At 39.5% G+C, this 144,179-nt stretch overlaps 3 protein-coding genes across 3 annotated transcripts; 1 reads left to right on the top strand and 2 right to left on the bottom strand.

The window, feature by feature from the left end:
- The first annotated feature begins 43,552 nt into the window (after positions 1 to 43,552).
- Positions 43,553 to 93,607, top strand: PKN2 (protein kinase N2). The gene is made up of 22 exons (XM_088526042.1): positions 43,553 to 43,694; positions 66,661 to 66,961; positions 74,523 to 74,674; positions 79,301 to 79,418; positions 80,867 to 81,012; positions 81,110 to 81,323; positions 82,701 to 82,886; positions 83,181 to 83,290; positions 83,764 to 83,907; positions 84,050 to 84,125; positions 84,453 to 84,627; positions 84,895 to 85,024; positions 85,450 to 85,604; positions 85,690 to 85,765; positions 85,840 to 85,931; positions 86,591 to 86,767; positions 87,282 to 87,344; positions 87,498 to 87,574; positions 89,010 to 89,152; positions 90,338 to 90,445; positions 92,251 to 92,331; positions 92,411 to 93,607. The coding sequence occupies exons 1-22, from the start codon at positions 43,647 to 43,649 to the stop codon at positions 92,612 to 92,614; spliced, it is 2,976 nt and encodes a 991-aa protein (XP_088382168.1). The 5' UTR covers positions 43,553 to 43,646; the 3' UTR covers positions 92,615 to 93,607.
- Positions 93,608 to 98,024: 4,417 nt separating this feature from the next.
- Positions 98,025 to 117,317, bottom strand: GTF2B (general transcription factor IIB). The gene is made up of 7 exons (XM_088526058.1): positions 117,270 to 117,317; positions 115,201 to 115,307; positions 105,139 to 105,272; positions 100,870 to 101,016; positions 100,604 to 100,733; positions 99,732 to 100,013; positions 98,025 to 98,511 (listed from the first exon to the last, which is right to left on the bottom strand). The coding sequence occupies exons 1-7, from the start codon at positions 117,284 to 117,286 to the stop codon at positions 98,378 to 98,380; spliced, it is 951 nt and encodes a 316-aa protein (XP_088382184.1). The 5' UTR covers positions 117,287 to 117,317; the 3' UTR covers positions 98,025 to 98,377.
- A 4,452-nt stretch (positions 117,318 to 121,769) lies between these two features.
- On the bottom strand, positions 121,770 to 138,145 carry KYAT3 (kynurenine aminotransferase 3). The gene is made up of 13 exons (XM_010224375.2): positions 138,047 to 138,145; positions 135,057 to 135,115; positions 133,698 to 133,842; positions 130,280 to 130,429; positions 130,027 to 130,113; positions 128,342 to 128,464; positions 128,131 to 128,251; positions 125,488 to 125,564; positions 124,905 to 124,994; positions 124,068 to 124,254; positions 123,888 to 123,961; positions 123,358 to 123,444; positions 121,770 to 121,870 (listed from the first exon to the last, which is right to left on the bottom strand). Exons 1-13 carry the CDS (start codon positions 138,143 to 138,145, stop codon positions 121,808 to 121,810), a joined length of 1,362 nt encoding a protein of 453 aa, XP_010222677.1. The 3' UTR covers positions 121,770 to 121,807.
- Positions 138,146 to 144,179: the final 6,034 nt, after the last annotated feature.

Below are 144,179 nucleotides of genomic sequence, written 5' to 3'. Positions count from 1 at the left end.
ACCAGTTGCCAAGTGTACTCACAATAATATCATCAATGTATTACCATACTTGAATATCATGGGAACTCACCACCGGAATGGCCCACTGCCATCTACAAGTCTTCATATGCAACAGAACCATCTTTGACAAACTTTGACTTCAGCAACAAATAGTTGCAAACCTCTCTGTTGCTAAATCACACTGTTAAACTGAGGCTCACTTGTGCCACTAAAGGAGGCAGACGGTGACACAGGCGCAGCGCTCGGCAATCCCCACGGCCTCACGGCGGGAGGAACCAGCCCAACCTCTGCGCCCCAAGCAACTCCCTGCAGCTGCTAAGGGAAAAAGATGGCCGGTTCCTCTCTGCTCTTTTTTCAACACAGTTTTAAAAAAAAAAATAGTAGTCAGTAAAGGAGCACAACAAAAGAATATCATATATGGTGTAGAAAAGGCATGTTTTCCTTCACTCGGGACAGCACAAGCACCTCAGTTACACTGGATCCAGAGAGGTAAATCATTTCTTTCCTTTTATTATATCCTTCTTCATTTCTGCCTAAACCAGGTGCAGTCTAGCTCCAAAGAGATTGTATCAAAGTTTAATAATTTGATCGGTTTAAGCAATATTTGTTTTAGTTTAATAATTTGTATGGCTTGCATATGCAAGTTCCTTTTCTCTGTATACTTAAATTTCACTCAGATAAATGTTTTACATTTTTATTTATTTGCAGATTATGTCTTAATTCACCTGTCCTATACGCAACAATACCTACATGATCCTTCAAAAAAAATGAGATTTTTAAGAGAAAAATAAAATAAAAAATGCAAAGAAAAAAATGTGTATTTACTAACATGCATATGAATCATTCCTTTTCACAACTGAATGATAGTAGTCCAAACTTTCTGGCTCTTTCTTATTCCTCCTCCCCCACGTAATCTCATCTAATTACACATCCTTGCTTTTATTGTGATAGGCTTTCTCCTCCCTCAGATACCCCTGTGAAAAGTTAATCACAAAATAAAATGAAGCAGCACATTATGAAGAAACACCTGGTCTTAGAGGTTTCTCTGCCACTACTAAAATTGTTTGCCACAATGAGCCAGAAGAGCCTATTGCCATTAACAAATAGGAACCAGCACTTTATTTTCCTCAAATATTTAGAGAAAGAAGTAGAAATAAAACAGGGAGGAAAGACGGAAGGGAGGGGGCAACTGAGCTCTATTTTTCTAAAGGGGAGAATATTTTTACTGTGTGCATGAAACTTTCATTAAGAGAATCTAGAGATGATGAAATATATCTATCATATTCAGCTGTGAGGATCCAGGAATTGAGAAATAGCACTGCCGAGAAAGGGAGTGGAACTGAACAGGATCACAAAGCTACCTACCCACCTACTTACTACTACGGTAATTCTTCTTTTGTGAAAACGCCCCAAATCCTGGCTAAGTTTTTTCACAGCTTCCTGCAACTACTCCTTCAGGATCAGAAGATACATACAGAATATTTACAGAAATAATAACTATTATTAATAATAAACAACAACACAGAAACCAGCTGATTCTCGAGTTCAGAATCAGTCCCCTTAGTAGCATCTAGGAAGCAAGAAAGTCACTGAACTGTCTCTGCTGAGGGAGTGCTCATTGCTCTCTCTGAACAAAAGTGGTCTTGAAAGCCACCTGATAGTTCAGTTCATCTTGCTCTGTCTGACATGAAGACAAAAACTTGGACCTTAAGACTTTGGATTCCTAAATTCTGACATCCTTCCCTCCTGCTGACATAGGAAATATAAAACATGAGTAATACTAATACTCCTAATATCAGGCGTTTTCAATACAATACAAACTTCCTGTACTCTCACCATGATTTACCACCACTGACAAAGCAACCCCTCCTGATATACATTACTACACATGAATAACCAGTATCATTTATATCACTTATGACAAGCTGTTATCTGTTGTTTGTGTTGCAAATCAGATATGATAAGATCACTACAAATATTTTTAATGAAATCTAAAACCAGAAAAGTGATTCTAATTCTTTAAGAACTAAACCTTTAAAACTGAAGGATGTATATCATTTCCAAAGAATTCAAAGGGAATCTAAATCTTTCACCGGAATTTAGGCATCGTAGAAAAATGCGACAGTAGTAATAATACATGATATTATATACTGCTAGACAAGTTGGACAAATTGCATCTCCTACTGAATAAATGTGGCAAGAGTCTGTATTAGAAAACTTCCTGCTGGGTCACAAACATACATCAGTAATGGTTTGTTTTCAGCACAAGAAAAATTGCCATTGTCATATTCCAAAGCGAGTGTAAATTGTTTTATTATAAACTCCCCGTTGGTCTCTGTTTAACTGAGAAATCATTCAATCTAAATTTATCTTCTTTCTCCATGGCATTGCCCTGCATTGGTATCACCAAACTCTGCCTCAGTAACAAAAGATTATTCCCTTAAAAGAGAAACTGAATTCTTCACCTTAAGCATCTTGCCATATGTTAACTCTTGCTTTTGCTTCTACTTATTTTGAATTTTAATGTAACGCACTCAGTTTTACAAAGTAAAAGCTTTACTGTTACTGATTCACATGATATTTTCTCCAAAACATTTCACTAAGCTAGACAATGAGACATTTATATTCTACATGCATATTGGCACATGAATTTTAAAAATATAAAACATAATTTCCTACTTGTATGATTTCCTTAGTTTTGATAAACAATCCCACTCCAGATTAGCACTCACAGATATACCTATTCCTGCCATGCTCCATTTAAATCACTTTTCAATTTGATTTCCAAGTAGGCTGAGCAGCTTAAGTAATGCCATTTAAAGGTACACAAAACAACTCTCTACCCTTCGTGGCTCTCCATGGCACCTCCTTCCTCTTGTCACGTTTTTAGCAATGAATGAAAATGATAAGTGACAACAAAGACCCAAGAGACCTATGAAGAAACCACCAGCCACCATGGAGACTCTCTGCAGCTCTTACTGTTGTCTCCTGGGGCTCCACAAAGGACACTTGTTAAAGATACGATTTTTCATGCTTAGTAAATCCAAGAAGCGGCAACCAGTAGCAAAATCAAATCCAGCACATGTAGTCTCACAAGCAGCTCTATTATATCAATAGGAACACAGCTGAGAAAAATCTGGGCCTCCAGTAAATATTTATCTGCTAAAGATTACAAGTGTCACACTTGCATTGCTTTTTGTATTAGAAACATAATAGGATTGATTTTCATATATAAACATTTGACTGTGTTCATGAGGGGGCAGAATTGTTAAAAACAACACAAAAGCCAAAGGAATTTCTTTCCTTTTTCTTGCTCGAAACTACAAACAAGTAAGCATCTGCAAGGACTTACTACCCCCTGATTTAACCTCTGGGAAATATCAACATATTCCTAATTTTATTACCGTTTTTTTTTTTTTAAGAATCTCTGATTTATTATGTGGAAAGAAAATCATTCCTTGCAAATCTGTTTTCCTAGTGGATTTTGCTAGTTCCTCTTCTGCACTGGCAATTCTTTGCACAGCTGAAAGAGATAGAAACCCTGAGTGGCAAAAAAATATATAGTTTACTTCCAGGTGACCGTGGGGTTTCCTTCCAGCCCCCTCCAAATTAAAAAGGCAACAGAAATTTAGGGTAGTATCTGGAAAATGGGTTCAGCAAGATGGCCAACATTCAGTCCAAACTGGGCAAAAGGAAAGAGAATCCAAACCTGCCCCTACCTTCGTCCTTAGGGCGAGCACTGTTCAGTAGTTCACCCACAGGCAGAGGAGGAGCCGGGGGTGCCCCAGGGCTCTCTGCTGCTCTCCCCTGCAGCCAAGAGGGCCCAACCAGTCCACCTGGGGCTAATTTAACAATTCACAGGTGCAACAATAATCCAGCAGCAGGACCTGAGTCACCCTGGATATTCTTTTGAATTGACACACCTGCTACTACAGGCTGAGATGCATTTGGGACAGGAACTCTCATTAGGTCCTAGATGATGGTTAAACTAAATCTTCAGCAAAAACCCTGGGAGTTAGATAGAAAGAGTCTAGTTATGCTCTGGCTTTTAGACATGTGTGGTAGATTCCATTATGTTGGAGTTCACCTAGCTTAAAACGAGATAAAAAAAAATAGAGCATTTGTCATAAAAAGCATTGACAAATATTCCTGCTACTGGCTTGTCTTTCCTATTGGGAAAAGTAGTATGTGAAATATTATTAGATAGCTTGTTGTAGCTGTGTGATATCTGTTTATTACCCATTGATGTAACTAGGAAGCATGAACATTACATTTGCCAATAAAACTACTGCTACAGAAAGGTACACATCATTATACTTATTGTTTTCATAAAGGTACGTTCTTGCATTGGGACAATCAATCATTTGTGGATTTTCTGCTAGAAAAATCAATCAGTGTCTCATGATATTCAAGCATAACTTTAATCTTCCTTTGGACAAGCATCTAAGAAAATAACAAAGAAATGATGCATTCCAATATAAAATTAAATAAAAAAATCCTATTAATACAAGTCAAGAGCACTAACTATACAGAAGAGAAATACATCCAAAGTGTTCTACATTTAGTAGCAGAATCTCACTTATGCCAAAGCTATCCAAATCAAAAAACTCTTAATTAAGTAAGGTGCAAATTCAGGTGCAAAAATAAAGAAAATGGTTACCTTGTAAGAAAAGCGACAGACGCCGAAATAGGAGAGATGAGAGGTACAGGATGGAAGTTAGGAAAACAGTACAGATGAAATGGCCATAAAAAATGAACCAGTGCTTATCTTATTTCTGAAAAAAAAAATGCTTTTGAGAAAGCACTAGTTGAGAAAACAAAAGAGTAGAAATCAAAACAAAGTTTGTTTTATGACATTCCCTTGTCAAGACTGAAAAAGTGCAGATAGAAAAGAGAAAAGTAATAGCTGGGGATGAGGTGAACACACTAACTGACTGAGTAAAGAGTCAGCAATTAAAGAGACTTAAGAGGTGAAGAGCTTTCTGAGCACTCATAAAATAACTCGTACATTTATCAGTCAGTCTGGGAAATAATTAAAATATTTACCCATTCATTTCTATTTTTTACTGTGGGAATATTATTTCAGTGAAAAAGAAATGAAAAAGAGTTAAAATAAATTTTCTGTTTGGCAGTACATTTCAGTGTGTGATCTTTATTCCGCTAACACAGAAGTTAGTTGAATAACTGAGTTAGAAGTTCTAACACAAAATAGTTCCTTTATACTTTAATCTCTTGTTCTACTGCAAAATTTAAGTAATTTAGTTTTTTTCTGTGTGTGTGTGTATGTGTGTATGCAATTTAAGAAACACGATTCAAATGATATCTTGAAAGATCTGTTTAATACCTTGCTTTCTAAGGCCTCTTCTCTCCCTTTCTGAATTTTGTTGATTCTAGCAGTTTGCTATTGGGTAGCACTAGTGCACCAGAAACATTGCAGAGCACTGAGGAGGCCTGGAAAGGGCATCTGGTTCAAGGTTATACGGAGATAAAGCTGTAACTTACTTTAGACTTATCTATGTCTCATCTCAACTGTGTGATACAACCCCTTCTTGCTAGCTGCATTATCTGATTTTGATAATGTATGTCAGCTGACAGACTTCTTGAGCTTTATTCTTGCCACTGTGTTTCCAAAAGGTGGCTGCAATGAAGTGTAGATAAATACCTAACAAACATAAGGAGGTTTGGGAATAATTTTAATAGGTACTTTCATATTAAGCTACTTGACAACAATCAGCAGTTTTCAAACACAAAAGGCAATAAAATTAAAGTTTAATTTATTTCTAGTTAGTCCTTAGTAGCTTCTTGCTATCTTTATGCTATTACAGACTATTTTAAACAGACTGTGCTGTTGAAAGTGCCATATAAATCATTTTCAAAAGCAAATAAATTGCAAAAACACCAGAAGTGCAAGTTCAGGTATAAAATACCAGCAACAGAAGGCTTTACAGTCAAATGCTGGCTTAAGTAAAGAGCAGGAGGTGGATAGAAGGCCTGGATCACATTTTGTGATTTCATCTGAATTCTGGAACTAATATGTAGTGGTATTATCCAAGCCACCAAACTTTGAGAGATTTTGATTGGTTTGAGTTTTTGGCCCACTTTAGTGCAAAAGCAGTTACATTGATTCTAGAATATTTTGGGTTTTATTTTTACAGAAAACAACTAACAGAGCTCTACATGTGCAGAGGGGTTGGACTAGATGACCTCTAGAGGTCCCTTCCAACCTTAAGCATTCTATGATTCTATGATTCTACTGTTAAATACAGTTTAGAGCTTTAGCTGGAAGAGGGACAAGATCTTACATTTGGGCTCAACCAAGCCAAGCAAGATGGTAGCTGGGATTTTGATCTTGTCCTACTCTGTGCCGTAAGTCTTCAAAGAAGTCCTTGCCTTCCATCCCCCAGCAGCCATTCTAAAATGCCTTCTTCTAAGCACTTGTGTGCATTTATGAGAACAGCCTCGATGAGTTTAAATTCAGCAACCAAACTGAAGGACACTGCATTTACCAGCAGATTACACTTAGGGTGCTTTTGTTGCACCTCTACCTGATAGGCTTTGTCAAAGCTTCTGCATTAAAGTGATATATAATGCTAGAGGACAATCCTGTGCCAAGAAACACTCTAACTGTAAAATACTTGCTTCTGTCTAATTTGATCAGGGCTGATTTGCTTACTCTTGGGTTTAGGGCTTTATTACAAATATTACACAATATGTAAAATCTATAGGTTTTGTTATTCCACTACATTTTTAATGGCAAAATTACTTTCTCTTAAAATATGACTAAAACATTATTTATACACTATGCCCTGATCTGGTTTTCATTCAACATCTAACTATTGAAGGTAATCCAAAGCTTAACTCTACACATTATGAAAACAACCATTAAAATGAACCTATGTTTAAATGACCTAAAAAGCCTTTCTTCTAAACCTCAGTAGAGCTAACAGTTGCTTAAATATATTCAACACATTTAGCAGAATCCTATCACCTCTCCTATTCTTATTTAATTAAGAATTATTTTTGCTAGCCACAGGAGAACCAGAAAAGCTTTCTTTTGAGTTATTCACAGAGTAGTAAAATAACACATGCAGCTGACAACATAAGCAGGGTCAGTATTAGGACAAACTGGCCAAAAAGAGCAGCTTTTGGTAAAATTTTAATCAGTCCTTGGGTACATGAAATGTCATGGAGTTTCATATGAAATGAAATGATCCCTTTCTCTTAGCTTATTTCTGTTCCAACTAATCCTCTAACTCTTTATTAAACATTATCTTTACCATCTGCTCTGGGTGAATGTTCAACACCTTGCAGAACAACTCTGGGCTGATTGGTTTTTATGGGCAACATGATCAGAGTTTTATGCACATACTTAGGATTATGTCAAGGACAAAGAGGATGAATAATCCATTAACTATAATAAGCAAATACACCCATCAGTGTAGCTCAAACATGTATTATGTTTCAAAAGCAAAAGATGAATTATAGATATGTGAACCATAAAATACCCATAACACAGGACCCTCTCTGTCCTAGGACATGTTTTTCATACATACACACTCCACTAAACAACATTTCTGGAAATGACGTTTCTGTCTTGATGAATCAGACTTTTTCATGCTGAAATGGCATTTCCGAACCTACAACATCCAAGATACAGCCCTGCTGAATTTGACATTTCCTCCAACATGGAACAGATGGTGGCAAAGTACTTGCCCTATGTATAGGTCTTTAAACCACTTTTATTCAGTCATTAAAAGAATGTTATTCTATTTCCATAGATTTTGTAAGCCTCTAAAATAAATCATCAAGGGACTGCTATCATTTAAAGTCACAGTCTAAAAATATACATTTAAAAAAGTAATTGTCAAAGGTTAGTCAAGCAGTGCTATCAATTAGGTCCAATTATTGCTTACATTCTTTGATAACCACAAACATTAAAATAACATTATCACAATTAATCACAATATTCAGTGTAATGTATATCATCCAACCAGGACCTCATTTGCCACAAAACACAACTGTCAGCATTTGATTCCTTGATCACAACATTTCATGTAATTACTCACCTCTTTCACCTTTATGCAATTGTTGCAGTAATTTTGCCTTCCTTTGGCTAACCTTTCAGACCAAAGTATTTACCCTCTCTCCTGCTATTAAGGTTTATGATCCTATAATGAACAGCAATTATGATGGCATCTGATCACAGTGTATATATTAATGACAAAAAATATCTGGCTGAGATGATCACCCTGCAGAAGCCTTGTGCCTGATTATCCTTATAGTATGCTCTGTGAAGTAATTACAGATTGGCCTTTTCACCATTTTTAACAATTTGCAGAGAATTATTTGGTCACAGACAGCAGCATACATCACTGTCGTATGGATCTATACATGAAGGGAACAGTTACCTCTTCCCTTGGTGGAAGCCATCCAGGCTGTGTTGATTTCAGCAGAGTAGGCACTGAAGCCAGTCAAAGGGGATGAGAACAAGAGTACTTTTATAAGCATTTCTAGCTGCCCTCCCAACTTCCAACCATCCTCATGGTTTTGGCTCTCTCAGAACGACACCTCACTACCTTGATTTGTTTAAATTTGCAATCTCCCATTCTCCAATTTAAATGGCCTTTAGCTGTTTCTTTGGTTAAATCTGTTATATCCATGAATCCTCCCATCTAATTAGAATAAGTACCAGTGGCATAAGTATGACAAAACATGGCACATCATTTTTGAAAAGCAATGGGGAGTTCTGTCCACATTTATACAGACATAGCCATGATTCTTTGTTTTGTTTTTTCCACAGGGACAGCCCAAATCAGGTGCTTTCATGTAAATAAGTGGTTGCTCAACACGCAAGAGTTCTTTTCATACTAACTACTCTTTGTGAATCCCAAAGTCCAGAATGCAAACACCATAAGCAAATGGTCTAATCTGTATTAGTAGAAGAGATTCAATAACGGGATACATAGTGTTCAGAGCAAATCCCATATAGGATAGGATATTTCTGCTTGTGAGCAGACAGAAAAATGGGTTCCAGACACTCTGGTCTGGTCAGAGTTGTAGGCCACTAGCAAGAAGGCAGGAACTACTTTTTCTTCCTAATATTTCCATTAAACTTCTTTATATGAAGTTTAAAGTTACTGTTCAAGTGTGTGTGTAAATGCCAAGTCTCAACCCAGGGACACCTTAGCAAAAAAGATAAACCTGTTCTTATCTAGAAAGCGATTCTCCTCTCCCCAAATCTTGTATAAATTTATATATATATATGCATGATTTACCTGCGGCAGAAGGACAGAGGGAGATGTGGAAGAACCCTCTCCAAAATAAGAAACTTGGGAGTATAATAATAGGAAAGCAAAAGAGTTACAGAAAGTGGTGTCAGGAAAAAAAAGGTTTTATACATACCTTAACTGTTAGCAGGAGTAATACACAAAATGGATTTCGTTTGGGTTACCAGCTTTTATCCAGATTATCCAGACAATCAGTATCTGGTTTAAGTCCACTATGTACCCATCTGTAGTAATGTCACATGAAGGATTAGCCTTATCTGACATTTGCAATGAGTATATGGATGGAAGAAGAAGAGTGTGAAATGGAGTGCAATTGTTACAGCTTAAAAAAAAATTAAGTGAAATTACAGCCTTATTTGCTCATTCTGATAATATCTATTTTTTTTGTCTTTTTAAGCATTAGAGTATGCATATAAAAACACTACACATCCTCAATTTTTTAGAGTAAAGTAGGCAAACTGAGAAAAAAAAAAGGAATTTCACATTTGACCTTTTACACATAACTAGAATATTACATTAAAATAAAGCCTAATTCTGCATGTTCAGTTATGACAGATGGGTGTGATCACAGGAACATCAAAGGCAGGCTTACCCTAATCCTGTAAAGTGGTAAGCACCTCCTGAAGGGTCTTGAGTGCCTTCTAATCCTACTGAGTGCACTGGCTGTGAGTGCAGAGAGGAAATGGGAGTAAGTAAAAAGGGTAATGGTTGGCTTTCCTGTTGACAGAAGGAGTAACATGTAGGCAAAAGAACTGTTGTGATGTGTAGGAAATATCCTAATTTATCTAAACACAGAGATCAGAAATTGAGAAGATGTATATTTATGTTCCCCCTCAGTGGGATTATATTATGTGTATGGTGTGGCCTTGAGCATAGAGCATGAGTTACAATTCAGGGAATCTGATACTCTCCCAGGCTCTATCATTTGCTCAGCATCACACAGTGCTCCAGGCTGGTATCTTTACCTCTTGGCATCAGTAACTTTTTTCCACAAGTGGGTACACTGAACTGACCTTTTCTCATTAGATCTCAAAGTTGTACAAAGTCACATGATACAAGAATCTAGTATCATTACTAATATTAATGGATTAGATTTTAGAAATAGAAAAGGAAACTCAAAGTAAATTCTAATTAATGTTTTGATTTGGGTTTTCTCCTCTTGCATGCGATCAAATACTCAGAACAGAGAAGCTGAAAATAAAGAATGATACAAGCTTGAGGCAGTTAGTACTCCACTTGGAAAGACAAAGTTCAAGTAACAGTAGATCAGGTCAAGTTCACCAAGGCAACCCTTTATCATATGATGGCTAGGAAAAAGGTCCAATGAAGATTTGACTACGTGGTTTGAATCTAGGTACTATAAGAATATAGCAGCTAATACAGCAGCAGGGAGTAGCAGCTAAGCAAACAGGATAGATAGTGATAAAGACAACCATTCTTGCCATTTTAAAATCAGCCTACTAAGTCATGACAGCAATGAGTGCAAAGTCAAAGATGATGCCTGAGGCAGCTAAAGAACTGAGCCTGTGCCTGTTTTATCTTAACTAAACTCTGAGAAGATTCCCATTGCTAACATAAGAAACGGCTACCTCATTTCCTTTGGTGAAATGGCCATAACTAATAGCTGATACTAGCAAATGCTTCTTCTTATGTTATTATTAGATATTATTAGGTAAGTCACATGTTCATGAAGTAGCTCATCACATTTTTTAGGATGTCCAGATACTGCTGTTACTAGGCAGAATGTTACTAACAACTCCATTTTATAAATCTGTGCGAGACATTATTATAGCACATGCTGTATTGGCACCATTGCCCAATACTGGATGCAATTACTTTGTTGTTGCGGTTGTTGCTGAGGGCCAAGCTCTAACAAATTAAATTTAGAGAACGGAAATAGGCTTATATGCAAATGGAATTAAATGCTGACACAAGGATAAAACAGCATTGGCTTTAAGCAGGGCTCTCTCCCCCCATTTTTAACCAGTCATTAGATTTAAATTGAGCAGACAGATTCATCTTTGATGAAGCTCCTCTGTAATCAACAGAACTGCAGCAAGGATGAACCTGGACCAATATGTTTTAAATGGTTTTCATGCAACAGATATGCAGAGTGAAGTAGATGGAACAGATTTTTTGGGGCTCATAATTTATGAAATTATTTCCCCACCCCCAAATCCCTACATCAAGGAAATGAGTTAGTGCATTAAAATGGACAGAGTTGGCAGCTGCATGCCAAATTCCAACTGCTGACCACATGCTCTGTGTCCATAAACCTAAAGCCAAAACACTCATCCCCCACCAAATCAGTAATTCTACTCTGGCATTTCCCAAACTTATCTAACTTACCTGTCAGAAAGGACTCCTTAATCATGGGTGGACAGCTGGACTGGCACATGGTTTCTCCTCATTATCACTTGCAATAAGTCTAACTACACATTTAGCTTTTCTATAATATTAATGTCACAGATAAATAATTGTTGAAGTTGCCAAATAATGTTCTTTGGTCATCAGTAGAAGATACAAAAAGAATAATGATTGTTGATCTGAACATTGTATGAGAGGAGATCTGTGTTTCAGGTAGCATTTTGTGCCTTTATTACATGACTGTTCCCATACATGGCATGTTGTTTAACAAAATGCCTTGTAAATTAATGTGGGACCAAAGTACTCTGCCAATACGCAGTATATATGCAACTAATGAGGAACTAGGGACCACTGCTAGTACCAGTTTGACAGATCCTGATTTTTTTGGCACCTTGTTTTTTGCCATCTCATCTTGTTCATTTTTTCTCTCTTCCTACTTTTCCATTGCTTCTTTTCACTTCACAGCTTATTGCTTATTCATTTATTCATGGGTCTTATTCTTTTTGATTTTGAGGATTCTCTATTCAGTGGTAAGTTCAGAGGAACTACAGTTACCCAGCCACATTTCTGTATTAAAGCCATCAAATGGCATAGAGAACCTTTTGTACATGCATGACGTTTTATCTTTACTGTGTCACAGCTTTCCCTCTTACATTAGTGTCCCTCACAAACAAGGTTCTAGCTTCTTTTTCACTGCAAACATTTAACACTTTTTAAGTAAAAGCTAACTGTTAACACCAAGGTATTCAGGGAAGTGCCAAAGACCTTTTCCATGCTCCTCCTGGTGTGGAAACCAACAGCTAGATTTTGCAGATGATTTCATTGCAGTAGAAAAGTGCTTGTTACTATGAGGCCCCTGGAGCCCCTGGGTGCAGTCTATTGTTATATGGCTTAAATTCACAGCAAAGTCCATAAATCTAAAAAGACTATTAATTTCTATTGCTCTGCTAGCAGCACAGTAGCATTGGAACATAGGCTACTCTAGGCCCAAAGAGTAGAGAGGGCAATTTTTTTTAAAAAATATTTGCTATAGCTGGAAGTGACTTACAGTTTCTTAGTTCCTGTGTAAGCTTTGGACACCTTGGCTTGTATAAATACAGTGAGGAATCAAACAAGACAAATACTCAGCATTGCATTTGAATTGCTAGGATTACAGATTTTAGTATTTGCTGCTCAGTAGCAGATCGGTAGGGACATGAGCAGAGCAGTGCTTATCGGTAGCATTATGACCAGAGATGCTAAAATCAGGTCTGAAACACATCAAAACTTTCTTTTTTGCTTTCTTTAAACATATGCTTCTTCCGCACCCCTCCAACATTAAAGAATTTCAATGGTATTATGCATTTTTATGGAAAGCTAGCTCAAAAATAATGAGTTATGAAGATGTAGGTCAATAAAAAGTGACGATACCAACTGCCTTCATTGTACACATCAAACTTCACAGAGAAACAAAAGAAAATACCACCTTTACAAGTATGTAAATGTACAACTTAGAGAAAAAGTAGAACTTTATAGTAAAACAGCTAGTACTTCAAGAACATGAAGATGAAAACCTGTAGTATTCCCTTTTTTCAAATCATAGAAATTTCAAGTTCTCACCTTGATCCTTATTTTTTTGGCACTAAATTTGTTGCCACTTCCCTTAAGTGTATGTTCCATTTATTTTAAAAAGGCAAAAATGGTCCCTCAAAGGAAAACATCTTACAAACCTTCTAAATTTTCAGCTGGGAAACCATAGTTATTTTAAAGTAATACAATTTTATAACTATTTTCTAGAGTGCTGGTCCTAAATATTTTGTTCTATTCCATGTTTCATTTCAGTATGATCCGATGGAAACAAACTCCACAGAACACCATTTTTTCATTCTTCTCGTCCGAAGAAAGCAGAGATAGAAATGACAACTAAAGATTAGTGTCTATGCAAGGGCTAAGCAAAACTAAGGTATGGGACCTCTATTACATAGGAAGTCAAATCTGCATTAAACTGCCTTTTGAAGATTATAAATAAAGAAGTTTTCAACTCAATCATAAGCATAACTTTCTTCTGACCTTTCAAAAGATGAAAAACAAACAGCGCTTTAAGGAGGAAAAGCCATATCAAGCTTTTCTGCTTCATCTCCAGTGAAAGAACTTGCCAGGTTACTATCAGTCTCACAGGGTAACATTAACAGTCTTGAAACCTCAAGGTAAGCGGTCCATTAATTTTTAGATCTTTCTTCTACTCTTGCTCTGGAATTTCTCCTTTTTGTCTGCAAAACTACCCAGATTTATTTGTAGTTGCAAGAATGTAATCCTCAGTACATTCCTTATGTCTGCAAAGAGTTGTTTGCAAATCAGTTACCACATTCAAATTGAAAAGAGGATATCCGTACAGGGCGTTAATCAAGCCAGGGACATACTATATGATTTAAGGATGAAATAATAACTAAAATAGGTCTACTCAGTAATTTTTAAAGTGCCCTTCAGCGCTCTGAGGTGACTGGCTGCTGTTCAGTGAAATCTCTAATGCAGACACTTACCTGGAGGATGCCAAGGCAGCCGCCCTTGCCTGGCCCGCACGGCGGCAGCTGCGCAGCTCTCACGTGGATGCTGCATGCTCTGAATGTCCCCTCTTCGCTTTTCCCCAGTGCGAGAACCTTCTCTCTGCCTCTGACCCAAAGGAGAATGTTCCCAAAGAAGATTTCATTATTCTGAGGAGAGAGAAATAAAATGGAGAGTTGTAAAACAGTTTTCAATGCAAAACAGGAAATAAACTCATGAGGGTTCATGAGAAGGGTTCAACATACTCAAGTAATTAATCCTGAAACTACTTGATAAATGTCTAAAGTCAAATTTTGAAAAGGATTCATTGCAAGAAGCCACCACATCAGTTGGTGACCAAGCACAACATGATTAGAAAAACAAATACAAGGAAAAGGAACTATCTGAACACAGAATTTGGGAACTATTCAGAGAAAACAATTTAACCATTTCTAATATGAGGAAACATCAAGTTTGCCAATACGTATTCCAGAGAATGAAAAAAACACAGTAGCTCCATTTTCAACTCAAGTTAATGTGAACATGTAGATGGCCTGGCACTGAACTGCAAAACTGGAGAACCTGGATTCTGTCTGCAGTGCTCTGCCTAATTCACTATGAAAACTGAATGTATCATGACATGTCTCCATCCCTAACCTTTCTTCTTATTCTTGGCTTTGGTCAGCTACAGAAAATGTGGAGCATTTCTCACAGAGGACACATCTGCTTTAAGATAAGAAGAGTGATTGGAGGAATGAAAACTTGCCCAGAGAGGCTTCACTCTGACTTGCTTAACCATCCTCATGTGACTCAAGGTGCCCCAGTAAGCACTGAGGACCCTGGCAGAATTTTGCACTTAGGCTGCAGCAGATGTGCCCTGTGAGTGCTCAGGCAAAGGTCCTTCCAGCTCTGCCTAGCCGTCCTACATTCCCACCGCCTGACTGCAACCTGCAACGTCACTTTGTACAAGTGGCACCTGCAGCGCAGCTGGATCTCCTCTGTACCACCTTGCAACACATGCAACCAGGTGCTGCTTAAATACGAGCAACTTCGCTTGACTGATGGCTGAACTAGCCCTGCTCTTCTTCAGGTTTGGTGTTCAGAAACGATCCCTGAGATTCTGCGCAAGCCATGCCCTGCGCAGGGTGCAGGCCCCTGCAGCCAGCGTGCAGGGCAGCCAGGGAGGCAGGCGGCCCCTCCACGCCAGCCTCGCAGCTCAGGCGGCGCCAGGCAGCAGCTGCACGGCCGCCTCCTGCGCGCGCCGCAACGGCCGCTGCACAGCGTGGTGAGTGCACAGGACACTGTGCGCAACTCCTGGGCTGAGGGGAACTGCGGCTCTCAGGAACTGGACCAGGCTCTGGCAAAAAACGATATAGCAAGGGAAAACGTATTTCAGTATGAGTGAGCTAATTGTAATGCTGTCTCCTAATGTTTCCTGACAGCCAAAATGTAAAGTCCAGCTGGCATGTCCTTTCGCCTGCCTGAAGGAAATAATCCCCATTTGTAGTATAATCAAAAATCATGTTTCCATATTTTGTTGGGTTTTACAAGTTACTGCCAGGAAGAAAATGCTTCAGTATATATGCATTTCACCACCTACACAGTGGCTTAAAATGCATCCAGGATCACCTAGCTGGAAGTGAGAGAAAAAGAAGTATCAGGCAAGCGAAGACTGATATCACAGAGCCCTGTGCAATTATGGGACCACTGTTAATTTTCAGATTGCCATAAATTCATCGGAGAATTTGAGACAGTTCAAAACCGAATTATGGTAGAATAAAGAGAGGATGAGGCAATCAGCTGAAATGAAACCCAGCCCACAGAAATACAACGTTGCAAGAAACTAGCCCTGGAAAAACACTGGAGAATAAAAGGCATATGGAACTCAGCAGTCGAGCACACAGAGAGTTTTAAAGACCAAGCTTATTTGGCAAGAAGGCAGAGCATTGCACGCAGCTCTGAGGACAATTTAGTAAGTACAGTAGGTCATCTTTTTTTAGTCAATTATAAGCTAAAAATGTTGAAACTACAACAGATGTAGGCAAGCATCTGTATGGTCTTCGCTCACTATACCTGTGGTAACAAAGAAGCAAACCTCTCTCAGTGAATACTCCAGCCCTGCTTGCCCTGAAGCGGCACTCTGAGTGTGCACCGGCAAGGGCAGATTCCCATACTGCTCGTAACCCAAACAGTGCTCCTCAAGTAGCAGCTTGCAAGGATCAAAACAGTGTTCACATGTCTATTTAAATGATGTTTCTTTAGAGATACAGTTATGATTTTGATTACAGATATGTGGATGTAAAATAAATTAAACAAATCCCAAGGTTTATTGAATGAATGTAATGAAACAATCTTAAAAGCTTTATTAACACGAGCAAGTCTTAAACAATTAACCACGTTGGACTGAGCAGAGCTATTCACCTATGTAAGCAGTTTACGTCGTAGCTCTCAGTGACTTAAAGCGAGATGTGCGGTCCTCATTAGCAACCTTTCAAGCCAAGCACAGGGGACCACATTCAGCCTTAGCTGACAGTCATTTGGGGAGTCCACAGCACTGGCAGAGTTGGAGCTTCCCTTTGGTTCAGGCTCTAACACAAGGTGCTCCTGCCCTGCCCACCCCCCCTTGGTCTCAGTGCAGGTGCTGCACTGCCCTCACTCTGCACTTGTAGGCTCAGGTATTCCAACTCCTGCACCTTAAGTCAATGCCTATCCAAGCTATCCCACCTAATTCCAGACTCTAGATGGAGAGGGCTTTGCTAGCTATATGTGATTGAAGATACTGCTGGATTCTAGTAATTCCTAAAGTTGCAGAAATTATTATGAGAAATTATTATTATTGTAGAAATTATTATTATTAGAAACTATCTGTCATACTATTCAGCAGTTGAACAATGTGCAAACCTCTACCAAACAGAAAGACAGAACAGAAAATGTGACTCTACCCACTGCTCACCACAACCTTTGGCATTTGTGACACCAGCCCGTCATCTGTACTCTATGCTTCTCTTCAATTTGCATTATATAACAGCACACTGCATTTTGAAGCATCAGTATTTTTTGACCTCCTAGTTCAAACTGATGCTACATTATCATAACAGACCTGTCTGTTACAACACTGAAGCACCCAACAGCCTCACACAACTAAGGTGTGATAATTTATTAGCAACCATAGCCACATTCTAGCGACTTTTAGGTTCTCTCTTACCAGTTAAATACAAAATTCCATACATCAAGGTATAAAAATTCAATTCATGTGTGTCAGAATTGCATGGAGGGTTAGTAACTGCAAAGAAATCACCATAGATATTTCTTGAGTCACAAATTACTGCAGGCTAGAAAAGCATTCAGGTAGTGTAGGTATAGGTATATTTGACTGTATTTCCCTATTTTCCTCTAGGTGTTGCTTTCTAGCTGCTGTTAAGAGACCTACAATGGACAGGACTAGATGGATCTCTAGTGTGATTCTGTGCTAAGGATTTTATAAAGATTATGTGACTTCTCTTGATAATATGTTAATTTTGTTATCTCAGAGTGCCAAACAGTGTAACTGAAAGGACTCACATTATTTTATTTATTTCCATGAGGAAAGTATGAGGTTCAGCAGATGGGAAAAATGAGATGGGCCATAAATGAATCAGACATGGCCCACAAAAGTCTGAGAACTACCAAATTGCTAAGTGCTCAAAATTGTGTGCAAAGTAGGACTAAAATATTGATTTCATTAAAAATGTTAAGGACTACTTAATTCAACAACATTTTATATGTTTGCATATTTATTTCCAAATTTGCATATCTGTTTGCATATATCTTGTAACACTGAATGTTAATTATACTTTAAAATCATGTATAAATTGTAACCAAGAATGTTGTATGAATTTGTGAAATAAGAGACACACTCAAGTACCATTAATTATAAACTGCCATTTAAAGTACACTGAATCAGACCTCGTATTGAAAAAATATTGAGTCCTTGACAAATAAAAAAGGCAGCAAGAATTATTAAATGGTCTAGCTGATTAAAAGGCATCTCCTACAAACACAGCACTGATTTTTTCCTCTCTCCCTCTCCAGATCATGGCTTACTTGTACTCAGAAAAGACACCTGACAATGTGCTGGCCAACATAACTACTGTTATATACTGCAATTCTGATTCATTTGCTTATCACTTTTACCTAGGGTGATTTTCTTTTTGAAGTTTTCTTCATATAAATATGACAGTAATCTGGAATAATAAATAAAACTTCATGGGCTATTTTAAAGGACTAGTGTCAAATGAGATGAGCTGAAGTGATTTTATCACATGCTAATTAGATTTGTAAAATGATTCTGCGTAATTTAAAAAGCATTTGCACAAGGTCAAAACTCAAGCAGCTTCCAAAACCCTAGACTTGCTAAATACACAAGATGTGTTGAGCTGATTATCACTTAAAGTGGCAATTAAAGACAGTCCAATTTCAAATAATTTTAGATATAAGTCTAAAGTCCCTCTCTACCCCCCAAAAAAACTTTAAGAATTTTATTTGTAAATGGACTTAAGTCTAAGTATTTTGAGACATCTATACTTCCCCCACACTACTCCTTTTTTGCCCATGCTCAAGGCTAACAAAGTGGTTACATAAGATGATTACTCCAACACAAAGGACTCTGGCTAACATTTACCCTTGCTTGTACCACCATACAAACACTGCTCAGTTTTGCAGGGGTTAACTTAGATTTGCACTCAATTTTAATAACTGTTTATTCCTGGTGTACTATGTCAGTATTAAAAAGATCAGGGACATTTTTATTGTTCTCTCCAGAAAAGTAATGTGAAACCCAATGAGTTTTGACTTTCAATTTTCCAAGTTTTTCAATTTTTCAATTTTCCCAGTTTTTAGACTTTTCTACTCCATCCTCCTGGTTCACAAAATATTCTGCATCAGGGAACAAATACCCTAACTCCTGACCTCTCATAAGATTACATGCCAGCACTCCTAATAGTAACTGATCCTTGACCTTAGCTGACCTTAGCTCTTTCTCCTGTATCAGCTATGTACTTAAAAAAAAAAAAAAAAAAAAAACAATAAACAAGTCTATCAACCTTGGGCAGAGCTATTAGTAGATACTAATTATCCTGTTTAGATTCTGAAGACAGCTGTATTTTTATATATAGGTATGCATGTACAAAGCAAAACAAGATAGTAAACGGTAGAGCTGAGAGAACTGCAGAAACTGTTTTTCCAATTAGCAACAGGCACAGCATTAACAATGGTTGTATATAGAGAAAAACTTCTACAATGGTTAAAAATACAGTGACTCTGAGTCACTAGACATATGATACTTCACTTCTAATGCCACTCTGTATTCACCTGTGGGACATTTATTTTGCAAATAGGAAAAAAAGAAAAGATTCTTTCTGTTTCTTCAAGAAACTCTGTAGGATAGGACAGGAACCTGATAGGTATTGTTTCATGGCTGTAATTTTCCATTTTAATAGGAATCTAAAAAGAATGAATTACTACAGTGCTGCACAGGCAATAGATAGTTCTCCCTCCTGTCATGATATTTTCTAATGGCAACAACTCTATGGTTTAAGCACTAACTACTATTAAACAACCCATCCATTTACAATGTAAGCATTCTGCAGTTCCTCTACAGGATACTGATAATTTGTTATGGAAGGGTCTGGAACTACATTTTTGGGAGAAATGAGTCCAAATGCAGCTCACTGGTTTAAAAATGCCCGTTACAGACATTAACCAAAATCCTGACACAATGCTAAGTCCCCAGACTCTGGTAAGGTACCTAACTATAGAATTCGGCTCTTTCTCCAAATTTTCATAAAGATACTTTCTATTTGGGCAAATATGGAATTAATATGGCAGAATGATTTTTAAAAGATTGCAATATATACTAAAATAATATAGTTCTATTTCCCCTGTTCCTTTATTATGGTTTGTTGCATTGACACATAACAGCAATGGCACCAAAGTGCACCAAAGTACTGAGTAGACAGTAGTGCTATTAGTTAATAACGATTCGGCGATGTCAATACAGCAATTCACAATGTGTTTGTCATCTTTGTTTAGTTTTAGTGTAAGCAGGTAATTCTTTAAGGCCTGGTAATGATCAATGACAGCAGAGTTTGGCATATTTGAGATTTGGAAGACTAACAGAGGTAAGCTAACATCTAACTAAAACCTTTTCTTGATTTTCTTCAAGACTAATAATCCTCTCAAAAGTTTTAGCAGCAAATAAGTCTTTCAGGTGCAAGATACCTGCAGTCAACACTTCTCCATTTAAGAAAAAAAAAAAAGTACAAGTACCACTGTGCTTGTCAGGGATGTTCATTTATAGCATGTCTTAAATGGCTGCTTTACAATATGAAGCAAAAATGAAAGACCTGATAAAAGTGCTGATTTCTTAATAATTAGCAGTCTATTTTTCAATATTTTGAAACAGAATATACAAATAAAAATAAGGAAAGAAATACAATTTAGGACTAGCTTAAAACAAAGGAATAGGAAATAGTGAAGGAAAGGCAATTACCATTCACATCACCTTCCTTATCAAAAAATAGTAAATTTTATGCCTGCTCCTAGTAAAAACATCTTCAGAATACCACATGAAAACAGCATATAAATGTTTGATTGCTGTCTCTCTGATCTTCTACCCGGCCTTGGGAATGTCATTTGATTTCTCTGAACATATTGTTTTTTTTCTCATCACTCAGTGTAGTTTGATTGCTGAGACTTCAGGACAGGTATCCTTCTCTTAAAATGGAGGAACGGGAACCTAAAGGGTCATCAGTGCTTACAGAACCACCACAAAAATTGTCCATGTCTGCATGAGTAGTCAAAACATGAGAGCAGAATCCCTGGCCTTAAGCTTTAGCCTCTTATGTACTGAACTTCCAGATGTCCTGCATCCTTCAGTTGAGAAAAGCAAAAACGTGAAGCCATTTGAAATTCCAGTCACAGGCTTCCATGTAAAGTTTCCCGCATTCTGTTCTGCCTGCAGGACAGAAATACCGCAGTAGCACTTCTCAGTCTGAAGTCAAATAGGTCACTTATCAAAAACAGCACAATAAACAGACAAATCTATTTCTCTTCTCCTGCCAAAGTTCAATCTGAGTTTCACTGGAATCCAGGTTTCTGGTCCATATTTTATTAAACCCCTAATCCTCCCCAACTATTCTTTTCATCTGTGTGATGCCAATGACAGCCAGGTAGTTCTATTCACAAAGTCTAAATCCCAAAGTCAACTCACTGCCATATTTATTTTATTTGATAGTTATTGAACATTTCACAAAGACACCTTCTTCCAAAAGGTACTCAATTTATCACTTCATGACATTCACAAAGATATTTTAAACAGAGGGAATTCAGAACAAATTTAGTTTCTCCAATAACATTTTCTCTTATCAAATTTTCTAACATACCCATTTCTGTACTGGCCAAAAATAAGTATTAATGGTTATTCCGCTATAACAATTATTTGGGTGAGTCCAATATTTTAATGATGTGGAATTCACCTCTGTGTGTACAGCCAGCTTAAAACTCACTCAGTGATTCTTTGTGCTGAGCAGTTGTGACTGGAAAATAAATAAATAAATACAGAAGGGTTATCTTGTCTTTTCTGTTAAGTTGTAGGAAAGGCACAGGCATCACTGGTACCTCACAAACAGGCTGTTGAATTAGTGCACTTATGAGAAGCTAGGTTGCAATTCAGGCACCTCCCAGCAAGGCCTGCTAAACTGGAATAAAGTTGTTTCATCCAAAAGTGAGGAATTCTGTTGAGCAAAAGTTTTAAGAAAATGCAAAATAATTCTTCCAGAAAGACTTTTGATCTTTTATGATTGCAAATGGTACAATCCGCAATATATGCACCCTTTAAAAACAGTCCCTTTTGGTGCTTAGCAGAAACCTGCCCTAGGACACTAATTCAACGTTAAGTTGAATTAATGATCATGTTATGTAACAATATGATTCTTTTCCTTGAGGGTCTGCGGTTCAAATGATGAATCTTAGTTATTAACTTAGAAGATACAGTTATCAGCAGATGCTTACAAAATTTTCTGCCAGTATCTGCACACAAAGCAAGAAATTCACCAAGTGTACACAGCGTGTGCAACATAATATAGAATGCTTCCTATATGCCTGATCAAAGTAAATGGCCTCTCCAGCACCAAAGATGAGATCCTATTCTGCACATTCTTTACAGTGACATCCCCTGTTTTGAGCAGATATATGTTTAGCAAGATGATTCATCTGTATATTCTAATCCACAAACTAGAGCATCATTGCTAGGTTAAAAAAAAAAAAAAAAAAAAAAAAGATTGGACTATCCTTTCCTGAAGGTCTCGTTTATTGTAAGAACATGCACACACAGTGACTAAAGTAAAGAACAATTTTATCTTGTAACATCAATTACTTCTCTAAGACAACCACTCAAGTTTCTGCATCTAGTTTTTCCTGTGCTTCTGTAGCAGATGGTATCTTTAGAACGGTGTAGGCAAAACAGTCATTTCCTCTTGGGAACAGCTATGGAGCAGGACTTGTGATTCCCATTCAGTGGAAGAAGTGGTGATGCGGAGGGGGAAAATAATTTTCTCCTTTTCCAGATTAGAATAAAGAATAAAATAAAATAAAATAGAATAGAAGAATAGAATAGAATAGAATAGTAGAATAAAATAAAATAGAATAAAAATAATTAACACTGAAAAAAATCTTGTGAGAAAGTGACTCTTTTTAAGGATAATCTAAGCACCTTGCCATTATAGTGTTATAAAATTATGAGAGTCCATTTTGATAACATTTCATGGAGACTTGTAAAAAAACAAGTTTTAAAGTCATTTTTGTCTTGTTGACATTTTAAAGCACAAGTCTATACAAATTTATTGCAAGTACTGCTTTAAATCATTAGAAATTTATTCAGCTATGGTTGGCAATATGTTACTATCTTATGCTTTCAGGTGACCCTGCAATGTGTTAGCTAGTTTTGATTCCTCTACCAGTGCAAAAAGGACCCTACAACATAGTGCACAGACTTCTGCACTAGCCTGCAGGCTGCAGTCGTATCTGACATAAAAACAGAGGTTCACCAACTAGCATTTCCAAATGTTATACCAATCTAATTAAAAAGAACAGAAACTTAAGACTTCTTCCCTAACATAGCATACTTTTTCTAGAAATAATTTGTATCTTTAGATACATAGATAGACAAATGTGTTCTTTCTTTCTTAGTAATTGCTTGGATGAGGTGAAACTCAAATACAGAATCCCAGAATAAGGAACCCATAAATAGGAACCTGTCTGAATGTGGCTTCCCCCAGCTCTATGCTGGATTTACCTGGAAATTACCTGGAAACTTTCATTTCATTCACATTCTGAAAATTATTTCAGCTAGGAGGCAGGCAACTAACTTTTTTTTCCTCTTACACAGCTGCACTTCTGATATTAACCTGTAAGAGCAGAGCTGAAAAAAGCCTCCTGATCAGAACTATACTTTAAGAGAAAACCCCTTAAATAATAATGGATGCCCGTGCTAAACATGCACTACCCTGTACCGCTGTAGCAATACAAGTAAATTGAAAACACAGAAGTCCAGCCAGCCAACCAGAAGTGCTGGTTCTGAGAGATGCACAGAGGCAGCTATAGACATTCCTTTAACAGCAACGTGTCAAAAGATCAGACATTTCTGCTAGATATTCTACAGCGGACTTCGTGGCAGAGGCTGCTGACCAAGGGCATGGAACTAGGGCACAGCTCATGACCACATCACATGCCCAACTCGCTGCTTGGTGGAAAGAAGTCAGAGAAGTCCCGAGCTGCAATGATGTTTCATCCCTACTAGAGCATTTTCCATCACATATCTACTCCCCCAGGCCCTGCAAGAACAGAAAATTTACTCCTTAATGTGGGCAATCATCAGCACCTTTTAATTGGGTGAAAGAAAGGACACAAAGGTCAAAGTGTTGGACCTTTTCTAATCATGTGCAACCAGGGCAATCAGCAAACAAGACAAACACACATCTATTAGCATGGGTTAGATAAGGATGGCTAGGCACTGAGGTGAGACTGGTTAAACATTGAAATTTCCCTACAGAAATCGTAAACTTTTCGATGCTGATGTTCATCTGTCTGAAATGTCATATGCTCAGCTGACCCTGCACTGGGGCAGGGGTCTGATCAGGGAATGCTCTAATATCCCCTCTGGCCCCTACCGTAAGAGATTTTTTTTTGCTGACAGCACCCCCTCTGCAGGTGGAGGAGAAAGAATAAAAACATACAGTGCAGCAAAGGACTCCCTAATAATAGTAATGCTATGTGTTAAATAACATATATGAGAATTTCCATAATTTAATGTGTGCCACTTTAAGAAACAAAATTAGCTGAACTTCCCTTGTGCTGCGGGAAGCAGAGCTGAATAGCACATCAGCAGTTACGTGTTACATATGGACTTCTGCTTCCTCCTGGGAGTTGTTTTCCTTAGAAGCAAAAGCTGATTCCTATTTTCCACTTTGCTGATAGCTCCGTTCCTGCACAGTCAGTACTGCACTCAGAACTACTGTGCAACCTTCCTTCTCTCTCCCACCCCCACAGACTTCCTCTTTTCCTAAACAAAAGCTTTTTCCAGTAAATGAGGGAATTTTGCAAAATTATTTTTCACATCCTTACATAGAGAGATAAAAACTGAAAAACAATTAAAAATAAAACCTGCTTTCAATAAGGAAAGTATCACTAACTCAAGACACATTCCTACAAACTCTCTATTTAATCCTAAAACTTCAAGAAAGTTGGGCTCCTCTACATGATTCCTGTGGCACTGCCTAACAAAAGGGTGAAAACAATTTGATTCCCAAGGATTACTTACATAAGGATTCTAGAATTGGAGCTTATTTTTTATTCCAGTTACCTTCAGGTATTCTCAGCTACTGTCTTATGTCACTACCAGCTTGAATTTAGTCCACAGTCTGCAAGCAATAATAATATGAAATCAAGACAGGGCAGGCTACTTCTGCTTAGCTATCAGAACTCTTGAAAATGCACTCTATAACCTTCAGGAAAACAAGCTTCCAATAAACACAAGAAGCAGGTTCCAGTTTATGATCAAGAATTCTCTCATCTTTTAACCTTGGCTCACAGGCTAATGAGAGTACTTGGAGAAAAGTGTCTTGAAGTGTCTCGTGTCTATCCTTCCCGAATTCTCCAGGCAGTATTGTTCATTACATGTTTCTCGTAACACTGACTAACCCCAGCCATCATCTGCCTCCCTGCGAGCTGAGGGCAGGTCCTTCATGTCCAATGGGTCAGAAACACAAGACACAAGGAGGACACTGAGGCAGCAAAGCTGGCTGTCTCTATGAGGAGCACAAGTTATACTTCCTCAAAGGGAATTTTCCATCTCCTGGGAAAGTCTGGGAGAGGTACTTCCTGGGAAAGTATGGTTTTGTGCTGTCAGAGGTGCTAACAAAAGCTGTATTTGAGACTACTGTCACGGCTTTAGAATAAGAGAATGGGAGTATTTCAGTCCTGCCGCTCTCTCATAGCCAGTGCGCAGGTTTTGTTGTTCTCAAAGCTTTGCGTGACACAGTGCCCACCAAAGGCAAACCCTGCAAAATGCAGGCAGGAGCCCAGCATATCACCTTGCACCAGAAAACTGGAGTGGAAGTGCTATTAAGGTCATACAAAACATTTCCAGACTAATTAAACAATCAAAAAAGACAATTTTGACTGAGTGTATTCTCCCAATCCAAGAAAATGAAGAGTATTCAGACACTGGAAGAAAAACAGTGCCACACAACATTGAAAAATTGCCTTAGCTAAGGTCAATAAGGATCCATATATGAAGACTGAATATGGAATTGCAAACATCTGAATACTGAAAATCTTTAACTATAACCCATAAGAAAGGAGCACCTGCAATGGAGGCAGGTTTTTTTTTTTCAGAACATCTCATGAGCTATTTATTTGGTATAAAACATGCAGCAACAACCACTACGGGAGCTGAGCACTCAAGATGAGGGAGTAAGTGGGGCACAGGGCTACAAAAGGCACAGCCCCGTACTGGTCTGTGATTAGCACAAGGCTGGGGCCCTTGATAGCCAAATATCAGAACAGAGTCACACTAAGAACTGAGCTCTTTGGCCAGTAGCTGCCTTGTTCGGCAGAGCTCCACCACCGTTCCCCATATTTCCCAGTCAGAAAATGTGTCTTTTTGTGGATTAGGCCTTTCTTTTGGAAGAACGTGTTTTCAAACACCACTGGGGAGTTTAATCCCTGCACACTGTATGCCCCGTTCAACCTCCACTGAATCCAACAAGAGGATTTTCCATATACACTAATCACACCTCATTCAACTAAGCTCTCAAAGTGTATACACTTGCAAATGTAGTCAAGCTGAAATCAGTGGCATTGCTTGCAGAAATAAAGATTATTTGTTCAAGTAATGGTCACAGAAATGGTGTGCAGGGTACAGCCCCACTGATATGCATACTGTCTTTTTCAGTACAAGAAACTTTTAAGGATTTCTTGTCATTCAATCAACTAGGCAAAAAAGGAATCAGACCACACATACTGAAACTTAAAACAGAGGAAAATAACAGATAAAATTAAAGAGTATATTGGATACTTCCTTATCATACAAAACTCAAAATACCAAAAAGAAATTCACCCAGCAGTTATAAACGTTTATCCTGATGAAAAAGAGTATTATTCATTTCATAATAATTTGTTCTGAAATAGTACAGGAAAGATGTAAATTACCCCAGCACAATCCAGATTTGATTATGCAACTGTTTGCCTATTTCACTGCAGCGATAGGCAAGCAACTGGGAGGCCAAGTAGAAAACAATTTCTCAATCTCGTACTCTTAAAAGAGTATTCACTTATGTTACTGGTTCAACGTCCCAAAATAAATAATTCTGGTAAATCATCCTCACTGGAGTGCCTTAGTTAATGAATTTTCAGGACCTACAATATTCCTGAGACTAGTTTCACTGTGTATATGCTTCACTTTTAAATTTTCAGTACTGAACGTCTGCTCTCAAAAGCCCAAACTTTTTATTTTTCTTTTTTTTACAAACTGTGTCTCAATGAATTTTTAAAGAATTAAAATCAGAATTAATATTTTGGCATAATCTTTCCTAAGTACTTTCTAAGTGAGAATACTTAAGCATATTAGAACTGATGAGTATATTTTATCCTCACCATGGCCAATGAAAGGTAAGGACAGGCTTAAATGTTTTTTCTTTTGCATCAGGATATTCCATTGTAATTTAAATGAAAAATAAATCAGAAAAACTCTTGATCATTATATTTTGCATAGCTTTCAGAGTGCACATACTAGATTTTTCTACACAAAATATGGCAAAACAATATGCCAATGCTTTTTTTCTTTTTTCTTTCTTGCTTCGGTAAGAAAATACACCAACAACTCAGCTTACTGTGGTGGTGGGAGCAAAAGGGTGGCTTCTATTCACCTGTATACAATCTAAGTATAAGAAGTGGTGTCTCTTCCCTTGCTCCCTCTCCTCAGCGCCTCCCACACCACTGTGGGTGAGAATCCACACATCAAACGTGATTCATTAATGTTGCCTGCAATGCCATTAGCTCATCCTTCATGCTTGACGAGCTGCGTCAGAAGGGGGGCACGGAGCACTGGCCAGCAGCCAGTGACAGCACGAGCGCAGCCAGCCCTTCTGCTAGGGGCTGCAGGAGGCTCCTGGGAGAATCGGAGAGTTCTGCCATGTTTCCACTTCTATTGCAGGCCCAGATCTCCTGCAGAGTCTGCATGCACAGCCTCTAAGGATACAAAAGGTTGCACTCCTCTTTTATGCTGCTGCCTAAAGTTACTTGTTCCCCAAATGCCTCCATAAACTAACCAAATCAGCAGCTAATTTTTTATACAATTTCTTATCACTTAAGTGAAGCTCAAAATCACTTCTCCAGGAACTTCATTTTTTCAGCTTCTTGTACTTCAGCATTCTTACAGGCAAATTACCTGATTGGGTCCTGGCGCAATCTGTAACAAGGTTGGGGACATTCATGCATATGTTATGAAATGGAAACAGGTTTCACAGGGTTTCCAAGGAAATGAGTAAGAGATACAGGTAGTATGGCTTGTGGAAAAAAAAATGCACTTCATGGTACAATAAAAATAGGCAATATCACCAATACCTCATTCTGTCATCCACAGATGAGAGATATAAAGAGTTATAAAGATCCATATGCGAAAGTTGCCACCCACAAAAGAACAACATGCAAAAATGCAGAGATCTTTGGGCAATGGACTTGGCAGATTCTTACAAAAAACTTTACTGTGGCATGCTTGAAAATAGGTTGAAAATTACTGCCCCACTTCAAACATACACTGAAATACACTGTAATATCAGAACAAAGCTGGCAGCATCAATCAGAAATCTTCAGAGATGCTACATTTGATTGTTCAGAGAGATGACAAAGCAACAAAGTGACTGGGCCAAGCAATTGCAAATACTTGCAGTACATTCATCAATTTGAAATGAACTCCTTTTGCCTGCAACTGTAATGGTTTAGAAGATACTTCCTAAACAAATAGATAATATTTTCTTTTCTATTATGACTGATTAGACACTGAGAGCTGTATAAAAATTTTAAAAAATGAAAACAGCGGTATTTTTCATTAAAGGGCATGCTCACAAATGTGAAATCGTGGTTGCAAAAGTTCAAATAAAGCTTCTTTTTTAAATTCTCTCTGACCTTGGATTTGACAAAACTGTTATGGGTCAAGATTATGAAAGGGCTTCCATTAGCTGAAGTTATCTAAGTATTGTTCAGACTGGTTTTCAGGATGAAATACTAGCTGAAGTTTGTATTTACTTCATGCGCAATCACTTTAACCTTGCTATTTGCACAGCAGATGTCTTCTTCACAAGACTACAGAAGCTATTGACTATAAATCTTGATAAGATAAGCTGTTCATTCCTTGTTTGTCTGAGTGCTTTAAGAAGTCACATAGAAGAAAACAATTACTAAACCGAGACAAACATTAAATGCTGATCCTAGCCCTCTTACAGGGGACTTGATAAGAATTCTGCCCAAGTAAAACCAGCAGAATTAGAACCATTGTGAGAGATATTACAAAGAACACAATTCATCTGTAAGATTTAACTGAATGCCAAAACTGGGATTACTATTTCTGAAGTCTTAATATTCAAAATGAAAATGAAATAAGCATCATAATTCAGCTACCTTCGTATTTTTTCATTTGCTCATTTGGTCGTCAATGATACAATGTTCAGCTAAAGGAGGAATAAGGAAGTTTTCATGCCCTGTTAGTAAGGAGGAAGAGAATGGGCCAAGACACTCAGCTCAATATGCTGAACAAAGAAAAGTCTCCTCTGAGTGCTTTCCCCTATCTCCAGAGTTGATTTTTGGAAAGCAGATTTCATCTATCTTTAATAAGTTGATCAAGAAAGCTTATTCCTAGTACTAAGCAACACCAAATTCATAACTAAATCAACATAAAAAGAGAGATTAAGAGTCCAGACCTCTTAGTAAGGGCAAAAAAGTACGCAAAACACACGCATGCCAAACAATATTTGTTTTGCATGTGAGTGTGCGTTTTCACAATTAAGGTTTGAAAGACTAGATGAGATGCACCCTGAGCCAGCAGGGATAGGAAGATTTTTCTCCCATTTGGGGAGTTACTAACCTGTGACAAAGAAGGTTCCAGCTGCTACAGTAGATACAACAGGAAGCCAGGAGCCTCCAGCTCATGTATGGACTAGGGGACTGCTACATCTCCCACCAGTGCCCAGGAGAGGAAGAAAAGAACTGCCCAGAGGCAAGAACAGACGAGGCAGTTTGCCATTTTTTCAAAATTCACTGTATTGGTTTAAAGCAAAACTTGCCTGCAAGGACTGAGAAGAGAGCCATGTATAAGCTTTTTTACATCTGTCATCTTACCTTACTGGAGCTCTGTATTTGAAAAACATACATTTCTAGTTGATCCGCAAACAGTCTGGCATTTTGGGGTTTAAAAGCTATTGGCTGCCTTGGCACAACTCACACTGTGAGGAGTCAGCGTAGCTTCACTCACCTCAAAGATGGATGACAGAAAACAGATTCTCTCCGATTCAAATGGCCATGAATGCATGCGAGGATTTTTCTCATGGCTATTAAAAAAAAAAAAAAAAAAAACTTAAAACTGAAAAGAACATAGTCAGTAGTCTTTGCTTTACTGTGTATCTTATGACCCTATTTTTCAGACTTGTATATACATATGAAGAGACCAGTGTCTAAGAGGATAAAATCTAAAAAAAGATTTGGGGAAAAGGAGTATCATTCCCATTAGAGGGGAAAATGAGATAGAAATGGCCTTACACAAAGACAGAAGAGCAGAACTTTTATCTCCTTAATCCCTCTCCAAAGGGTTAAACAGAAAACCATCTCTCATTTTTTTCAGTTGTTCTCCAAAAGGCCACTTTCTAGAAAGAGAAACCTGCCACATACTTATAGTGGGTATCTGCTTCCACTGCCAGCCCTCATTCTTTTCTATTTCAGATCAATGTGCATATTATAAATCACAGGAAAATAGGAAAAAGATGCCCACATTTCAAATTTTGAAGAATAACAGAAATATGCTTAGAGAAATCAAGAAAGAAAGCAATCAAAACAGATAAGGCTTTTTAAACACCTAATTTTTTCCCACTACCCCTGGTTCACAGCTCCAGCTGCCATTCTGTCAGGTCTGGCAATAACTGCTGGGACAGAAATCTGTTAAATAAAATAGTATGTGGTGAACAGCCTGTTTAGTGAAACAGTGGGAAGCTCACTTTAGCAATAAATGCAGAGGAAATGTGAGAAGCCTTGGCAAAAAAAAAAAAATTATTATAGATGATAGTTAAGTGCCACTTTTCTGCTCTGTATTTGAGCATTCCTTATCATTACAGGGGTGCTGGAAAATTCAGAACTTCTACATGGGGATATGCAGCTGCGTCTGTCTAATGTCATATGATTCTACCTGTTAGAGCATAAGAATGCTTCATGTCCCACTTTCAAAGCTTTCATTCATCCTTCCTTGGAAGCATAAGCCAGAGGCAAAATGCGTTCATGGAGAGCTTCATAGACTGAAAATGTGCCCTTGAATACGCGCTTCTGCTTTGGTGGCAGTAGAGCTGGAAAGGACCACTAAGACAGTACATGGTCTGGTCTGGAGTTACAGGAAATACAGAGCTGGAAATTATGTCAGACTCACTAGAGCACCGGGAAGCGATTCCTAATGACCACACACTATTGCAGTAAAAAATAAATCTTGTTTGCAAAAACGAAGTAGAGCACTTCTCCATCAATGCAGAAACATGTAGAAGGCAAGAGCTTATATGCTACCTTTTTTTTTTTTTTTTTCAGTACGCAACAGAGAAAATGACAGAGTTTATTTCCGGTTACAGGTAGACCTGATATAGTTGTTCAAGTATTTTTGATTAGTTTAGAGAAGGCATAGCAGCTGGAATATTGTAGTTGATAAGAGACATATGAAAGCAGTTTTGGGTGGTACAAGAACAGAATAAGCTAAATAAAACAATGATTCTTTAAGTGTCCTAAAGCAGGTGTTCAGAGAAAAGGACATCTGTGAGTCCCACATAGGTACACTCACTAAATTGCATAAAGATATAAAACCAGTCACCTCAGGAGAGACCTATAGCACTTTAATATGTAATTTTTATATTACATTACTTTATGCGTAATTAATTATATTTTAAATATATTACGCATTATTTATATAATTTTTTAAAAACACATTTTGTGCTAGATGCAAAGTCATACAGGAGTGAGGAGAAAGAATGAAGGAAGAGAGACCAATACTGAATACAATCAATACTCAGACTCTTGCCCCAGACTGCTGTTGCTTGGCTTATGCTTGGCACCAAGGGTGTTTCATCAGAAAATTATTTGTTCTCGATCAGACAAATACTACAATGCTTAAGACTTCTTCAAGATCAAAATCAATAGAAAAACACAGTAAAGAAACTCCAGAAAAAAAGCAATACTGCACCACAGCAAATAGTTGTAAAGCTTAATACTCTGAAAATATGCCTGCCTCAGAAGGCAAGAAAGAATATAATGTGTTCATAAACATATTTTTCCCTTTATTCAAAGTTTCTGCTATTTTCAGATAAAGCAATTTCGAAGCCTTGGAGTGTTCAGTTCTATAGGATACAAGTTTGAAATCTAAATGATAAAAAAAGTCCTCAGAGCTAAAGACCTTAACATTAAAAAAAAAAAAAAAGTTAGGTTGTCCTTGACTACCTTCAAGAATATACCTTACAGTGCAATAAATATAACCAAAAATAGAAGATGAACATTTTTTCCTATCAAGAAATGTGAACCAGATTAATTGAGAAAACCTCAGCATCGGTACATTTATGAAATGCTGATGTTAGCCAAACCATGAGCCATTTATTACCACTGTCCAACAGGGCCTGGTAATTTCCTCCTGAGAATGCACATCTAAGTTTGTAACATCCAGAAACAAAAACTTGCAAATTGAATCTTGATGGCAGATTCAAGATGGGTAGTACAGACCCTTTTTAAAATATGATGTTGACACAATGGTGCAATCTATGGCTGGATAATACTACAAAAAAACTTATTTCAAAATAAATGCAGACTGATTGCCAAAGCAATCAGGGCAAGAACCAACCTTCCCTCTCAAGAGTACAATAGGCATTAATTTATTTCCAATCACTTTGAAGAGAAGATGAGTCCTTCTAAATTAATCTTAAAAAAAAAAAAACTTCAGTAGAAGATGCTAAAAACATGCAATTGTAGATAACATCCCTCTCAGCAGGCAGAATACATACCTACAGTAGCAATATTTATCAAATAGCTCTCGTTTACTATAAAAGGTTCAAACAATACAAAGTGACAAACTGGATGAAAGCCACTATTCCAGAATAAACCATCTTGATCTGTGAACGGAAGTATTTGAAACAATTTAAGTATTCAAGCAAAAGATTTTCTTTCCTCACTTTTGTACATCTTTCAGTAGCGTGCTTACCCACACACCTTGAATGTCAACAGCTCAAAAAAAGCCCCTGTTACCTCTCAGTTTCCCCAGCCCAATAGAAGAAGGTAAAAAGGTCCAAAGGTTTTTGTTCTGCTTTTTGTCAGTACTGCTCTGATGACCAGCACCAGGTAAAGATCTGGATTACTGACAACTCAAATATAGATTATCTGGAGGAATTCTTCAGTTGCCCAAAATCCATCAGCTATTAGAAAAAGAGAGATCATGAATATACCAGAAACTGGAACTGCAATTTTAAGTGATCAAACTAACCACAGAGCAGAAGTTTGGAAAAGAAATATATACTGCAAATTTTATGGAAGTATTTTGGAATAAAGTGCAATTCTTTCTAGCATTGTAGAGCAAAATCTTAATATTAGAAGGAGCATTCAGACTTGGATTGAGAGGATTACCTGGAGATTAATATGGCAGATTAAAAAAATAACAAACAAACGTGTGAGATAAAAAAAAGTGAAAGGGAGCCAGCAAGTCTCTGCATCTGTGACATTCACCAAGAAAGCCATGTTTCTTTTTAAACCTAAGACTTTAAATTCTGTTTTCAACTATTTCTGCATTTTTTCCTGCTTTTGTTTTTAACATTTTTGCTTCTCTGCAGGACTTCAACTGTTGGCTACACAGTTTTGGTTTTATTCTGAAGCAAACAAACAAACAAAAAAACTCCATAGCACATAACTACCACGAAACTGTTTCGTTGTTCCATGACCTCGCACTCTGAGGCTCACAAGTTCTCCTTAAAAAGGTAGTTGCACAAGCCCACAGCAGTGGTCCCAAGTCTCCTAAAGAGCTCCCTTATGTTCTGTCAGAATGTGCCCTTTCAAGGTTTGCAAAGAAAGAAGACATCAGAGATCAGAGATATATGAATTAAATCTTTCCTTGGACATTTTCCTTTTGAACTTCTTCCTCATTCTCTGGGAGACACAGGCTTTTCTTTGATTGGCATAAACATTTCAGTTGCTTACAAGATATCTTGACTTAAAGAGATCATTCAGTTAGTTTGTCATTATCACAAGCAATGCCCTATTGATGCCAGTTCAGCTTTGGATGAAACAGCCTGCAACAGAAACAGCTCAGGTGTTGTGAGGTAAGATGTATTTTTGCACACCATACCAAGTACATGATTTACAATGGATTTTGTTGGATTTTGTTTGTTTGCCAGGGAATCAGAGATTTCATCATTATTGCACTGGTGTTAATTATTCCTGAAATACAGCATTCCCCTGCCCCAGCCTCAAGGAGAACACAATCCAAAGGCACTAAGACCAAGTTGTGAAAAGCAGTTCAGAAACTTGGAAATTACATGAGGCTTCCTACCATTAAAGTAAATGGTAAAATTCCTAGAAACTAATTTGAAGAAAAATAAACTCTGTATCTTGTCACATGTGGACTCCACTTGGCACACCGCTTCCCAGGGAAAAGAGATTTTAGTCTTAAATTCTTAAAAGGAATAATCACTAAACAAACATTATCAGGTATAGCAGATGGCCACTAGATGGAGTAGTTTAATATCAAAATTTCTATTTACAAAGAAAATCCTCTTAAACTTCCAGATCTTTCATTAATACAACTCTGCCATTACCAAATTCACTTCTTTTTTTGATGCTTGACACTTAGATATGCTGTCTCTATCTATGTTTTACCTTTATTACAGCAAAGACTAGTATCACTGTGAGGTAAATCACAATTTCAATTAAGCTACTAGTTAAATTAAACTGCCAATATACATCACAATTTTAAGAAATGTTGAGCACTTAGAATTATGAAACATCTGCAATTTTCTCAAGTACCACCGTCGGTAATTGCCAAAGTTGCCAGAAGAATTTTTTTGACAGCAAAGAGGATTCAAAATTTAACTTAGCCCTAACCCTAACTATTAAATATTTAGTGTCCTCCTACATTCTAATATCGAAATTGAGAATCAAGATTTTGTACCAGCACATGTGAAACAGAGACACTTGACCTCGTTAGCCAGAGTTTCAATTTACATCAGTCACATAACTGCATACTTCAGACCCCTGCAGCACTATTTGTGCCTCTCTCAGTACAAAGACCAGAAGTTGAACCTACACCTAAGTTAATTTCAAATGAGAAAAACAATCTACAGTTCCTGTTAGCCAAAGCACTTCCCAATAACATTTGTCTGTACCGTGCAAAGGTGCATTACCTGCATGTTTAAAAACAAATGGAACAGCAGCATTGTTGCTGAATGGAGCTCTGAGGCATGAAAGGAAGTAAATCCTCAATGATTACATAGGTCTTACAATCCCTCTTAGATGCAGGATTTGTTGGGAAAAGGGGAAGCAATAAACAGAATTGAGGGCAGTCCAGGAACAGCAGCCCCCAGCTGACCTCAGCTTCACCTTTTTCTCTTAAATTACATACTTCTGTTGAGTTATACTTACAAAGTATTCATATTTTTAAGTATGTTATGATAATTTCAATGTTATGAAAATAAACTATAATAAACTGCTGTATCTAGAGTCTGAGCTTTATAGCACTGCCTAGTATTGCACTTCTAACATTAAATCAACTTCTACCTGCACAGCAGGTGTAAATAACCACTGGCCTTCCTGTTGTGATTGCTGTATGTGCCCAGAGTGAAAATACACGCTTTGAATGTCTAGATGTGTTGCTTTCCTGTAATAATTGTCACTATTATCTTTAATGATTAATAAAAAAAACAAACATTAGTCTACTTAATGCAACTCTTAAGGTAATTACATACTTTTAACATATGGTATTTGGTTATTATTCTAAAGATACTGAGAACATATAATTGATATTTCCCCATCAACTCTATCATTATTATTACCACATTAAGCTCAAATTAAGCTAAGGTCTCCTACCTCAATCAAATAGTCTTTAAGGACATTGCAGTTCAAGATTGGCCTACAAGATAGATCACAGGATGGAGACAAAGAATATAGGACAGAAGGGAGGGGAAGCTTTATTATTTTATTTTTAGATTATTACATTGCATTTTCATGCTTTGTCTCATCACTGCACTACTTTCAATAAGATGGAGAGAGGGAACAGACAAAAAAAGTGAGAAAAAAAAGTCAAGAAAGAAAGAATGAGGGCACACTAAGTATTCAACTACAGACGTTTCTAACACGTAGGTAAAATCTGCCTTCATTAAAGCTAACATGTCAACACTGCAACAAGTGAAGAGCTAAATGAATGCAGAGAAAATCCAGGTCATCACATTCCAAGTACAATGCAAGATGCTTGAGCATTCACCTGCATTACCACCACCTCGGTGTGCCACCACCTCTGGCTGACTCCTAGACAGTGTAGATAGAGAGAACAGACCAAACAGACCAAAACATTTTTTCCATATGTTCTTCAGTAGCTTCTAGTCACATTTTTCTTTCAAAGAAGAAATTATTTCCCTGATTATAATCTACCTGCTAGGCAGCAAAGTAACTTGAAAATGTTTTATACGTTTATATGTCTAGTGGTATGTTTCATTAAGTGATTATAACAAAAAGTTCGAATTCAAAGCCATCTTGACTGCTTGAGATTTCAAAGTATGCACCTCAAGATACCTTGAAGCTACTTAATCCAAAATAATTTCATTTAGTCCCTTAGATATACAGTGCTCACTCTACAACATTAAAACAGGTTAAACTGTGACATTAAGTGTTTACAAGAAAATTAATTACAATATAAAAAATAACCACTGGCATCTAAGCAAATTAAGAGAAGCACAAGAATGTAATTGTTGTTACTCTATCAGATAGTCAATCATTTTACTTTTCCATGAGAGGAGCCACTCCATGATTATCTTGCAACCCATCTCTACTAGAGAAACTCATCTAAGTCTTTCCATATTGTGTTTTTTCAGACAAATATGAGAATGCCAGCAGATTTACTTACACAGAAGAAAGATGTCTTTGTACATAGTGAGGATGTGTCACTTCCAGTTGTAGGTAGTTAAAAAGATATCCCAAACAGAATGTGCTTAAATGATATCTCCATTATATGGCCCCCATTATGGCCATACACTCAAAAAGGAGAGGGGAAAAAAAAAAAAAAAAAGGGTACTACCCTTAACTTCCTTCCTTTCCTTTACATAACAGCATATTAGGAGTGCATGCCAATACACTGCAACAAGCTCTCTCTCTCTCTCTGAACCACAGAGTTCAAACGCAACAAAACATCAATCAGAGCATCTCTGAAGCTGCACTAAATTAAACAATAGCAAGTTTATTTGCCATAGAATTAAAGAATCTGAGGGGAAAATAAGTGAAAGAAGGGGAAACAGTAACATATTTGGAATCAGTACTAAAGGTTTTTCACATTTCTCTGAATTCTTACAAGCTCTCTTCTGGGGATGAAGCCCTCGACTACTGTTGGCAGCCCCAGCAGAGCAAGGGCCGGAGCCATATAGGAATGTAAGAAACCTTTGGTGTTCTGAGAAGGGAGCACACAATTAGAACTAGCTATAAACCTGCCTGGTAACTCACTTGTTTTAAGTGTTCATTAACTGAAGATAGATCTGCCCTTTTAATTCAGACACATTACATACTAAGTACAAGTTAATAACTACTTAGGACTTCAATATCTGACAGAGTTACATATGCAGACTCTGAAATATGCTGTCTCTGAAAAGGAGATAAAGACGGAAAGAAAAAAAAAAAAGCCACCAAGCTCATCATGACCAAAAATCATTACCATCTAGGACAGAGTGTCTGGTGAAATCTGTTTCAGAATCATTTGGCAGAGTTATTTATAATGTCCATAAAGAGGTAAAGAAAGCTTTGATATGTGGACGCTGTACCAACAGACATGGCACCACAGCTGTACCTGTCTTTAGACAAAGGACTTAGTTCCTGTTTCTATGTCTTTGACGTAGATTTCAGAAGAGCAAATTGAACTTGGGTGAGGGCAATGAAAAGTTCACAAGTCACACAGCCACCAACTTCCACAATACGCAGCAAGGCCAAACTGTCAGTGATCACCACGACGCAGCGGAGAAGGAAGGCAATTTCCTGCCTTGTATTCACACTGTTGGGGCTGCCTGCAAACCTGCACAGTCTGCTACAGAGTCTGCTACTACTGGCACAACAGCCTCCCCAATGGCGGGTCCAAGCCCACCTCAGAAACACGCTGCAGAGACAGCCCTGCCAGCAGTCCTCAACACAAAACTCACCTGAGATTTCTCTGGGGATTCCCATGTCTGACTCACCCTTCACAACACACTTCCCTTTCCTCCAAACACACACTGAGACTTCAGCTATATTGTGACTCTCAAACACTTTGTTTTTATACTTACAAAGCCTTCTGCAGGAATCTAATTTTCCTAGAATCATGGAAAGTCCCACACCCTACAGCAGTATGTGAAAATGTTTCAATTATCTCCAGAGCCCCAATTTTCTAACATCTATTCATAGCAACACTAGGTCACACTCACATAAATTTCTTCCGAAAGTCAGTCGTCTTCCTAACAGGAAAGCACATTTTGAATCACTCTTCAACACATCTTGCCATATTTTTGTAACAAAGGCAGATCTACCAGCATTTGTATTAATGTGCTTGCAGCTGACAGAAATAAAACAAGTGAGACCAGGAACTATATAAAGTTATATCTTCGTTGTACTGACCTCTTACCTGGATTCTTAGCAAACAAGGTCTTGATGTTATTACAAGTGCTGCATCAGGCCATATTCACTTCAGTGGGTTCAATAAAGGCAGAAGAGCCCATCTGTGCAGAGCTCATTGCAGAAACAACACTGAATATGTTAAGCTTGATCCCATAATCAAGTTTAATTAGCATCACTGGGACTTATAGGTGTAAAGATCCATCATGTTGATCCAATTGAAGGTTCATACCCTTAATGTAAAGGCATAAAGCATTTTGTTACCACTTCAAATAATCCAAGTTGATCTCCTTTAAAGAAATGAAGTCTTATCTTACAGTTGGCTTGGCTATAGGTGAGACACCGACTCTCCGCAGAGTTCCAGTGAAATTAACGGGAGCAACTTAAAAGTTTCCCTCATGAGAAAATCAGGGAAAAGACAAACAGGAGGCAAGAATCGGAATAAGCCTCCTTCTCTTTTTAGGAAAGCACTGAGAAAAGCACTCTTTTCTCACTAACTGCAAGTCTTCCCAGGGTCTGGAATTAAGAAAATGTGTAGTAAAATCAGATCCGTTGCACTCTGCTCCTCGTAGCATCTGCCTGCTTTGCTGGGTGATAATATGCCTACACGTAGCCCTGGGTTATAGTATGTAAATACTAGAACGTATGTAGCAATTGGGAGCAAGACTATGATTACATCACAGTAATTCATAGAAAAGTTTCAAGATTAGTCATGCAAATAAACGAGTAATAAAAGAATAGTTTAAATTAGGCAAAAATTGCAGACATCATAAACTAAATCAACTTAGTCTTCTCTTTCGCATTGTCAGTGACACATTAGTAACAGAACTCTCAGGCTCTCTCTTAAGAGCTCTTTTTACATGGAATACCCTTTAAGAAATTACCCTTCTTTAATGAGATATTACAGAAGCAGCAGGTTTTCAATAAAAGAAACCTCCTCCTCAAGGTAAACACAGAAAATCATTCACATTTCATTTTTTCCTGTTGGGCATTTTCTTTGATAATCACCAACAAGCACATAGCCTACAAAAGATAATGTGTCTTTTTTAATCTCTTTAAAAAAATCTCTTTTAATCTTTTTTTAATCAAGGTTATAACTTGACCCAGGCATTTTCCTTCTGCATTTATTGCAAGAATTAGAAGTGCATTTTCTTTAGAGTAAAGCATACTCCTATTCCCACAATGATTTGAGAAGGAAAACAGAAAGGTAAAAAGTGTTTTTCTTCATTAATATACTATTTTTCAACATCTGCAGACCGAAATAAAAAAAAGGCAAGATAAGTATATTCTGTCATCTGTTTTTCCTGTGCCTGATTGCTCCATGATTTCATAGGCTCTTCAGAGGATCCAACTGAGAAAGATAACTATGGTAATACAAAAGGAATACTGCTGTACCTAGAAAACAGGGAGGACAAATGCCTACATCATCGAAAAGTTGCTTTTGTTAAACTGTTATTGGGACTACAGTTCCTTTACATGCTCATCTTTATTCCTAAGCAAAAGGACTTAAAGAAAATGCTATCATAAAGTAGGCTTTAACAGTGAACTTTGCTTTCTTCATTTACAGGTCCTAACCAAAAAGAAAAAAACAAAAAAAAAAACACAGACAAGAGAAAAAATAATTTCCTTTCCTTTAACTTGTATCAACATTACTCAAAAAACTTACCATTTCCCCATCTCATCAAAAGCCCCCTAATTTGTAGATCTTGTTCTGTACCTAAAAAAGGGGCAGGCTGCCTACAAGCGCTCTTCTTCTACTCACCTTCTGACACAATGCAAGTGAAATCACAAATATTTTTTTCCTTTCTAAGCATCTTACTTAGCTTCCACCCAACCATGTCTACACACTCTTGTCCCTCTAGAAAAGATCACAGATTCAAGCAAGCAAGATTAACTAACATCTTAAATAACATCTTACTTTTTGCCCAGTAAAGACTTGCTAGTAGTGAGGAAAATAACACAATACCTGTCTTTAATCCTTATTTCTATATGCATCACCCAATAAAGTCATGCTCTTCCTCAGACAATATGTACAGATACTTACACCTATTCTAAAAAAAATCCTATATCTTGCTAAGATACTTCCTAGGTATTTTTGAAAGAGGTTAGTGACAAGCCTAAGGACTCCTGAGGTGTGTTTTGCACTACCTAGAACAATGGAAATCATGACTATGTTTTCCTAGCTCTTTGAGACAAAGGCTTTGATGAAAAGAAATAATCAAGAGCACAAGAACAATACTGACATCCCTTTTACTCATTTTACTTTTTTTTTTTATATAATGTTAATAGAGTGTAGGGAATGAGTTAAGAGAATAAGGACTTAAGAAAATAGCAATCAGTTATTTTAGGGCATGGGTTGAACTCAAGATTCCATGTAACGCTAAATTCATGGGCTTACTTTCTTAACTGCCTTCTATTTTGAGAGTCACTCGGAATGTTCTCTCTTACATAGTAATTCACTGTCATAATACTTAAATGTAGAGCTATAGTTGTCCAGCACTACCTTCTGTTTTCCAGAATCTGGAGGAGGAATGATTTAAATGTCAGAGATTTAGCTAAGATAATGATGTTTAAAAGTAAATAAACAAGCTCTTCTTTTAATTCCTGTACCAATACACTATCAAAGAACTCAGGACATTTTCCTTCCAAGGAGTGTAGCAAACATTAGGAATACAGAGAAGCAGAAAAGTTTATAGGCCCTGTCTTGACAGAGTTGACTGTGTTTAGGTTATATTTAATGGACACAGTAGGTACGCATGAGATGCTTGTTTTCGAAAGAACCTCAAAGCTTCGCTAACTGTAGACACCCACTCGCACATCTAGGGTTTTTCTTTGGTGCACTCTCTCCATTTCCTTCTGAGCACATCATGTGAGGCACCCGCAGCGGCTCAGACTCCTCCTCTGCAACGGAGCTGCACTAGCAGCGCACACCATCACCACATACAGGCCATCACACAGGAAGTCTAAGTCACAGTAATTCTGTCATTTCTGATTTCCTGTCCATACATTTAAGAGGCCCCAAACTAGCTGAAACTAATGCTAAATACAGTTTGGCATCACTCTACTCATGCTCAAAAAAAAAAAAAATTATATAAATCTTTCTTGACCCCCCCTACACCTTCTTCCACAATCAGCACAAAACTGCATTATAATCCAAAAGTAAGACCAGCTAGTAGTGCCTCTCGCCGGACTGTTGAACTAAGACTACTTCGTATGACTGACAGGAGAACTGTGCTGGCACACGTTTCACTGGATGGGACTCTGGCTAAGTGAAAGAAAATGAGCAAGGAGAATGTGATGAAGCCAGAATAACAAGGACTTCCACACGCAATATTTTCCACAATTGAGTGGGGTCTTCTAGGAGTCACCGTCATCCGATCTAGTCCTGACATTCTCCCTCTTTATAACTTCTAGGGTAAGAATATTGCAATTTGGAGCTCAGACATTTATCTGACTCCCACAGAGTCAGAAAAGTGACCTACATAATCTTTTAAGTTACCATTGTTAGAGTAGAATCTAAAATTGTATGGCAGGTGAAAACTACTGAAAAACTCAAATAGTTTTGGGGAATTTTAAATTGACCATAGAACGAGGATGCCTCAACAATTTACTGAAGTGCTATGCCAGTTCCTAATTCATTTTAGCATTGCCTAAGACTGTATGTGTTTATATGTGATGCCTGCCAAATTTTCTCAATGACTGTGTCAAGTATCTGTCATTTACCAATATGGAGGTGGAACAGTAACTAAATTCTTGCATTAAACCTGTGTTTTCCCCAAACTTACAAATTGTAGATCCTCTTTAAAATAGTGTGAGACAAGTGGCAGGCAGCCTCCTCCTCTCTACTTCCTGCCCCCAGCCTGCGCTTATCTGGCCATCTGGAACAGATATAAAAAACATTGGCTTCGAGTGCACTAAGCCTATGTGCAAATTTGGTTCTGTGCAAGCTTCCGAACTGTATCAATGAAGGGTTTTTTTTTTAGGCCCATGACTGGGTTTATTCCTGCAAAGAGGGATATCACTACCGTAGAACGGCCTAAACGCTTATGTTACACAAAATTAAGTGTGTGAATGTGTCCACAGGCGGGTTTCACCCTTCCCTTCCCTCCCGGGCGCCCTCGACACCTCCTCGCAGGGCGGCGCCAACGCCCCGGGCTCGCCGAGCTCGGACTCCCGCAGCCCCCACTCACCGCAGCCTCCGGGGCCGCTCCCCGCGCTGCCGGGGCGGCGGCGGCGCCTCCCGCAGCGACGCCCCCGCGCCCGGGGCTCCCGCGAGGGGCGGGAGGCGACGCCGCTGCGGGCGGAGCTGGGGGCGACGCGCGGGAGGGGAGAGGGCGCTGAGGCGCGCGGGTTAAGGCGACCCCCCCACACACCCCGCCCCGCGCACGCGCACGCGCCGCCAACGGTCGCTCGTGCGCGCGGCCGCCGCACGAGCAGGGAGGGAGGGGCAGGCGCGCGCCCCGGCCGCCCGCGCGGGAGCACGCCCCCCCCGCCCTGCCCCGTCACGTCACGTGCTCCGGGCGCCGCAAAGCAGCGGCGCTTTTGCGACGGGGTGACAGCCAAATGGTGCGACAGCGGCGGCGGGCGGCGAGGCGGGGCGCGCAGGCGGCGGGAGGCAGCGGCGGCCGCGGGGACGCTCCGCGCCGCGGCCCATGAGAGGCGAGGCGGCTCCCGGCGCGCGCCCCGGCCTGCCCGAGCGGCCAGCGCCGTCCCCGCCCCCCATGCGCCCCTAGTGCCGGGCCCGCCTCCCGCGCTCCCCTCCCCGGCGGCGGCGGCGGCGGCGGCGGCAGCGCCCAGGTGCGGACTTCAAACCCCGGCGCCATGGCGTCCAACGCGGCCGAGCGCGAGATCCTCTTCACCGACATCCAGGTACGGGGGGGACGGCGCCGCGCCCGCCGCCCCCTGCCCGCCGCGCCGCCCCCGGGGCGCCCCCTCCGTTCATCCCTCCCCGCGGGCCGCGCCGGGCGGCGCCGCTGTCCCCCGGCTCTTCCCGCCGCCCTCCCGCGGGAGCCGCCGCCCGCCCGGGCGCGGCTCCACCCTCCGCGACCCGCTTTGTCTGCGCGCCGCCCGCCGTCCCCGCGGCGCGATGCGGCCGCCGCCGCCCGCCGCGGCCCCGGCCACCGCGGCTGCTGCTCCCCGCTCCGTCCCCTCGGCGGCGGCGGGGCTCCCGGGCGCCTCCTCTTCCCACTCCCGGAACCGGAGCGGCGCTGCCGCCCGGCGCAGGCCGCGGCCCGGCCCGAGCGCAGTGTCGCCAGCGGCGCTTGGGGCCCGCGGCTGCGGAGCCGCCTGTCAGCCCCGCGGCCGAGCCCCGCTGCTCGCGCCCGTGTCCTCTGCGGCGGCCGCCTCTGCCCGCTCCTCTGCCCCTTTGTCCCCAACGAAGCCCCTTTCCTTGTGCGTTTTTGTTTGTTTTTGTTTTTAAATCTACGCCACTCACTCCACGCAAGCTGCTGCAGGCCAGTCAGGCAGGCAGAGAACGCCTCTCTGAACGTCTTAGTGGGACAATTAGCTCTAGTAAGAAGCCCATAAATGGAAAGGATTGAATTTAGTGTTTGAATGGGAATTAGAAAAGCATTTTTTTAAAAGACATTTAACTTCATAAATAGTGCAAACATTTTAAATTTTAAATACATTAGTGACATGCTCCCCTGGTTGACAAAAGGAAAGGAGGCACAATAGGGATGGAGCACTTAGTGCTGTAGTGCTTGCCATGGCTGAAGGCTAGGAATGCACCTAACAAGCTAAACTCTAATCAGTGGCTGGTAAGTGTCTCGGAAGAATCACTATGTTAATACAAACTTGATACAATGATATATAAGCTGGTAAACCTGTTTGAAGTGGTGAGCTGTGTGAATAAGTAACTCTGGTAGTGTTACAGGTAATCTAAACAAAGCAGAACTTATGTAGAAGCACTAAAAGGAGTTTTAGGATTAATTTAACAGAAGGTGTGTTTTCCCTGGGGATTAGTTACTCTGTGTGCAGCGCCTCTGCATTATCTGGAGTAACTTCTGTATCAATATGTGCAGCTCTTCAGGGCAATACAGAAAGGTCACTAAATTAACAAGGAAGTCACAGTAGGGTTTATACTCTGCAAACTGCTAACTTTTCAGTATGTTTAGAGGAGCTTTCATACCAGAAGGAACAGCTTTGAAGATATCATTTTGTTTGCGATGGCATACAGTAGCTCTAGGATGAAAAGACCTCAGTCATTTCCCTTGAGAATCCTTCAAAAATAATTAGTCTTTGTATGCCTATATGCAAATGCTAGTTTAATGGTCCCAAAATAAAGGCAACCACGATGAAGTGAGATAGGCAGTTTCATTCATGTTGCTTCTGGAGAAACCTTCCTCAGACTAGAGGAGCCTAAAACCGTTTATATTCCAAAGGGGCTTTTCCTTGCATATTGCAGTCCTACGCAGAGCAGAAAGGAAGCTGCGAAATGCATGGATCCAGCTAGCACTAGAATACAAACTGAGAGCCTCACAATGTTGTGTTGGTCTAGATCATGAAGTATGTGTGATTTAGCTGTTTCGGTAAGCCAGAACAACCTACTGAAAACATGCTAAACTCACTTTTAATCCTAAACTTGATCCTGACATTGATTCTAATATGGGTATCATTCAGTTATATTAATATAGCGTATTGCTTATTGTTACCATGTGTTCTGCAGGCATTTGGTTATGATAACCCTACACATGCTGGTGTGTTGCAAGAAGCTGACTGTTTGGCTTCTTGCACAGCTAAGATGTGGCTTAGGTCTTGAATCAAATTAAAAGTTACTCCGTGCTAAGGGTGAGGGTTCTTGAACTTTCACAACTACTAACTAACAGGATGAGAAGTCAGTTTTGGGAAAATATGAAAAACGGAAGGGTAAAATAACTAACTGCTGAGAAGAAAGTGGTAGAATACATGTGACCAATTTACTTGTTTCAAAGTGAACTGTCTCTTTATCAAACAGACGTTAAAAAAACAGTTCTGACTTCTCACCATGTTTTATACATTTTGTATATGTATATAGTGACTGTATCTGATAGTTGCTTTTTGTGGGGAGCAAGGAGGGTTAGTAGGGAGGGATCATCTCGCTACAAAATAATCCACTAGAAGCTTTCTCCTGCCTTCCTACAGAACACTTTTATTTATATATATATAATATTTATATATTATAATATATATATTATATTATTAATATATATATTAAGCAGCTTGTGGGCAGTTGATAGGATGTGGAAAGTACCTCTTGCTTCTAAACAAGTTTTGATACAAGTTTGCTCAAGGCTGGAAATGTGACACTTGTTCCTTGGTAGTTATCAAATGGATAATATGAAATAAACTTGACAGCAAACAAACCATGTTTTTAAGGGTGTGGTTTTTTTTGTTTGTTTGTTTTGTTTTGTTTTCTGCTTAGTAAGTTAGTTCTTGAGCAAAATACCCGATTACCACTAATTGGAAGCTTAGAGGAAGTCATCTTACCTTTTACCTTCAAGAACTTTTTCCCCCTCCATTGTACAGTACAGGTTCTTCTGTAGGAGCCTGAGTACTAATCTGCTGCTGTTACCTACTCTTCCAAAATTTTGCTGTCCGTTTCTTAGCTTAGTTGCATCTTTTAGAGCTCTGTCTGGCAGGTAAACTAGTCTCAAGTGCTTGCTTTCAGCTACTTGGATAACCTTTAACTCTTTGTTTTCTGGTAAAAGTGACAACTGTTCTTCATAGAATTGAAATTTAACTTAAAAAGTTGTAGTTTTTTTTAAGAGTTTTTTTTGTTGTTGTTTAGGACAGTTTATTTCATATAAAACTGAAGAATGGAAATAAAACAATCTTGTGTTTTCTTGGGAGTGATAAATCTTCATAGGCATCAGCACAATAAATTGATAATGCTTAAAGAAATTATTACTTAAGCTATTTCAATGAAACTAATGGGTATGCAAAATGATGGTTCCTTTAGATAACATTTTCCCATTAATTGCAGGGTTTATATTTTAATATTGTTTCTGCTTAGTTTTTAAAAGTACACTATTTGACTTCATTTGCTAAAATGAAATTCTTCCTTCACAACAAAGGGTTTGTCTATGATTACTACAGGACTTAACCTAATAAGCAATTGTCTCACTTGCTGTAGAATAAAACGAGGAAGACTGAAATATAATTTTCACACTGGGTCACAATTATGTGTTTGTGTGGGTGGTTGTTGTTGTTTTTTAGCATTGCAAAAATGTCCTTTACTTCTGATTTGGTCAGAGTAAGGGTTTTTTTTAATTTGTTTTTAGTAGAAGCAACAGACATCTATTTTGTGAAGACACTGTAGCTGAGTGTAATAGCTACAGTAATGTAATGAGTGTATCATGACTGAAATATATGTCAAGTTCAGTTTATGGTCACTTGTTGGCATGCTCTGTAGAACTCACTCTTGGCTTTACCATCTTTGTTTTCTTTTGTTTCAGATCTGGCACAAGAATAGTCATAAAATGAATATGATGGAAAAATATTCAAATTGTTGTGTCTGCTTGATATACATCACAGCTCTGAGCTTCAGAAAACACTACTCTATAAATACATGCAAAATTAGGCACTTGTCCCTTGCTATATTGGGTTAGATTACTAGATGGGACTTAAGTCCTGCATTTCCTTCTTGCCTGTTCTACTCTTTGCTAGGTGACATTAGAGAGATGACTTTCCTTACTCATGTCTGTTTCCCCATCTGTAAAATAGAGATAATGATGCTTGCATTTTTAGAGATAAAAAGTACTGGGTACTTATTATTAGCTGTGGTCAAGTGCCTAAGGACACCTTAAAAAGGTACAAGTAACCTAATTAATTTTTTGAACAGACATTGTAATTAGGCTGAATTGAATGTTCAGCAGTAAGACTACCTTCAAATACTGTTCAGCTAGGACAGATTAGTCTCAATTTTGAATTACTCCTGTTCTTTCAGAGCAAAATTATCAATGAAGTATTTAGGTGAAAAAATATCCTAAACCATTCTTTTGTAGTTCAGTGTGTGTGTATAGCTGCTTGAGATGCTTCAAATCCCTACAAATACTTTCAGAACCAGCGGATTTAGGGAAGTGCCTCCTCGTTTCCATCTTTGGGTGGTATGTTTACTCTAGGAAAAATATGAATACATCCTGTTCTTGGGGGAACATAAACAATCCTTAAAATACTTTTAGGTAGGTGAGCTGGGGGGCAATATTTCAAATACTGCCAGTCTGCCTGTTAGCACTGTATGGACTTGCCTGTGCAAGATATAGACATGTAATACATTTGACTGAATTTTCTATTTCAGAGTAGGAGTCTTGTCCTGTGACCCCAAATCTGCTATTTGGCTCAAGATAAGTCATTAGTGATGCGGAATAAGGATGTATCATTATAGTGTGTTTAATAGATCTACTGAAACAAAATTATAGGTTGATAAATGATCATTCATGATAATGTAATTTAAAAACTGCTTTAGAACTACTGGATAAACATGTCCTTTACATTGGGGAAGGGGGATTTAAGGGATTAATGATGGGATTAGGAATCTTTTCCTTCAGTGTCTCAGAGCTTTGTTGAATTAGAGACTAAGACATTACTTGGCCTCTGCTTGGGTTCAGAGTCATAAAGCCTTATGGTGGATTGTGTGCAGCACCATGATCTCAGTCTCTTTTTCTTCCTACCCTTTTTCCCAGAAATTATTGGTACAATTGGTACAAATTGGCTGTTTGATTATTTTCTCTATATGGATCCATTAAGTGACTCGGCTTGGGAACAGATGGAACCGAAACTCCTCTCGTGAGATAGATGCTCTTTAACATGGGCAAAGCATTTGTGTTGTGCTTCAAAGCTTTAATTATTAATGTTTGTTTTTCTGTTTCTGAAAACTAGGCTTGCAATTCATAGCACAGCAGAGTAGCTTTTTTTTTTTTTTTTTTAGATAAAAAGAAATTGCAACTCAGAGAGAGAAAAAAAAAAGTTGGGTCTGTAACTTCTGTTATTTTGAGCTAAGATTTGAGAATACTGCATTAAAACAGAAACTAGTGCTGATGGTTAACAAAACGCTCCGGGCATGTCCTTATAGTAACATGATAGCTGATTAGCTTATTTGAAATGCAGCAATATATTTATACCATTGTGACACAAGCTCACCCTATGCTTTTTAGTGCTGTTTTTCAATTCATAACTTACCATTTATTGTATCTGACAGATTGGTTACTTGAATTATTTACATGGCAGTGTGGATGTAATCCTGTGGAGAAAAACTGTGCTCTGAGTCTCATGCCTTCCAGAAACTTCAGAAAATCTGACTAAGTCAAACACATCTTGCCATGGCACCTCTTGACTTTCAGTACTGCTTGTCAGTGCTGCACTTCCACAGCTGGTATGAAGACATGGCTGAGCTCTGTGGTGAAAAGTCATTAATATGAACAGCATAATGTGCAGTTTAGCAAACTTAAGTTTAGCTATATGGATCAGCTCTGCTGGGAATTCTTTTGCTACTGTAATGTGGGTAAGACTGAAGAGGCTGAAAATCAATGTAATACACTTAGCTTTGCAAACAGCAGATTGAGAGTTCACATGATTGGTTACTGTGGCTCTGTTTCTGGACAAATAGGTAGTGGTAATTTGATTGCTTTTTGGAGTATGGTCATACCTTTTATTTATCTTGGTAGAAGTTGTAGAGGCAAATTTCTATATCCTAAAAATTATGTCTGTTTGGTTGTAGTTCCTGTTTGCTGCTACAGTAGTGCATGGAGCACGTCTGGAGTGGATGCATGCAGCATGGTGGCAAAGCTGTGCTTTTGCCAGTGTAATTTCTGGTGGGCTGCCTGGGGAAGAATAAGGGACGTTAGCATAGGTGTAGTTTTACTAGACTGCTGCATCTCTACCAACGGCCTCTATTACTATAAACAACTGTGTCTGTTAATATAGTACCCAGGAATCCTCATGCTGGGTCAGGATCCTGTTGCACTAGGCTTTGTTTTACAGGGAAGAGTCTCTGTCCTAAAAGAGGACATAGAGCTTACACAGGAAACTGTGTAACAAACTAAGTGACATTAATGTGGGAAGAGGAAGAGACACTGGGGGAAGAAGTAGGGCTAGGAAAAGGTCAGTAGCTCAGCTGCTTGCTTGGGCATGGAGGGGCCATTTTAGCAAGGGCCACCCCAAGAGGTGGTTTTGTACATAGTCTTAAACTCCTTCCAAGAATTGATGGATATTCTGGGAAGAAGCCCATAGGTGTTCATTTTATTATGTATTGTGAACAATGGAGGCTGGTGTTACAGCCTGATCAGAAATGGAAATTAAGTCACTGATACTGACTAAAAATGACTAATTGGGAAGGGATGCCAAAATACTACACACTTTTCTGTCTTGGGGAACTAGAAAGGTGCAGGGATGAAGGCCATAAAGAAATGCAAATATGTTGCAGGATCCTGTTAAATAAAGAATTTGGGCTGTAAATGAAAACAGGGTTGTGTTGGTAGAAACAGTAATGTGAGCATGACCAAATTAGTTTTTCTGCCTCCAAGTGCTGAGGACTTCTTAAAGGATTATCTCTTTCCACTGGAGATGTGTTGGCTTTTAAAGGAGAGAGAATTTCTGACTTGTTCTCTAAATAAGTACAGATCCAAGAGCTTGAATCACAGACGTAACTATTTCATGGCTTGAGAGTTAAACATCAGTAAGATGCTGGAGCATCAGAGGTTTCTGAAGAGGATTTTCAAAAGTTTCCTCTCTCACAACATTGTAACAAGGACTATGAATTTTAAATTACTTTTAAACTGGAAAACATGTTCATCTGAAAATGAAATTGGACCAATGGCTTTCTATCTGTGTTGGAAGGAACAGGCAGGGCAGCCTTCTACCAGCTTTCTGCAGTTATTAGCATCATGGAAAAGATAAAAGTTGGTAGATCTATAGCTGTGAGGAGCAATAACTAAGCCTGCAGTAGCGAGGGTACTGGCATATTTTGCTGAAGTTCTATGATAAAGCACAGCAGCGATGTGGGGCTCGGTCTGTTAGCGTTACAGAAGCTCTCGCGAGTAAATCAGGTCAGAAAGGGGAGTCTTTATGCAGATTATAAATCCAGTAAGCAGCAGCAGGACTCTGCTGAATTGCTGTTGGGCATCAAACACTGAGAATATCCTTTAGTGCTCAAAATGTAAGGGTTGATATGCTATTGCTGATATCTTGTTAAGGTTAATACTCAAAAGATTATGTTAAGGTATTGTACATTATAGTGATTTTTGAAGAAATAATTTATGTATGCAAACATAGGGTCATATGCAATATCCAGTCTGCATACTCAAATTTATTAGGATATTGAAATACAGTATTAAAAGGCAAATAGCTGTGAGTAAGTATAAGTGTTATTTAATAAATTTAGAAATAGTGTTTGAGCAAATACTTTCAGTAATACTCTAAGCATGTAAATGTGAGTAGGAAAGAAACATAAACAATTTATAGCCAGCTGTCCATTCTATAGTCAGATTCTCATTTTAAGGTATAGTGTTTTTCTTCTTTTTCCCCAGAGGAGGAAAAAAGTACTTGAACATATACAGTTGTGTAAACTGTATTTGGGAATCATTTGAAAAGATGCACTTTATGTGCAAAGTGCTATAGTAAAGAAAATGTAATTCAGATATTCCAGAAACTTAATGCAGAGGCATTTGCTTTTATAAAGTGTAATTAGACTTATTTCAATTTGCTTCAAGTGAAATTCAAAATGAATCTTCTAAAAAATAACTCAATATAGCTGTTGTGTAATGATAGGTATTCATGTAGGCTTTGAGAATGAATTGGAAGTTAATAACTGAAAGCAGAAAAATATACAATATGAAGCTCTTTGGGGCTGTTCTTAATCCCCAAATACAAGCTCCCAAGTTAAATGGGAAGTAACATCAACAATATGGCTCAGTATATGCCCGGTGTTACAGTTTGTTGTGAAATTGGGAACTTTAAGAGTGTATTTTGAAAGATGTCGGGAAGTTCGTACTGACTGTTTTGCTGCGGCCCTTTCAGGGCAGGGTGGCTCTGCGATGCCCACTTGGGATGTGAAGTACTTGTTAGGTTGTCAGCACTGTGTGCCCTGCCTGCAAGGACTAACTGGAGGCCCTTGTTCAGATTGCTGCTGCTGCTGCTGGGGAGGAAGTTTCTGTTCCTTTGCTTTGTTCCCCTTGTGCTGCTTTGCATCTGTGCAGCTATAAGCGAACAGTTTGTTAGCTTTGTTTTGTTCTCTCCCTCCCCAGTTAGCTGTCAGCCACATCAGTTTCCCAACCTGGTTCTTGGTGCGACCATATAAAGGTTTGTACTGGCACATCGGGAATAGTCCGAGAGCAGGAACGAGCTCCTGCCCCCTCCCTGCTGTGCTGGTTTACAGGCCACAATCTACTTCGCTCTGTACTTTCTGGAGCTAGGGACGGTGCGAGTCAAAATTTGCTGCAGATGAACATGGAGATCACAGTCTGTGCACTCTTTATGGCATTTTTTTTCTAGCTCTGCATCCTTCAAGCAGGAAGTCTCACAGGGTGCTGCTGCATGGGACATAAAAACAACCTGCGTGTCTGAAAAAGGCATTGAAGAGGGAGGATTGTTATGGTCAGCCTATATAGGAAAATTAATTTCATTTAGTCTGATGTCAAAGGTTAAGAACAGTGTCAAACAAGGTAACAGTACATTATGTGTACATGGGGGTGTTACCATCATTTTATTTGCTAGTTGTCAGAGGTTAAGGGTTTTTTTGCATGCTTGGGACGAGTTAGTTTTAAATTCTTGAGTCTTTGTTATTTCTGTAACTAATGGAAGCAAAAGTGAGTATACAATAGAAATAGTTAGGACCAAATTTGGGGTTAAAAGAAAATTTGCTGAAGTTCAGAGACCAGATTTAGATTTGAATCACTTTATAAATAGACAAATTAAGACTTATTTCTTCCTCTCTCCAAGCTAACTGTTCAATAACATTGCTGTCCATAAGGAAAACAAAGATGAGTATGAGCTAGTATGAGGTGTTACAATTCAGTACACGTATATTTACTGAATAATACAATGCTTGTGAATCACTTGAGTTTAAATCTGCAATAACAGAGTGTATCTTAATGGCCACATGAGTTTAATTAAAATATCTCTCAGAAGACTTTGAATGCTAAATACAAGATTGATACCATGCCTCAGAGGATTAGGCTAACATTGGTGGGGGGCACCAGGAGCAGCAAGTATGGCTCAGAAATAATAGATTTTGAGGTAACAAAGTGATTGTATGTTTTCCAAGTTCTCATGGCGTTAAATTCATTTTCACAATTCCTGATTCTTTCTCTTCCTTTATGTATGTTTGTTTATCCTTAACTCAATCATTAGAACTTGGGAGATTTATTTATTTATTTATTTTGCTGTTGGAGTGCAATCTTTTCTTTAGAATAACCAAGAGGATTTTTTGGTAATTCCAGGTGTTTAAGGTTTCCTGCTCTACAGTAGCGTGTGAAGATGAAGATTTAGCCAAGTCCACACACAAATGGAAAAAATGCCAGGTTGTGTTCTCCTGCCAGCTTTTCTTACTTTTCCACAGTAGGAGGAATGTAGCCTCTATTATGATAGTCATGATCTGAACTGTTCATGTCACTTGGATTATTAGATGTGAGGTTTAAATTGCTGTTGCATTACTGTGATTTATATTATCACCTGGGTTTTTAAGTGACATAAATGGAAACCTTCCAGAACCTGCCTTGAGAAGGTAGGAGAGATGTAAATTGACTATATGACCTGTCACCTTTTACAAGCATGACATATAAAGCTACCTATTACTTTACTTGATGTGTATGTTTTTGTATGGAAAGACTTTGCAAAACAACTTAGGTGAGTGTGTCACAAGGAAGATGCTGGTATAGATAGATCTATGCATGACATGACAGGATTATTATCCCCCTGTTTTTCAAATTATGCAGGCTAAAATTACAGAGGAAAAGATGAGAAGTGTCACTTTTTCTTAAAAACAAAAGACAAAAGTATATTGTTATCCTCAGCTTGTAGAGAGATGCTGCTGACAACTTATCTGGGGTTCGTGAGGAACTAATTGGGCCTAATGGGCTGGGGGAGAAAGCACACAGCAAAGTAGATTCTGGCAAAAGATTACTGAAGGCAGAGTTCCAAAGACTATTATTGAAAGTACCAAAATAAGCACACAACCCATCTACAGAGTATTTTAAAATCAGCAGTGACTTTTTGTAGGACATGTTCTAAAGTTAGTGGCAGCAGTAGGAAAGTAGAAGTACTGTAAATCGTACATGCCTGACTACTGGTGTAGCATTCTTGAACTGCTGCCCATTTAGGACTCTGCAATCTCCTTTAATGGAAGCATGTTTTCTTCAATATTTTAGTTTATTTATTGCTTATAAATAAGCTCATATGAGGCTGGTGTTTTGAGCTGAGAATGATAACTTTTAATGGCCAATCATTCTTGGATGATGATAGTTATATAATCGTGGTTAAGAGATCCTCAGGAAGACAGTTTAAATAAATTTTGTTATTGAAGTTTAACCCATTATTTAATTCTATTCTTCAAACTTCTGGGGCTTGTTTTCTGGTCCTCCTCTCAGCAAGAGGTGGAAATGTGAAATTTCAAAATTTTGAGCAGGTACAGTCCTCTAACATATGAACAAAATAGCTCATTGCAGGGTTTGTTATTAGCTTTTCCCAGTTCTTTTCTTGTAACAGTTACACTGAATCAAACCAAGCATTTTTCAGTCTCCAGAATATTAAAAAAGTAACTACTTCTGGCTATACATCATTTTTCAAGTTATATTATAAAGGAACAGACCTGAATTGAGCCACTTCACAAAGTATCTGATATTTTTTTCTTTTTCTCCTTCGCATTTTGTGTGTGTTTTATATATAAATGAGTGCCTTTTTCAAAGGACATGGTGCTCGTCACGGCCTTTTTTTTTTTTTTTTTTTTTTCTTTTTTTTCTTTTTTTTCCCTTAGGGGTTAAACTTCTGTTTTTAAGGTCTGGCTCCTAGTGGAACATGCCAAGATGTAACAACAGTTGATAATAACTAATTAGTTCTTTAGAGTTGGCATTTTTTTTTCCAAGAAGTATCTACCTGTATTTACAAGTATTTACTTGTACTAGAATTTTGTACAAGAGAGTGAATTGAGCTCATTCTAATGGATTTTAAAATTATTCTTACAATTTCTTACATGTAGGAAGAAAAAGAATGGTGGTCTGAGTGGTATTCAATATTACTTTTTCATTTTTTAGTTCGCAGCCAGCACTAATATAAGGTGCTTTTTGCTGTGTTTCTGCTTTATGGGAAGCACCTCAATAGCAGTCAGGGCAGTAGCTGTTATGCATGTGGGAATTGGTTTCTTTAATTCAGTTTGATTCTTGAGCCATATGACCTTGGGCATGAAAGAAAGATGAGGGAGGCCCAAGTCCTACATATGTAGGACTCTTTATGCAGAAAATACTACTGTTCATAGATTTGTGTTTTGATTTCTTTAGCATTTGCCTTCCTTCAAGATGCTATTGCATTTACCTTAATTTACTGTCAATTTAAGATATATAGAATTGTCCAAGCAACTGAACAAACCGAACTACATGCACCTGTGTCCTGTATATATTCCGTCATATTCCAAACTGTAAGGTTCAATTGGTTTTCTCCTAATTTCTTAATTGTCTTGCACTTAAAGTTCTGTGTTATCCCAATGTATTTAAACATTTCTTTGTTGCCATGAGTATACTTGAACCTTACTAACAAAGGACTAGGCCTATCTGCTAGGAATTGCTGAGCATCAGTACTCACACTAGTGAGTGCTGTGGTGGCACTGCAGGGAAGGAGCTTGTTTCTGCTGCTTGCCAGCTAGCAGAAGGGGAAGGAGGGCCCGGTAGCTGTGGTTCTGACACCTCCCAAAATGGGGAGAGCCCTTGTCCAGAGGGAAGCGTTGCTGTGTCCCAAGTGCTTGTAGTAGTGCCTGCTCATTGCATCTTCTCTAGGCAGGAAAGGGGTATAAAGAAACTACTATAAAGAGGTATAAAGAAACTACTAATTGGAAAGGGGTATATCTTCTATAAAGAAAGGGTTTAAAGAAACTACTAGCACTTAGACGAGTCGAAAGTGTACGGTGCAGTGGATGTTAGCCTCAACTACCCGCAGTATCTAATTTTGGAAGAGAGTGTGGAAACAGACTGAGACCATACCCCTCTCTTCTGTGATTTGTAGTCTCTATTAGAGTGCTTGAGACAACTTCGACTTGCTGGGTTATATCCTTAATTAATGTAGGTCTTGTTAAACAGTAGGTGTTTGGTTCCTCTTCCCCTGTGTGCGCCCCCCCCATCCCTCGCACTTTTTCAAATACAGATAGGAAATAGGCCCAAACAACTTCCTAAAAGCACACTTTTATGTTTGTTTGGTATAATATGCTGCTCTGTCTAACAGAATAGAAGCTGCTTCTGTCTTCATGCTGGTATTTTTTCAGTCAGAAGTTAGTTTGTGTATTTTTATCTCCAAAGATGACATGCTTTAGATTAGGTAGCTCATTACAGAGGAATACACTGGGGATATTCTGAGGAATGCAACAGGTTAAACCTCAACCATAAATAGCTTCTGACTTTAGATTTTTTTTTTCCATTAACTTAAAGGACTTCATGAAGCTTTTAACTGAATGTTGTAAAATAGAGTATTTTTATGTAGCTCTTGGTTATTAATAAGCAGAATATTCTACTATAATATGTTATCAGACCACAGTTTGGATGACTAAATGCTTTTTTCAAAACCTTTCATTAAAATAATTTCTGAATTGGAATAAACTAGAAGACTTTTCTCCTTTAAAGAATGGCTTTGAAAAACTATGGATGTATCAATTGGCTAAATTGGAATTTGGCAGAACTTTTACAACACTTCTAAAAGGCATGTGAAAAACTGATGCGTATGTGTGCCCTATGAAAGAGGGTAAGGCTTTTGATGTAAACAAATGGGCCCAATTAAAGGGCACAAAGCTAAGTTTACTGTTTAATATTCCATTGACATGATTGATGCTGGAAAATGAATAAAGTGTGTGTATAATGTTGTCTGCTCTGAAAAAAGGAAGTTTTTGTGCTGCTGTAGGGCTGTTGTATTAGAGGTCTCTTTGGTGCATTGGCTGTTTGGAAACTGCTCGGTATCTCAAATTTATCTGATATGAGGCAGTGATGGTAAGAGGAACTAGATGGGAAAGAATTAATGCAAAATTCAAATAGCGAAGTGGGAAGTGGCTTAACTGAGAATAGAATCTCTTCTGTGATCATTAAGATGTCCTTACATTAAAAATCTTGAATTTCCATCTCTTATCTCTGTCAACATTCATGTAAATGTGAGGCCTTCATTATGGAAAATAAAAAGATAGGTTTGAATTATTGTACTATAGGTGAGACTGAGAATAGGCTTCTAAAACTTAAAGAAAGCACCAAATTTAAAAACAAAAATCTGAAGTGACTTTGTGTTTTGAAGTGTAAGTGTATTAAGACCTTTGTAGTCAATTTAATCTGCAAGTGAAATCATTTAACTTCTTTTCATTGCTCTTGCATATAATGCTGTTGAGTCAGTGTGTGGGGGAGAGCAGAGGTTAATGTCGTAGGTTAAGACAGGTGCCTCTTCCTTCAAGATTCTTGTGATATGTAGGGGGCTTCTTGGTTGGAAAAAGGAGATTAGGAGTTAGTGAGAAATTTCCTACTAGATCTTAAGGGTCAAAGAAAGGATTACAAAAATACTATCCAAATGTATCACCACATATATTAGTGATGCTCTGTAAAGTCTCAGGCAAATGGGGATGTGAAGTAATGGTGCTATAAATAACTCTGTGTTCATCCATAAACGCTTACTGGAAAGGCAAGGAATGAGATGTCCGCATCTCTGTAGAGAGAGCTGGGGGTGCAGCAGCTCTTATCCATGATATCAAAAGTGCTGCTGATTACCTGTAAAAATGACAGAAGGATTCAGGAAGGTTTTTCCATCTTCTTTTTGCTACTGGAGATGGTTAACAGCTGGAGCTTTTCCAGCTGGTTGGAGTGCAGCGCGTGAACTTTCCCTTCAGTAACATTGGATATAATCAAAACTCCAGATGCTGGAATTAAGTAACTTTTATCAGTTTTGAGAACTGTAGAAAGTGTGTACTGGTTCAGTGCCTCGACATAAGAATCTAAGCATACTTTTTCTGTAACTAGTGTGTGTGAGAACATTGTTTCAGCTACCAAGTTGAACCCGCAAGCTGCGGTGAAAATACCGTTACGTGTTCTAGAAAGCAAAAAAAAAAAAAAAAAAAAAAAAAAAAAATATCTGGTTTCTTCACCAAGATCTAGTGTTTAGCCCCTTGGCTTGTTGCCTTGTAAAAACAGATGTTAGTATTATCTCTGATATGTCTTGCTGCATTTATAACGCACAAAATAGTTGGCTGCTAGAATGTAGGCACTCGGCTCTTCCTTCAGTTTTGTGGGGACTAAAAATAGCTCCTCTGAAGTATAGTCAAGTTAAATGTACTAATGGCTTGGCTGTCTCTGCTGAAAGTGAAATAGCCTCAAATGGATTTCTCTAACCGCCCCCTGCCCTCCCTACCACCACCAAATAATAATCACCCATCCTAGAAACAAGCTCATCTTCAGGGATCTCTTTCTTAATGGCTTCTAGTTTAAGGAATTTAATATACTGTTCTCTATTAGTGTCCTGACATGTATATATGTTATTGAGAAATTCCTGTTTACTAGTCAAGGATTTTTAATACCAATTTAGTGACTAAAACTTTTTGTCCTGCACTTGTGCAGGACAAAGATGGTGCTCATGTTTCTGGAACTAGGCTTTTTTGTCCCCCTATAGCTTCATGAAAACGTGTAACATCTCATGACTGCGTCTTGTGGGGAGGTAATTGCTGACATGGTAATGTGTGGATGATCAGAATGATCAGTCTGTAGATATAGAATTAGATAATACCTATTAATCAGACTATAGTATCTATTATGTTATTCATTTTTACAGGATAACCCCTTTACAAATGGCAGTGTGTCAGCCAACATTAATTGGGGTTCAGGTTCTTTAGGTTTTGTGGTGTGCTAATTTGATACTTCTGCTCAATGATCAATTTCTGCTTGTAAAGAAGTCTTAAGTAAGCATACTTACATTAATATTAACATTTCAGTTACTGAAAACTTATAACTGTGATGTTAACCTTACATTAAGGTAAGCACACTTCGTATGCCTACCCAACAAAGTGACCTTTGTACCATGTATGTTATATTTGCAAAGTTACTAAAGTCATAAGGTGTGATTGTATGATGCATGTCTATTTGCTGACCTTTTTACCTTTGAAAAATCTCACCTGATGAAAATTATTAGATCCTTTATCTTGGATAATACAGTATAATTAGCTTTGCTCAATGTTTTGAGGTATATCCATATTATTATCCTTATTATTTGAGGTATATCCATTATTATTATATTTTGAGGTATATCCATACTATTATCCGGATGCTAGACAAAATTAGATAAATATTTCAAAATTTTATGTTTGTTTTGAGGTGAAATAAAACAAAGTCATAAACATTAACAGCGGGAATGCTTTAACTTAGGTGCTTACTTTTGAAAGACTTTCCTATTGGAAAAGGAAGAAAAGTGGTTGTCTTTGGACAAATTACTAGGTTCTGTGTAAGCAATGCTTAGAGCCATATTCTTCATAAAACTAAATGCATGAAAATATTGCATCTTATAGTGCTGTTTCTTCAGTAAATTATGCTAGAACCTTAAGCAATTCCAAACAGTAACAACTGTTTACACCAAGTTTAAGCCTGTGTAACTACAGGAAAGTCAGTGAAGGAAGGCTGAGGTGAATTTGCTGCTCATTTTCTGGCAATAACTTAATTTCATCTTGAAATAATTCAGACAATTTATAAATTTCCAAACTAAGTGGATACTCTGTATATAGGTTGTAGTTTATATCTATACATAGTATAGAAAATGGCCTGTGTTGCCATGAAGAAAGCGAGTGCTCCGTGTTCACTTGAAAGTGTAGATACAAAAACCAAAATACCTTATTTTTATTTTGTTTATTTTTACTATAAATTTGAAGATAGAAAAACTAAGGTTTTTCTAAGTAACCTCATACTGTCAAACACAGATTTTTTTTTTCTGCTATTAATACATTTTCATTTAGTGTAATATCTTTGAAAGAGGGTTTTCAGATTGGTATGTCACAGGTATGTCTCAGAAGACTAAGTTTTCCATGTTAGATTCTGAAAATTCAAAATTCTGTTTGTGCAAGGCATACATTTGTTGCTTGTGGGAGATGTAATGCATATGTGTGCCCAGTTTTGCTGTCCAGGCAATATACTAACTATTCAGCTCTGTTTCAGAGTCTGATTAAGTAACTTCTCAAAGAAAAATTCACTTCATGTATCAAACTGTCATTCAATCCACCTAGTTTTCTTCATCTTTTAAATGGGAGTATGTGTTGTTATCAAATGATGAGTATATGTGCTATTATGATGTTAAGAGGATTAGATGAGAGATTATTTAACTTTAGCTTTTTCTGCTGTACGCATCTATGTGGGACTGCATTTTAAGGGTAACTACTCTGGTCTTTTGGATACAACTTCTGTGCTGCTTCGTTACTGGGAATACTTTCAGCAAGCAGTTTGGTGTTAACAGGTCATAAAGTCTTGCTCCATGTATGTTGGAAGAGCTAGTTTACAGCTTGGCTTTTACTAGAACTTCTACCACTGTGTGTGTGGTCTGCTTGAAAGTTATGTAAAATGCAGTTTTCCTCTGAAAATCTGTTCCCTTCTCTGTCTTGTTGTAGTTTCTCTGTTACTGTAGCACCACTATTATCATCAGTATTTCACGTGAGCTTAAAAAGGAGAAACAAAATCAAAAGTAAGACAGCAGGCTTGATGGCCTCAAGGTCTGATAACTGAATGGAGGAAGAGTGGCACTACCGTAGGCTTAATTCTATATCCTGATCTTGTTCCTGGGCGCATGCAGTAAGTTCACATCAAGCCACACCTTACAACAGAAGTCTGTACCATTTCCTTGGAACATCTGAAGCTAGGCAGGGTAAGATTTGTTTGGCCTCAGCTGCCATTTTTTGGTGGGAGGTAGGAATTTTAATAGACAAAAGTTCAGAAACGGCACAAGTTGGTAATATGCACAAGTTGGTAATGTGCTACTTGTTGAGGTATCTAGCAAAACTTCCTGGATACTCTTGCCACCTACCAATTTCAGATCTGGGTGCTCCTTGTCTGCACTGTGTCGTAGCTTCTTCTGAGTCTGCACCACCACAAGGAAGGTGGTGATGGAGAATTTCTTTTAATGACTTCTTTCTTTACAACTCTCTGTGGCAGAGCTTTCTCCTGAAGCCATAAGGAGCTGCTCCAGTTCTATAATCTTACAGATGCAGCCAGGCACTCACTGTAAACATGCAAGGATTGCATTTTAATCAAGAGTCCTATCTGAATTTATCCACATATGATGCGTTACAGTATGGTTGTTTGTACCTTAGACAGCCTGTTGTTGCAAAGAAGAGAGCTGTGACTTGGATTAAATTTAAATCCTGATTTGCAACATGTTACTACAGCAAACTAATGCCAGAATCTATTAAGCCTTCAAATGTGTTTTTTTGTTGTTGTTGTTTTGGTTTTTGTTCTTGACACTGGGTGAGTGTGGAGCTCTTGACCACAGTCACATTTGCTTCTGGGCAAGAGGAAATAGTCCATGCAGTTCCAGTAATCCAGACAAGCCGTCACATCTGGTTTTATGAATGACTTCAGGGGGAAGGGAAGTTTGCAATTGATTTAACATTGTTCTTAAAATCAAAGACTACTGTAGTTTCAGGAATTACTATAGAGATTGTTGGGGACGTTGGACGTTACCTCAGAAAAACAACATTTCCCTAACAGAAAAGATTAGTCAGAAAATTATACTGAGAGACAAAAGTACCTCAAATCTGTTTTTGCAGCTTTTCAAAATGAAATGAAAAAATGAATAAACTTTTACTTGAATAATGGTACTTTTCTTAAATTGTGTATAAAACAAGAATTATCTTTTTCTATTTAATATTAATAGGCTTGTGTTAAATAACCAGGCATTTTTCTGACTATTAAAGATAAATACTTGTTTAACAGGTTTTCTTAGTGTTTCAATAGATAATAAAATGGCTTCTGGAATTCAAGAGGATATGAAAATAAATGGTAATTCTTTTAAGAAATATACACATATTTACTTTGAGCTTTTGATATGGCCTTTTTCTAAAAACGTTTGATATATGCTAACTGCACTTCAATAGGAAGCCTAAATAATACTGTAAAAATGTAAGTTCTCATCGGCTGTGAAGCAGGCTGTAGTTTAAGGCTCCACTTGTATTTCTGTAAGCACTTCTACTAAAATTTAGTGCCCTAAATTCTTATCCTCACCCATACTTTTTAGGGTGAGGATGCTGGATAAGTGTGCTCTACTGTACTCTTAAAGGGAGTCTTTTCCACTTGCTAATGCCCAAGATTTTAAGGTTATCTTTTTCCTTTTAGTAGGTGGCAATTTGGGAAACTCATTTTAAATTGAAAGTGGTCCAGTAAACACAACAATTGAAGCAGATTCCTTGATATATTCAGCCTCACAGCAATACCTTCTATACAGCAGCATCACATTTCTACCTTTTAGTAATTTAGATGTCTTATTCCTAAATGGGAGTTTTGCTCGCGAATTGCTTGGCAAGGCACCAGGTACATTCACTCTTCAGTTCAAAATTGATCTGAGAAAAAGCTTTGATGGGTTTTCACAAACAACGTTGCTGGTCTCTTCCACCGCATCAGCCAGAATAGACTCTATTATTAAAAGACCTACCCAGATGCTCGGACCACTACCCATTACTTTCCGCAACTATACTTAAAACATTTCCTCGGAGTGCAGAAATTGAAGGCTGGCATCTTGAATTCATCTGTATAAATAGATGGTCTTTGAGCCAGCAATCAAAGTGAGGTTGAGTCATTAGACCATTGCTGTATATGTGGTTTCCTATATACATATTTTTTTTCTAAAAGCCATAGTATCTAATTTGTGGTCTGTGGGAGTCTATAGTATTAAATGCAACTTCTGTTTCATTACATGCTAAAAAGCTTCAGAAATCCCCAGTCTGGCTCGTAAACATGTATTTTCCTATTGCAGAGAAGTCTGCGCGGCAGCTTCTAATGGCTCTGCTCGGAGCCAGGGAGCAGGTTGTTGGGAGCAGCACGGAGGGCTGGGGCTGAGGACGAGGCCACCCGCGGCCGGGTGCCGCGCAGGGGAGCGGAGGGCGCTGGGCTCTGCTCCTGGGTGCCCGGCGAAGGATGGCAGCCCTCTGCCAGCCAGCAATCAGGACGCTCTGCCAGAGTTTACAAAGGAAAATCAATAATTGCCTTTCCCACCCTTGGTCTTAATTAGATTTTAAAGCAGTGGGACCTGTTCTCTCTTCTGCCAGCAGGAGTGGTTTAGTCATGGCTTAATTCAGAGCATTTCCACTGCTTAACGTGTTTTATGTTAAATGGTTCTGGGAAGGAGAGTGGAGGAAGTGGCTGTGTAAAAATCTATTGATGACTTTTCAGCGTGGGAAATGTGGATGATTTCTGCTGTCGTTGCACTGTCTACTTGAACAGCAGAAAGGAAGGGAGGGAGAGGCGGACCCTGGCTCCTGCTGTCCTCTTTGGAAATGTTTAGCCCTCTGGCTGAGGGAATGAACGCTTTTCTCTGAACAGATGTGGGGCCCAATCTAGGAGGAAATTATCCAAAAGGAAGATAACTTTTTTTTTTTCTTTTTTTTAACTAAGTTCTGCTCTGAGAAGAGACTTGTAAGAAGCAGCAGGACCCTGTGCTTGCAGAGGCTCTGCTGTCATGGGCAGCCCCTGGCCATGTGGCAGCCAGCTCCAGGGCTGGCTGTGCCTGTGGCTGTCCTGCCAGGTGAGGTGGCAGGGAACAGGATGCTTGTAGTTCAAAAGTGTTGCTTCCTGTGGATGCTGAGAAATAGGAGGGTGGCTCTCTTGAGAGCAGGGCTGCAAGAAGACCTAGAAGTTCAGTCAGTTCTAGTGGTCATTAATTTAAAAGAACAAACATACTTTGGGGGTGTTTGGGTGTTGGAATTGCTTAAGTAGAGGTGTTGGGGAAATGCCTTGTGCAGTGCACCTTCTCACCTTGCTCGTTGCTGTCCCGTGTGGCAGTGCGCGCCGCAGAGACGGTGCCCGCGCTGCCAGCGGGCGGGCTGCGCTCCTGAGCACCCTGCTGCAAGGGCAGGCGCCCTGCCCAGAAACACAGCGGCCTGCAGGGTTCTGCTGAGGCGGCTCAAACTAAGGAGAGCTTAAACTTAATCATTAGCAATTTGCATTCCAAATTTCCAGTAATTACGAAGATTATAGCAATTTAACTGGAGACTTGTTAGAGACACTGTGTGTCTGGAACAGGGGCTCCAAAGGCCTGTTTATATAAGGATGTAACATTCCTGTAACAGGTGGGATGTTGGGCTAGGAAAGAGATAAAAACCTCACTTGTAACAAAATACCTTATTGATAGGTAAACAATTAACTAAAGCCTCTGTGGGAAACCCTAGTCTAGAATATTTCTAAATTATTTATATTTTAATTACAGTGTCCTATTTTAGGAAGCATATGTTCTTTTAGCACATTTTGGATGCTTTATAGAGTCAAGGGTGTTGCAGGGGGCTTCTCTTAACATTTTCTTTCACCTGTGCATTTTGAAAGAAGGAAAGTCAAGTCAAAGAGCCAAATCTAATTTGGATACACACGTTACCTTAGCATCAGCAAAAAGTTTGTTATGCAACTGTATAAACTTATTCTCAGTTTCTGTTGTTTCTAAGTGCAGATCACTTGGCTGGCAATGGTTGGATTTCTTCACTATTGACAGGGGCATTTTGCTAGTTGCTCATCACAGTTGATTATGCTCTTTAAAAAATATATAGCTATATAAAAATCAAGTGTTGGTTCCTTATGTGCCAATATATGGAAACAATATGATCTATTTCCCAGTAGAACTATTAATAACCTTTGTACATATGCATAATAAAAGTTTTATTTCTGTCTTCAGTAATAGAAATGTACTTACAGGAATCACAAGTGCGCTTGAGATGTAAATTTACATGATTTTTCTCTTTACCTTTTTTACTCTGTCTCTTTTAAATTGCTCGCCTCTTGTCTTTCTCTTCTGTTAATAGTTAAATTTTGTGGTAAGGTGGTAATACTGATTTTTTTTTTAAATCCCTGAAATTATTTTTCTAAAAGTGACAGTTATGGGTAGAAATACAGTAGTAAGAGACTTGAAAATGATTTAGTGAACTTCATAAAATTATACTTGCGGGCTAGTAGTGTGGATCTTGCTTACAGAAGGCAGTGTCAGTGGAATGTACACAGAGGTAAATATTTTGACCGGCATTATCTGTAGGGCATGTATGGTCCAAGCACAACCTTCATGATCCTCAGTTCCCCTCATTCTTGAAAAAAACAAACCAAGAGCATGTAGCTCAGAACAGCAGAGAATTCCTTATTGAAATATCATAACTTGAAGTAACTGACTCCATTTGTGTTTTGGTCCAAATTTAGGCTGCTGACCTTTATTCCGTAATTCTTTCCTGCAGAAGAAGGGCTTCCTCTGCTCTGAGTCAATAAAAAAGCAACTTGGTGTAGACTATGCCTACAGATCCCCCTTCCTGGGACCTTAATTTTTATCTTGATGCTTTGTACCTTGAACTCCTTCCCCAGTGTTTTTCTGTTCCCTTTTTGTTTCCTGCAGCAAATAGTCATGACACATTTTGTACTAAAAACTTTTCATATTTTTAATCATTTATTCCACCACTTCACCATCATCCCCAATAACTGCAGAGTCCCTGTAATCTCATGTTTATTCACGTTATTCATGTTGAAGGAAACTTACTGTATCTTTGCTCTTTCAGGTAGTTACTTGCAGCACAGACCATATGCTCACTACCTTTGTCCTGAATTAATATGAGGTTAGATGCTGAATTCAGGAGTTCATAGTTCTTTATTCACTTAGCTTTAGCTAGGTATCCTCAGCTGGAAGCTATTGCCTTTTTATTGTGTAGGGTTCCTGTGTAAGAAGACATGCACAAAGATTCACCGCATATTAAATTATACTTGCATTTCTACCACCATAGGTTGTATAACTTGCTCTTTGTACTCTTACTTCTGTGATAAAATAATGTTTCACAAGTGCGACCTCATCTGCACTTACCAGCCAAGCTTGCCTATGGAAAGCAAGTAAAAAGCCTCCTTAAAATATCCTCCACTAACATCTTGAAGAATATATTGTCTATAAAGATGACAGTACTTCTTAAACACTCGACAGCATTACCACTAAGTTTTGTGAGGTGTTACATGAACTTTTACACTGTTCAGAAAGGGTAGGTTTGCTGAACTTCTAGTGAATGTGTATTTAAAAAAAAAAAAAGTTGATAACTGTAAGAATTAAGTTTTATTTTCTCTACCCATTTCTTCTATTAAAGCACACATTAAATCTAAAAAAGTACAAATGTGGGTCACTGGATCTGAGGCATATAAGTGTCTGGCAGGCAGGCTTGACAAATTCAGAAGTATTTAAATTTCTTCTTGCTAAAAATAAGCATAGTAAAGATGTCACTAAATTTAAAATAAATCTGTTGTAAAACCTAACTCTAGCATGTAATATCCAATGTGCTTGTAGCTTTAGAACAGTCTGAGTGTAGACCTGTGGCTAGTACATGATCTTACCAAGTGAATTTTAATATACTAAGGTTTAAACCCAGTAGTCTTAGTCATGTAGTTTTATCTTCATCATCAAGAAACTATGTTTCTGGTAGTCATATTATTGTTTTTCTTTCTAGGGGGATGCCAGAAGTCTTCTAGTCTCTGAGAATGTGAGCACTGGCCAAAAGTTGGACGTTTCAGATACAATGGTGCAGCAGAAGCTGGATGAAGTAAAGGACCAAATCAAAAGAGAAATAAGGAAGGAACTTAAAATCAAGGAAGGAGCCGAGAACCTCAGGAAGGTCACAACGGATAAAAAAAACTTGGCATATGTGGACAACATTTTGAAAAAATCAAATAAGAAGTTAGAAGACTTGCATCATAAGTTGCAGGAGTTAAATGCGCACATTGTTGTAACAGATCCTGAGGATGTTACAGGTACTGTATACTACTGTAAAGTCTGTTTTCTTTCCCCGTAACTCACATAAGCTATAGCCTGTTTTTCTTGAAAAAAGAATTGCTCTTTGAATGAACAAGTCAGTAGCGGGTGAGTTTATTACTTCTGTATGCTAATTTGTTCTGACTCTCATATAAATATCCATTCCCTGGAAGTTGTAAATTGCCTTCTGCAGAGCACTGTATTTCAAAGAGAATTGCTTGATGCTGTAAAGACAAACTAAATGTCAGATCTTCACTTCTAATTTTGCTGCTTTAAAATGTTATCTCTTTTTTCCTAAGCATTTTAATATACCTAAAAAATTTTTGCTTGGTAGAAGCAAATTTCAGTGGTTGTTGCATTGGCTTTCCCTGGCTGAATCCATAGTCATCAGTATTAACATACCCTTTAATCTATGTGTAGTATGTTTTCAGGAAACTCTGTTAATAGGTTAAAAAAAAAACAGAAAACTAAAGGTGTCTCCTTTAAAATTATTTTCTAGTTCTAACAAATGATTGGTAGCTTATCATCTGACTTACACTGTGGCAATGATATCTTAGCTTTTTTTTTTTTTTTTTTTTTTTTCCCTGCATTGAGATTGTCAATGTTAAGATACTTTGAAATATTTTAACTGGTATTTTCTGTGGCAAGGCAGTGAGTTGACACTAATTTTTGAATGTGTTTCTTCAAAATACCAGGTGTGATATTTTTAGACAGACTGTTGTAAAAATAAACAGTCCAACAAATGACTTTTTCACTTTCATGGAATGACTAATGAGATATTGCCAGCCTGGTGATTTCACATTTCATAGGCACATCGTGGCAAAAAAAATCATAAATGTACATGTGCCCTTGAGGGTGTCCAAAGTAGACTTGCACAGTATTATATGCCTCTTTTTTTTGGTCTTTCAGAGAGATAAAATGACCCAAAAAAGTGGGGAGGGGAGGTGACTGAAGTAGTGAGGCAAAACAGTTCCTGCAGCATGAAATAGGTACGAATAAAAGGACACATTTGTAGATACTCGGTGGGTTTTCCTGGCAGGTGTGCAGAGTTCTGTTTCACAGGGGCTAAGGCTCATGAAAGTCCACCTAAATGTTGACGTGTGTGTTTGTTAAAGGCTGAATAGAAAGAAAATCATACACAAACCCTGTATAGACCCCAATTATAAGAATTAATACTGATTTGTGAAGTTGATCTCTGGTGGAATTTCAAAAGCGTCTGAGCACTGAATGCTCTCAGTGGAGTGCCCCCCCCCCAGGGTAGCATTTAGAGCTCTGTCACAATGTCCTGATGAGTAATGTCTTCCTTCTCCACAACTCAGGAAACACAACAGACCCTAAGAAGGCATTTAGTGATTGTAAAAGAGATGGTCTGTATATAAAGAACTAAATAACATTGTTCAGATCCTTAGTATGTTTCTGATCCATAGAACACTGCTGAAAGGGCCAGCAGTGCCGGTTTCTTTTGTGAGTAACTTGGCAAGCAGGCTTTGATTGCCTTGCATTTGAATGCCAGAACTTCATGAAGGGCATAAAACACCAAAGTTGATAAATTTCTGTGTTCCTACATGCTAACCTCTTACTGATATGTCTTTATTTTACTCTCTGTTTAAGAACTTATGTCTGTAGAAGCTATTTGCCTATGCTTTGATTATTGAAATATGCTGAGAGGACTCAAGCCTTGCTTTATAATTTTCGTATTTATATCTTACAAGGTAGTCTTATGTTGTAAGAAGGAACTTGCGAATTTTAAGGTCTTTATATTCTCTGCTTAGCATCACAGCCAGTATTCCTAGGTAAGATCAATTCATAATACAATATATTTTGCAACATAATTCAGAAGCCTCATAAAGATTTTTTTGTTTGGTACAGGTATAGGTATTTTAGATCAAAGATCTCCAAGCACCCACCCCTTGCATAAGTATTTAATTCTTTTTATATTGTTTGACTCTGACTGTCTTTTTCTTATGTCAGGGTCACTAACCAGGGCAGGGAGGGAATATTGTCCATTTGGGAAACATTCTGTTTTGAGATTTAGATGCATATCATCTAAGTGAAATTTTGATTATAATATTGAAATTCTGAGTTTAACTTTATATCTAAGGTATTTGTGAGCTCAGTCCTTGAAAAAAACAGGTTGGTATAATAAATTTTAGGATGCATAAGAATGTATATATATATTCCCCAATTATGTAAAGACATATGGCCCCAAAGTTCACTGTCATCTGGCAGAGTGCACTTTTGTGGAGGTATCAGAAAACTGTTGCTTTTGCTTGAGATCACTATAGTTGATTTAGTAACTGTTTACTGATGACTGTAGGAACATCCAAGCATGTTCAGTGTTGCTAGTGGTGAGCTATATTATAAGTTGTAATTTTTACCAAAAAGGGTCAGGCACGAGTTTAGTTAGCAACAAGTGTTTTAGACCACACAGTGTGTATGCTGAAAACAGGATTAAAGAGGGTTTGAGAACTGTGGGAAGAAAACGTAGAAGTGAAAGTAGCATCAGTTAAGGTCTATATACTATATATACTTGAACTTTTTTTTGTGTGTAAAGCAGCAGTGTTCCCTGTCTTCTATTGAGATGTAACGCTAATATCAGTAGAAAATCGTTGCCTATAAGATGATGATCCTTTTGATCTGATATGCCCTGAACTCTCTCTGAAGACTTTGAACAGTTTCTGTTGATTGGCTGATAATTCACTGTGGTGACTTGAAAAATTAATTTAACCTCTGTCCTTGTTCCTGTACCAGAAAAGTGGGTGTGAACGTATTTGTGAACTGCCCCAGATCTGCAGCTGACGGGTGCTGTGCAAACTCTTGTGACTCATTGCTGCTTAAAGTATCAAGTGCTAATTGTGTGTTTGTGTCTCCTTTTTCATGTTTTAAAAGGATCACTAATTTGTAGTGTAACTACCTCATCAGTGCAGTATAATAAGTGCATGCTGAAAACATTACAGTGTGGCCTTAATAATAAAGCTACTCTAGAAAAAAACGTGCACTAATAACACTCCCCCTCAAGCTACTGAGGGACGTTTTGGTGATGGTTTCCCTACAGCTGAGAACCTTGAGTTCTAAAACTGGAGGAAATTACTTTCACGGCTACTTAGAGAATTGGTATTAAACTTGAGCCAAAAATGTGTTTTAAAAGCTGCGAGGGTAGATTTGGCAACTCTTGTATCGCTCAGAAATAACTTGTCACAAGCATATGTTTCTCTTCCATTATAGAGTTGCTGGTAAAATCTAGATTTGTTCTAGAAAGGAGACTTTGTACCCAGCTTGTGCAGAGCATTAGTCAGACTAGGAGGCAGCGTTTTAAGATCAGTAGGTCAGCACTTACAAGTGAAAAGTGAATCTGTGTGGTAATATAAAATGACTGGAACAAGCCTAGTGACCATTTCTGCTGAAAATCTGAGTTTGTTTTCATGGATCTTATGGGAGTAATTTCCATATTAAGAATGAGGACAGTTCATGCCTTGAAATTATGTTTCTCTTCATGTACCTAAAATTCAATGTTTGAAGAAGTGGTAGAAATTGTGCTTTCTAATATGACTCAGCAAGATATAATATTGAACTAGATTTTTTTTTGGGGAGGGGGGTGGCAAGTCACTGACTTAATTAGCTGCATGTATGTATATGCATGTGTAGGTGATATGCTTATGGGAAATATGTTCAGTTGGTTGCTTGAAAGTGATATTTTTGATGTTCTTGGACATAAGTCACTTTAAAAATAGCCTCTTTGCTTTCAGCCTTTCTTTAGAAAATGAGTAGCTGACAGAGGACACTCTATTGCCCTCCTTACAAATGAAGGAGCTAATCCCCTTGGATGCCAGAGAGTCCATATAAAATCACACATGAGACCAGTTAGAGGGAAAACATCCAAGGCAACAACTTCTTAACAGCTAACTCCACCTCCAAAGCTCATCCCTAGGAATGTTGTAGTAATTCTAGGGAATGTTAATATGGAATACTGAAGCAATTCGAAACAATCCACTGGCACTTGTTTGGTGGTTAAATTTTGGAATTCCATTCAATTTGAGCAGTTTCCAGTAGACTGGTGCTGGATGTGCTCCATAGATGCAGGATGTCCACTATTCTTTTAGGTTGCTGTTTGCTCTCGGTTCATGTATGACAAAAACACAACTCCTCTGCGAAAACCCTCTGTCCCCACCCTTCATTTAAAATGAAATTAAAATTATCCCTTAACGGAAGGGTGCTTGTGGCTGGTTGGGTAGCTTAGCATTATGCTGCAGTGCCTTGTGGGAACCCAAATTCACAAAGTTGCACAGGGGCTGAGATTTCCCACTGAGTTTGAAAAGATGATGTAGCCACAGCTGTGGAAGAACCTGCCCCAGAGTGAGCAGCAGCCTCAACGTACAGGGCTGTGTCACTGCTTCAAGGGTACAGCAGATGGGAGAGCTGGTAAAAGCCAATTTATAAGCAAGTAACTTTGAGCACTGTGCAAAGATTCAGCCAACAGGAAGATGTTTTCAGAAGAGCAAAAGATTAGTGTTTATCCCCTTGTTATCCAAATGCAGTCCGGCCTCTTTTTTTTTTTTTTTTTTTTTTAAGGCATGGCCTTGCTTTATTGCTTTATTAAATCATATTTTCATGAAAACAAGATAGTGTTAAATTAGACAAAATAAGCAACTCAAAATGTATTGACTGAGGAAGACAGGTTGGATAACCTAGGAGGCTACAGCTTTCAGTTTAACCCGTATATAATGCCAAGCACTGGGGACCTGCATCAACCTGGATATACCTTAGCAACAAGGTGCGCAAAAGCTGGTATTGAACAATAAGATTCATATTGTATAGCTATAGAGCAAAAGTATCATGCTGGTTATGTCACATCATGCCAAGTTTGTTTGAAATAGATCTGTTTCTTACCTCGATATTCACCATACCAAGGGGAAGATGACTAGGGGCACTGTCCCACTGCCTAGCCAAGACCCTCACCTTCTGTTGCTCAAAAAGCTTGACTTGAGTGCACCCCAGATGGCAAGTCTGCATTGATCAATAACTGGCAAGCTAGAGCCCTCTTCTTTTCCCCACTCCTTGTCTCCTTAACTCTGAAAATTACCTACACCACCAAACCATCAATTTAGTAAAGCACTTAAGCATACAGTTAAACAAGAATTTAAGTTCCATCAGTTAAAAGTATTGGGATGCATTTATTACTGATTCATATTCTGGTGATACCTGTCTCCAGATGAGATTTGAACCCCACTGTATAGTGCTTTACTAGGTAAGAGAGAACTAGCTCTATCAGAGTGATTGCAACCTGACCAGACATTACAAGGAGAGGGAAACAGATAAGGCAGACATAGATTGTAGTGCTGCTGCAAAGGTTGTCAGCACTTTCCATAACAGGAGCACTTTGTCTAGGTGACTTAAAATTTAATGTGAATTTTTCTATAGTAAACAGCCTGAAGCAGCTTCCTGTGTTATAACAGGGTGGGGGAAGGAGCTGCTTTGAAGCTGTTTCCCCTACGTGTTTTTTTTTTTTTCTTTTTTTTTTTCTTTTTCTCTCCAAGAGAAACTTCTCTTGAAGAAAAATATTGCTCCCCTTATTGATGCACAAGGGAGAATGTGGCTTCCTATTGCTGCTGATTACCTAAGTGCCAGAACTGTTTGAACTGAATGGTAGAGGGGAGCAGAGATGCCCAAGCGCAGACCGGCTCTGCTGAAGGCCCCGCTTGGCAGGTGATGTGGTTAGACCACCTCGGTGCAGAGTGCAGTGCAAGAGGGCAAGAGCTGCGTGGGCCATCTGAGTTGTGGCCCTTCTCATCAGGGCTTGGTTTGCAATTTGAGTGTTGCTTTAAACAAGCAAAGGAAGATTGCTTATGTGCATCTTTAAAAGTTGTGAAAAGGCTTCAGAGAACCGTGGTTGTCCCAGAGATGATCAGAGGACTAGGGTCTTTGTGGTAGAAATCTGCATGGTAAATCTAAAGTTAGTGAATATTCGTTTATACAACTAATCTACAAGGAAACGTGACATAGTCACATTTACATTGTTGCTTTTTTCTGATCGTTTTAATTTTGAATAGATCATCAGGCAAGGATTAGTTGAATATGAAGAGTAGTAAGAGGAAGACATGTTGTTAATCTTTGTTTTATTTAGAACAGATTTAAGCTAAAGCTCTGGAACTGCAATGTTTTGTACAGAAATCAGGTCAAAACACAGAGGAGAAAATAAGTTAGAAAACAGATGAGAAACCACATACTTTGTTTTTTTTTTTTCTTCTGGAGCTTCAAGTATTTTCTGATAATGTAGCAACTCAAGCAGTAAAGCTGCAGGGAGAGTTTTAAAGAGGCTCAAAGTAAAGAGTGTGCAAGAGAGGAACAGAGGAAATTAAGTTCTGCTTACAAGAAACGGAAGACTGCTGTTTAAAAAAAGGAAATTGCACTGCAAACTTGAAAGTAAAATGTACTAAAACTTGCAAACCGGTTATCAGAAGCTTCTGCAGAAGAAATATGAAATGGCAGATAAATCTTCCTGCTGATGCCTCATAATTAATAATTTGGGAGTTACTAGCATAATGCGTAAGTGTTTTAATAAACAAGGGAAGATTTGGGGAACTTGATTTATCAGCATAGTTTTAATTCTAGGAAAATTAATTAAAGTTGAAATAAGACTATACTGTTATGATATCAGATAAGTATAATCTTCGAGGAGATCAACCAGTGGCATATGCCTGTAGGAAAGCTGTGTCTCTGTTGTTGGTGTAGAAGGAACCAACAACAAAAAAGGGATTATGGTAGTGGAAATAATTTAACCTCTTTTTCAGAAAGTTTAAAAGAAAAGCCATGGGGACTGTTAAGAAAGATAATTAGCAACAGATAACTTTTTTCCTTTTTTAATTATTCTATTACAGAATAGTTAGACACTAGGAAATAATTCAACTCACTCACTTTAGAGGTAGAGATTAACAGTTCATGTTGCATAACCTGTGATTTGAACCAGTGTTTAATTAACTTGCTGTCCTCCTGCAGGAAAGTTTAAGAGTCTGACTCTGTAGTCTTATATCTGCATTTCTTAAGAAAGACTTTAATATCGTCTGATCTTATTTTTGACATAATCTGTCTGCAGTGTTCATTCCAGAAATGGTGCATTGAAATCGGTGAGGAATACAGCTGCTTAGAAATCTATTTATAGACTATGCTCACTGGTATTGGATATTGTTATCCAAGTTTGTGTTTTAAAGCACTTAAAACTGTTCTGTGGTGTAAGAAGGCTTAATGGCAAACTGCTTTTTTAATTGACTGAAGACATTTCAGAAGAAACAAATCTCCTTTGAAACAAAAATGGACCTAGCTGCAAACCTATCTATTTTACCACCCCCGGAAGTGAATCATGTGAATTAGGACGTGTGTAGGAGTCTCTAGGCTGTCTTGAGGCTTTTCGTGTTAAGGCGCATTTGCAGTGCTCTTGAAAAGTAGCTCTGGACAGGACAGTTAGTTGTAATACTTAAATGAAACTTTTCCTTTTTTTTTCAGCTATACCTTCATAGAATAGGTTCTTGTTGTTGTGTACATTACTTTTTTTTTTTGAATTTGCAGATTGCCCTAGGACTCCTGATACTCCAAACAGTGATCCTCGTTTTTCTACTAACAACAGACTGATGGCCTTAAAAAAGCAATTGGATATAGAACTGAAGGTAAAACAAGGAGCAGAGAATATGATACAGATGTATTCAAATGGTTCTTCAAAGGTAAGGCTTTTGAATGCTTAAAAAACATTTAAATGATCGTGGATTTTCATGTTGCTGTGGTGTGAATTTACAATGTGTAAACTTTTGTAGCAATTCTACATGACTGCTTAAGCAAAAATTACTATACCTTTTTTGTTGTGGTTTAATACCTATTCAAAGATTGCTTATTTAAGTGTTTGTTTTAGCAGTTTGTTAACAGGCCGACCAACCTACATACTAAATCCAGTTTGCTAAATTTAGTACATCTAGTAATCTTTGATCATGTGTGATTTGTTAAGCAGCAAAGCTTGGTATGACGCTGAGTGGTTAAAAAAAAAAAAATTCATTAATGTTGTAACATTCACGACAATCAGAGAAGGTAGCATTGCCAAATATGCCTCTGAAATGGTCATCTCATTCTAGTTGGCAGTAAAATGTACAAAAAGTCTTTGTCTTAATGCAGAAAGCGCTGACAGATATTATGCTCTAACTGTTGCAGTTTTCCTTTAGCTTAGATTGACATTGAGGAAAAGATGAAAGAAATGATCACCAAATACAGTTATTTTTTACAGAGGCGTGATATTTTAGAAATAACGGTTGATAGTATGAAACTGAAACTAGAAGTAGAGCTGTATTGATTATTATTATTTTTTAAGATATGAATTTTAAGGGCACAAACGTTTGCTTGTGCTCGCTTGTGCTTCATTGTCTCAATAATACTAGGAGCTGCCGTGGGAGGTGGGGTAGAATAATCATAAATGGGTTTGCCTTGGTTAGGCTATGTGCTGCATTCTAGATGCAGCCTTAACTCAAGTGGAAGACTAGCCAAACCTTCCAAACTTAAAATGTGTTTTTTTTGTTGTTGTTGTCATTCCTTTGTTTTCTTTTGTTTTTTGAGTATGAGGAAGTTTTAGTTCTCATATGACCAAAAGAGCGAGTGTTGGGGGAACTGGGGGGAAGGAAGTCTTACTAGTCCCTTCAGTAGTTGCTCACTAGCTCTTCTTTCCGTCCACTCTTACCGAAGGATCAAGGATATGACTGAATCTAGAGATACAGGTCTAGCAAATGGCACGTAATAGCTTGGTTAGATGTTTTTTTTTGTGTCCAGAAGATAGTAAATAAAATAAATTGTGGTAAAGATTTCACTGACTGAGCTAACATGTAGGTGAGCCAGAGGATTATCTTAAAAAGAAAGGCTTGACTTGAAGAAAGGTTAGACATCTCTGCATTGTTTTGCTACCAATTGCAACTGGTATTGACCAAAAAGTATCAGAAAGCGAATGTGATTTTCTAAATAAATTGCTCTTTGGGACTCATGGAAAGACAGACTATTCATTTCTGCCTCTTATATGACTTTCTTCTACCTTGCAAAATCAGAGTGAGTACAAACTCTAGGGAGGGATTTTAGCCTGGGGGAGCCCAGGGCCCAAGGACACGCACCTTGTGGGGGCCCAGGGCCCGTGTACGCGCGCCGCCTCGCAGTGGCACCCGCCGACAAGCAGCTGGTGCCCCGGTGGCTCCTCCCAGCTGGCCATAGGCGGCCAGTCCTGAGGGCCGGGCGAAGCGCCCGCGCCGCGTGACGGGAGGCCTTGGGACGCCGGCCCCGGGCCTCGGCTCGTGGGAGCCCCAGAGCCTGCAGGGTGCGGGTGCACCTGAAGTGGTAATCAGGGGATCCCGAGGGATCAACAGGCAGACATGTATTATGTCCGTAATAACCCCTCAGCGAGGAGTCTTATAACAGCCTGAGAAAAGTTAACAACGCTCAGGCTCTCATGGTAGGTGTTGTTAGCAGGCTTTGATTAGACGAGGTAGAAGGGATGAATTCTGGCTCACTTTGATTGAGGCATGTAATTAAAACTGAGGATTGGATGTTTTACCTGCAATTGGTAAATGTTTTGATCAGCCCACCAAATTGGGCTTATATGGTAACTGGGTTAGGGAGAGCAAATTGGAAAATACAGAAGCGTCACAAGCTGCTGCAACAATCAGAATGGAGATAATGCGAATTCGTGCTCTACTTCACTACCAAGTAATAAGAATAAATCTGGCAGGCTCAAACTGTAGACTTAGATGTAATGATTAGGTTTTAAAAGCAGCACTTAAACAACTGAAGTATCTGGATGAGGTGGTCAAGACAACACCATGTTTGACCCCAACCCTGGTGATGCAGTGGTTCTTTAAAAAGTAGTCTCTGGACCTGGTTTTGAACATAGCCAATTATTTTGTGACCTTAATTCATACCTATGATCTAACTGCAGGCTTACTATGTTATTTCCAGACCTTCATTTGCCAGAGGGACATGATCTTGTGTTTTTTAAACATTGAAAAAAGGAGTATTTTATAGCAATATGCATGTCGCTTCCTGGGAAGGTTATCCTGTTGCACTTAGTCCACTTGCTTTGGTAGCATTCAGCTCAACCTATTCAGAGTTAAGTGTTTCTGAGATATTAATCATCTTTCCTTGGACTTCTGTGAATTCTCCAAGATCCCATGACAGCCTTAGAGATCAATTTTACAGGTGCTGTCAGCTCATCAGTATGTGAGAGATGCTTCAAAGTCTTTTGCATTCAGACTCCAACATTAATAGAGCTGCTAAGTGTAACACGTTCATTCTGATTCTAAAGAAGAGATTTTCTTTCTGTTGTAGATACAGGGATATCTCTATAATCATGTATTATCTCCATCTTATTAATCACTGAAGAGCCCCTAAGCAAACAAATCCACGACAGTAGGAGGATGTGGAAGATGGAGAACAGCAAGCTCAAAAGCAAAATAGAGATGAAGCCAGGGACAAAGAAACCCCTGAAGCATATTTATGGATTAAAATGATTCAGAATCAACTTGAAACAATATTCTAGAGTTGCACGTAATCTGCTAGTTAGGTTCTGCATTCAGCTGTAGATTGTGCTCATCTCTAAAGTTGATGTTTTTATGCAAGAAGGCATTCATTTAAGAAATATGGCATACTATTTAATAAATTAGTTAGCTCATGTAGAATACACCATGAGGACTAAAAACATTTAAAATATGGAAACTAGTGATGTTATAAATCACTGATTAATATTAAAACTTACAAACAAGGATACTGAGACTGGTATGTAGAGTGGTGCACAAATTTTCCCCAAGCAACCAAAACCTTTTCCTCTATATTTCTTTGGGTGTGTCTGCCTTGCAGGATATAGTGGAGCATAAAAATATCTAAGTGAAGAAGTATGTTAGGCACAGGGTCATAGTGCAGCTTTGGGAAGGTGAATTTCTCACTTTTCAGTGCACAACTTGTGGCAGGTGGGGAGCGTGTGGGTGTCTTAGTTTTGCCCTTCACATTACACTTCATGGTGCCAGCACGTCCAGGTTTGGCATCTCAGTTACGGTGTAAGTGGAAGAGTAAGATTTCTTCCAGTTGTTAGATAATTTTTGCTTCATTATAAAGTTAAAAAATATATAATATAAACTATGTCCATGGCAAAGTAACTAATTAATGAAGCTATATAGTGGTTACAATATAAGTTAACCAGAATGCCCTTTGGGCTATAGCCAAAGTGTGGTAATTATCTATACTGACTATTGTAAATTACTCTGATTTGGTATTGCACAGGCATTGCAGTAAGGCAAATACAGCTGCCTTAAAATGTGATGCCCATCAATGGCACTCTTTCTCATCTCCTCTGGTATTGGTACCACATAAAGTCCAGCTTGCCAGCAGTGGCATCTTGCATGTCCATCCCGGAACATGTAGAGAGCCCTGCAGCAGCCGGGCACACACACGAGCTGCATGTGCAACAGCCAGTTGAGCTGTTGGAAGTCCTGTCTCCTTTAGCTGGAGAACAGAAATAGTGCGCTGAGAAATACTCTTACCTTTGTGGGTGACTGTCCATCAGCCTCATGGTGAAATGGCATTATCGTTGGTTTGGCATTCCACCTGCAGAAACTTTCACTTCCGATCTGCTTTTTGTGTTAACTGCTTTTGAAAACAGCAAAGTGTTTAGCAGAGTTTATTTAGATTAGAAGCAGAGTAATTTAAGTTGCTGATGAAATAGCTAATAAGGTAACCCTTGCGTATTGAAGCGAAAGGATCTTCAGTTTTGATTTTTCTCGGGAAAACATTACAGAATTACTTAAGAGGTGAATATATATGTAGCTGTACATTATGTAAGCTGTACATTATGTATGCTAACTCAACGTTTTATTTTTAAGATTGAAATTTGGTCAAATGAATTGGGACAATGATTTTTATATCTCCTCTGTTTGATTTGTCTTTTATAGTAGCAGGATTCTTATCACTTGCACGGTGAACACGAGTCATTCAGCATAACATGCAACTCTTTTGCATTTGATATCATATCTTCAATATCATTACAGAATATTCAGCTATGCATGTAGTGTTTCTAGATCATAACTACTTTATCCATCTTTAAAGAGATACTGTTTCCATGGGGGTGTCTTATAGTCTTTTATCGAGGAGAATATGCCTCTGTCCTAACTGCATTTCTACTAATATCATAGTGCAGTTGGTTGAAGTGGTCTCCTGTGCTGAAAGATGTACAATATAATTCTGTTTTTTATACTGCATGCTTTAGGACCAGAACTAGATAACTACGTGTATATTTTAATGAAGAGTTTACACTTCTTAACTTTTTGTTTTAATAGGATCGAAAACTTCTTGCCACAGCTCAACAGATGCTCCAGGACAGCAAGACAAAAATAGAAGTTATAAGGATGCAGATTCTTCAGGCAGTCCAGACCAATGAATTGGCTTTTGATAATGGTGATGGAGTAGAAAAGTCCTACAAATCTTATTCATGTCATATAGAGATGTACCTATATGCACACAGAGCTATAATAAATTTCTAGTAGAAGGAGTTTAGGAAAAAAAAGTATGAACTGAAAATGGCCAAAGACTAGACATAACCCTTCATGTACTCAGATGCCAAATAAATCTGACTTTACTTAAGCCAAAAAAAAAAATAGGTTTAACATAGAGAAATACAAAATCTCTATCCTGTTTATTCCTTGCACAGTCTGTTTTGGCTTCATGCTCATTGTCTATATGTGATTTCTTTTGTCTTGACAACAAGTACTTTTCTTTAAAGCATAAATCCATTTTTTTTTAAGACAGGTCTGTTTTGAAACATGCATATATGCTACTTTTTGTAAGTAGTTTTATACTCATTTCTAGGGAGTTCTATAATAGCCTGCATGTGCTATGAAATTCTGAGCATATGGGTGCATCTCTAACTCCTGAACTTCATTATGCATCTCTTTGGTTATTGAAGCTGTTCCCTGAAGCTCATAATCAGGGTCTGAAGATCTTCTAGCTAATGAAAAACTTAGTGGTTTGTGGTTTTGTTTTTTTAACACTCCATCTTAGCACAGGGCTGTTGTGCATGTTGTTTGCTCAAAAGAGGGAGGCACCTTCCAGTCTACAATTCTCAAGGGAGTTAGCAGCAAATGCAGGTGAAATGTGCACCTCTATGAAGGTGTATTTTGTGCTATCTGTACGTAGGTAGTAAAGCTAGAAGGGCCCTGCAAATGCTTTTTGTGCATATTTTACTTTTAGAACATTAAACAGCAAATAATATTCAGGAACCTTTCTAGTTTTGGTTAAGAAAGAAGTTGGCATTAGAACTGTTAACGAAATGATTTGGGGAAGGCAGTAGGTGAGACCTCTTATGTTCTCCATCCTTGCAGAAACCAGATACCTTTGGATTTAGTGTGATGCAGAAGAATGATCAGACATTGATCAGGGATCTGCATAGGTATAGATCAGTTTGAAAGATAAATTCTCAGAGCATGGTCCTGAAAGATGAAATTCCTGAAACCCTGTCCTTGGCACCCAAAAAATATTGGGGAGGTTTGCCTTTCTGCAAAGTAATTAGTCCCGTAACTTCCCTGGAGGGGCATTCTACTCCTATCCTCTGGGAACTGAAGCTTTTCAAGGACTAGGACCCATTTACTGAATTGAAACCCTGATCACTCTTTTTTTTTCTCCTCTCTCTCTCTCTTTTTTTCTTTTTTTTTTTTCTCTTTTCACATGTAGCTTAAATTTTATTATTGCTTTTATTATGTACTGTAAGATTTTTCTTTTATGACTTACCAAATTTGCATTTATTTCTTCATTCCTTCTGCATGTATGTGGAAGGAAGGGTTAGAAATTGAAGAAATTAAATAAGGAAGCATAATTTTCAATGAAGATTGTTTCTTTTTTCTTTGTAGCAAAACCTGTGATAAGCCCTCTTGAACTCCGAATGGAAGAATTACGGCATCATTTTAGGATAGAGTATGCAGTAGCAGAAGGTGCAAAAAATGTGATGAAATTACTTGGATCTGGGAAAGTCACTGACAGAAAAGCACTTTCAGAAGTAATTCTTTTTGTGTAGTTATAATTTGAGATTTTACTTTGAATGTTTTCTTTGAGCAGGGGTGGAACTAAATGTCTTACTTTTTCTATTCAAAAAGGCTCAAGCGAGATTTAATGAATCAAGCCAGAAGTTGGACCTCTTAAAGTATTCACTGGAACAAAGATTGAATGAACTTCCTAAAAACCATCCCAAAAGCAGTATTATTATAGAGGAGCTTTCGTTGGTCTCTTCACCCACTTTAAGCCCACGTCAAAGTGTAATATCTACTCAGAACCAATATAGTACCCTGTCCAAACCAGCAGCTTTAACAGGTAGGTCTTATGGGATTTTTGTTTGTTGGCTGTTTAAAACAAGTCTTTAATGCCAACATACCTGACTATTTGGGGGTATGCTGGATTTACTTAGCAAGTTCACTGAACTTACTCCGTGAGTTGTCAGATATGAATTACTAGCACAGATGTTTTTTGTTTCCTAGAGAATTTTATGTGCAGTTGTTAAACTAACTGTAACCGAGAAAGCTTGTTACAAAAATAATCTGTGGTTCAAACATTATTGCTCTTACATGTGTCTAACTGAAGTCGGTTACTGTAGTACCTTAAACCAAAAAGGGGAACTGATCTTTTCTGGCAAGCTGCAATGAAAATAAAATGGAACGAGTCTGTGTGTCTTGCATTTTGGTCCAGATAGATAAGTAGTAAAGAAGAAAAAACTTCAAAACCTCAGACCCTTGTAAAGTCACAGAGGAATGAGGTTCCCTGTGATAAATGTGCAGAGGCTCCCCTCAGATGAGCAGTGGCCACGGATACAAAATAACACGCGTTTGGTTTAAAACCACCTTTGTAGTCTTTCCCTGTAGCCCATAATCATGCATCAGATGAATCGGTGACAGTTGCTTCCTCTTCAAAGAAAACTTACTGATACATATAAGTACTTTTTAAACAGAAACCTGAACAAAGGCCGTGTCCTTGTAAAGGCCTTAATAGTTTCACTTTCACATTAGCTGCACAAAGAGCTTTTGTATTGCAGTGGCTTTAAATGAACAGTGTCTTTGTATTCTGCTTCTAACATTTTGTGGAAAAATGGATCAGTACTATTAGCACAGCTTTTTAAATGCTTTTATTTCTACGCATTCAAGTCCTTATAGAAACTTGTAACCTTTTTCCTTTTTTTCCTGAGCAGAGTTTAGAAATGAAGTATTCCCTTACCTTTTAACCAGCTTGGGGATCCAGTACTGTCTGTATAGCATCATATTCATCACTTATAAATATTGGTTCCAATGAGATGACATTTCTTTTAGTTAGCACGATGCAAGTCCTGTGTTCTGCAGCTGACCGAGGCTGCTTTTTTTTGTTTGTTGTTTTAGGTTGGCAGAAGTTTTTGTTGGCCTTTGTAAGGGGAAAAAGGTGCCGGTCAGAGATGATTGTTCCTTACTGAAACACTAGCTGCATGGGCGCTTCACATGGTGGACTTTCATGCTTACCTCCAATTTGACTTCATGCTAATTTTCAGCAGCTCTTTCCTATCTTTTATCAATGTAGCCTTTATCTGATAATGCTGCTGTATTTTGTAGGGGTCAGAGTGTGAGCCATTGCCAGAGAATGAGTTTGTGGTCATTCCCTTTGCACATTAAAGGAGAGAGGCATTTTTGTTTGTTTGTTTTTGATAAACAACTGCTTATCTTGTTCTAGGTACCCTGGAAGTTAGGCTCATGGGCTGCCAAGATATTCTGGAAAATGTCCCTGGTCGATCAAAAGCCACATCGATTACATTACCTGGTTGGAGTCCAAACGAAGCCAGATCATCATTCATGAGCAGAACCAGTAAAAGTAAAAGTGGGAGTAGTCGAAACCTTCTGAAAACTGATGACTTGTCCAGTTCAGTATACTTTTATTCAAACGTTTTATTTACATTCTAATGTGCTTTCTCTATTTTTGCAGTTAAAAACACTGAATTGATTTGAAGTTTTATATGTTTTTTTTTCTTTGTTATTTCTTTTATCCGTTGATGGATTAAAAAAGCCCACACCATTGTGCCCTTAAGAACCAGTTAAATATGGGATTACTTTTGGCAGGGGCAGGAGGGTGCAGAGGGAGAGAATTACAGAAGATTTTTTGTTTGCGCAAAATCCTCTTAAATCTTTAAGCTGAGTTTGTGTACTTTGCTTGCAGATGAAGTCTGTGCTGTGCTGAAGCTGGATAACACTGTGGTTGGTCAAACTAGCTGGAAACCTATTTCTAATCAGTCATGGGATCAAAAATTTACACTGGAACTAGACAGGGTAAAGATGTGGTCTTGCGTCATTGACAGTTACTGTGCATGTTGTAGATTAATTTCATGTTGCTTTATATCAGTGCACTTTTGTTCCTCTTGTAACAGTTATTCAGATTACCTGTGTGTAAGTATTCCTATCCTTAGCAGAATGAGTTCCTTAGCCCTAAGCTATTAAGCTGGGCTGGAATCCTAATATATCTTGTGTAGCATACAGTCAGATCTAGTATTCTTATCCAAGACCTATATTGGCATTTTTTATTTGAATATTGAAAATAACACTCAAAATGAGATGAAATGCTGCTGTCATCCTAGTGAAAGCATGTTCATTATTGCCAGTTGGCACTGGCACCTTTTTAAAATAAGTTCTGTATCTTCTAGCTTGAGATCCTAGATCTTAAGACTATATTGAGTTTTATATGGTTTCTATGTAACTTGTGAAACTTTATTAATAAATAATTTCCTGTGTGTTTACTGTCTTAGTCACGTGAATTAGAAATTTCCGTTTATTGGCGTGACTGGAGATCTCTGTGTGCGGTGAAGTTTCTGAGGCTGGAAGACTTTCTGGATAACCAACGGCATGGCATGTGCCTCTATCTTGAACCGCAGGGCACACTGTTTGCAGAGGTAAGAATATTTCCATAGAGAAGTTCTTGAGCATATTAGCATGTTTTATATTGCAGAATAGTTCAAGAAGTTTTGCTTGAACTTCTAAAAAATGTGTTTTGTTCTGAAACTTCAATTGTAACACACGTTATTTGAACCGCAGGTTACGTTTTTTAATCCAGTTATTGAAAGAAGACCAAAACTTCAGAGACAGAAGAAGATTTTTTCAAAGCAGCAAGGTGATTTTTTTTTAATATAAAAATATAAAATATAGCTTTAAACAAAAATGTAGCATTTTATCATGAGCCCTGATGTTTGTCCATGTATAGAATCTCGATAATTAAATTTTTGGCACAGCATTTTAGGAGTGTTTTTCTTTAGAATTCTGTATTATGCATTACCATTTAATGGTGAATAATTAGGAAATTCCAAGAAATATGACAAATTCAGTTTGTTCTTCATAAAATATAAACTGATGAATTTGGATTTTTTTTTAATTATAGCTTTTGTTTATAAGCAAGAAAATTATTTGTACTCTTTTTTTCTATTATTCACAATATCCACAGGCAAAACATTTCTCAGAGCTCCTCAGATGAATATTAATATTGCCACTTGGGGCAGGCTGGTGAGAAGAGCTATTCCTACGGTAAATCACTCTGGCACCTTCAGCCCTCAAGCCTCGGTACCTGCTACAGTGCCCGTGGTTGATGCGCGTCTTTCTGAACTAGCACTGCCAACCAGGTTGGTGCCATGTGCAGTTTTTAAGTCCTTTTTAAGAGCAAAAGTAATGGTAAAATATACCCATGCTAACATACACATAAAATCTCTCTATTCTATAGAACTGAAGACATTCTAATGTTTTATTTTGGATATTCCTTTCGCATATATATGCGTGTACATGCTCATACACGCAACTTGCTTTGGGAAAACATCTATATAAAGTGCAGTTTTAAGTTGACTATCAAAACTTTCCGCTGTGCATTGAGAAGTTATTTATTTTCTTCCTAGTGATTCTCCTGTAGCCAAATTGGACTTTGAACTTGAGCCTGAGCCTCCACCTGCTCCGCCCCGTGCATCTTCCCTTGGGGAAATATGTGAACCTTCCTCTGAGCTACAGGCTTCTGACACATCAGCTCAGGCAAGATTCTTTAAGAATTTCAGGTTATATGCTTTAATAAGGTGTATTTATGATGCATTTCTTCCTTTATGTTTTAGAATGTACTTTTATAAGTTGCACATACAGAATTGTCTCAAAAGAATGCCCTGACCATGTACCGTAGCAAAACCTTCCTGCGGTCAATGTCTTTAATCCTTTCTGTCACTGTGTGGTTCCATCCTACAAAATACAAAAGCCTAAAATCATCATAGTAGTCAGTGAAAAAAATCTCCTATTAATAAAAGAAGTGAATGACTGAGGGAGTAGTTGTCATCAGAGGTTATTGAAATCTTGCTTATCTGCCTACACGTAAAGTGTGACATTTTAGATTGATCATTTCTTTCGTATGCTTGAAGTGAAAATTTCTGCACTCAGCTGCTTTAGCAATCTTTGTTTTAAATCTTCAGACTTCTGTTTCTTTACAGGATGAAGTAACAGCTCTTGATTTTGAGAATGGCAGAAATAGTATTGTCCCAAAACTACAGCCTGAAATAATCTGTGAGCCTGATGCTTCACGTTCAGACATAAAATACAGCAATATCCGAGAGCCTGAAGATAGGAGGTAAACATGCAGTTGTTTTGTTGCTATTAATAATGTTTCTTAAAGTTAACACACTTGGATTGAAGGTTCTTTCTTATTTACACAGAACACAACAAAGATTTCAATTTAGTCTGAAGGATTTCAGATGTTGTGCTGTACTAGGCAGAGGACACTTTGGAAAGGTAACTTTCTAGCTAAGAATTTGTTTTAAAAACTGCACATAACTCTTAAATAAATCACTTATTCTCTGTTTTAGGTGCTCCTGGCAGAGTACAAAAACACAAATGAGATGTTTGCTATTAAAGCCTTAAAGAAAGGAGATATTGTTGCTCGTGATGAAGTAGACAGGTTAGTTTTTTGTATGTTAAGTATGTATTATTCCCCCATAGGAAGTAGTGAATAGTGAATTCTTGCCCTAGGAAAAGTGTAAAACTTTGGCAAAATCTCAATTAATTGTTCTAGTTTTACAAAATTGTTCAGTCTTACAACTGCCTAATTCATTTGACCTGTAGGAAGAAAGCTAGCTGAATTATTATCCAAGTATCAAGGAGAAATAATCAGGAATAATTATATATATTTTAAAAAGTCTATAGCATTACTATCATTTTACCACTTCTTGTGTGTTGTGCATGATTAAAATGTGAAGTAGATTGCTGATGTTTCATAATATTGATACATGTTCAGGGTAAGTGGATAGTTGAATGAAATAGGGACAGCATTCAATTTTCAAACTGCTAGATTTCTTTTTTCACTCGGGAAAACCAAATGCAACTTCTTGGAAATACTGGCATCAACCTATTGTTTGTGCTGGTTCTTAAAAGCATTGTCTTAAACACAAAGTTCATTCTCAGGGTTGTGTTGTTGGTTGGTTTGTTTTATTTTTATTTTTTTTTTATCTTCAAGAACAGAGGGAAAAGCACAAGGTTTTAACTACTAAACATATTTTACAAATTGAAAATTTGTGATTCAGGATTAAGCATTAAATTTTACTAATTCTCTGTTTGCAGCTTGATGTGTGAAAAGCGAATTTTTGAAACTGTGAATAGTGTAAGGCATCCCTTCTTGGTGAACCTTTTTGCTTGTTTCCAAACTAAAGATCATGTTTGCTTTGTAATGGAATATGCTGCTGGTGGGGACCTGATGATGCACATCCATACTGATGTCTTCTCTGAACCAAGAGCAGTGTAAGTGTTTGTTAATTGTGGCATAAGGCTAAAGACAATTCTGTGTTTCAGTGGACAAGAACTAAAATATTTAGTACCAAATGCCTCTATATTAGATCCTTTCAGAAAGTATTATCTTAGTCTTAAAAAGGATCAGAGATTTTGTTAGAAAAACATATGTGCAAGGTTAATGTGCTTTATCAGAATTCAATGCAAGTGTGGCATATGCAAACATTTAATGTTTTGTAATAATTCATGGGGAAAAAGATTACATGAAAAGGCTAAATTAAAAGCTAAGTAGCCAAGTTGGAGATTCTTCAGTACTATGGCATTGGGCACTACAGAAAATGTCTCCCTCAGCCCAAGGGAACATGCTACACCTTGAAAACTGCAAGTTTTGTTTGAACATTTTACCAAATAGTTTTGAAATTCTTGAGTTGTTTAATTTTTAGCGAAAGAAAATAATGATGAACTTCACATTTTTGAAAAGCAGGACTGAAATCACTGGAATTGTAACTTTAACTTTTTTAAACAGGTTCTATGCTGCATGTGTTGTTCTTGGACTTCAGTATTTACATGAACACAAAATAGTGTATAGGTAAGTAAAAGCGTATTAGTTAGGTATTTTTTTTTTTTTTTTAAAAAGGCATAAGTAGCGAGTAAAGACTCTCCCAACAGCTGATTTTTAAATGTTCTTAATAGCAGTGAAAAAATATCAGTGATATTATTTTATTCTGAAATGTTCATTTAGAGATTTGAAGTTGGATAACTTACTGCTGGACACAGAAGGCTTTGTGAAAATTGCTGACTTTGGTCTTTGCAAAGAAGGTAACAGCCTTTTATTCATAACTTTTTTTCCAGTGGAATTCAATTGCCTTGCCTGCTTTGGACTACTTTTTCTTGAGATTCTTGAAGTGCCCAAAGCATAAAATGTTATATTTACCCCATGTCATCTGAAGGAAAATACACATTTCTGGGTTATATATGCACAGAGATTGTTGCAAGTCCCAACAATTTCCCTTGGTAGGGAAATACCTCCCTTTCTTAGCCTCCTTTCTTAGTTATGTTACTCTGACTTCATGTCATCTTTGCTTATTTATGAGACATCCTGCTGCTGTTACACTCAGTGCATTTTCTTTTAGTTTGTTTCTTCTTGTTCTGAATATGTTGACAGTGCATAACAAAATCAGACACCACTCTATACATCTTACATTTTTTACAAATTCATTACTTAATTTCTAATTCTCAAATAGTTGGAACTCTAAGCATATGGAAGGGATGCACTAATTACTAAGATTTTATAATTAAAGTACTAAGTAGAAAAACTTCTCCCCAAATAACTGCCTACCATCGAGCTGCTGGCAACTGTCTTTCAAAGGAAATACAAAATAGATAGAGCAGAAGTAACTGCAGATCTTACTGTCTGGGTTGGGGAAAAGCCTTTTGGAAAGTGCACTTGAAGAGAACATCTTACAAGGGCTGTTTCCTTCTCCAGTCTCTATAACCTGCCCTCCAAATCTATCACTTCTGTCTTAACAGAGAAGAACTGGATAAATATGGGTGGCAGGTCAAGTATTACTACTATTTTTAATATCTTACAGCAAGTCATGTGACTATGTACAAAGCTCTAAAAATGACAAAAGGGAACAAGGACGAGGAAATTTTGATTTACTGACTGCTACAGTAGTTTTATTCTGTTTTTATTTGCCAGCACTGCAGCTCTGTGGGGTCAGTGCTGTGTCTGTCCTGCTGGTGCTACATTCATGATTGTGCCCCTCTTCCCAGCTTCTGCAGGGCTTATTTTGTTCATGCACACTTGTTGTTCTGCACCATTGCTATATGGAGCTCAGTCAGTACAGAAGCATTTGTAACAGGCATGTTTGACCAGGCTAAGAATATTAGGGTTTTCTTCTACTTGAAGAAACATAATTTAAGGTTTGGTTTGTATGGCAAAGATGACATGATGACAAAGCTGTTACTGGAGGCTTATTTTGGCTCGTTGCATGTAGCTGGGAATAGAAAAGCTTACAATGAACCCCCTGGAGCAGGGTGGGAGGAGAGAAGAGCCCAGAAACGTTTCCCCTGCCCATTAGACTGAGGCTTCAAGACTGACCTTGGAACTGCAGCCTCACCCTGAAGTTGCTTTGGAGAGAAGTTTAACTTGCTGAAGGAATGAGGTATGGAGTGGCAGAGGATACTGCTTGCTTCTCATTAACTGTGTTTTTTTTTTTTTTTTTTTTTTTTTTTTTTTTTTTTTTTCCAGGAATGGGCTATGGAGACAGAACAAGCACATTTTGTGGCACACCAGAATTTCTTGCTCCAGAGGTGCTGACAGAAACGTCCTACACGAGAGCAGTAGATTGGTGGGGTCTTGGTGTGCTTATCTATGAGATGCTAGTGGGTGAGGTAAGTTCCAGAGCCTCCATTCAAGCACAAGATAGATACATATTTTTTAGTTGTTTGTTTGTTTGTTTGAAGTGATTACCTTGAAATTTCTTTGAAGAAAAGAAAAGCATAAAAACCCTATGAGTGGCTGCTTATGTTCCATCGGTTACCGTAATGCTATAGATATCACTGAGTCAAGCCATGGGCTTGAATTGTCGGCTGCTGTGGTATTGAATGAGCTACAGCTGGTGCAGACCTTAGCCCCTGGACTTCTGCTTTGCTTTTAAGTACATGATTATGCTTTAAATGGAATTATGATAATGGGACACTAATATCTGAGTCCTCAAGCAATAAAACGGCACGTTCCAGCACAGGGGCACAACAGGGGCTCCCTCATTTCCATCACCAAATCTGTTAGGGAGGCATTCAGATATGACCATAAGTCTGCTTGGACTGAACGCAACTACAGATGGCTTCTGCTCTCGAATGATTTTGGGGAGAAAATCAGCTCGTTACCTAGTTTGAATATAACTGAACCTTAACACAAAGAATGGGATAATTGTGTAAAGTTATGCCCAATGCAATGTTGTTTACTGTTTGAGTTGCACATACATGAAAACAGAATAGCTCTTTATATGGAGCTAGGACAATGTCAATAAATGTTATTGAATAGTTATTTACCATTGCATATATTGCCTGCCGGTCCATTTTGTTGCACTGTCTCCCAGGTGCATGGCAGTGCCTTACATGCTTACAAACCTGGAAAAAAAACCCCTATCAGTTTGCTCAGCACTTTCATCTTTTTTTTTTGGGCGGGGGGGGGGGGGGGAAGAAAATATTCAACCTTCTCTTCATTCCGTTTCAAGTTTTTGTTTTGTTTTTGTTTTAAAGTCGGGGGGGAGCAAGCTCATAATGTGCAGATGACAACTTGGACCTCTTAAACTCGTTTCAGTTGTAACATATACTAAACATATTACAAAAACAAGTCAGACTTGATCAGGCACCTCAAATCATAGTTTGTCAGTAAAAATCAAGGGCTGTTATCAGCTTGTCTTACATGTCTGCAATGGGAAAACTAAAATGGGATTAAGACATCCTAAAATCTAATTTTATTTTCTCCAGAAAGGAACAGTGGCAGGTGAATAGAAGTTGCTTTCTAAAGTTCTTAAGCCTTTTTAATGATTGTTTTGATTACCATCATTGCAGTCTCCCTTCCCTGGAGATGATGAAGAGGAAGTGTTTGACAGTATTGTAAATGATGAAGTAAGATATCCACGATTTTTGTCTACAGAAGCTATCTCTATAATGAGAAGGGTAAGAATATAATAAAACTATTAGAATATTATCCTGCTTTTCTTCTTTTCTCCTCCTGCATTAAAGAGACTAATCACTTTTGTGAGGAATGAGATACATGTTTCTTTTTCTTTTTTCTCCTTACATTAAGTTTCAGACTTTCTTTGTTTATGGCCTTAAATGAAAAATTGTCTGCACCTTTTTACTTATTTTTTTCCTAGGAACAAGCCTTTCTTTCTGAAATATAAAATATGAAAACTCTTTTTTTTTTTTTTCCCTGAACTTATTTTTCCCTCTCTTCTTTCCTACCTCTAACTAGAGAAGTTCATGTTTCTCTTATTGGCAGAACGCTGGTGTGCCGACCTACGTGGTAGATTAACAATGTCACATGAACATTTGTATTCGAAGACTTGTAAATATGTTGGTTTGGTTCCAAGCGGGCAGGGAACGCCCCAGCTGTGGCACCTGCGGTGCTGCCCCTGCCAGAAGGGCTGGTTTGGGCAGCAGTGACCCCGAGCCTGGGAGCCACCTCTCCCCAGCGCCCAGCCCTGCCCCGCGGCCGGGCAGTGCCCGAGCAGAGCGCGGCAGCCGTTACTGACCTGCAGCAAGGGCTGAGGTACTAATGTGTTCGGCAGCTGGAGCCGAGTGCTTCCCCCAGAAAGAGTGTCCCTCCAGAGGAGGAAGGAAAGGTTTTAATGGAATATCTGGGAAAGATATTATTGTGAAAAGCCACAATGGCAGGATACACAGGGGAAAGAGTTGCTGCATGGCACCCAGAGCACGTGTGCAGGGAGCTTTGTGCTTGCAAAGCTGGTGGAGCTGTGCCTTGCACGTGCTGCTCCCAGCTGAACTGGACGAGACTGCGGTCTCGAACATGGGGTAAGTGCACAAGCTGTGCCTGTTCTGAGAGAGGGGAAAAAAAAAAAAAACAAAAAAAAAACCCACTAACATTAGGGCCTGGACTCTGCTTGAGTGACTGCTCACCTCAAACATTGCCCCTAAATTCATTCTAGGAAAAACAAGATCTGCTTGAGTGTTGATTTGATCTTGCTCACTTGAAGGACAAGATATTTTTAATATTGCATATATGAGCAAAAAGGAAGGAAACTCTCCCCCATGTGGTGCCCGTAGCAGGTGTTGCAATGTTCTTGCAAAACTTTGCATACTTGATTTTTACATGACAGAACATACTCTATACTGAGCTACATGGGCAACTATTTCAATCTACACAAAGTTTTTTATTACAGAATTTACCTATTTGATATTTAGATAAGGATTCTTATCTAATGTAGTAGATGCTTATTTTTTGATTGCTGCATTATCAATGTATCAGCTCAGCCTGGTGCTGGACTCCCTGCCCAGAACGGTGACGGAGCAGCAGGGTTCACAGCGGAGCTGCGGCACCTCCCTCCGCTTGAGCCCAGCGCCCTGCGGCGCTGCCAGCAGCCCAGCTGCTGTGACAGAGCTGGCCCGGGAGTACCCGAGTGCATTCACCAGTATCCTCACCCCTGTGCACCCATACGGGGCACGAGTGGCACAGCCGGCCAAGGTGCCTCAGCCTGGGCCGCTTGGGGCATCTGGCCAAGCGACGGCGCGAGATGGGAGCGAAGGGCGCGCTAGTGCTGCGCCTACGTACACACAGAGTTTGCCTTGCCCTTTTGGTCTCTGCAGACCAAGAATTTTCCATGGGTCAGGCAGTATGAATGCAACTACCTCTGTTCTCCTAACATTGTGTTGCCTCTTTCATACACAGTAGCACTCATCCCCTCCTAACTCTACCCCACACTCTTGAATTCTTGTGCTAAAAATTTCACATGTTTTGTCAGCTCCTACGAAGAAATCCAGAGCGGCGTCTTGGAGCTGGGGAGAAAGATGCTGAGGATGTGAAAAAGCATCACTTCTTCCGGGTGAGTAGGAGCTAATATTGTTTCTAAGGTCATTAGAGAGGAGAGACAGGAAACTTAAACCAGTTGATTTCTTTTACAGCTAATAGATTGGAATGCTTTACTGGCCAAGAAGGTGAAGCCTCCTTTTGTACCCACCATTAGAGGAAGAGAAGATGTTAGTAATTTTGATGATGAATTTACCTCTGAAGCACCTATCCTCACTCCACCTCGGGAACCCAGGATACTTTCAGAAGAAGAGCAGGAAATGTTCAGAGATTTTGATTACATTGCTGATTGGTGTTAACTTCTAGACACTGTGAAATCCTAGCTGACTGGCTCCCAGGAACTGCCCCTCAGAAGAAAACCAACCCTTCAGTTGCTCTCTGTGCCACCTGTAGCTTTCGTTTTTAAAATCACATGAAGATCATTTTAAATACTGTTTTAACACTCTTGTGAAGAGTGATCTCTTTGTATATTTTTTTTTTTTATCTGAGCACTGGAAAGCAGTTCTATGGAGTTCTTACGCTGAGTTGGTGAATCCAGGCCATAAAAAGCTCCTGCACGTGGGCACACATGGATCTGTACTCTTTCTCTTACTCTTCTACAGCAGATAACTTTTTAATACCTGCCTTAAGTGGGAAAAGCAGATTTTGAGCTAGGTAATCATTTAACTCAGCCACATTAAAATAGAAGTTTGGGATGCTGGTGGCACCCACACAGAACATGGTTCTAGCTGGAGAAGGCAAATGATGTATCTGGAGAAGGCAAATGATGTCTGATGCATATTATCTTGTGTGGTCTATAAAACTAAACCTTTCTATGTATACCTTCATCTTATGTTCTTAAAATAACGGTAAATAAGAACAGATGCCTTGTTTTGTAAATTTTCTTTGGTATTTATTAGGAAAAATGTTAAAAGGCCTTGCTTTTGAGATAACAGTGTAAGTGCTTCCATTAAAAAGAAAAAAAATCAAGAAAAATCCAGGACGTCTACCAAAGCCTCTTGCCAAACACTTTGCCTTCAAGCATTTTAAGCATGGCTTAGGAAAGCCTGGCGTTGAGATGAAGAATGTAACAAAGCTGTGTGCTCACTCTAACCACATGGAGCAAAGAACATGCATTCCCCAAGCCCACCCTCCTCTGTGCTCTTGGACTTCATGCATTTTCCACGCGGCACGGACAGATAAGTTAACCATTCTGTATTTAACCACCTTGGTCATCCTGTATCTGCTGTACAATATCATATCATTTTTAGAAAACATGAGGATTTTCAATGTATACATGCTGTGAACATGTATATTTGGAAGTTGTAATGTAATTCTTCTGTCCAGGCAAGTAATTTAACTATACCACTTCATTACCTTTGCACGGTGGTCATGCGAACAACACCGACCGGAGAGGAACGGTATCTGTACACGGTTTAGGCCACTGAATTCCAGAACTTAGATTGGCAGTTACTGAGGGTGTAAAAGCAATATGTGTAACAGAATGTATAAATATTTTTGATAAAACAGTGTATATTTTATAAACCTTTTAACACTAAGAGCTGTACCTCAAAAGTAAAAAAAAAAAATTTAGACCAGACACTGTGTACTTGTAAACCAAGACCTGTTTTTGGCACCTGGTATTCTGTGGGCAAGCACTAATTCTTAGAAAATAAATTTCCAATGTTTTCTGTAGCTCAAACAATGTTTGGAGCTGATTGTATATTTGATCTCACAGGTTCATCCTACTCAAGAGGTTCTGTTCATGGGCTAAGAGTGAAACCCATCACTGAAAAACAAATTCAAAACTTTTCATTGAAAAAAACAAACCCCTTAAAGGTGAATGGGTAACACAAGGGTGTTCACTAAAACGTGGGAGTTGGGACAGACCTGCAGCCTCTGAGGGAGAAAATGAGTTAATGGCATCACAAGTGCTGCCCTGTCCCTGAGGGGCCTTTCCCAGAGCCACCCCCGCGTCCGGCTGAGCCTGGGGAGGCAGCAGCACGAGGGGTCCAAGATACTAAGTAATGAGAAATCATGTTGCAGTTCCTAGCTGAAACTAACCATGAAACTACTTTTGAGGTACAGGCTTCTTACTCTTTTTGGCTCCCAGATCTATATATGAGCATCTACCAGGGTGCTTCTTGGCATTTATGAAAACACCCTGAAAAAATACCTTTTTGTAACTACATCTTGTACAGAACTTTTTTTTTTAATCTAAGTAAATCACTTAAAAATTAGAGGGCAGGGTTTGTTCACCCAGTTAAGCTGAAATAAAGCACTAATTTTATCTCTGTAGTTTTTAAAATATTTTTAGGCAGATTAAGATTTTACCCTAGATTGTAAATATATTTTGCTATACTTTATCTGTATGTGGCTGCTCAAGCACTTTGTAAGGAAATTAGGATATTTTAGAATGGTACACTATGCATTAAAACAAAATGTGCCTTTAACAATGTCATTCTAAGTGTTTTGCAGTCATTAATATCACAAATTAAAGTTTTAAATAGAGTAATTTGTAAATTGTGTCCTAAATATGATTTTGCTGTGTCTTAAAGTGATTTGTCATGTTTTCTCCACAGGTAACTGCAGAAAAGAACTTCCACGGGGACTTACAGAAAACTGGTCTGTTAGGGGTAGTTCAGTTTATTATTATTTTTTTTAAATCTGAGCCCGTAGTTACCTCTGCCCCTGCCTTCTCCTGGGCGCAGAGCAGCAGCCGCCGGCGCCGCTGGACGCAGCCGCTCCCAGGGGTCTCTCTTTCCCCGGTGCCACCTCTCACCCGTTGCGCAGGAAGGATCTGCAAAAACAAACCCAAACCCGCAGAGAAACCACACCTGGGTTGTTCTGGGAGCACACAACAAGGCTTTCTAATTTTTTTTTGTGAGTGCCTTTAGGAAAATAGACCTTTACCCGCAAGGCTTAAAACAAAGCAGGAGTTCCCAGGAGGCGGTTGCCTGGAGAGCCCAGCCTTAGCACTTAGCAAAAAAGTCCTTCAGGAAGGGGAGAGATGCGAAGGAAGCTCCGGGGCCGCGTGTGCAGCGCGGTGAAGCCGAGGCAGCAGCACCGGAACACGCAGCCCCCTCCTTGGCTGTCCGGGGCAAGTGCAGCTCCCGGCCCTTCGGCTGACAGGGGTTTTTGGAACACAGCAAAAATCCCTCTGCTCGAGGCCCAGAGAGGCTCCCTCGGGCTGCGCCGGCTCCAGCCGTGCTGGGCAGCAGTGCTGCAGCACACGGAGCCCCCAGGAAAGGGCCAGGAATGGTCTCCCTGCTCCAGCTCTGCCCGGGAGGGCGGCGCTTCCTGCCACTCATGGCCATCTCCACACGGGTATTTAGAGCAGTACTGGGCCCCGCATCACCTCCCTCTGCAATCCTGAGAACAGCTGCTGGGTTCAAAATGAAAAGGCCACATTACTTTGGCTGTATCTGTGTTACTGTTCCTGACATGCTCAGTGTAACCTGGTGAAGTGAAGCTGAGCCATCCTGGCCTGGCCCAGAATGGTGAAAGGGAGCGACACCACTGCACCTGAGGCCCATTGTGCAGCTGCCCGCTGGCCTCCTGCTGCACCTCAGCGGGGCCGTGCGGCAGCACCAGCACGGGTTATCCTCACCTCTCCCTGCAGCTCGGCCAGCAGCATCACCCGCAGGGGCCCGCGCGCTGCCCGCTCTGCCACGCCGCAGCACCACGCGCACACCGCCTCACCGCGACAGGAACGACTTGGGATTTACATAGGAAACCCAGGGCAGGCATCTAGCACAGACAGTAGCTTATTACAGGCATCCAAGCCAAGCTCAAGGCAAGACCAAATACATGTCTCCCTAATGACTTTTGAGGAGATTTAGGATCCCAAACAGCATTTGTGGAGGAAATTGTCTGCTTTTAGCAGGCACTATGACTAATTGCCAAATCAAAACCACCTTTAAGTGATTGGAGGCATCATATATGTTTTGCTAATAATGGTCCCTGCTGGGCCAAACTTCTCAGCTCCCACGGGTATCACATACACACCCTTCAACAGTTCTGTCTGCTTTCTGCAATCTTCAGCTGCAGACAAGTAAAAGCCTCCCCTGCCTTTAACACCCCCACGGGCAGCGCGGGCGCTTCCCGGGCTGCCTGCCCAGGTCCCTTGTGCCCGCTGCGCACGTGCAAGCGCTGCCGAGCGGCCTCGCAGCCACACACAAGCAGAAGGAGCTCTAGCTCAGGCCTCCATAAGAAACTGACAGGAGAGAACTTTCTTGGCTTCAAGAAAGCAACTTACAGAAAATGCTCCTGACACAACACTTGGAAGTTGCATCAATTTCTGCCCAAGAGGCTTCATGGTACCTGGTCTCCTAGGGCTTGGAGCACAGGGCCCGTCTCGGCGGCAGCTGGGAGGGACAGGAACCACTGCCAGAATTGCAGGAAGCAGCGACATGGAGCGGGCTCCGCGCAGCAGGACGGGGCGCCTGCCCCTTGCTGCTGCTCCCTGCACACCGCAAAGCTCCTTTAGGATTTCAGCGCAGCAGCTTCTGCTGCGTGTAGGGATTTCAAACTGCACTCACTCACCCCTCAGCTGCCGAGCGCTGCTCCGAAAGGCCTGAAAACATTTAAAGCAAGAGCATTATGATAACATGAGCGTTCTGCCATTCCTCACAGCACCCACCTCCCTGCTGTGGGGCACACCCCCCCCCCAGGGGACCTTCACCTCTGTGGGTGGCACCTGCGCAGCAGAAGCAGGGCCCTCCCTTTCCCTTTGGAGCATCCTGCCTCCTCCCAGCAAGAGCCGCTCCGCCCGGGGCAGGACATCCAGCCACTGAGCAGGACTGTGTTAAAGCACAAAGAGCTACGTGACGGTGGAACGTAATCCCTCTAAACTACCAGGAACGTAACCTTTAACTTCTGCGCCGGGAAGATTTGTGGGGACTGCACGCGGCAGAGCCGCGCACCCTCCGTCCGTCGCTCGGAGCCACGAGCGGTGCTCTGCGCCGCGGGCACGGCCAGGTTCAGCGGAGGCTCCAGGAGCAGCTGAGGGCTCCTGCGTCCGGCCACAGCAGCCGGCCCCTCAGCTCCTGCCTCAGTGACCACAGCGATTCCTGCCCGAGGGCTGCAGCAGGGACCGTGCCCGTTGATGCTCCACGCGCAGCGGTGCCCGGGCTGAGGGCAGCTCCGTTTACCCGTTTGGGGAGGGCTCAGCCACTGCCGGCTCCAGGGCACCGAGCTCCCGCACAGCCCGGCCGCTGGCCCCGGCTGCAGCGCACAGGAAGGCCCAGCAGTTCACAGCAGTATTGGGGATATTTTTATCTTCCTTGGGCAGTACCAAGCATCACAAAGCTGTCAGGAATTCAATTACAGTAAACATCCTTATGTTTAGCTGCTTTGTCATTGCATCAAATCCACAGAAGCAAAGGCACAAGAGACATCAATGAAAATCACAGAATCTGTGCCAAGGACGTGACTAATCCCTGCGTCACAAGTTCAGAGATCTTCAAGAGCAGTTGTGCAAATATTCAAGCCGCTTTTCATCAACTATTTGCATTCTGGGTTAAGTCTTCCATACTGTAAATTGCAGCTAACTACAAATATTAAAGGCACACAGGAGATTAAAGTTGCCAAGAGAGGGTACATTTAAGTATCCTTGTGACCAAGTCCCTGAGGGTGGACGGCGCTGTCCGTCCCCAGCCGCATTCCTGCTCCCGGCGCGAGGAGCAGCGTGTGCCTGTCGCGCTGCAGGGACGGGCACAAGAGGGTAAGTGTTTTTGGAAAACAGTTTATTCAGGAATTACATAATAATTTCAATTTTCCAAAATACATTTTACTAGATCCCTACAAAAGAAACCTAAATAAGTACAACAATATGAAATTAAGCTTGTTGCAACAGTCATTAAATATTTACTTGCACTAATATATACATACAAAATGCCACACAATGAGTTTGTTTACCCCTGGAATGTGTGCTGCGCTCCAGCAGTGATGCTTGGTCTTCATATCCTCCAGTTCCACAACACGAAGACTCAATATTAACACTTTGTACATCCTTTATTATAGGCAGAAATCAGAAGTTTTTTTTCTTTTTTAATAGAAATTAAAAGTAACTCTCTGAAATTTCACAACTGTGGTAGTTTGTCTACCGGGGTATCGAATTTGAAGTCTGCTGGGAAGAGATCTGGAGCTCGAGGATAGATCAGCCTATAAGACTGTCTGATCGTTACATCAGCCACACCAGCAATATCGCCGATTTCTAAGACAAAAAGCAGACAAACACAATTACTGTTTTTTTTTTCCCCTATTGCCACAGCAAACTTGACTCAAGAAGTGCTACACACTTAGCTACTTTCATAACTCACCCCAAAAGCCTGGGGAAAAACAAACTAACAAACTGTTTAACAACTGTGACTAATATTTTGCACAGAATTCACGGGGGCTGCTATTCCCACATACAGCAATTCAACATGTGCTGCCCATCTTGGAATAAAATCAGTGTCAAATCGACAGAGGGCCAAGTGTGAAAAAGTATTAAAAAAAAAAAAAGGCATCTCCTACACTGCGAAGTCTTCATATACCCAGGAGTATTCCACTATATCATTGTCAGCAGCCAGCTTTGTTTTTTTGCTGTAATTGTGTAAGAGGCAAAACGGGCAGAAAGCCTGGGCAAAAGGAACCCCTTCAGCTGTGCATGAAACACAGCTCCCCTAAGGTACCGCAGACAGAAATGCTCCAGCCGAGGGGCAGAGAGGCAGCGAGTGCTGAATCCGCACAGGAAACGCTCGCTCCATGCACGCAGGAACGCAGATCACTCGGGACCGAGCCCGGGCCGGGCCCTGCGCTCCTGGAAGGCCGGGCAGCGCCCGCGCTGCGCGTGCCCCGTTGGTCAGGGCGGGCTCCGAGGAGACGCCGCGGAGCAGCTCCGCACGAGGGGGCACACGAGCGCCACGCGGGCCCTCGGAGCGCTCGCAACCCCAGGAAACTGCCGCTGGGACAGAAGCCCAAAGCCGGAGCGGAAGCCACGCGGAGCGCCCAACACAGCACGCGCCTTCCCGCAGGGAGAAGGCTCTGCTCTGCCTGGAAGCCGCTCTCCACTAAGGCACAGCTAGATTTCATGGGGCTTGTTTTAAATAAACATGTATCTGACCCGAGCTGGACCACAGAAACATCAACCGCGCTTCCATTATCAGCTGCTAGCATTTTGACCCATTTGTCACACCACAGGCTCATCCAAAACACTCAGCCCTCTTTCCCCTTCTCTTGAGCCCCTGAAAGCTGCTCCAGGCTCTTCTGCTGCTCTGCAACAGCCTCAACTCTCTCACTGCTTCCTACCAGCTACCCTGGCAGGGGGAATGACACCAAAGGCACCTAGAGCCAAGGCCATGGTCCCACCAACCTTCGGTCTTTGCCACAGGCTTGAGAAGGGCAGGAATTTATACTAAGTCAGACAGAAGAAAATAAAAGGTGAAGTTTTACCTTTCTGTGTCCTTTTCTCAGCAGAGGCTTGTGATGCCATGTAAATGGCTGCAGCTGCTACAGAGATGGGGCTCCTGCCAGGAACCAGATCTAATTCCACAGCTTTACGGGCAATGTGTGTTGCTGCCATTTGTACTTGTTTAGGAAGACCCAGATTTGAGCAGAATCTTGACATGAAGTCTCCGGTTGTAATCAGATCAACACTGGTTTCCAGAGCTTTCAAAATAAGTTTAAAACACCGGCCTATTTCCTTCTTTGAAATCCTCGACACTGCACATATTTCTAAATAAAGAGGAAAAAACAAACTGTAGGCTTGACAGTGTTTGTTCTCCCAACATGAGCAAATTCAATTCACCATAACTTTTAACACCACAAAGCAGGTAAATGTCATGAAAGCCACCACCAAACCATAAGCTTTGCACACTTGTGAACTTTCAAAATCACTTCAGTCCGTGCAAAGGGCTCCATGAGCAGCTAATACACATGGCCTGCTTAGCCAGGAAAACACTGCGCTCCAGGCCAGCGTGGCCCCCATCAGGAGAGGTGCCCACTCTCATCAGAGCTGGTGGCTCAAACTTAACCACAACAGTCCTCATCATCTCCAGATCTGGCAATAACATTTAAATTCCACCTGTACTTAGAAAGGATCTCAAATAGCCACCTTCTTCATGTATTGTGACCAAAAAATCCATGCCTGAGAGCCACTTGATGAAGTTAACACGTTTTCTAGACTTATTTTCAAAGGTGGCCTATAACCAAGAACAACCAATTCAGAAAGAAGTTCAGGAATAAATGACAAGCCACATCCCATGCTAATAGTAACTAGATATTTACTTTATAGTAAAATTGACTCTGTATCACTCAAAGCTTACCTTTAAATGTTCTTGGAACACCCTCTTGCCTACAGGCTATGTAGAGACAAGCAGAAGCAATAGCATCATTACTCCGTCCCTTCAGGCTCTTTTGCTCATACACTTGCTTGAATAAATTATTTGTTCGATCCTTCAAAGCAAGAAAACTAAATTTAATTAACTCTAGGCCATTTAATTAGCAGCAATATCAAAAATTCATGTGCTCATTATATTATGCTAACTAAGTCAATGTCAGAACAATTTAAAGGAGGAAGACAAGAACTTACGACTATATTTCTAGGGAGGTTGATTCTGTCTGCCATGTTTGTGATTTCTTTAAAGGCGTTCATCATTGCACGATCAGAACTACTCATAGTTCTGCGATTCTGGTACTTGGAATTTCCAAATTCATCAAAACTTGCTGCACCTGTGCCCTGAAAAGAAAGATTTTATTGTCAGTAAAACACAAGCGACTTCCTCCTCATTACAAACACATTCCAGCTTTATAAGCCCTTATTCAAAGCTTTAGGCTAGAACAGTTAGGCAAATACAAATGGTTGAAGCAAATCACATAATTGAGCCTTGTTGTGAATATCATATTCTATACTCTGCAAAAGTCCCAAAAAAGTGTCCAAAATTGAGCATTGATTTCCAAGGAGCACAGAGATTATGCAAGGATTTTTCTTTCCTGAAGTAGCAGTAATTTAAAGAATAAAATACAAATAACACATAGGCACCGTGCTTCAGTTATCCTCATGCTGCTGCTGAGATCCAAGATTAAGTTTTATGAGACCTGTATGTCACAGAGGGCAGATGCAGCCCCATTCTGGCAGACTGACTGATTCAGAAAAACAAAGTTTTATGGCCAACTGGAGACGAGGGACAAGTTGCTATAATGATAATTTAAATATGGAAATGAAGGCATGGACAAAGAAAGCACCCAATTCCATGACCTATCCAAATCTAATTTGATGCTCTGCCTTCTCAGAGCAAGAATTCTTAGCTGCTGCAACATGCAAGAAGATACATGTTCTGCCTGGGAAAGGAAACCAAGTACCTCTTTAAAAGCAAAGGCTAAGGTCTCAGGAAAAATAGGATCCAGCCGTTCAACTGGCAGCTCTGACAGCAACTTCCAGTGCACACAGATTACCCCACATCAGTAGGTGGTTAGTCCTGGCTGACACCTTCGCACGCGTGGGGCAGGCAGGGGCACCCAGCTTGCGTTACCGAGCGACAGACTTGGTCGTTTAATCAAGCCGACGGGGACACTGTACCAACACACTCCAGAACTGTTCCGGTTCGCTCACGCCCCTAAGCACAAGGAAGATCTTGATCTGTGAGCAACTGCTAAGGCAGCTCCCGACACGGCGCGCGGGCTGCGAACGGTCTCCAGCCCCGCTCCGCAGGGCCTCGGAAGGCCACGCGAGACGCAGCCAACGCAGCCGGCGCGACTCAGGCCGCGCAGCCACCTCCGTGCAGCCACAGCTCGCCTGCATTCTTTCCCAAACCACATTCCTTGTGAATTGCCCTTTTATTTTAAAACAACCTCTAATTCTACAATCTTTCCTTAGCACACATCTATATTTAACCTACATTCTTTGGCTGTCCAACACTGATACGCTGGTTCCTTACTAGACTCACCCCCAGCTCACAGGGCGCCGCTCTTCCTCTTCCTCCTCGTTACAGCCAAGGAAAGACCCGCTTTGGGCAGGCTCCGCGGGTAGCTCTGCTGCCGAGGGCCACAGCTGCGGCACGGCCACTTTGTTGTGGCTGCGCAGCTCTAGCTCGCGGGCACAGAACCACCTCTCACATGATTCCCTTTAGGTAAGCCCTTGAAGTGGCCTTTATGAGAGATGCTAGATCCCAACATCACTCTGTTTTTATTTTTCTACTCTTTCATCAGCAAGGAAGTTTCAAGGAACCACCCAGAAATAATCCTGGCAGCAACGCCACAGAGGGCTGCACTAGAGGCTGTGCCGCTTCCTCAGCTCAGCGAGCACCTGCAGCCACCCACAGCTCCCCAGGTCGGTTTGGAAGCAAGCAACAAACAAGCACCACGCAAAGAGGACTCAGGCCACAAAACACATTACGAACAAATGCCTGCAACACAAGACTTAACTTTCAGAAATGATGCCAGAATGACATTCCTTGGCCCAAGAAACGAGCCAGTTACACACAGTTGTCGGTCCAGAAGGCTCCTCCAGGACCGCGCTACAGCCCTGTTCCCCGCACTGCATTTTCTCATATGCACTGCAGCCTCCTGGATCAATGGCAAGGTCAAGCACCTACAGCAACCGCACTTGTTCAGAACACTGCAGAAGCTGAGGGGTGACCACAAAAAAAGGCTGTCCCTTCAGACAGCAGAGTCCCGTGTCCCACTGTTTCTGCAGCCTCCTGACCCTTCTGCTCCTCCACCAGAAATGGCTGCTCTCCTACAGGGCCATCAGGACATCCCTCCTCTTCAACACAGAAGCTCTCTCTCCTCCACCCTGCAAACACCTGAATGAAATTTTGTATCCTTAAAACCTCTAGGGTTTTCTTTTTTCCTTTTTTCATTTTCCTCCTTGCCCATAGTTACAGTTACCTTATCCTCTTTATGCTTCCTTAGGTACATTCAAGCCAGAGGTACAGCTACAGACAAGTACCATTAGGCAGAAGACTGAACTGTAGCATTACCTATACAAGCACTCTGCAAGAGCCACCCCAGCACACAGCTCACAGCTATAAAAAGGCTGGAAAACACTCCTCCATCTCAACTGCTTAAACAAACCACTGCAATCCCACTAACGTCCTTGGGCTTTCAGTAACTGAGGGCCAGTACCCGTCAGCCCTTGCCAGTCCTGCTAGGATCCAACTGACTTCGGTAATGGTGCGTCTTATGGCTGTGGTTTCTATTAGCATCTCCATTTATCTCACGACTTGACTACCTCAGCAAGGAAGGTGCCAAAAGCACAAGTTCCACCTGTTTGGCTTTCAAACACAGCAAAAAGCCTCTCACGAAAGAGCTTCAAAGATTAACTAGAGTCAGAAAGCACTGTCTAGTAAGCAGTGGTGGCACTGGGAGTGCTCAGTGGGCTTCACACAGAGCACCCCGGAGCTCCCCACCGCTCGGGCACTCTGCTGCTTGTCCAAGCAGCTCATTACAGTCTGGACATGACCACGAACCCCTCTCTTACCACAGCTGATCCATACAGCGTGCCCAGGGCCAGGCTGCAGCGTGACAACCACCGGCTGCCTTTCAGACACACCTAGCAAGGGGCAGGAGCTCTGTCCCAAAGAACTACATCGCTTGCTTGTTCACCCAACCGGAATTCTCCTATAGCTGCAGCCACTACAGTAGAACAACAAACTTGCACCTGACAAAAATACAGCTTTTCATGATACAGCAAAATCAAAAATTCTTTTAGACTACACAGGAGATGGTTCTATGGATCAAGGCAGATCTGCAGGCTGTTTGCTCAGTCATTTTGCTTAATTTTCACATGAGGATTTTAGAAAGAACAACGACATTTTGGCAAACAAGTCGCAACTAACATCAGGCTTCCCAAGATGCTTCCAACACTGTCCCTAGACCAACCGCAACGCACGGTCCCTACATCTAGGCGGACACATTTCTGTGTCAATACACCAAAGACAAGCCTGGAAAATGCTCGCCACTTCTGCTTGGGCAGGCCATGCTCCTCATCCTCCTCTTCGCAGACAAATTAATCTTGCTTCCGATACAGGCTGCGGCTACCTCAGACAGATGGGTCCCATAAGTACTAAAACCAATTAGGAATTAATCCCTTTGCATGCGGAAAGCAGCCTTTCCTTCCCCCAGCAGGAAGGAGTCCTAAGCAGTATTTCCTGGTTTCCAAGAGAAAAGCAGTGACAAACCATCCTAAAAACAGGGCAGAAAAAATCCAGTTTTCACTGGAAAGCAAGTTCCAGATGGTTGGTTGATGAGTATGGTGCACACTCCTCTATATATCCACACAGCTTGTTCAGGTATGTCCATTTCTTCATCCTAACAACATTACTGGAACAAAATTTTTAAAGAATTCCTAGTGTTCATATACCCCAAAACACAAAGGAAGAGTAAGTCTTTGGAAGTTATTTATCAATAACTGAATCTTTCATTTAGAATGAGGCAATAACCAAATTTCTTCTTGTCCACAAGAACAGAATTAAAAATGCAATTAAAAATTTTGCTAACGAAGTTTGAAGTTTCTAAAATATTTAGATGCAGGACACAAACACACATCAAATATTAGAATGCTAAGTCAGTATGATTTTTTTTTTCTTCTCTTTTAAAAAAGTCTGCATCATCAGCTTTTCTGTTTAAGCAGTACATCAAAAGTGACAAGTAGTTCCAGAGCAAGATGAACCGTCTTCTTATGAAAGGTTCATCCCTTTCCTGGTACCACCAGAGACAATAACATTTAGTCAAGTTTTATTTAGAGATTTAAAAAAAAGAAAAAAGTAAATACATTTTTTGGATAGCTTAGCTACAGATACACAAATATGTGCTTGACAAAAGTTCTCAAACTTAGTAGAATTAGTATTTTGAGTGTTACCTTGCCAATCATCGTACTCAAGTCGCCATCGCTCAGCAGAGGATTCTGGGTGTCCCCGACTCGAGACGGGTCTTTGGTTGCTTTGTCATTGCTGAACGTTCTCCATTCCGACCCCACATCTATGACCCGGTCACCTGGGTTCACAGAAAGCAACAGTCTGCATTAATGTAACGTTTTGAAGTATTTCACAAACATTAAACTACACATCCAAATTCTCCATTAAAAACAGGCAGTGTTGGCATCTGCAAACAGAACAGTTACTTGCACAGCAATGAACAGAAGTTTTCACCAGATAAAACGCAGTGGAAAAACATATGCAACTGGAGCTGCTGGGAGAATACAAGTAATTGAAGAAATGTTTCCAGAATACAAAGAATTACTGTCCTTCTTCCTAGGCAGTATCATGGTATCTTCAATACACAAAGGGAATCAAAACTGGTTTCAGGCTGGAGGTCTCTGTTGCCTATGGACATTCTCAGAGCTCAGACAAATGGCTAAGTTATTTTAACTGCATGAGCCACCTCACATTTGCCATGGGTTGCGTGCGCTTGTGAACTATCATGCACAAGCTCATTAAGCTGTAGTAATTCACCCATGTGCATAAGCTCCAGGTCCTTAGGACTCCAGAAGGAATACGCCACCCTCTAAGCCACCGAGCTGCACGCTGCAGCCCCATTTCTGTTCCTGAAGGGAGTTCTGACTCAGACCTGCTCCACTTTCTTTATGACACTTGATACACATGCATTTACAACTCGTTCTTCGTAAAGCCAGTCTGCTCCACTATATTATTTAGAGTTTAAATACAAATTCAGAGAATAAGTGAGGGAGAAAAAAAAATAGAGAGAACTGACATTCTCTGGATGAACCAACCTCCCTTGCAGAATCCCCCTCTCTCTCATACTCACCTAAGCCTTTGCTGCAGCAACTTTCAGACTGAGAAATGTCTGGGGTTTCCTTGAACCTCTTTTACTTGATCAGGCTGCCAGCGTCCCAAGAGAGGAGTCCCTTGTGCCCGACCAGCCTGTCCACATCCCATTTAGAGAACCCCATCAGACAGCTCCCATACTGGAGGGTGACTCAGCTAACCTGCTCAGGGACCCATACTGAGTGTCACCAAGTCAAATCCCTTATTTCCATTATTCAAATCTCCAGAGACTTAAACTGAAGCTTTTACTATACAAAACGCAAGTGTGTGACAGGATAAGGTTCAGAGATTGCTGTTGATAGTGCACTGACTGCAAAAACAAGCTTAAAACAATACACAACCAAATGAGGATAGCTAAGAACCACCAGCGTGAGTTAGTCCCTCGGCACACGCAGAGCAAAGTTTTACCCAAGAGGCACCCCATGGGAGAGAAGATAGGTCAGCCCTTTGACCCATCCCAGCAGTTACACTGGAGTCTTCTCCCCTCCTTAGTTCACCTTTTATACTTTTTCTTCGCACCCAGGTGGAACGTGAGTGACCAGTCACACATACTTCTGTTATTCACTGGGGTAACGTTCTCTTCAGACAGAGGCAGCAGAAATCCAGAGCGTGTGCTCGGCGCGGGGCGGTGGCACCTCGCTGGGATGGAGGGGCGTGCTGGCGCTGCAAGGAGCCCACAACGAGCTGCCTTCAGCGGAGGGCAGCGATTTCACCACAGCTGCTGGCCCAGCACGGGGCATCTTCTCGTGTTTCCCACCGGCTCGGCACAGCAGCCCCAGGAAAGGGCAGGGGGGCCACGGGGCCTCCACCCCATGCCACCCCCGCTCCTCCTCCGTGCAGGGCAGGCAACACGATGGAGCAGAGCCTGGGCACACCAGCCATTCTGCAAGCAGCAGCTGTGCCTCACCCTAAGGAAGTTTCTGTAATGCTGTAACTTCTGGTAGGCCCTTGGTTCGCTCTCATTTCCCCCTTCTCGAGCAGTTTTCCCTCATCTACCATAGATGCAGGCAAAAACCCTACAATAATAATTACAATGATCCATACTTGTCCATCACGCATGTCTACAGACATGCTTCACCTTAGGATTTTACTGGTTTGACAAACGCAAGAGAAAAAGTTAGCAAACAATAAAATATATAAACCTCACACACATATACCCCCCAAAACAGAGACCTACTGTTTCTGTTACAGAGGGGTCTCCCCCTTGCAAGCCTAACTGAGCAGACAGCACACTCCTCCAGCTCTGGCCTCTCTGCGAATACTTGATTAAGTAATACTCCTTCTATGGCCTAGCAGTAACTTTAAGACAACCCCCCAATACTGTTTACTGCATCTAAAAAAAGCAAAATGTACTTAAAATTCTGGCATGGTATAAATAGAACACTGAGTACAGGGCAATGATGTAATTTTTTTTCCAAACAAGTGGGAATGACCTAAATGACTCACTCAGGGATCTGCCTCTTGTGAGCTATGAACCGTTCCTGCTCTAATAAAAAAGTGTTATAACACTGCCTACTTTGGCAAACATATTACAAACAACTCAGATTCAGACTGCTACTTCAACAGAGTGAGAAAAGATTAGTAGAACAAATCATTGATTATAAAACATTTGTGTAATTAAGATGCAATATGCAAATACTTTTACTTGCCAAGAAATCTGCTGCTGCAGATACAGTTTTGGTGCATACTCCCAGTGTTTTACTTAAATATACTATGGTCCTAAGAAGCACATTCCATCTTTCAAGAGGCTGCTATAAGGGGAATGTGACACAAGCCAGAAAGTTTTATGGAAGTGGGTCAATAATGGTTTCTATTGAAGGAAAACATGTTCAGCTACAAGAAGCTACTAATCCCACTCCATGGACAAATATGTTGTTATTTTTTTAAAAAAAACATACAAAAGAATTTTAAAATTGTGATGTTAGTTTAGCGGCAAGCAATTAAGATCCACCATGGAATAAGTGATTGTGAAAACATAAACCTTAGAATAGCAAAGCCAGCCTTATAAGTAGTAGTGAAAAACATTACCACGTGCCAGCTTTGAAGACTGGTGGCTAAGCCAGCATTTTGAATCATTTTCCAGCGCGAGGCCGTCGTTTCAAGCCCTCAACGTGACATCCTGGGTCACGCCATACTCACTGAGCTTCCTAAAGCACCTAGAAAACAGGGACTGACTCTGAAGCCTCAGAGCTACAAAAGCTCCCGGGGGCACTTCTCTGAAAACTACTCCTTTCTCACAGGAGGTGGCTTTCAGCACTCCTATTGAGTTGTTTAAAGTACGTGCGATCGCATATTCCTCTTACTAACTCCGAATTCCCCTCTGACAGTTTTTCAAGCAGAAGTAAAAGTCACTAAATGTTGCTGTGCCTTTACGCCCTCTTATTGAACTTTCATCAAGCAGGTAAGTTCTTTCCTCCTCTGAAGCACAGAAAAAAGCGCTCAGTTTACAGTGCCCTCATCTTTCAAGAAACCCATTGCCAGACTGATGTCATCGAGCGTGTTCCTGAACACATAGGCTTTTCTCCACTGTCGCACTTCATTTTGTATACAGTTCTCCCAGTATATAGTTATTTTTAAAACAGTCTAACTGACTTTAACAATGGAAGTCTAAGGGAGATACAGTGAACTTCGCTAGACTTCTGTTAACCACCAACAAAAAAGCTCATTTAGTAAAATGCAGAACTGTTATTCAGAGCAGGAAACCTCAGACCAAGCTTTGCTTTTCTTCACAACTGCCAAACGGAGAAGGTCAAGAACTACAGAAAAGCAACATTAAACTCAGATATGTATCAAAAATTAAAATACCATTTGGAACAATTTTTAAAAATCAGCTTAAAATGTCTACATATATCAGAAATCCCATATTTCTATTTTCACTAGCAAAATGGGATAATATCTGAAGGGAAAATATTTTCATGGGAAGGTAACTCTGAAATTGCAAGTACATTTTTAAAGAAATAACATTAGCTATTTTAGTGTTGCCCTCCACTTACAATGACTCACAAATATTTTGTTCTCTATTTTTTATATCATCTCTAATATTAAGGTAACATAGGCATAGATTGAAACGTTTAATAGAAAGTAGGATCAAATTCAAGCTTCAAGAACATTTACTTGCCACATTCAATTTTGAAACAGTCCCAGTCTTCCTTAAAATGGGAAGTGTTTTTAAATGTCTCAGGTCATTTTCAGAGGAGTTATAATGTTAGCTGTACTTTGCATCCAGCTCCACATCTTATTGACTAACATTTTAGTCTTAAAATATATACAGAATCAAAGCTTATTAGCACTTCAAAGTACCAAATACCTATTGTTTGCAGAGAATGTTTTGTTTCATTCTTACAGTTAAGGAATCTGCTGCCATCTAGTGAGCATAGACATATTTTAATTAAAAGTTTTACAATGGAAAAAAAAATTAAGATTAGATAATAACAAATTGACTGAAATTAGAGTAATGAGGTGCTGAGACAAATCACAGTAATGAAAGGCCTAAGTAGCAGAACACAAGCCAAGGGGAATGGGAAGAAACACAACAGGGAAGCCCCACGCTGCCCGTTTCCCATGTCCCAGCACACAGGAACGACTCTTTCCCCTGGGCATAGCTCCAAACACTCCAGAAGCTGCCACCAGGCCAGCAAGTTTTTCTTGAATGCTGGGAAACACCACAGCAGCAGCAGCCATCACCTCCTTCCACATCCATGGGAACTGTTCTCCCTCTCCTTGCCTGAAGGTGCAACTCCGCTCACATCTGGAGGACCCCAGGTGCAATCCAAGCTGGAAAACACAGAAGGAGCCATGCGAGCTCCATCCCGTGACCTGTCCGTGTCTACACCAGCTTTCCCAGGGCTCTCGGCTTCAATAACACACGGTCTGGAGACTCAAATGCCTTCTTGGACCAGCTGAGTCTAACAAATGTTACTGCTTCACGCTCTGCACAAGTCAGGCTGTTAAACGGAACAACAATAATGCAACACTACCTACTACAAGCCAGTACAGCGTTATGGTCACAGTCACGTAACACTGTTCAAATACTGTGCTAGAAAATCACCTGAAACACACACATTCTATTGTGCACTGCCTCATATAGTTGTGTTCAGTATTTTATTTTACCCAGGTTTTCAACAAGGTAAATAAACTGCTCCTACTGCATCTTTTGAATTTCTAGCTAAGCTAAAGTGTTTTTAAAGGTTGGCAGAAAATAAACCAGGGTGCAGGGGAGAGAAATACAAATTCGTGGTCACAGATTTCTACAGAACTTCCTTTTTTTAAAAAAAAAAATACTTCTCACAAAAAGTGGTTTTGTTTTCTTGAAAACATTGCAAATACAGCATCATCACCAACAGCAATACCAGTCTACTCCTAAGTTCCAACTGAAATGGCAAGCAGAACTAGGTCAGGCTTCGAGATGCTCAGAAAGCCAGAAACAGACTCTCAGCCACCCTTGGTTGCCAACCTAGCAGCCACCAAGGGGAAAATGCCCCCCAGAGGAGGGCAGCAGATACCATGCCCAAAGCAATGCTTACTACAAGGCCCGGTAAAAGAGGGCACGTGCTGCAGATTCCGCCCCAACGCGCTGCCAGGGCCTCGCTAAAGGATGACAGATACAGACAGCCAAACACGGGTTTCAGCACTTGCACCTCACATAAAAACAAATACTCTACAGCCCTTGTCAATAAGAATGACTATTTGAAACCAGGATAATCCATCAAAGAAAAGTAACCTGGTCGCTGCATTACCACTGCAATGGGGAACAGATCAGAACTCCAGCTGGAACAACTCTTCTGCACATCAGAAGGCTCAAAATTAAATACAGCTAGAAATAGCTATTTCTGGATATCTTAGATAACCTAAGTTTTACAAAGCCAGAATTGTCAATTTTCTAATCTTATTGCTTTATTCAAACTAGAACAGTAAGTTTTAACATTAAGGATAATCCAAGTCACTAACCAACAACAGAACTGGCTGGTAACAGAGAAACTTGCTGATCTCAAATAAGCTTCCTGAGTCATAAAAGCTTGACAAAGATATCAAATACTTCATCTCCAAAGTAAAAGGTGCTTGAAATATGCATGTTTTATACTTTGTTTTCACATTAAGTTTTCATAACATTAAGAACTGTGGTAAAGCGTCAAAGTACTAACTGCTATTTAAGAATCTAATATACATTCATACTAAAGCTTATCTGACCTTTCTTTTTTTTTTTTTTTGTTAATTCAGATTTCAAATTTTAGTTACTGATGTTAAGAACACTTACAGAAACAGGTAACTATGAACATACACACTGGTATGAAAACATTTTTCACCATTTGGAGGAAGTTTTGCGAGGCCAATAGCTACAACCGCCCTCTACCGGACAGAATTTAAGCATGCTTGCACAGCTCTTCACTAACATACTGCCACCAACGACTAAATACACTTTATTTGGTTTATTTCAGAAAACAAGCATCTCTATATGCACACACAAGCAATCTTATCCCTGATGACATCGACAGCTTGAGGGATGAAGTGATTAGAGTTGAAATTATGAACTACTCCAGTTGTCTATTTCCCAGAAAAAGAATTTATGGAAAAATTAATAAATCTTATCTACACTATACAGACCATACCTGAATTTAAGTCCCTTAGACCTCAACTTTCAGAAACATAAGTCAACAATACTTTTACAGAATCTTATGACAGCCTTACCTCTGACCACAAGACAGGCTCGTTGTTGAGTATCTTTTCCAAAACTCTTCAACTGAACGCTCAGGTATAGACAAGACATGGAGCAAACATCTGAATCCTGAATAGTGTCTGACTAAGACACTACTTGTTATTTAAAGGTTTTCCAAGATGATCCTATACAAGAGCTCCTCCTGGTTCTTCTGTGTACTGAGGCAGACAAAGCTAATCAATTAGCTCTTAACACTTAATGAATGATGAGAATGACATGTTCGCTGCTGCATCTCCTGCACATTAAGACAACATGTCGTGGAACTACACTGAAGTCTTAAAGGAAGTCTTAAATCAGAAAAGTGTTCCCTTCCTACCTAGTTAAGATACTTTAGATAAAGAGTTTACATCAAATATGTTTCCATTCTGTATGCTGAAAAAAAAAATCTGCAGGACGTGAGATCAGGCATATGGTTTGTTGACTTAAGCTGCTATGAGCCTCAACAGCACAACTTGTTTACTATGCAAGATGCATCCATCAACTCAGGCTCAGGGTTTAACTTCAGCACTTCCAGTATTTACCTTGCATCCCTAATTTCATTCCAAGGGTAGAGAATACACAATTTCTCATTGTGATTAATAAGGGAAGGAACATTTAAATGAGGAAGGGAGCAGTCCAAGACTAAACAAACATTCTTGGATTGGGGGGAGGGTGGTGGAATCTTTAAATGGATATTAAACTCTGAATATCATTAAGCAGCTGTCAACTTTATCTGAAAGACTAATTGTTTCTTAGTTCCTTAACAGTATTTCCCAACAAAGATAGAAAAAGCAGACCCATTCTCTCCAAATCACCACATGCTTCTGCTGACAACAGTAACAACCAGCACAGATTAGCGGTCACACTTCTGGTCCAGTTCCCCTCTTGTACACAGCTGCACATGCCGCTAGGCTTTTTCTCACAATCCTCAACTGAAATTCAGCTTAGCTCTGTTTTGTTATACTAAGAAAAGTCATTGCTTTCTATTCTACTTTTCTTCTGCCTTCTTAAGTCCTTCTGGTAGATCAGCAGAATTTTATCCTCTTTCACTGTCTTTTCTGAAAAGCAGGAAGCAAAATAACTGCCAAGAGAGATTTACTAGCCTTGTGGGTTTTGAATGAGACTTCTCCCTGTGTCAAGTCTATATAGAGAATGAGATACGGTCAACATTTTAGGTGTACACAGAACTGCCTCTCTCCAAGCTAAGAGCTTTCTGCACAAACTCTTAAGTCAGCATATTAACAGGTATATAATCATATAACCTAGAATGACTTTTCCTGAGAACAGTAAATATAACAAAACACAAGACTGTTGCAAACTTTTCAACAGCTTTATGACAGCAAGTATATTTGGGATACATTTGCACAGCATTTCAGAGGCATGTCAATTTAGATTAATACATAAATTTTGTGGACAATGCGGTCCTGGTCTTTGAATGCTTTTCATTCAAAAGGAAGCAAGTAGCAGGATGGAGAGTTAGCAAGCAGGAAACAGTGACCAGGAAACGACAGAAGATAATCAAATTGAGATGTTACTGTTAGTGCTATTTAAATATCCTTTTGAGGTCTCATTTGAAAAAAAATTCCAACATACAAATCTACCTAAATAATTGGATTTGACTGCCACAAAAGAGAAGATCAGCTCCTCCTGCCCCGCTCCAGCTCCCTTCCTATTGCTTCACCCTTCCCCCTTTTAGCTACATAACTGACCAATGCAATTTCAGCCCTAGTACTAACACACCAATTTCCCCTCACACCCCAAAAAGAAAAAAAAAGCTAATTCTCAAGTTTTGGAAGCAATGTGCCACTATTTTATCCTACGACAAGCTCCGATTTTCACTTAACAAACAAAAATCCACTTTCTCTACAAATACTTGGAAACTTCAGTGTTTGGCCACATAGGAACTTTAACAGGAAAATCACATAGTTTAGTCAAGGACTGTTAACTCCAATTTCAGACAAATCATACTAAAAAAAGGCAAGTGATCTCACTATGTCCTGTATAGGTCCTTGTAAGCTCCATATACATCCAGTATTTACCATTCTCCCCAGAGAACTGAAACAATGATGACAGTTCAGAGTGAACCTAACATTTGTTTGGCCAAAGATTACACAGGAAATATCACTGTGGACATTTGCATTTTCAACAAGCCAATTGGCCATGATTCATGTATCTTTAGCCATGAGAATTCACGCAACTTAAACTGGCCCTTCTCTACCAAAGCAATTAATGCTCCCTGGTCCAGACAGTCATTTTACATACAGTCTCCTAAATGGATTCAACATCTTAAAATAACAAGTACTAGCATTTTAATATTTTGATATTTATGTTAATAAACTATATGGGAGCTTCTGCACAGATCTACCCACCCCCCCACCCCTGCCCCAAAAAATGCATATTTTGGTCACCTGGACTAAAGAATGGGTACTAAATTTTCTGAAGCTCAGGAAAATCTTTACCTTCAGGTTAGCAGATGAATGAAAACCTTTAATTCAATGCAAGACAAGAGCCAAAAGCAAGTCATTACACTGTAGGAGAGAGGAGTGGAAAAAAAATCTGAATATTTAATATCATTGAATAAACCACCTGAACAGCCACTGTCAATACACAGAAATCTATCTTGGTCACCAGGGGTCTAAAAATACACAGTGGAAATAAATGAAGAATGGTTCTACCAGAGCACGAAGCTTCCCATGTTTGACGACCAAAAAAAGAGAATTACACGTAAATGTGAAAATACAGTATGTTACACAATAAAGTGGTTTTCCCTCTCTCACTCAAACAGAAAAACAACAATTAAAAGGCTTTTTGGTTTTAAATTTTCCAGTTTATTTATAAATATAATTCAGTCTGTAGAAGTTTCACATGACAAACTGAATAAAACAGATCAGCAACATTCCAAAGGGAAAACTGGATACTTACTTTTGATAACACTAAAAGCCTTAGGAGACGTAATTAACAAAACAAGTGTTGGCAAGGACATAAAGAGTCATCCTTGAGGGCAGAAGATAGCCTCTAACCAAGAGATTTTTTTTTTTTTGTATTTGACTACGAGTATTTAAGAGTACTTAACATTTCTTATACCTTCATGTCTGAAGCATTCATGATTAAAGACAGAACACTAACTAGGACATCACAATATTCTAATTCAAAATGCCAAGGTATCTACAACCTGCAGTGTACAAATTTAAATTGAGACTGATCACTTTGTTTAATAATATTAAGTCATTACCACAAGATGGACAACTCTAAATAGCAAGTTTATAACCAAGAGAAATACATATGCAATAAAAGGAAATATTTAGGCATCAAGTAAAAGGAAGTATTTAAGCATCAAGAACAACTTTTTAACACTCAAGCTGTCATAAGAAAGTTTTGTGATAAAACACACACATGCACAATTTAGGTTCTATGGTAACTCACAAAAACATGAACAGCTACTCACCTACTACCAGCCCACACTCAGAACAGATCATATCCCCAGCTCTGTAGTCCTCCACTAAAATGGAGTCTGGATGGTTTGGGCAGGTCACTCTCGGAAGCACATCCAAACTACAAAAAAAAAAAAAAAATAGAAGTGTTAATCTGTTACCTTTCATTAAGCATGCTATATATACAAAACTGTTTTCGAGTTCTGCAAAACCTAGGTAATAGGCATTTAGCGATATATTCCTTTAACAATATTCATTATTCACTGTACAAATGAACCAGTTTAAAAATAAAACCTTAACAGGACAATAAACAATACTGAGAGCACTAGTGCTGGAATAAAATAGTAATAGAGGATCTACACTGATTTTACCTATAGAACATAACATTAACCTAAAAACTTGAAAATTACATTTTATTCAAATGCTGTAGCAATACATATAATGAATGTGACTTAAAAATCAGAATTTAATATGAGTTTTTCTGAACTCTATTGTATAAAAAGACAAAACATTTTAAAATTGAAACATTAAATTTTAAGCAACAGATGTGACCGTGATTTAATTCATACTGTACTACTAGGTAAGACTCTCCCAAAAGTTAGTGGTGATTGCTAAGTCAGTGTTCCCACTCATTCTTATCAGACCAAAATAATATGATGGGTCCTCAATTCAGTAAGTAGTGCACAAAACATATTTAGGAAACAGCTGATACCACTATTGCTTTTTTATTTTTGAATAATTGTTTAAAAACTTCACTTTAAGCTTACTAGGCTTTATAAATTAAATACAGTTTATTAATTGTAAGATCTTAATAAAAAACAGTATTAGTAATGCAAGATAAATAGGTGAATGAAGGGACCATACGACAGGCAACTTGCTTCCACATCTCTGCATTGACATCTACAGAAGATGATAAACACTGTTTAAACATTAACACTGCTTAATATGCATGTAGAAAGACAAGGAAGCAAACAAAGAATAGAATTAAATTCTTCATTCAAACTAGAAATGAATGTGCAGTAACTCTGTAATTACAAACTATCTTAACTTCAAAATCCAAACAATCTCCATGTTTAGAATTGGAGTTTTTAGGTACTGTAGAAAGCCATTTCCCTTGAGATAAGGAGCAGGAGATACAGAAGTTGATCATGACAGAGTTTCTCCTAAGTACTAACCAACCTAAAACTGATAGTGCCTAAAAATAACTACTAATCCTTATAATTGTAGAAAACATCCTATTAAGAAGTTAAATGCATCCCACTTCTCCCTTTCCCACCAGTCCAGTACCTCAACCAAGTCGATATAGCAGATCTTGACTTTCATTATTTTAGATATTTCTGATGTGTCAACAGCAAAAGAATTAAACCTTTTAATCCACCAGCTATTTAGAAAGAAAAAAAAAAAAGAAAAAAAAAAAAAAAAAAAAACCTTTCAAAGAGTCGAAATTAAAAAACAGCTTTGGTACTAACATTAAAGGCTTTAGAAGGAACACGCTCATACACGAAGTTCAGGCGTCGATTCCGTTTGAAATATTGCATAAAGGCTCTCAGCTCCCTGCCCCTCCGCGCTATTCCCGGCCGGCAGTTCCACACGACGAGACAAAACTGTTGACAAAGCAACCCCGATGCGCAGCCCTCTGACACGCGGCGTTACGCAAAGGGCTCGTCAAATAATAAGGGGAAAAAGAGCGGAGAACCCCCCGCAAACCTGCCGGGATCTGTGTGCCCGGCTTGGCCGTGACCGCCGCGAGCAGCCCGTGCCCCCGAGCAGCGGCGCCCATCGAGGCGGATCCGCGCACACGGCTGCGGGCAGCGGCGGGAGCGCCAAGGCACGGCCGGGCCTGCAGTAGAGCGCGGCTCCGCCTGAAACACCGGCGACTTCAACACTAACGACGCGGCGGCGGCGGCAGCAGCAACGCCGCGGAACGCCGAGGCGCCCCGAGCGGTGGCTCCGCAGCCCGGCCCGGCCGGGGCCCTGCCAGAACCCGGCAGCAGGGCGCGGGCCGCGCGCGGCGGCCGGCCGGGGGCACGCGGCCATTTTCTGCGGAGGGCGGCGGGCGCGGAGATGGCGGCGCGGCCCTTACCGGCTGGTGGACGCCATGTTGCCTCCGCCGCGCAGCGCCGGGAGGAGCCGCGCGGCCCCCGCGCGCCGCCTTTTAGCCCGGCGCGGGGCGGGGCGGGGCCGCGCTCGCTACGGGCCGCGCCAGGGGCCACGCGCGCGCGAAGCTGCTGGCGAGAGGCCCGCGCTCCCGCCGAGCCCCCTCTATCCACTCTGAAACACCCGTCTGGTCCCTTCTCTTCACAGAAGAAATTTAGCAATGTTGAAAAGTTCTCTTAATGCTCCCTGGTTGTCAAATTTATGCTTACACAACTTCTTCGGAGCACTTTTCTGCATTAGGCTCTTTAGGCAGAGAGGTGGATAAAATCCTGGGACAAAAGGGTCACACTAAGATCATTTTTGTTTGAACCAAGATTTATTTTGTTAATTAAAACTATTTTATTGATAATGATCAAATCCTTATAAATTATAAACTTGTAGTAACATAAAAGTTATAATCACTACATTTTTAGTATACTCTTGATGACACGGAGAACATGAGCAGTAAATACCTTCTGAAGTGTTTTCAAAATTAAATGTCTTACCCAATTAAGACTTGATACACCACTGAATATTAGAATTTCAAAAATCAGCTTTTTCAATGCAGAGAAAAGCAGAGATTCCAAACCACAACTGCAACCGAACAAGCCCTTTCATTTCTCATTTTAAATGAACTACATTTTTTTCTTTCAAAAATGGTCCACACTGGGCTGAAATGCTCTGTGCAGAATATACAAGCACTGTGCGTGCACAAGTCTAAACTCACAAACACATTCCTTTTATTAAAACAAAAAGAAAAAAAATTCTGTAATAAAAGAAAGCTGAACGTACAGGTACTAAAACACAAATTAAAAATTCTCTTTTTTTCCATTTGCAATGACTTTTTTTTCCACAATACTCAGTAAGACCGAAAGATAAAATGGTAATGAAAAAATAATTGCAACTGTCAATGTGAGCCTTTTAGCCCGAGAAGTTCTCCCACAGCCTGTGAAATGTGTGCGGGGCAGTATCTGCAGAGGATGCGCCACACCAGCGCTGTCAGCCCCATGAAGCTTTCCACGTTTGTCCTGGCTTCTCATATAATCTAGTCTACAAAAAAGATCCTCTGCTGACAATCACTGCCGGCAGCGGGTCCCCTCGACCCTGTTCTCATTAACTAGAATTGAAAGAGCTTAATTTTCAGCACAGAGAGACAATCATTTTCAGCATTATTGCAAAGGAGATGATAGATCATATCTCTCACCATTTCTTTATTCTCTGTCTGCAGCAATTTTACAAGTTCTTTGTCCACAAGCAGCCCCAAAAGTGGCTGATGTAGCAGATGGGAATACTGCTATTAAGAGTCTCTGTCAGCAACAGATCATTTTAATAACTTACAGAAAGTTTACCTTGCTGTCCTTAGCTGTACTTGTTCTTTCCCATCACTACTTCCCGTTACAACATTAATCCCACTTTAAAACTTATCTTTTAATTGCTTAGTCTGGAGTTTTTTTTGTTTTGTTTGTTTGTTTGTTTTGTAACAATTTCATCCAAAGTAATGCTGGCTAATATCAGTGATAAAAATAGACCACTCAGTGGCAATTCTCATGTTACAAATATTGCCAGCATCATTCCAATAATATAAACAACAGATACCTTCATGAACACAAGGCATAGTATGCTGTGAAAAACAAGTCTTACTCATATGTCTAAACAGCCTTTGAAATTACTTTTTTGATTAGCCAACATTCATTTTGTTAGAATAGCAGACACGAGTCAAAAACCTCAACGGAACAAGTGAAGGAAACAATAAACAGCTAAAGCAGCTGAATTATGCTTGGTATGTTAGTCATCCCCCACACTGCATCTTAGGTGTCCAGATATTGGATGAAACAAAAAGATTACTAAACTATAGCAACTGCAGAAAATAGGCAAAAAAAAAAAAAAAACCTAAGCAAAGTAGTGGGCCCTGTAACATCAGTAAGGCCCTGAGCCCGTGCTCTATGCAAAGTCATCTTTAAACATGGGCCACCTGCATGTTCCCCTGTCAGATTTAGGGCTTTAGCATGTGCATTAGTGACATGCTAGAATGAGGTATTTAAAATGCAGCAGAATCTAACCATGGAAAAACAGGTATTTCGCTAGAGTTTTTATAATTTCACTTCTAACCCAGCATATAGCATTTCTTTTGTGCATATCCATGCACAGACTGACTTTATGCAGGGTGTCCAATTTGCCAGTGACAGTAACATAAGCAGTACTATTAACAATAGTTGTAGTGTTAAAACAAATCTGTACGAAGCAATGAGACTGCTTTATGAGACAATGAAGACATTGTAGAGAGGTTAATGAAAAAGCTTTTATCACTTCACTGCTGTTGTGAGAAACGTCACACAGTTACATATATGAACACATCCTAACAAACTGCTATCAGGGAAATCTTAAAATTGTAGAAAGAATGGGCTTTTTAAAAATATTCGCTGGATTGTGCTCTGTAGCAGTTATCTTCAAGGCAAGCATGCTGCAATGATATTTAAAACTTCCTTTTGACATATAACGATGAAAATTACATTTGCTTGCATATGGTCTAATTGCATTGTTTCAAGGACAGGAATCTAAATACCATATATTTCATTATTTTGTATCATTTAAGAAGTTAAGACATTAAGGAATTTGGATTCAGATCATCATACCTAAAATTATTTTATAGAAGCTGCTGTTCTCAACATGTATTCATGCTAGCAAAGATGTTTTATTTTTAATTTTATAGGAATTCACTTTGCAATGACAGTGGCAGCTGCCTTAGTGTACTTCCAAGTGGCTTTTGGAATGCAACATTTGTGGAATCATTTCAAAATAAATCAACTGCTATTATGTGTTACAAACGGAAATGTTACAAACGATTTCCCTTGACCAAATTATCAGTCAGCTCAATGGCCTGTCACAACACCTAGTTCCTGCAACAGCACAGCTCCCCAGTACAATTTACACAAAGACATTTTAAAGATTGTGCAAAACACAATGTAAATTTCACTGATTCCTTTTTCCTGTTTTACAACAATATTTCCTCCTGGATTTTTTTTTGATTTTTTTAATTTATTTTTCTATGCAAAACTACACTCACCCTGAAAAACACCAAACAATGTTTTCTTTTCTGGTGAGGTTTAGGGAATGACATGCCAGACAGCTAAACTGCAACACCAGTCCCAGCTACTAGATTCCCAAAAGACAAGACGGAGAGGATGTACCATCACCAGTCATCTGTAGTCAGTAGAAGTTTAACAGATGCTATTGCCAACCAATTTCCTTTTTCATTTTTTTTTCTAGCCCTGCCCATGATCACACACTAATAGAACTCTATCAGACTCAAGCTATATGACAATGGAATGAGCAAGGTATTTGCAAATTAGGAATTCAGTATTTAATTTATTCCAACTTTCACCAAAAGGCCTATGGGAAGAACAAAAAAACACAAGGGGAAACACAACATTCACCCTTAAAAGACAATGTACCTTGATTGCATCTGCTGAAGGGAAATCCACCCAGAAAAGTAAAAAAAAAAAAAAAAAAAAAATCATCGAGGCAGCTCAAAGAGGAGACCACTAAGAAGGAAAGGATTTCTCCACGCTGATCTCTTCTGAAACAGTCCCTTATCCACGGAGCTTCAGATAGCTGAGCTCCACAGTGCAGTATTAGGCCCATTTCCATGCTTCCCCAAGCATGAAAATAAGCATTGGAGTAAGTTTGGTGTGAAGCTACAAATGGCTGTGGCTGCTGTGAACATGCTAACAGCGGCAAGGATTACAGGACTACTTCTCTCACTGCACATTTGATTGTGAAAGAGCCTCTAGGGCAAGGTCTTCTATTTTGCTTTGTAGATTCATCCATTTAATAAGTACCTAGGTGTTCTAGAAGCCACACATTGAGGGCTGAATGCCTTTAGAGCAGTAAACTTGTCTACTGTGGAAAAATGAGGTATTAATTATGTAACTCAGCATATTTAGAATTTGTCTATATATGAACACTGCACTGATACAACTCTATTACTTAATTGATACACTTTGCACATGGACAGCGTAGGTAGGTAGGTAAAAAGTCACTGCAATCATCTAACCTGGCATGCCGTAATTTTCTTCCACTGCTGGCTAACAGATCTTCCAAACCACAAGTTTAAGTGTTAGGCTAGTTCTTATACTACCTAACATCTCAAACACCTCCTATTTCTGTACCTATTTCTGTATATACCTATTTCTGTATTTATTTTACCCAGAGGTCTAGAAATTCTTGGTTTTTTTAAAGTGAGAAATGTAGAATCTGTGTATCATTTTGGAAAAAAGGTCAATTATTTTAAAAACACTGAAAATAACGTATGAATCGCATTACACACATTGAGTAAATCATTGTTTTAACTCCTCAGCAGGTGGCAGCACAAAGGAATCTACAATGCCAAATTAATTTTGTACTAAGCCATTTGTTCTCAGGTTTGCAATAAAAACCCCTCATGTAAGGTAATTATACCAGAATGAAGAGTTGATTAAAGAAATATCAAGCATTCTGTTTATTCCAGTTCTTCAGGATTACTTCAGCTGCATCTAGTGTGCTGTCTTTCTGCAAAACAAGGAATATCACTATTAGTGTAAATAGAAAGTTTTTGAAAACAGTAGCAGTCATGACTGTAACATCAGAAATCAGTATTTGGCAGTTTTGTTTGCATCATATAAATATCCCATATAAATATCCCATATAAATATCCATTAACAGTTATAGCTACAGATCTAGGCAACACAAAGAATTCAATGTTAATATCAATGTTAATGCAAATATTTTTTAGGTGTATTTGTTAAAAAGATAATGTGAATGCTGAGGAAAATACACTATGAAATTTAACAAAAGCAGACATTTTTTGCACAAATACAGGCACTTATGCAATAAAAGTTTGGGCTGCTATAAATTTGAAACATATTAGAAACATGCTATGCATAGCTTGCTAATCTTTAAAGTTAGGATTTTTAAATCTCCATATAACCAAGTTATGCTGTCAACTACTTAAACATAACCCCTCTAAATATGGGTAATCACAGTTCTGTGGCTTGCCTGCAACTGGTTAGTCATACAAGTGTCCTTTAACTTGGCATGATTAGAGCTCTTCACACAAGGCAAGCCATGTTTGCAACTAACAAGCTCCCTCCTGGTTGTTACTGGCTCCGTTTTTATTATAGCCTTTTATACCTCATCGTAAGAGCTTAACACAAGCAGAAACTCCCCTTCATTAGTGGCCCAAGCTAAGTCTCTGATCTGCACATGGAACAGCTAAGGGGTTGGCACATGTTCCATTATGCTGATTCTTTGACAGAACAGTAAGAACAAGGTCTTAGGGAAGCAGGTTTAACAGAGTTTAAGTACTTGCTCCCAAAGCTTTTCAGTATTTTCAATAACAGACTCAGCAAGTTGGAGAAATAGGAGGAAGATGAATATGGGAAAATGATGCCACAAAATGACCAGAGTCAGCCAGTTCACAATATGTCAATTCCGTCTGCTTAACAAAACATCTAAGAATCATTTTTTTATGTCTTTATTTTCTTTTGTGATTTGGAGTTTATTTAAGATCCTGTGCATTTTTAGTTAAGTTAGCTAATCTTGAAGCTCACCTGTTTAATGATCTGGTTTGTAGTTTGAAACTGACTGGACATGAGGATATACCTCTCTGCTATACAAAGGAATTAGTCCTTACTGTGGATTATAGAAGTCATCTTAATAGCCAGCATGAGATTTCTGTGTCATCCACTCTCATTGTCAGCACTGGCCAAGAATGTTTTTAAATCAACAGCATAAGCTAAGAAAGATTTACCCATCCAGCTGTTTTCTTCTTGTTGCCCTTCTTAATTATGTCACCCATATTTAGGACTTAAAAGTACCTCTGCAAAAACATATTTGAAGCTACTTTTTGTTGGATTTTACAGCAAGCTAACTTTCTGCTGCTAAAATCATAAAACTCAGTAGATTCTGCAGAGAAAAGAAAAGTAACAAGCAGACTATTACATATTTTTATATTAATTGATTTTTATTTTTTCAATATTCCTGGGACATAAGTTTACCTTAATGAAGCAAAAACGTATATATTTTTCAAACTGCACTTTTGTCTCAGGACCACAAAATGCTGAAAGAGGAATTGCTGAAAGTTTCTGAAGTATAAAACAGAAAGATTTGTTTATTATACACAAATAAATACCAGTTTCAAGCATGATGATTTTACTATTTTCTAGAACTCTTCCCTCTCTGCATTCAACTGAAAGACCAGCTTGGATTTTGCATGCAAAGCTAGTCCTAACTAAATTCAAATCACTTTTCTTAGCCAAAAGGTTCAAAGGTACTTGACTGCAACTAGCATTTAGGTGTGCAGGAGAAACAAAAGCTGGGGCTTAAGTCCAGCAAACCTACCAAGTACATGTTCAGTGTGCTCAGCAACCTTTTAGCCACATCATTTGCAGTTAGCATAGGCACCAGTAGCAGCAGCATTTTTAATGTAGCATCTCTACTACATTATTTAATAAAGAAAGGCTACACTTCTCTTGCTTCCAGTAGACAAGCATTTCTAAAACTCTAGAGTATGACTAAGACACCTTACCTTAGATTTTATCATCCATTTGACAAATCTGTAATCATAACGTTGATTCTCCTCCACATCAGAGAGATCCACATCTAAAAATGTATATATAATAATAATAAAAATAGAAAGCAAACACAATGATTGCATTTTCCTCTTAATATTTGTTTTCCACCCCCTTTTAATAAGCTTTTTACTAACTTAATGCAGAAACATCAACAATTATAAAGTATCCTCCTTCTGGAACAACAGGTTTCAGTCCAACTTCTCGAAGCAGCTGCGCCATCCGATCGCGCTTGCCCTCCAGCTCGCGAGACAGCGAGTAGAAATAGCAGTCTGGATCATCCATGCGCTTGTAGTCTAGCCAAAGGGCTTGTGCCAAAGCTTCCTGAAAATACAGGATTCAAAGTGCTCATGTACGCTCAGTACAGCCATGGACGCTCAGGCACTTCCTACTGAAACCATGTGGTTTTTGCCTTGATCTGGCTCTCATTAAGAAAATCAGCATATTCAAATTAGAGAAGCTATATCCAAATGTCTAATTGTTTGTTTACTTTGTGCTGTGGTAACACCCAAAGCACCCTATCATTTGCTAGGCCTTAGTCTTGCACAGAGGTCCAAGTCCTTCCCACAAGAGGTTACAATCTACATTAAGTTAAGGTTATTGATAATAATACACCATAGAGTACTAGTAAATAAACTGTGTGCTAGTTGATAGAGATAATTCTCAGCTATCCAAAACCTTAGTGCAATAATCTTTATTTACATTTGCTAGGAAGCTACTAATACTGCCATATTTCATGCAAGAGAGAGAAGTCCACAGATAAATAAAAACACTTTTTTTTTGTTTTGTTTTTTCCCCTAAATGTTTCCATGTTTCCTCAGGTGATTAAATTTGTCTCCTCTTCCAGGACCGCAGAATATCTATTTTTACAACTCAAAATTCACTGTTATGATCAATATTTTATTAAAGTAACAACTAAAGGTTTATGCCAGGTGCTAGATGAAAATTACCTCCTCTCCTCTACCTGTACCTACCTGTAATGGAGTTGGGCAAGTATATAGTGTATTTTGCTGAACTACTTGCAAATGCTTTATCAGATGCTGGGGGCCAATAGACCAGCCAACCTAAGACAGAAAATAGGTATATGTTACACTTACAGCAGTGGTGTTATTAGGAATTAACAAAGAACTACAGGCAGCAAATGTCACAACATTTTATATTTTAAGAATGGGTATGGGTAGTCATTCGTTTCAAAAAAAGAATTCAGTAAAGAGCTGGCTTACACAAAGGTTGCTATGAAGTTCTAGCTGTGAGACAACAATTAAAATTTCACTCATCCTCATCTCTCTAAGGGTACTGAGCAAACTGGTAGCTCTTTTTATAATGAGGACTCGCTCTCCTCACAAGAGCTTTTTTATAAAGTAGTAAGAATAGTGTTAAAATATGGATGTTCAAACAGGACTATTGTTCCAACTGAGTATTATCTTCAGTCGAGAGAGACAGATTTGACAGAAGCTTTCAAAAGACAGGCCACAAAAATAGTGATTTTTTTAAAAAAAATATGATAAATGCGTCTTGTTATTTATATAACAGAACTCTTATATTTATTCTTCTTACCTTCCAGCCAGTTACACTGTATGTTTTTCCAGCACTTCCTATAGTTATTGTTCTTTCCCACATACCTGGCAAAGTAGCTGCACGTAAAGCAAAATTAACAGGTTAAAAATGTACCCGCTATTCCATGTAATTAGAAAAACTGTACTGCCCCTAAGAACTTCAATATTCTGATACATCACTGCAGCATGTTACACAAGCAGTGAGAATATTCTAAAATTACAACTGTAACAAATGAGAAGGCATATATGGGCCAATATGTTTTGGCACAAAAATAAGGTGAGAATCAAAGGAGAAAGAAGAAGTACAAAATGAGAAAAGGCACAGTCAGTGAAAATGACATGGTGATTACCCTCAGCTAAGGACGCATAATTTTTCATAGGTAAGATATGATCTGAGAATGACAACCCTTCAGCTCAATATGGTGCTGTTTCTGCTGCCTGATAAGAAGCACCATATACTACAGTAACTCAGTCACTGCCAGCCATTTCAATAGAATTGTCCACAGCAAACAAATCAGGGTCACTGCATGTTTCAGAATCTGGAGGAGAGAAGAATTACTAAAATCTCTAACCCAGAAGCTAGATATTAAGTTAGGTTGTATAATTTGAAGAGACATGGCATTAATAAAAGTCGTGTCTGAAGGACTGATGGGTGCACAGAGGCCTGTCCCTGTCTCTGCATGTGTCTGTGTCTGCTAGCAAACCAAAAACCTTTGTTTCCTCTCGAGGGAGATGACAGAGCAAAAGTCTCTTCATGCAGTTGCCATTTTGTTTCTGTACACTGCTTCAGGGAAGCTCTGGTTGGACTCTTTAATATAATTAACTTTCGACCAGAAACAGATTAATCTAGACACACTGGAGTCTGAGACACAAGGTTAGATAAGGTCATAAAGTTAAAGCAACAGCAGTGGTCAACAGCACTCAGCTCTAGCACATTTGGATACCAGAACCATCACCAACGAATCTCTGAATTGTTAAATCCTTCCTCTAGGGCAATCAATGAGACAAAGGTATTCCAGATGAAAAGTCTGGATTTCATGAGGAGGTGTTTGCACCAATTAGCTGCATTGGGTATAAATCACTGCACTTATTTGAAAACATGCATTTTGTTGTGCCCCTTGCTGAGAAACAAAACACTTAGCAAAAAAGACTCATATTCCTCCTAGCCCACCCATATTCCTTCAGCTGCCTGGTGACCTTGAAAACAACAAGGCAAAGATGTATCCTCTAGTTAGCTAAGTATTTTATAGACGACTTCCTGAAGTCAACGAAACTAGCCCTCACAGACTGCAAAAAAGGTTGAATTTCAAAACGAATGCCCTCTAGTGAGACCGTTTTGCCACAGGGCCGTAGGGGTTCAACCTTGGACAGACAAGGCAAAAGCTTTTCAAACAGCAGCAGCAGCAAATGCAGCAGGGGAAGCAGCAGCTCCATCCCTTTGCCTGCATCAGGTTTGAAACAGAGAGGGACATTCTTCCACACCGAATGGCAGAAGCATTATAAGACAACACAATCAAGTTTGACCATAAATTAAAAACTGACAAACCCTATTAAGATATTAGCTGGGCTGGCACTCTGCGTGTTGGGATGTTTGTTCAGAATCTTCATGTATTAGACAGGGTCTCTACACAGCCAGTGCATCTCTAATCAGCACTTCCAGGAGGTTTATAGTTTTGAAGAAGACTTTGCAGGAGTCTGGGAGACGTTAATCACTATCAACATAGTGCAGTGATAGCAATCAATACCCGCACAATTTAGAGCACTTCTGAACAGACCCATAACCTTTGCGTGGCCAACACAACAAACGCAGTGCAGCCTGACACTCAGCAACTACGCGGCTGCATTTGCTTGTTGTTATTTGAAAGAAACGTTTAACAGCAGCACTACCATTGTAGTTGTACCACTGATGTACCACTCTACCAACCATGAAGAGCTTCTTTTATTGTCCTTTTAGAGATAGGGAGTTGAAGCAAAGTTATTCAACATCAGATCAGTGGTCCAGTCAGGGGAAAAAAAAAAAAAAAAGAACACCTAAGTTTCCATGTCTAAGTTTCTATTTCATCACTTAATCTCAACTAGAAGGTTCTGTTGTACACTGCTGAAATCTGCCTTCATTATGACCATAAGTACTTCTTAAACATAGTTCATGCTAGACTATAACTTCAGAAATTAATTGTCTGTACATATAAGAAATAACTCTTGTACTTCAGTCGGTTCAAATACATCCACAGATCCCAGCTAAGACTCCAACCCTAGAAGCTTTTATACACACACTTAACTGTAGCATTCAAGGCCACAGTGCTCCCCGCGCAGGACATGTATTCTATACATTGCACTAACACTGCTCAGACGTGCAGGCCTGGGGAAGGCAGTCAGATAACCTGCACTGGATCCGGCGCTGGTCACTGGCAGTAGCTCCATTAGTGCCTCGTCCAAGCACAAGGGCTTCATCAAACACAACAGCCGTTATTTTAACCCTGCTCCCTGAACGCACTGGGCGCTGTTAGGACATACTCTCTCCAGGCTTTAAAACATTGCTGAAAAAAGGGAAGGGCTCTTCCTGTTAGAGTTGAATCATCTCAAAAAGGAGATGTTTATGACACCACTACATATTCACCTCTAAGATGACACAAAAATTCAGTACCTATTTTAATGTGCTTATTTCCTTTGTAGACCAGCCATTCATAGACCTCGTCACTGATGCACAAGGTATCATGTTTAATACAGAGATCAGCTATCAGCTGGAGCTCTTCTTGTGTAAATACCTGGGGTGCAAGAAAGAAAGGGCCAACGTATTAACCACAGTATTCAAGGCATACTTTGAAATTACAGCAATGTTAAAGCAGGACTCTTACCTTGCCTGTAGGGTTGTGAGGGGTATTCAGAATGATTGCTTTTGTTTTAGAATTAAATTTATTAGCAAGTTCAGTAGGATCCAAGACCCAATCAGCACTAGATGCAAAGTTTCCATCATTTTTCTGAAATAACAATAAATATGCATTACTTGAATACCACACATGGTATAGTCTAAACCAAGATCCCCAACTTGGGGCCCCCCAGATGCTGTTACCTAACCATATATGCTAACTTCTCCAGCCTGCCCTGCTTCCAGGGGGAGCTTCCAGCCAAGAACAAGACTAACTGTGAGGACAGCAGCAGACCTCACGTGGCTACTTGCCCGTCTTGGGGCCTCCAAGGAACAGGTAAGGTTATCCGCACACCAGGTACCTCGTACACAGCGAGTGGACTGGTTTCCAGGATCTGAGCACACAGTATGTAATGCAGGAAGTCAGGTCACACGACAATAAAGCATATGGCCTTCCCAGGCACTAGGAAGGTGGGTGTCTGCTTGGCAAGAAGGATTAATCATCTCTGGACCAGAACTTCAGGTCTTCCCCCCACCTCCTTATGTGCAAAGAAACAGCCAGAGTTAAAACTCTGTGCCATGCAGGCTCTGGAGTTTCTGTGGTATCTCATAAGGATGACAAAAGTTTGGCTCATTTTCTGCAGAGGGCAAAGACCATGGCCTTTCTAACTCACACATTACTGTGAGGAGGCAAGACCAAACGCAAGGGTGTGAAGCAAACAAACAAACAAACAAAAGACATGAACGAATGCCATCACATTCAGAGCAAGCCTCGCAGGACACCCTGAAGAACCTCATCTCCTCCCGCATTCCTGGCACTTTCTAACAGATGCTCTTCCAATTTCACAGAGTTCACGCAACGCGTCAGCACAAAGCGCCCGTCGGCCAGGAAGCAAGGCTGCCAGTCACCGAGCCAACAGGAACAGCGTCAACGCTCTGTGTCCCCAACAGCTCCTGCAGGCCTCCAGCACAGTGTCAGCAGTACCGAGCTGCCACACGGTCGGCTCTACCTCCTCTTTGCCAGCACAGCAGCTTGTCCAGCACGGCAGGGTGACACATTTGCTCTCATCCCACCACCCTGGGCTGCTCCAAAGAACTGAAGCTTCCTGCTCCTTTCACAACAGCCAGCTAGCAGATTTATCAGTGAAGTTACTCACTGAAAATTAACACATATCAAAATTATTCCTTTCAACCAAGAAACCATAATACTTAAGGCAAAAATGTCTACTATATGATTGCTGCTAACTTAGGAAGCACTACTAGGAACCTGGAAAACTCTTATCATTACAGGAATTGTTGAATAGATCATAAAACAAATCTTTTAAAAAACAGCAGATACACAAATTGCACTGATATGCGATCACCCTTCCCTCATTTGCAACTCAAATATTTTTCCAAAAGCATCAAAAATAAAAGGAATCTGGATCAGCTTTCAGAATGCACAAAGTAAATGAGAAACAATGCCCTAGTTTTTCCTACACTAACAAAATATCTGTAATTTTGGGAGTTATTTTCACCTCAAACTAGCAGACCATATCAGTCTATCTCATTTCAATATAACTGAGTGTTATGAAAAACTATACAAAAGATTATCTTCTATAAGATGTTCATAAAATTTTATTAGTTTTAGAAGGGACGTTTTAAAGGATAAAGAATTTTTAAAATGCTACTTACATTTCTCAGAGGAATAAAAATGGGCTTTGCACCCACCATCTTCACCATTGGTTCATAACAGTCAAAAAATGGCTCTATTATTATTACCTGAAATATCAGTATAAGAAAAAAAGAAACTGAAATGCTTAATAACATTGTATTTTCAGATTTATTTTGGTGCAGTAATTTAATATGCAAATATCTAATGCAAATTAAAAAATAGGCAAATTCTCATTTCAGTGAGTATAAGTAAATATTTCTAATAAAAACTTACCTCATCTTCCTCTTCTACTAAGGCCTGTATTGCACTAAAGAGAGATCCATATCCTCCCACTGTCACCAAGATATCTGTGAGAGGGTCAATCTTCCTTCCATAAACTCTTTCATACACCTGAGACAAGGCTTTCACCAGTGATGGATGTCCCTGATAAAAGCAAAGAAATGCAGCTGATTAGTGTGATCCTTTTTAGGCAAAAAGCCAGCATGTAAGGCCCATGATTCTTTTTTTTCCCCCCACACATAACAAAACAAGAGACTGTACAATAGAAAAATACAAGATGGGCCTAGTTAGTAGGGCTAGTAGGTTTTAACAGGTCATGTGCTTTAAAGAAGTTCTTGTACATGTGCTTTAAAGCTTTCGCACTTTGGGGAAGTGGGCTTCATTTCATCACTTCTCTAGCAAATTCTTCGTAAATTGATGCTTTTGAAGTTCTATCTTACCATATTACAGGAGAGCTCTAAGCAGCCTAAAGAAGAGCTGAACAAGAGACAGAAAGAAAGGAAAAAATGCTTTCACATCACTCCATCCTCATCCTCTTTAGAGTCTCTTTCCCACCTGCCCATGACACTTTCTGAAGCTCTTTCTGTTTATTTCCCCCTGTCTCAAATAAAAATTCTTTGTCGCAAGGGAAATCTTTTAATTCTGTTTAGTAGTGCTGATACCCATCACTTAGGAGCAAAGTGATAATTCTAAGAACAATATCCTAAATCTCATAGAACCATTTGGCATTTGTGACCCTGCAGGATCACCAGGATCAGCGTATTCTTTTCAAAGTATGCAAAGAACAAGAAAACAAACGGGAAATAAAGCTCACAGACAACATGGAAATAGGAACACACAGCCCTGTTTATTCAGGAAGACTACAGCTTTCCTGCTGTGATTTTTTTGGACACTTGGTAGAAAGAGAGAAAGCAGCTTAATGAAAAACAGGCAGCCATATCAAAACTCCTTCCCTACAATGTTGAACGCTGAAGGCATAAAATTATGAACCCTTTTGTAAACAAAAACATCACCCTAAATTAAAGCTTGCTAATCATTGTTGATTCAGATGACAGCCACTTCTGGCCTCGAGTGTGTCAGCAACAGGAATGCTGCGGCACTCAGGACTCACCAGGTCACTCTACAAACCCTAGTCACTGAGAGGTCCAAGCATGGCACAAGGGGAGACAAAGTCTCAATTATCAGATGAATGCCACCACTCGCATTCATCCCTCCCATGTTTGCTAGCCACAGACAACATGGGCAGTCCAAAAACCTTATTAGAGGAGAACATCTAGAGGAAGTTTAAAAGCTGAAAATATTGATAAAAATCCTCTTTAATTACTATTAATAGTATAGAATTTCTGCAATGCTTCTAAGTATCATGAAAGTTAGTAGGCTATTGGGGACTAGGCAACAAAGTGACAGAAAACTTCAATAATTGCATGCATTGGCAAAATTGCACTTATGCCTGATTTTGAAATTTTTGCTGGAGGATCTGTCAGCAGATATTTGGTGGAAGAGGCTGTAGTCAATGCTCTCTGTAACATCTCCCCTGAGCCAAAGTTCCTCCATAACATGGCACAGACTTCTGAGGAAATGGCTAAATTGTGAGGAGCTTTGAGAAACTCTCCAAAAAGATAAGAAAGGTTAAATTACAGACAGACATATGACTACTGAGATGAGGACTGTTAGTAAGTCAAGGATCCAAGAGGAAAAGCCCAACACGGAAAGCTGTAAAACCCTAAGGGAAAGACATACTCAGTGTCATCAGTGCTAACAGTTTCTGGGAACGGCAAACCAGCAACACGGGATGCCCTCCAAGGCAGGGAGCTGTGGAAATTTACTCTTCTCCTCACTGATGTCTTTTCAGATATTTTACTGGGGGCGGTGAACATGCTAAGCTTAGTCTACAAGTTCATTAAACTCCAGCTACCTTTTTTGTGCGTTAAACATATACCCCTCTTGCAGAGCTACAGTTCTACAATGTGCCCAAAGAAAGCGACACAAAGTGGCATGTTAATGCCTGCAAGACTGCATTCAGTGGATGATTTTTTTCTCCATTCTTGTCGCAGCCCTGAGTGACCCAACAGCCTTACTGGCCCTGCCCAGACTCACCTGCAGCCTTCACCCATCTCTGCTGTGGGCCCAAGAGCTCCCTTCCAGGGCTGCCATCCCTGCCCCAACTATGCTGGGGTTGCGCTGGTGTTTGCCGGTGTTGATGCGGTCCTCGCCCTGTGGTCCGACTCCCTGGCTTGACATGGGACCTGCCTCATCAACAAGGATCTGAGTGGTGATCACTGAGTGGTGATTACTGAGGTGTTTGACCTCAGTTGCCGTCACCAGCCTCATCCTGACCTGCAGACAGACCTCCTGGCTTGGCCTCACACCCACCTTATCACCACCCCTTGCCTGGGCTGATCTTAGCTGCCATCTCTGGCCTGTCCTGCTTGCCACGCTGGGTGCTGCAAGACGGGGCCTTGGCTGGTGAGGCCCCTGCCCCAACAGCTGGGCTAGTGAGCTCAGCTGCTTGTTCCTGCAGATGCTGCTGGCCCTCACTGCCCTCTGTCAGTTCTCATGCACGCAAATTCTCAGAGAATAGGCAAAAAGCTCTGGTGAAATACACAAACACCAACAACGCACCATCCTACCCAGGCCCCAGCCTACCAGCTCTGCACAATGTCTTCCTACCCATGCTGCACAACACGGCCCTCTAGAAGCGTATTAGACTGTGTACAAACAGATCCACAAGGATCTTGTAGCAATCCTGACACATTATTCTTGAGTGGGCAACATCATTCATCTTTATGACAAAATTTGAGAAGGACAAACCAAATAAGTCAAGGAAGTGTCACACTAAACCAGAGCAATGGCCCATTTTAATATTCTGCCTCAGGAGAATGACAAATGCCATATGCTCATATTCAACTCAAGAGGTAAATTTCACCTGTCAGCTGGTACAATGGACAGTGACTATCCTCTAGGCCATAAACTTACTGTTTTAATTATTTCTTAATCTCCACTGAAACCTACTGAATGCTATGGGTGAATCTTCCCAATTCTAGAGGTGCTATCTCAGTTAACATCAGGTCTGTCTCACTCATTCCACCCTGATTCTAGGAATTCATGTTTATACTGAGCAAAATCAGAGGCGTGCTATTAATATGCTCTGTGCTGTGAACAGACTTGGTATGAATCTTCAGTGACAACCTGTGGGGTACCCCATACACACTACCATATCCATCCTGAAGTATTCTGCATTAACGAGCCTTACATGGAGGATATTGGTTGGCAGCTGATAGATCTGTAGCTGACAGCTCCACTAGACAAACTAAATTTCAGATGTTAAGAGCATGAACTAATCAATCTAAAAGATTTTTCTCCATGGAAGGACTGCCACGGAGCTTGGGTCCCCACGTTCCATAGTACTTACAAAGCCCCGTGTGTACTGGTTCAGTCTGTCAACTGCTGCTGCTTTTGCCAGCTCTTCTTTCACATAGCTGGGAGGGGATATGTCAGGAAGGCCTTGACCAAGATTGACAATTGAGGGATCTGCAGCCACCTTTGTAAATTCAACCCTATAGGGGAAAAAGAAGTTCTAAATTTGACATACATGATAAAATCGTCTTTTCCATCATCAGCATTAAAAGGCAAAAAGTGTTTCAGATTGACAAGTGCAGGGCAGGAGAAACAGCTTCAAGAAAAGAGTGTTTCTCATCCTGCAGAGAAATGGCAACAGGGACAAGGTTAAGTAACCACAGGAGTCAGAAGGAAACTAAAAAAGGCTTCTTTTCTGCATCTGCACAAAAGGTTTCTAACTTTGTGTGTTTTGTAACCCTGGATATGAGCAGAAATTAAACACTATTCTCTTTATAAGACTAGAATTAATTAGAACAGGCAAATTGAATGATTTAAAGTCTAGATTCTGTCAAATGAAGGAGTTATTTAAACTACCCAGCTATCTCAGCATTCTTTTTTTTTTTTTTCCCCGTGTGTGATCTTAGGCAACACTCGGTTTCAGGCTGTTCATTAACTGTTCCTAGTACCCTGCCAAAAATTAACTTTAGAATTCTGAATCTTTTTTTTTCCTTCTTTCATGAAGGAGCTTTGCATTTTACTCTTTCCTCACTACCCAAATGTTAACAAGTTTTAAAAAAAATACAGCTTCACAACTTTCTAAAATAAATAGAAATTGCTAAAAATAAGTCAAAGGCAAGATGATCAAAGCACCTTATATGTTACACATACACACATGCACAACTAGCGCAAGTCCAATATGGTGCTGTTATCAACTACCACAATACCAATTTTCTCAGTGATTAATTTACAGTGATTGAGACTAATTTAACACCTAGTAAAAATTATATTTAAAAATATTTAAAAATTATATTAAAAATAATGGGCCATGTTGTAAAGACAAGTACAGTGGTTAAAAAGAGGCCTATTCATGTTTTTAAAAAAGCAAGAAAAATTGAAATATAGTCTAACAAAATTAATATTTACATTTAGAAGTCTGCTATACCACAATACCCAAAGTTATACTTATGTGGTTTACTAGAGAGCTAGAAGTCTAAGCCTAATGATTAAAGAACAAGGGGGGGAAAAATAATCACAGCTTTACCGTAACTTGTTTCACTGCTTCTGTCCTTTAAGCAGGTGTCAAACGTTTCAGAAAAAAGCGCAAGTGCTATATACCTGTGTGGTGCTTATTGGCAATAATTATCAACTCAGAATGAAAATACAGCAGCCAAAGACATTTTGTGAAGTTTGCAGATATTTTTCTTTTACTTACCAAATATTGCTATCAAGGCCTTCAATTCGTCTTGCGTTTTTGTGCTTGAAAGGCATTGTCTGCAAGATCAAAATATACCAGCAGGGTTTTGTTAAGAAAGATAAAGTGCTATATTGTTGGATGCTGCATAACAAAGTCTCTTTCATGCTTTTTCAAATATACCATTGTCAGCTAAATTCAGTAGTTGCACAAAATTATAGACATGGTCTTTCATGAAAGCTTCTGTAATAGCTTGAATTCAGACTAACATGAAAATATGTAAGTATGGCCTAAATCCTCATTCATCATTATCTAAACCCACTGAGCTTAGAATAAGGTTGGAAGAGCGGCAGAATTTAGCTCAGAAACTTTAAAAGATGACCTACAAAGAAAAAAAAAATACATGGCTTGTATGTTCTTTTTCTTCTTTTTAATGATACACTAAAGACTTAAAGACTGAGTTATTTCTCACCCAATTGCTGCCTGATCCAGTTTAAAAACATGTTTTCTATGTAATTATATTTGTAAAATTGATGAGAAACTGCAAGATAGGAAAGACATTTTATATTTTCATGCAGAGCACGTAAAACTTCTAAATACTTACTTGCAACACAGCAAAACCACATTAGGACCTAAGTTCTGCTATATATCAGTCCTTCAATTAAAGTCTTACAAAACTAATTTAGAACAGACCTATACTGAATCCTCCTTACAAAGACAGATCAAAATGATCTGACATTTCAGGTATTTTTAATCTAAAAAAAAAAAAAAAAGAAAGAAAAAATAAAGTAGGAAAAACACTCTCAGATTTATTTGTATTTACAAACAAGAAAGTAGCAAAAACCCATTTCTATCTTCGTAAACTAGCCACATTAGAAAGAAATCTATGAGGCAAATCACTCACTGATACTCAGTATTCCAGACGCTCCTATGCCTTTGAGTTAAGCTACTGGTTTTAGTGAGTTTTACCTCTGTTGGCTACTATTGGTGCCCGAAAGATTCAAAAGGCATGCTCGAGCTTCTGTTTGAGAAAGGAAAGCATTGAGCAACCACTATAGTCAAAGTCTGAACTTTGAATCACTGCAAAGGCCTCAGAAGTGCTCTGCAGGTCCATGCTTGCCTGTTTAGGACACTGAAGTTAGCATAGACGTAATGGTTTGAAGAATGGGTCAACTATGAAATTAACTTACTTCTCTGTTCATGTCTCCTCTGAGGATCTGATTTTTATCTCATCTCTGCGGCACAATTACAGGAAAAACACAGAGCACAGAACACCTTTCATTTAACCTCAGGAAGAACACAATCCACTTAGGACAACTGGAGAGCTGAATTTGTAATTCTCGCTACAGGACATGCACCATGGTTGCGAGGGAGCTCTTACTAGGCAATCTGAACTGCATCGACTCAAAAACGCACATACAGTTTAGAAGACAAACCTAGTGTTGGCAGCCATTAAAGATGATTAATATCTGGCCATACTATACAAAATCAGCAACATGGGCACCACTCAGCAAGCCTTCCCCTTTTTCACATGCTAGACTACTCATACTACAAGGAATAAAAATTCTTATCCTGATTCTTTCCAGATTACAATGGGAAATCTGTATGTTCTTATGGCAACTCTTCTTGAAATTGTTAATTTAAATTAACAATTGTTTAATTGTTTTAATTGTTTTAATTTAAGCTACATGACTTCCATCATTAAATATAAGGTAAATCTTAACTGTATTAAGTAACTTCCCCTAGCTAAAAAGTATTGACAAATAAAATAAGCTGAAAGTAGTTCTCATACCATCTTAATCTAAAGAGTCTTGTTTATTTTTTTATTGTGTCTTGAAACTAGTTACAGAACAAAGTAGTTGGAACTGTGTTAGTTTCCAGGTTTTTACAGATTTAGCTTCATGTGAGCTTCAAGTCCTGCTCATTACTTTACTTTGAGAAAGTTAACCAATCAGCTGTCATTTTAAAAGTTATTCATCAAGTAGAATTTCTTCTTCTAAAAGATGATGGAAATTCTTAGAATCCTTTTTTTGTTTTGGTCCAGTTGTGTCAACACTCGATAATCCTCAAGCCATACAGGCTAGTATCTTGATTAGTTTAAGCACATAAGGTATTTCCCCACCGAGCTCTAGCTCTGTGACCTTCTGCTGATCACGTTAGACAAAGTCAGTGCTGTTTCTATTTATCTTTCTTCATTATACAAATAAACTTGTGCTCAAAGTGAAAAGCAGTTTAATACTGATAGAAGCAAATTATTTTACATTGTGCACAATTAAACTGTGAAATTCAACGTCAAAAGCTACAATTGAAGCCAAGATATTGAGAGAATTGAAAATGTAAAGAAAAAGAAAAAACGGATTAGATACCAGCATGATCAGTGAGATCATCCAACTACATTAAATAGATCACAAATAATTACAGCATATGAAAAACGGACCTAAGCAAAACCTGAACTTGAAGGCAGCTTACCTATCAAAAGACTTCTCATATAGCCACCCTATGCTCTAACTGCCTGTAAAGGTCTAAACATCTGCTTTGGAGAATATGTCACATAACCTGGTTGCCTCACATTGCTGAGTAGGTAAACTCTCATTCTGATCTGGAAATGCAATATATGCTCGTAAGTTCTACATGAAATCAAGTATGTGACCCCCCACAATTCATCACTTGAAAAGCTCTGTTTTCTTTCAACGTATACACAGCAATAGTCCCTGAATTCAACCGTGCTTGTATGGTTAAATATTTGACTGATTTGGATAACTTATTTTAGTCCTGCTATTACATACTGGAACAATGTAACAGCAAGTAAAGAATACAGCTATAGAAAACAATGTTTTGTAGACTTCCTCACATCGAATCAATGAATCTTAAACTGCCTGGCAAAGCTAATTCAAAAGCAAAGTAGGACTCAATCTAATGTGTATTCACTCTTAACATTATAAAAATCAGTATATCTCTAAAATAAATAGTACTTAAAATAGTGTAATCTATGAAGTTAATGAAATACTTACTGCAAAGGCTGAGAACCTAACAGATTTGGAAGGCCAATCTGTCCGTAGCAACCGTGTTCTAATTCCAAGGCAATAGAAGCTTCGTGAAGCAGAAAGCATGCCTGCAGAATAAGTAAATAAGTAAACTGAAAATGATTACAGGAATGTTTTTTTTTTTTTTTCCTACATATCACTAAGCAATTTCCAAAGCTCAGATCTTCCTCTCTCTTTCCTTCAATATTTTGATGTAAGAAAATTCAGTTGTAGAAAACTATTACCTTATCATATAACTAAACATAGAGGGTGGAACTTTTCAACTGACAGGGCTGCAGAACGTTTCTGAGGAAGACTTCCTCTATTTGCCAGCACCAAGCTCTTCCTTGAATTAAAATAGAGTCTAAATGCAATTAAACATTGAAGTCTGTGTTAGAATAGGTGTGAACCGGTTCATGTAATAAACATTACTTTCAAAGCGGCAGATTTAGAAACAATATAAAAAACCACCAAGATGATGATGATGATAGTAATAATAATTATTATTAAAAAACTGTTTCCATTTTCAAGTGTTTCATATCGGGGACTTCAAAACTGAGAACTAAACTCATCAGTTACACCGCAGATGCAGGCCTACATGCTTCATATAATCACACTAAGTTTTGCTGCAATGATTTGGCAAATATCAAGTATCTATCAAGGCAGAAAATCCACAGTTAGAAAGGACATTGTGTGGAGTAACAGACCATTCTCTGATTACAGGAACTGAACCTTGTTAATACACGACCATAAAATAGAAAAAAAAAAGACAGCAGTTTAGGCAGCAACTTTTAGAATGCATTTTTAAATGCATGTATTGGATAATAATGTCAAGATTACTGGTGCTCATAAGAGAAAAATAATATAATCCAGAGACCTGCATCAGAAACACAGCATGTCACAGCAATATCATTATTAACTTCAAGTTGCAAGGCTAAGTGTTTAGAGAATAAAGAACCCCACTTCCAGCCACCCTCCACTATATGCCTGAAAACATTAAGAAAACAACCACTACCACCACAACAAAAATGCAGTATTTGTATTGGAGAGGAATGCAGTGGCCGATAAAAACAATGCAATGCAAACCTTGCAGACACAACTAGAGAGGACAATTCAGTATCAAAGAAAAAAAAAAGATTTTTTTCATTAGGAATAAAGTTTTTACTCCAACTACAAAAATCATTCTTTATATTTTACATGCAAGTTAATAATAAAGCTTCTTATTTAGAAGTCTTTAATGATGTGAGTTAAGTTTTAAACCTAAGGTGATTTTGCCTCTCTCTCATTCCAGCGCTACAAACTCAGTCTCAACTGTGAGACTAGGATCTCGGCACAGAACAACCACCAATAAGGGTTCTAGCAACTCACTCAGGCCTCAGCAGTACCCAGGCAACTCTGCTGTACTGCATGCTGCAAACAGTTCATTGACTCTCCTTTCACAAGGAGAAATAATCCAGTAATTTCTTTAACTCTGTTGGCCCTGATGGTTAACAGAATGAACAGCAATTTAATCTTTGACACTAGTCAGTAGTTACAGTGAAAGACAGAAATACATGTTTAGTAAGATCTGCATATACATTTTAAGTTTTTTTTCTTAATGGCTTTAGCATATCCAACAAAATCTTTGATAATAACCATTTAAATTCAACAAGATGTAAGGGCCTTTATTCCTCTCCCTACATTGACAATCATTATAAGCTAGGGCCAATATGTTACCTGAGCAAAGTGACTACAATAGCAGTGCTGTCCTGTGGTTGACCAAAGACAGGATTGCTCTTGCAGCACGCTGCAAGCATTTTTAGCAGTTATTTCAGCATGTGCATAAATTGTATTCAAAAGTAAAAAAAAAAAAAAAAATCGCAAACATCACATACAGAGCTAGCCCCAAACTTCTGCAAGAAAAAGCATTAACGCTTGTAAATATTTCTAGCATTACTGGCATGCTGCAACAAAGAAGAGTATGGCAGTCATAAGGCAGTACACAAAAGCACAACCCAGCATATGCAGCAGCAGACCTGTGTCACTGTGGAGGGGCCAGTCTCTAAAGATACCTGAAATACCTGATGAAAAAAAAAATGATATTCATCTCTAATATCACAGAAGTGCGGAAATTGTGAAAATTTTATGAGGAATATAATAGGGAAAAAATGTTGAATACTTTCAATAAGGCTTTCCATGTCAGTCCCACTGTATTTAAATCTCTTAGTGCCTCTTTTCCACTTACTAACATAGACTCAAGAGCACTCACTGTAAAGACCAGGTTTCCCCTACATTGAACAGCCTCCTACAAATTACTTCTATGACTTTTCTTTCTTCTCTCTCCTGTAACATCAAATACCTCCATTTAAACTGCTCCACTTAGTAAAGGCATGCAGAAGTTATATATCTAGAATATACCACAGGCTCAAGAAGCTGATCTGCAGTTACTTCTAGGATGACTGCGCATTTAAGTACTGCCTCTGGACATAGATAAAGTCAGTAATTTTGCTCTGCATTACACAATCTATAATATCAGTCTTATCCTAAGTTTCTTCTCATCAAGATGGTGAATTTCTAGTGCACACTGCACTAGCACCTCCTAAAGTGTTTCAAACCCTGTTTAAATGCTTTGTAAGCACCTGTAAGGTTCTGCACGCACAGAAAACGCACTGGTCTTTTGTGGGGGAATGAAAGAGCATTACCTTTTTCTTTCTTAGCCTCATTAATTATTTTTTTTTCAATCTCATTCTGATGTTCAGAGATCACTCGCTTCAACTCATAATCAATCCTTCCAAAACTCATGAACTTCCATGAAGAAAAAAATAAAGCCAACATGCAACAAAGAGGATAAAGGCCTACTCTTCCTTTATTGTAGGAGCATGAGAAGAAAGACAGAAAGTCAACACGATAAAAAGTTGTAGTGAGGCTGGGTGGAATGCCTGTGTTTTTAATTCTGGCTAGCAATCCAGTTTAAGAACCAGTATTCAGGAGCTCCAGACATGTGGTAAACTGAACTATTTAAGCTAGGCTAAAAGCTATAAGAAGACTTTGTGATGGGGGATCTTTGCATACATCAGCTTACTAGCAATCATTTACCTCACACAGTGCTTTATAAACACTGCAAAACAGATAAAACATCTCAGCTGCACGTCCTAGAAAAAAGTAAGCCATTCAGGCTCCACACTAATGCTTGTTTAGTCAGTTTTGCCTATGTTAAATATTTGTTCAATATGCAAGCTCAGAAGGAGGTCACATCTCAGTCAAATTTCATGAAGTCTCTGAAGGCCCGAAACTCACGTGTGCTCAGAGACGGAAAGGTTTGCAGAAACAAAGGGCGCCACCTTAACGAAAATATCTCCAAAACCTTCCGCGGCGTGTGCAGGTAACCGCTCACTGACCGACCCGAGCGCACTCCGCGGCTGGGACCCGGCTCAAGCCCGCAGCGCCCTTGCGGCTCCTGCTGCGAGCCGGCCGGGCGGCCGCGGAGGCCTCAAGGCCGCAGCGCCCCGAGCCGGCGCCTCCCCGCGGCCCGGACACGCACGAGGCCGCGGCCTGTCCCGCCGCCCGCCCCAGGCCCCGCTCCAGATCCGTCGCGGCGGCGGCACCACCACTCACCGCCGGCACCGCCTGCGCTCCGGGCCCGCTCCGCTCCGCCCCGGCCCGGCCCGCCCCCGGGGAGGGACCCGCGGACGCGGGGCCGGCCGAGGCGCGAGCCCCGCTCGCTGAGCAGGGACCGGGAGCGGGAAAAGCTGCGGCCATTCTGCGCACGCAGCACTCTGCGTCTTCCCGGAGCCCAGGGAAGCGCCACGACATTGCGAGTAAATTCAACTCTGGCTCTGAAACATCCACTGGTATACACAGATATTTAAGTAAAGAATTGCACGTGGCATAAGAAAATACTTTTTATATCTTTTTAAAAGTATTTTATTGTTTTCTTCAACGCTAGAAATCTAGTTTATCAATAATAATTATGAAGAAAAAGATTAGCAGACCGAATGCAGACAATACTAGATACTTAAGCAACCTAGATATTATTCCTGTTTATATTGTGCTATATTTATAATCTGAACCCCTGTGAAAAGTGAATATGATGAGAATGTTTCAGAGAGCAAACTAGGAACTGGATGTAGAAACACTGATGAGAACAGGGAAAAAAAAAAAAAAAAAAAGACCAGGCTATGATTTTTAATCCTAAAATCTGATGTTCTCAAAACATGGTACTTGTAGTAGCTTTGCGGCAGGGCTGCGCTTCTGAAGAGCCTCTCGAGCACCACCGGAGGGCAGCAGATCACAAACCCTGCCGCGGCACGAGGCGGCCCAAAAAGGGAGACTTCGTCCTCCTCTTGGCCATTCACAGTGCTCATGTCCTGATTTTTCATGGAGTTTCTTTTTAATATCTATATTCATTTAATATTTATAGTATTTTATTCTTTAAGCAGGAAAGAGGCAGTCAGAAAGCTTGAAGAAAGTTTCTGCCAATACTACTAGATAAAGTAATAAAACTGTTCAGCCTTGCTACCCTGGCGGTGCGAGGGCCACAGCTTCTGTTTCCAAGACTGCCAACTTTCAAAGCTGCTCAGCGTTCTGGCGCAGCAGAGCAAACAGAGGCATTGGCACAAGCCTAATGGTTGAACGCATGGAGTCGACTTTCCTGAACTCAGTATTCAACAGTATTCATAAAAATGAAAATTGTCCTGAAACAAAGTATTAAATGTATGTATGCTGAGGTACTGACATTTTCAAGTAGGTCTCTCCTACCTAAAAATAATACTTACTCCCAGCACCCACATGATTTATTTTTTTCCTAAACATCCAAGTTTAGGAACTGACTTCAAGTTTAGGAGCATTTCACTAATTTGCCAGTGCATGGTAATGCATCCTGTGTTTTGGATAAAATTCTTGAATGGCTGATCTGTTTAACATACACCCATGTTCATTAGAAGTAACAGTGCATTTTTGAGGGTGAATTTCACACAGCTACATCCTATTGGTAAAGGAAAAAATGTAGTCAGGAATCTCAATACTTCATGACAGGTCAGTGAGAGCTAGCTCAGTTAGAGAGGAGAAAATTACTCTGCAGGACTTGGACACAGTTCAGAACACACTAAGAGTACAAAGAAATTCAGCTGACTCCAACCAATTTTGCTTTTTTTTTTTTTAAAAAAAAAAAAACTCTAGCTGCAGTAGACAAGACCGTAATGAAGAAGAACCTGCATCTTAATCAAATCATGGTAAGGATGAAAACCATAAAATTTACGTCATCTTTACCTTGTCTTTTATGACTCTTGTCTTTCTACGTTCTTTAAAGAAATGTTCTAAGAAATTAGTGTGCTTCCTTAAATAAAATGTGTCATAATGTGGATGAATAGATATATAGATGAATAGCCCAGACATCTCACAGGCTCAGCTTTATTCCTTAAAGGCTGAATCCAGTCTGGACGAGGAAGGAGGATGTAGCTGTCTGGCTGCTCCTACACTGATTAAGACAGGATTACATCTGGCGGAGGGGTCCACTGCACTTGGAAGATTTCAGGGAGAATTTCCTATTACTCACACTACGCAGAATTAAACAAAGGATTTTCATTAATTTGGGATTAGATGAGCCATTCAGCTTACAACATTTTTTTTAAAGATAAAACATCCCAGATATGTGCCAAGGAACTCCTTGTATCAGACTGTGCAGTATGCATTTATTATTTACTTTGATTCTCTTTCAAAAATATGGGGGGTACCTTGTAAGCTGTGCTGTAACAGCTTACTTATCAGATAGTAGCTCCTGTATACGCTTGGCACTATGCTGAAAAAGACATCATAGCCAATTAATTTGATACCAAAATTTAGATGATAATGGCTCTATCACCTCCAAAGATCTAATTCTTGCAGGTGCTGGAAACTCTCCATTTCTAAATGATCTCATACAGTTTGTAAAACTCAAAGAAAATTGAATATAACTGCAGAGTAAAGAGATGGTAGATAGCTCTGGCACTTCTTAGTATTACCAGTAAAGAATTAATAATCATGTATTTGGACACTGTTCAAACTGTCAAGTTGATTTAAAAAAATATGTCTATGTATTTTTGACTTCAAAAAATTATTTAGAGATTTTTGTGTAATGAAGGTTAGTGGACCTGGCTGGCTTTTT

Source organism: Tinamus guttatus, unplaced genomic scaffold, assembly GCF_059628265.1.
Source record: "Tinamus guttatus ecotype Peru unplaced genomic scaffold, ASM5962826v1 Tinamus_guttatus_pri_ptg000242l, whole genome shotgun sequence".
NCBI lineage: Eukaryota > Metazoa > Chordata > Aves > Tinamiformes > Tinamidae > Tinamus > Tinamus guttatus.
The sequence above is the reverse complement of the archived record's forward strand: the minus strand, read 5'-3'. Positions and strand labels throughout refer to the sequence as shown.

Excerpts from the sequence above, each read along its gene's own strand:
- PKN2 (XM_088526042.1), top strand. The coding sequence starts at position 43,647 with ATGGCGTCCAACGCGGCCGAGCGCGAGATCCTCTTCACCGACATCCAG. Across the intron at positions 87,575-89,009 it reads CTTTGGTCTTTGCAAAGAAG|GAATGGGCTATGGAGACAGA; the intron begins GTAACAGCCTTT and ends TTTTTTTTCCAG. Across the intron at positions 89,153-90,337 it reads ATGAGATGCTAGTGGGTGAG|TCTCCCTTCCCTGGAGATGA; the intron begins GTAAGTTCCAGA and ends CCATCATTGCAG.
- KYAT3 (XM_010224375.2), bottom strand. The coding sequence starts at position 138,145 with ATGCTTTCTGCTTCACGAAGCTTCTATTGCCTTGGAATTAGAACACGG. Across the intron at positions 123,962-124,067 it reads TGTTGATGTTTCTGCATTAA|ATGTGGATCTCTCTGATGTG; the intron begins GTTAGTAAAAAG and ends ATACATTTTTAG. Across the intron at positions 123,445-123,887 it reads AATGGATGATAAAATCTAAG|AAACTTTCAGCAATTCCTCT; the intron begins GTAAGGTGTCTT and ends TTTATACTTCAG.
- GTF2B (XM_088526058.1), bottom strand. Across the intron at positions 101,017-105,138 it reads TGAGTACGATGATTGGCAAG|GGCACAGGTGCAGCAAGTTT; the intron begins GTAACACTCAAA and ends CTTTCTTTTCAG. Across the intron at positions 100,014-100,603 it reads TGTTCCAAGAACATTTAAAG|AAATATGTGCAGTGTCGAGG; the intron begins GTAAGCTTTGAG and ends CTCTTTATTTAG.